The 142,861-nt window shown below is 49.2% G+C and overlaps 2 protein-coding genes across 3 annotated transcripts; both read right to left on the bottom strand.

The window, feature by feature from the left end:
- Positions 1-1,646: 1,646 nt before the first annotated feature.
- TRIM8 (tripartite motif containing 8) lies at positions 1,647-31,248 on the bottom strand. Its single transcript, XM_059821156.1, has 7 exons — positions 30,826-31,248; positions 29,882-30,538; positions 6,149-6,244; positions 5,015-5,248; positions 4,639-4,670; positions 3,917-4,032; positions 1,647-3,174 (listed from the first exon to the last, which is right to left on the bottom strand). The coding sequence occupies exons 2-7, from the start codon at positions 30,449-30,451 to the stop codon at positions 2,567-2,569; spliced, it is 1,656 nt and encodes a 551-aa protein (XP_059677139.1). The 5' UTR covers positions 30,452-30,538; positions 30,826-31,248; the 3' UTR covers positions 1,647-2,566.
- Positions 31,249-47,586: 16,338 nt separating this feature from the next.
- SUFU (SUFU negative regulator of hedgehog signaling) lies at positions 47,587-141,981 on the bottom strand. 2 transcript variants are annotated; one of them, XM_059821125.1, is made up of 12 exons: positions 141,788-141,981; positions 134,608-134,742; positions 115,094-115,230; positions 91,420-91,562; positions 88,799-88,884; positions 86,660-86,732; positions 81,259-81,415; positions 79,653-79,764; positions 68,789-68,923; positions 67,138-67,276; positions 53,890-53,958; positions 47,587-50,700 (listed from the first exon to the last, which is right to left on the bottom strand). In XM_059821125.1, the coding sequence occupies exons 1-12, from the start codon at positions 141,979-141,981 to the stop codon at positions 50,611-50,613; spliced, it is 1,470 nt and encodes a 489-aa protein (XP_059677108.1). In that variant the 3' UTR covers positions 47,587-50,610. The 2 variants fall into 2 exon arrangements, with proteins under 2 accessions (XP_059677108.1, XP_059677109.1); XM_059821126.1 differs by having other exon boundaries at positions 81,259-81,412.
- Between the last annotated feature and the right edge of the window lie 880 nt (positions 141,982-142,861).

Genomic DNA, 142,861 nt, shown 5'->3' with positions numbered 1-142,861 from the left:
AAGACGCAGGGTGAGGGTGGCCCACGGTGGGGACATGTCCCAAGCCCCCGGAGGTCACCCTGTGCGGTGGGGGCTGTGTTCGTGTCCCTGTCTATAGGCGACAAGTGCTCTAATGCCTGCCTGGAGCTGGCAGCTGCCCGCTTTCACCGCAGGAGGCAGCTGTGCCAAGGAGGAAGAGGCGGATGATGAGGACAGCTTGGGAGGGCAAACCTTGGGGCACCAAGCATAAGAGCCATGGCTGGGGAGCACCCTGGGGTGGGGGGTGGCCCCAGCTGTGCATGGGGGACCCCTCCTGGGCCCCCCCTCCACAGGAGGGACGTCACTCATCTCGCCCCTGCCTCAGTGCCCCCATCACCACCGAGGCTCTTCCCCCCCTCGGCTGCCGGCCACGTGGACACAGGGGGAGGCGTCACGGGGTCCCTCAGGCAGAGGCTGGGAGCATCCCGCTCCCTCCTGCCACCCCGGGTGGCTGCTTGCGCCCAAGAAGCACAAGCCGCTGCTTGTGCCCAAGAAGCAAACCCCCAAATATCCCAACGGTTTGGGTGTTTACTGAAGCGTCTGAGCAGGACGGGGCTGGGAAGAGCCCAGCAGGGCAGTGGGGCCAAGACGCTGCCCTCTGCACCTCACGCACGGGGCGGCATCGACCTGGAGGGTGGCCGGGAGTACACAGGGGCAGGGGGTGCTGCCCCCCACCCCCCCACCAGCACAGCCTGGAAAGGGGGCCCCGTTTGCAAGGGGTTCACTGCCGCCTGCCTTGGGGTGGAACAGGGAGAGCTGAGGGTGAGGGTCCCCCTCCCTCGGACCCACTGCTCCCCCTGTTTTGGCTCACTGAGACTCAATCCCCTTCCTGTTTCCCACCAAAGCAGCGCGGGGAGAATCCAAACCGGAACAAAACCAGGGACATTTTGCAACCAGGAAAAAAATAAGGGAAGCCGAGCCCGAAGAGAGCAATGGAAAAACCCCAATGCCTCGAAGATGTTGCTCTGCTTTATGAAGTCAGCCCTGTTTTCCCCAGATGAAGACCTCACCCCTGCACAGCCACAGCCAGGTGAGCCCACGGCCCCGCTGCATGCCCTGGCCAAAGGTTTCCTCCTCGCCGTTCCCAGCCTCACCCGAGCACAGAGGGTCTCTGAACCAGCCCAGGGTGCTGCCAGCACCCACAGAGCCCCACAGACAAGCGGGGCTTTAGGCGAGGACGAAGCCTCAAGGGCTGGGTGCCGGGGCTGCAGCGTGGCCAGTACGGTGGATGCTGGCTAAGGCAGGAAAGCCGCTGTCCCCATCCCCATCCCTGTCCCACAATGGGGATTGTTCTGGAGGCTGCAGGCAGGATGCGGCCTGTCCAGCTCCGCGCCTGACTCACATCCTCACCGGCTGGGAGGGAGCCGGCGGAGAGCCACGGCTCCGACATCCCTCCCCGCAGGGCTGGGACACAGGACGGGCACTGGTGGGGACTCCCTCCCCAGCGGGGACCTGCCGCCACCCCATCCCCGAGTGGCTCCCTCCTAAAGAGCACGGCCGGAAAAATCCCCGCCATCGGCCGGGCACCCACAGGACCCAGGGAGTGGTTACTTCTGAAAGCAGATGGGAGCCTCCCGCCGGAGCTGGCATTCCCAGGGGAAGAGCTGCAGCAGAGCGAGGCGTTTGCACTAAGTGATCACATTTATTTGAATATTTTTTTTGTGTGTGTGTTCTAAAATCGGTTACAGAATAAATACCTGTGCCTTATAGCAGGAAGTCCACTTTTTTTTTTATACAAAGTGCTTGTTACAGGAAGTTGCATCAGCGATACGCAGGAGGGGGGTGCATTTCGGCCACACTTCCCCTCCTGGAAACTAGAACATTTTTTTTTTTATTTATTCGTGTTTTTTTTTTTTTAAAGTTTCTTTTCCCTTTTTTTTTGTGCATTAAATTTCCTGCCATTGTGTATTTACAAATCTCTGAAAGAAGAAGAAGAAAAAAAATGCCAATATGCATGAGAAGTGGCCTCGTAACACAAAAAAAAAATCAGCCTTTTAAAAAAAAAAGTAACAAACCCAAAATCTACAAGTATCGTTTCATACTGAATCAATGATAGATTTTTTTCTTTTTAAAAAGGGAAGGAGAGGGATGGGGAAAGGGGGAAAACTGAACCAAACCAGAAAAAATGAACTCAGAGAAATGGAAACAGAGAAGGTGCCACTGTCCCTTCTGAAGTTTTCCAAAGGCAGAGAGGAGCGAGGAAGAGCGCAACGCACAGACCCAGATGCCTGACTGAAATCCCCATCAATTTCTTCTCGGTAATTTCTCCCTTGTCTTTTCCCAGCGAGGGGCAGGAAGGACTTTCCAAAATTAAATTAAAAAAAGGAATTAAAAGGAAAAAAAAATATTATTTCATTTTAAAAGGATTAAAAAAAAAAAAGAGAGAGAGAGATGAGAGAACAACCCTCCCCAAAATCCTGGAGGGGCACAAGGCGGGGAAAAACTGGGTTTGATTTAAAATGGGGGGGAAAAAAAAGAAAAGCCAAACCAAACCAGACTTTTCTCTCTGAACGCATCATCGAACGGGACTCTCCGGAGAGTGTGACGGTTAACTGGTGACGTAGTGTTTCGCCGACGGCTGGCCATAGACCCTATAGAAATCCTGCCGCCCGTGCTGCTGGGATGCGTCAATCCATTCCCTCACGGCAAGTCCCGGGAGTGACTGGGGGACAGCAGGGGCGGGCGGCAGCGGGTGGGAGTACTCCTGCGAGGAGACCGTCCAGGGGAAGTGCCCCGACCGCGGGTAGGGCTGGTGCCCGCTGTGGTTGGACACAGAGGAACAGTAACAGTTATCCACGGAGCAGACGAGGATTTTGCGCCCGCCGTACTGGGATAGCACGGACTGCTGAGATGACGTGGTGTTGGGGTAGTGAGATGGGTTGAAGACGGAGCCCGAGTGCACCGGCTGCGGGCCGCTGGGAAGTCCAACTATGTGCTGCGTGGAGCTACAAGGCACCATGGCTTGTGCGGACTGCCCCTCGCCAGCTGAAGCGCCCTGGCTCATGTACTGGCTCGCCACAGTCCCGGACGATGGCTCGAGGAAGCTGCCCTCGGGGAAGGCGGTGGAGTGCTTGCGCTTCTCCGCGCCGGAGTTGCTGACAGTGCAGGGGTACATGGGGATGCTCTGCAGGAAGGGGACGGGGGTGCTCAGAGGACCTGCGGAGGGGAACAGAAGAGGGGGGCTGTGTCAAGCACGGCATGGCACAGCTCCAGGGTGCTCCAGCCGCTGGTCCAAACCTGCAGCGAAGCCCCGAGACCCGTGCTTCAGCCCCATGCGAGCAGAGGGTCCCCCAGCCCGTCCCACCAGCAGCAAACTGAGCACAAGTGAACAGCCATACACAGGGGAATTTGCAGGTTCCATTCTGGGACCTTGCCAGCAGGCTCGGAGTGGCCCCAAGAGCTGCTCTACAAACACGTGCACAGGCTGAGCCCGTGCACAGCTCGTGACCATGGTCCGTAATAGGATCAGAACGGGACAGCCTGGGTGACAAATCCAAATTCCCAAGGAGACAGGACTGGGAAGCCTCCACAGGACATGGTCTGCTCCCAGGCGTGGGCTGGGGACTGCAGGACCACAACAGCCCCTGGCTGTCCCTGCCCACGCGCTGAACCCCATCTTTCCACTGACTTTTCCTGCCGAAGGCCAGCCACCCTGCTGTGTCACCCCAAAACACAGCCGTTTCACAAGCCAAGGGAAATGCCCTGGGGAGAGTCAGGAGCTGGCTTCACAGTGTCTCCACTCCCCCACCGACTGCAGAGGTGTTCCCAGGGGTCCCTGCACCCCAACAGCTCTCCCCACCCTCTTGTACTGGGATCCGCAGGGCACTCAGTGAGGGATACAGGAGGTAGTGAGGTCCCATGCACCCCCCGCCCCCAGCACCCCTCAGGCTTCACCCACCTTCCAGCAACTTCCTGAGCTGCTTCTCCTTCTTGGCGATCTCATTCAGGAAGAGCTTGGAGTTGAGGTGGCCAATTTTGGGTGGAGGCAGGCTGCCACCTGTACAGTTCTGGGTCCTGTTGGGGACCACAGGCAGACAGGAGAGGTGTGAGGGGCAAAGCACACTCAGGGAAAGGTCAGGAAGCTCCCATGCTCCTTCCCCAGCACCCTCCCAGGGCCAAACCCCTTCCCCAGGGAGGCAGTGCCGAGGGCAGTGGGGAGCTGGCCCTCTCCATTGGGGAGGGACCTTCCCCATCCAGCCTTGCTGTGGACATCCTGTGCCAGTGCACCTCCCGCAGCCCCTGTATCCACGTGCAGCGCCACCCCAGCTCACCCTGGCTCTGCTAGTGCTGGCTTTAACCCCAGGCCCTGGAGGGAGGAGAAAAGGAGAGCAGAGCTGGACTGAGCCCTGTGCCCCAGCCCAGCTGGGTTGCTGGGTCCCAGCTCTGCTCTTCCACCAACACACCACTATGTCTCCCCCAGTCCAAGGGGAGGACTTGATTCAATGTCCCCGGGAGGGGATTTTTCATCCTCCCAGAGAGAGAGGGAAACTGAGGCACAGAGCACACCTCTCCCAGGCCCTGCAGCATCCCTGGCCCTGCTGTTCCTCTGGGCATCGTGCTGCTGCTGCCCCCGCGACAGCCCCCCTTCCCCCCCGAACACGCCTGCCCTGCCATGCTTACCTGTCCATTAAGATTTTCACAGACTTGGTGTTCTAGGAGGGGAAGGAGAAGCCCTGGTCAGTAAGGACAGTCCCTGCCCCAGTGACCACCTCCCCTTTCGGTGTCACCTTCTGCAGCCCCCCAGGAGGGGACAGGCTGCCCAAGCGTGCCGAGCCCCCTCTCCCTCCCTGCACAATATGCCCCAGACCCATCTCCAGCTGCGGCATCTCCTTGTACGAGGCCAGTGCTGAGCCTGCCCCACTCCTCCTCACCTTCCTCCACTGCTGAGCCCTCTGGAGGCACCAGCAAGTCTCTTTCGGTCCCCCCAGCCCACTCCCTACACAACCAGACCTCCCCCTAGCCCCCTCCCACCCCCAGCATGGGCAACTCATCTCACCTTCATGAAGTTGATGTCCTCGGTTTTGTCAAACATGACCTGGACAGAGCTGAGAAGCTTCTTGGCCTCCTGCATGCGCTCGTTGAGGTGGAGGACCTGGGCCGCGTTCTCGTTGCAGAACTTGGCCTGGGCCTTGTCCAGGATCTCCATGGTCTTCCGCAAGTCCTCGTCCAAGATCTGGTGCATCTTCTCGTACTGCAGGCGCACCTCATCCTTCAGCTGACTCACTTTCTCCTGGGGGAGAGGAGCAGGATCAGCCCCTCTGCACCCTCCAACCTCCACCATGATGCCCCAGGACACCTGGGTCCTTTCCCCAGCAGGGGTGGGTGCAACCCGAGAGCTGCACCACAGCTCTGCTCTCCTGCAATGCCCGCACAGACCCAACCCTGCAGTCAGCTGCCACGTGGGACTCCTACGTGCTGGAGACCCAATAGGGCCACTGTGGAGGTTTGGCTAATCCAGCAGATCCCACGGGCCTACCTCCCGGGGTCTAGGTGGGGATCGCCTCCAGAGAGCTAATGCCAAGCAACAACCTGTCACACCACTGAGGCAGGTGTGCTCCCTTGAAAAACCCTGCCCATCCTCATCCCCGTTCTCATCCCTGTCCTCATCCCCACCCCGGGCTGGGGTCACATCATGCTCCACGCTCCCTCCATGCTCTGGGAAGCTGAGAGGCTTTAAGGACCACGAGCTGATCTTATTTTACATGTGTCCCAGCAAAACACTTGCTTGTGTATCTTCCACCTCCTTGGCATTTCAGCAGTTTATTCGGGGATCTCCCATCTCCAGACCCTCCCCTCCCACTCGGGATGAAGTGGGTGGCCCGGGGAAGGCTGCGCTGAGCTGAGGCGGGGTGGGGGGGGGCACCTGATATTTAAGGACAGCCTCGTTCCTTGCCTCCCAACTCACCCCAGGACCCACAAGGCTGTAGGGTCACAGGGACACATTTCATCTCCCAAAAGTACAACTGCCAGGACAGGAATGGAGAGAGCAGGTCTGGCTGGCCACTCGCTCTTCCCGCGCATGTCCTCCCTCCTCCCTGCCCACCCAGCCCCTACGCCCTGGGCGCCTGTCCCCATTGTGCCATGGGGTGACAGCCCCGGGGCTGGCTGCATCAGGGTGAAACACTGGTACCTCGACCAGCCGCTTGTCTGATTCCAGCTTGTAGAGCTGCTCTTCGATGTCTTGCTCCCGCTCCTCCAGGCGGTCCTGCTGCTTCATCAGCATCTTCTGCAGAGATGGGAGAGAAAAGCAGCCATCAGAGCCCGGCGGCCACACGCACCGGGAAGCTTCGGTGCCACTTGCACCGGCTCGGCCCATGGTGGTTTGGAAGGGACAGGACTTTTTCCCAGTGGGATGCCATTGCCAAGCTGAAAGCCCACACGTGGCTGGTAGAGGTGGAAACCTCCCTATTTTAATGGCCGTGCAGATGCGCCATGTGTGCTGGGCTGCCTTATCAGCTGGAGACCTTGATTTGGGTCCCCTGTATGGGGGCAGCGCCTTGTCAAGCCCTGGGGACCCTGTGGGGGGACATGGAGAGGCTCATCTCCCACTATGGCAGCACTGTTTCGAGGCCCATCACCCATTGCCGGCAGGCTCCCGCGAGATTGTCGCCGCCCCCCTCGCGCCCCCGTATGCCACGGCAAATCCTTTCTCCCTTCCCCGCCTCCGTGACAAGCCCCAGAGCCAGCGTCAGAGTAATCAGGAGGGACAGAGAGAGGAGGAACGGTGCCTCCCGCCGCCCCGCTGCCAGCCCCCGGCCCCCACGTCTCAGTGCTGAGCCTGGGCCATCAGCCTAGTAACTGGGACAAAACGTGATCCCCAGCAATCAGTGTGAGTGCCTCGCTCCTGCGCGCTTCCCCGGCCAGGATGAAACCCACGACCCATTAGAAAAGGGCCCTGTCCCTGCGAGCAGGAGCAGGGCTTCCCAAAACACCCCTCAAAATCAACTCCTAATTTTTTCCCACCGTGGTTATCCCAAGGGAAAGCCACCACATCATTGGGGTGAGGAGAAGGGTTTCACTCAGCACAGACATGGCGTTAGAGACTCTCAGCGGTGGGGGCGAGATGGGAAGAAACCGACAGTGAGGATGAGTTTCGAGGGGATTATTGCTATTATAAACCGCCACTCGGGGATTTATAATCAAGTAATTAATTCCTGGATGAGGCGGGAGGGGGAGGGTGGTAGAGGCGCTGCCGGGATTAATTGCATTGCAGAGAAAGGCTGTCACCTCCGACTCAATTCGGGAGCAACTCCTTCCTGTTGTTTTTCTTAAGGTCTCGGGCACCTCCAGCCCCGCTGCCGCTGGGCTCCTACCACTAATAACGAGGAGCTAAAAAAACCTGGCTTCCCACTCACAGTCATGCACTCCACATGCGCACCCACGCACACATGCAGATGGACACACAGACAGCACGTCCACTGAAACAGGGTCCGAGGGGCAGCGACAGCAACGTGGCCCCCCAGGCACAGGGGGACATTCGCTGGCACGTGCGTGCAGAAATACACAGGCCTGCAAGCATCCAAGGGCATCGCTGCTGCTGTTTTTAAGACCAGCTGAATAGGTGGGAGCATCCACACGAAGAAAGATTTGATGCATATATTAAAAATCTCCTTTTTTCATCAAAAAAGGGTCGTTATTTGCGCTGCTGCAGTGCCCAGAGGCTGCAACCCACTCCTGGGTTAAATACGATGGGAACTGAGCTCTAGAGAGCAGGTGCAACACCACTGGCTCAGAGAGAGCCAAGGGCACAGCCAGGAACCACGTCCCAGGTCCTGTGCAGGCAGGGAGGGCTCAGCTGGGGTTTTGGGTCCAGCACCGGGCAGAGCTGTGGGGCGGGCAAGCAGCAGCCCCGTGCGGCCAGGCAGGGAGGCAGCGGGCAGTGACCTGCTCCAGGAGCATCACAGGCAGGTGCATGTCAACACAACCTGCTCTCAAGCACCACCGGCTGCAAACATGGTTTGCGACATCCCTCTGCGCAGGTCTGGCGTGGAGCGCAGCGAGCGCACCCGGCTCTGGATCCTGCCCCAGCATCCACAGGCTGGAATTTCCCCACCGAAATCGCAGTCAACTGATGGGAAAGACGCCCGCTCCAGGGAAGGAGATGCCTTCCCGCAACCCTGCTTACAGGAGGTCGATCGAGCCCGGGAGCTGGGGCAGGTCTTGCAACGCAGGCTGAGTTTCTCGCTCTCCAAGCTGGGGCAGGGCTGGGGAAAAATGCAGGACGGGATCCAAGGCCCACAGCTCACCAGGCGCAGAGGCCAAATCCCCATCCCGCCCCGGCGTACACATCAGGCATCCGACATGGAGCCACCCTGAGGCGGCCCCTGCTTGCCCTCCCACCCCGATGCTGCCAGGATGCTCTCACAGGGGAAAGCAGGGTTTCCCATCACTACCAGACGCCAGGCAGGCAGAGGCCACCCTGCCAGCCCCACCGGTGTGCGGGACCCCCGAGGGATGGACTGAACAGCCCTGGACATGCACATACCATCGTCCCCTTCCCGCTGCCCTGCAGCTACCGTGGCAAAGCTGCCAACCTTTGTGTTTTGTAACAAACCTCAGGGTGCTCTGCTCCTGGAATCATGCAATTATGTGAAATCAAAAATCACAAATATACACATAAATAACTTTTTATATACATAAGTTAATTTAATAGCCCCTCACAGCTGGAAAAAGTGACCGAAATCCAACCTAAAGCCACAGAAATCAGAGAGAATAGAGGACACACAGCGTTTCCTTTAAATCTCACATTTAAGCCACTCTCTTGATTTTAGGGCGATTTAAAAACCGTACATGCCTGGGATTGCAGCGTGATGGGAGGGCTTTTCACCCACGGCAACCGAAACCTTAACAAGACAGATGGGTATGAACTACCCCTTCTGGCACTGAGGGGCGAAATCTCATTGTCTTCCCAGCACAGGCTGAATTCCTTAGGTATTTTGAAAAGGAAAATATATCCCTTTCCCTTCCATCCCCTCCCAAATCTGGTATTTCTGAAGTCATGAACTCCTCCTCCTTCTTCTCCAGGATCAGAATTTCTCAGGGTAATTTCTCATATTTCATGCATGACCTTGATGCTGGGAGAACCACAGCTCCCTCCATACAGGCACCCTTCCTGGGCTCCGAGCAACTCCGTGATCCCAGTTTGTCCCCAGTTTGTCTTTTCCGAGACACACTGCCAGTTTGTGAAAAGGCCACCAAAAATGCTCTGTATTCCAACACCAGCTGAGAGTGAACTCATCTAATTAATTAATAAGTTAATCTGCAGCCAGGATAAGTGGCTGGTCCACCCCAACCCCACAGGACCCGGTGAGATGGGGTAGTTGCTGGATACCAGTTTATTCTGCTGGAGTTGCAAGTAATCTTCCCCCTCCTCATGGGAAAAAATAAAGGGGGGAGGAAGCTGAGCCCTACGAGGAGGTTAGCGGGGCTCTCTGCAAACATGCCGTGGGCATCAACCCCATGCAGGAGCAGGACCGCTGAAGGTGGAAGGAGAAACGAGCTCGCTGACCAAGAGCCCCATCATCGGCACAGCAGGGTGCATCCCAGGGAGCAATCGTGGCAAGTCGGGTGGGTTTGGGGTACCAAGGTCATGCACTGGGAAAGAAATGCTACTTGGAGAGCCATCTCTGCAGGAAGCAAAGCAAGCGCTGCAAGGTCTCATTCCAGGGAGGATGCACACAGCTGGTCCCCGTGGGAGGGTGCCAGGTAAAGGCTTGCTGACCATCACTATCCACCCAGGACTTGCTGGGAGGAAACCACTGCCAGGGAAACCACCCTCCCACCACATACACCTTATTGCACCTCCCGGTCTGACCCACCGAACCTGCACGCAGGCAGCTCTGCACCAGCCCCAACTCCCAGTGGTCGCTCCAGTGTGGGACACGTCCACCCCTCCAGGCAGGGGACGGGGGGACATCAGGGCTGCCCCAACAGAGAACTTTTGCAAGATTAAATGCCTGCAACCGCAAGATAGAGATGGTAATAGTTTAACAGCTCGGATGATACAGGGCATCTAGGCTCCTCATCCAAGAGTCATTACAGGGCTGCAGCACCACAAATGTGAGCTGTGTTACACGCACAGGTCCAGCTCAGCCAGACAGGCAACCTCCCACTGCAAAGGGGGGCACTGGGCTGTGGGAAAGAGCTCACACCCACCGGAGACCTCCCAGGCAGGGAGAAATCTGCAGGCAAGATGTCTTCCCGGCTTGTGTCAGGCTGGTCTCACCACTGTCCTCTCCCGAAGGACAGGGTTAAGTCTGTGGTTGCTGCTGAGCCCATGATAATGGCGGATTATGCCCCTGCCCCACCTGGAGCCCAGCACTCCCCTCGTCCCCGCTTCGAAGCCCCCAGCAGCCCGTGGCCCTGGGGCCGGCACAGGGGCAGCAAAATGCCATGACATGCCCCAAGGTTTCGCCTGCTCCAAGGACAGCCAAGGTCCCTGTGTGCCTCCCAGGGAGAGCTGGCGGGGAGAGCCTGTGGCACCCCTTCCCTGGGGGCTCAAGCACTCGCCAGCCCCTGCCCAATTCCCCCAGCAGGATCAGGAAGGAGCCTGGCAGCTTCACCAAAGCCAGAGAGGTGCCCCACAACCCCCTGAGCAGCTCTGGTTTTAAACAAGAGTGGGAGCGGTGAAAAGTCTTACTGTGTTCATGGGGGAAATGAAGCCCATGCTGCTTCTCTGATGTCTAATAAGGGTTGTGCATCCTTCGTGGCCGTTCCCCCAGCAAGAGCAACCATGTCCCTGCACACCGACCTGCGGGACACTTGAGGATGCTAATTCCCAATAAACTGGGCTAAAACCAGCCACGGGTTTGGAGGATACTAGAGGAGGGCGGGTGGACAAACCACAAGAGCACACAGCCCTTGTTCCCATAGGAAACGGGGGGGAGCAGAAAGCCAGACTGCCCCACAGAGTGCCTTTAACCACAGCTGGACGGCTGGCCCAGGACAGGCGCGCTCGCTTCTCTGCCTCCCTCCTTCCTTCTCCTCTGTGCCTGGGCCTTCCCCCCACCGCCAAATCCCAGCCGTCGAGTGAATAAGGACATTGTTTGCAGGCACCGGAAAGCCAGAACGGAGGGAGCAGCTCGGAGCACGAGGGGGAGGAAGAGCAAGGAGGAGGAGGAAGGTGGAACCGGAGCGAGGAAGCCATGAAGGGCAGATGCCTGTCGTGGGAATGGCTCCAGACACCTGCAGCTCAGCCCAGGGGCCGGGATCAAGGGCCCCCATTGAGACCCGCATCCCGGCACATTGCTGGAGATGGGTCTGAAGTCACAGCAACTGAATTTTAATGCATCGACAGCCCTGGGCTGAGGAGGCGAGCACAACCTTTCGCCTTTCTGCGCCTCCCACTCGCAGGCTTCCTGCTCCCCAGCCCCACTCTGCTGTCAGCTGGCCGGTTTTCTGAGAAAAACCCACGCAACAAGCTATTCTCGTCCCTCCTGAAAGCATCCCCCCACCTGCCAACACACCGGCACCTCAACACCGCACGCTCTGGGGCATGGCATCCCCGTGCCCCCAAAAAACAGGATCTCAATCCATGAGATCCCGCACGGCTGCAGCCCGAGGGGACCACGTCCCCACAGCCTGAACCCCCTGGAGCATCCTTCCCACCACCCCCACAGTCTCCTGCTGACCAGACCCAGGCAAAAGCAGCTCTTTCAAACTCCCCGTGGCCCCCACGGCAATCACAGGAGGCTGATCTGCTTACAGGACAGGAAGGAAATGTTTTCTGGTTGGGGTTTCATCTTGCACACATCTACAGTAAGCACCAGGCAGGAGGGGAGGTCTCAGGCCGGAGCAGGAGGCCTCGCCTCCCCCAGCCAGCCTGTAGCACACGCGTGCTGCTCTGGGGTTTGGCTTTTCTCACGGTGCTCCCGGCACAGAGATCAGGCTGGTTTATCCCCGGCAGGGGAAGGAAGAGGGGAGGGGAACAGCCTCTGGGATATTAATAGCTGCCCTTGCTAGGAAGGGATGGGAGCAGCAGCCACGCAGCGCACGGGCATCAAGGGACCCCCTGAGCACCCGGAGAGCTGGTGCTTCATGGAAAAGGGCTGGAGGCTGAATATCCAGTGCTGACTTGAGGGAAGAGGATGCAGGGTGCCTCTCTCAAGAGTGGCTCTCTGTCCTGTTCTCAAGCCAGGGTGGGTGAAGATGCCGCCTGCCTGTCTCCATTTCCCTGCGAGATGCTGCCTGGTCTCCAAGCCTTCCTCAACATGCCAAGGAGGAGAAACCATCAGGCTAAGCCCCATCTCCATCGGCTACCCCAGATGCAAAGCCCCATGTCCCATCTCCGGTGCCTGCCCCAGCACGGGGCATCCCTACAGCTTGGCTGGCACACAGCAGCTGGAGGCTTGCCCCACGCCACGACGCACGGCTACTCGGAGGTATTCAGGTCGGCCCTCGACCCTGTGGCACCCCAGGATGGCAGGCATGGCAGACCACACTCCTCCACACGGCCTTACACCAGCAGACCCTGGACCGCCACGGGGCTCTGCCGGTGCCCACAGCCTGGAACGGCTGTTCCCCTTGTTTACACCCAGCAGAAAGGAAGAACTCATTAGTAAGGGGAAAATACGAGGCATTGTGTCGCATGAGGCCAGCAGTGGGATTTCTGGAGGCCAGGAAATGGGGACCTATTCTCTGTTGGAAAGCGACCTTCAGAAGGACCTTGAAGATGTTAATTTGCCTCCCCAGGCCTCTGTGTCCCCCTTGCTCCCTGCTGCCGTGGGGGTTACTTGTGGCTGTGCCTCTTGCACAAATGGGGGAAGGAGGCCGGTGCTCTGTGCTGCTTTCAGACCCCAACGTCAAGCCATAGCCTGGCTGCCCCTGCTGTCAGCATCCTCTGAGCAGGGATGAAGAGCCACTTCGAGGGGAAAAGGGAGATTAAGGATCAGGGAGATGAGGCCAGCAGCTGCAGAAGCATCCCCTCTATGCCAGCAGCCCCGCAGGTCCCAGAGGCAAGAGCCTTCCTGATACAGGGTGTCCAGTATGGGCAATGTGCCCTCCAAACAGAGGCACCCCAAACACCGAAGCCACTTGTGCAGCGTGTTGGAAGGCAGGAGTGAGGCCATGCTGATCATGGGCCAGCGTCAGACGAGCCGCCCCTGGGCAAAGCGCAGCAAGAGTCAGTGAAAGCAGGGCAAACCACCTCCACCAAACCTGGAGCTCAAGACTCATTCACAGCGTGGGGAGGAGAGGAAGAAAGGAGCTGGCAACATGCTGGGAAGATGAATACAGGGACAGAGGAGCTGGTTTGCACACCAAGCGTGCAGCCAGGCAAGTCCCAACTGATGCCACCGGCTCCACAGGACAAAAATGAGCCTCGGTGATGCCCGTGCCTTTCGTTGGTGCAGCTGCCTCCTGCCCCAGATCCACCAGGAGAGATGGCATCCAGCCGGGGAAAATGTGCTGCACTGTGTCCTGGCAGCGTGGGGACAGCAAATGCTTTTGCGTGGTGCAGGAGCAAGATGGAGAGACTGGCTCTGAGAGCTGCCGGGGCTGTGGCTGCAGGCCCAACCAGGCCCTCGGGGCAGCAAGGAACTCGAGAAATCTTTTTTCTCTCTGCTGGGAAGGGAGGAAAAGGAGATCCCCGCCCAGGCCTGAGCTCAGATGCCGGCCAGCAGCCCACCCTGGCCAGCTTTCAGGAAGGAGGATAGTCCAGGCCGTCTTCGCCTGCGAGTGAGGAGAGCCAGGAGGAGTCACAGGGCTTGGCTCCGTGTTTATGAAGGACAAGGGTCCACATCTTCTCCGCCATCAGGGATGCGAGGGAGGAGCTCTTTTCTCCCCCTCTTTCAGTTTTAGGGGGAAAATGTCCTGGTTTGGGGCTGCTTATAAATCAATGCCAAAATTCATCCTGCTGCTGAGCCATCTCTGGCACGGGGCTTCAGCTGCAGAACCTGGCAGAAGCCCACCCTGCCCAGCACAAGCCAGCACCAAATGCCCTTTGAGCAACCGGCTCCGGAGCACTGGCATCGGGGCATTGCCGGGGCACCCCAGGAACGTGCAGGGGTTTGCAACATCCCAGAAAGCTTCAGGCATCCAGACCCAAACACCCTGAGCAGCTGTTTCCAGCCACTTGGGACCTCGGACTGACACCAACACCTGGAGCACATCTGGCCCCGATGACCATCATTGCCTTGCGCTTCCTCCCTACCATGCCAGGGCTGGGCCCTGCAGCTACACCAACTGGGATCCACCAGGTTTCACAGTATTTTGGAGCCTGAGAGATCGTGTAAGAAGTCCCGCCCTTTCCACCTTCAGCATGCTCTGTGCTTATGGTTTCTTGAACATTTCAATCAATTTACATGTGCATTGTGGGGGCCCTAAAACTCCTTTTTTCCCCTCTTCTGTCTTTGTTTTCATACATCTGCCCATTCCTGACCACAGATCCAGCTGAAAAATTAAGCCAGTAAAAAACCAGCAGTCTCGTTTTGGCTGGATCATCCCCCCGAACTGGCTCTCAGATGCACTCTGCCAGCTCCGGTGGTGGCAGTCTGAGCAGAAACGCAAAGTTGTTCAGTGCTGAAACTCAGTCAGATCACAAAATCCTGCTCCTCGCACAAGCCCTGTTGCTCTGACATATCATCTGTGAGTCGCTCCTTCCATAACTCCCACAAAAAAATAAACAGGCTTTGGCAGCACCCCTGATCCTGCCTCGATCTGTTTTTGTCCCAGCCTTGTCTAGCTTTGTTGAATCCCAAGATCTTCCCAATGTGCTGCAAGCTCATGGTCCCGGCCAGTCGTCCCCAAACTGCGGCTGGCGGGATGCCTTGCCTTCAAAAGCAGCCATGCTGCAAAGACCCACTCCCATCGCTTGGCAGCAAACCTACCCCCATCTGCAGCCCCTGCAAAATTGAGAAACCCTCGCTCCCTCTTCCAAATAAACATCTTGGATTCAAGATCCAGCTGGCCTGTGTGATCTCAGAGCTTTCTCCCTGCAGGGGTGAAACACAGCCAGCCTCTTCCACCCTTCCTGCCATTGCAGGCTGAGCTGCCTCTCCCCTGCCCAAAGACCTCTGCTCTGCACCCGCCATGGCTCAGCCCCGCCACAGGAAGACCTGAACTCTGAACAACAGCCCCTTCAGCTTCCTACCCCCCCTAATTTCTAATTTCTGCTCTGGAGTGACCCCAGCCCAAGGATCTGGATGCATGAGCAGGTTTTTGGGGGAACTCAAATACCACTGAGGAGCAGAGTAGGTGCAGTGATACCCGCGTGCACCCACGTGTCCCGGCCACAAGACCACTGATACATGCAAAGGCAATGACCTGCAGCCACGTGCCCTGTCAGCGTCTCATTTGGTGACCCAGAGATGAAGGGTCCGCTTGCGCAGGCAGCACAAAGCCCCTCTCCAGGCTCAGGCAGTGCTAGAAAGAAAACCCTGCTTTGATACAAAGACCATGATTTTACTTTGTTTTCTCCCAACTGATCTAGTTAAACTTCCAACTGCTCAAGGCTATTTTAATTTGTACTGGTAAGTTAAATCAACACAAACAAGGGCAGAACAGGTTTATGTGCACCTCTATTACTAGCTTGCACCAACTAGAGCGCAGCTAGATTTCTCCAGGCAGGGCTGTTTTTTTTTTTTTTCTAATGAAGATAAGGGGGGACGTTTTTTCTGCACCTCCAACTGACAAATGGAGCCTGAAAGTGAGTTCGGAGTCAAAGCCTTGTGGAAAGTCAAGGTGACTTATGCGCCAATAGGCTGGATTCAAAGAGCTTTGCAAAAATGCAGATCAACTAACAAGATTTATAAAACCCGTTAGGGGCTTAGAGGCCGCTTAATTCTCAAAGGTGCCATGGAAAGTGCCTGACTCGCAGAGGGATGGATAGGGCTTACATAGGTGGCTATCTCAACCTTTCGGCTGCTTCAAGTAAAGGGGACTCAATTTCTCTTGAAATGAGGTTCTGACATGCCGAGATGTCTACTCTGAGCCTTGGCTCCTCCATCACTTACTTTAAAGAAAAAGAAACCAAGTCCTGCTGCTGCAGACAACTGTTACAAACATCTACCAAAAGCCACAGCAGAATCTGCTGCTTCAGCTCGCCAGCGCCAGACACCACCCAGAGGAGTATGAGACTCAACCGGATTCAACACACAAGCTGGAAAAAATAAGGAGAAAGGGGGAAAAGGAAAAAAAAAAAAAAAAGAGGACTTTGCACTTCTACAGCTCCCCAGCGCCCGGCATTTTGCAGGCTGGAAGCAGCCCGTCAGCACCTGCAGGCAGCCACGGTGACATACAGCGAGCCCATCCACCCCTCTGCACCCAAGAGGGGACCGACCATGACGTGCTGAACACTGAGGACACCTCAGCCACCTCCCCACTGGGTTTTCTCTCTCCCCTGTTTTTTTCACGAGGTGGCTGTTGAGAATCTGAAAGCCCAGATTATAATCTTTATGAATCCCATAGTTAGATCGCGCTGAACAGCAGCCCAGCAATACCAGATGTTCAAACAAAGCTGCCAACCGACAGCTGTCTGCAGCTTGCAGCGTGTTTTTACTTTAAAATGCAAAATGATACCAATCTATATTAAAAGAGAGACGTTCAGAGCCTTGCGATAGCAACTGAAGCCGCGGATATTGCTCTTTCACGCAGGGTGTGGTGGCAGAAGGAAATATCTCAGAAACTACTGCTTAAGCCGCCCGCCCAGCCCCCCCAAATCCTGGCCCCTTTCCTAATGGGAAAGAGACTCACGTTACTGCCTGAGTGCCGTGAATGTACCAGTGCATGTCCAAACAAGCTAGCAAAAAGAAAAAATGCAGCATGAACAAACACTGTCTAACGAAGGATGCCAGAACGAATCCGGGTGCTGCAGAGCCTGCACCTGGCTCTCAGCAGTGTGGGGAGGACGAAGCGACGCATGGGGGGACAGAGGGAGCCGGCCCCAGGGTGGAGGGTGCAGCCCCTCCTGCACCAGTGACCGAACTGGGAGGTCCTTTCTGACAGCAGAGCATCAGCGGTGGAAGCAAGGGATGGAGGGACATCTTCCACTGCTCCAGCCCATCCGCCCAGCATCCTGCCTCAGGTTGTCCCACATCCCTCTAAAGCACACAGGGATGCTCGTGTGGTGCTGGCCCCACCGGGGAAACTCTGCTGGGGCCTCCTCTGAGACTCGACATGCAGCAAGTTTTGAACTTGCATCACTTTGTATCTCTATTTGTTAGGCTGGCTGGCACCAGGCACAAAGCCCTACACCCTGCAACCTTTCCCACCTGCCAGCAGCTGGGGAAGGCAAGAGCCGGAGCTCAGCCTCGCTCTCTGTTCTTCCTCCCTCTAGAAACGCAAGCCACCCGCACCCACTGCATTTTGGGGGTGGCAAGTCCTGAACATGCTGGGCATGGCGCAGTACTTCTGGCTTGCAGGAATTGCGTGAAGAGGGCTCTGACTTACTCAAACGTGACATCCCAAATTCCCCACCAGCCGCGATCACAGGAAATCTTTGGGACAGGTCCCAAGGCTGCCTCATTGTGCTCTGAGCAGCAACAGCATGAATGAATCATGCTCCTCAACGTGACACCCAGCTCCCAGCAACATACTCTGGACCAAAATATTTACATTGCAAATGAGTAAGAATAGGAGCAGATCCCCTCCCCAGCCTGGTGACATAAAAACGCCAAATTGGTCTTGCATCAAGCAAGTAAGTGTCGGGAGGATAAGAAAGCGGGAGGCAGAGACCAGCCCTGTGTCTCACAGCCTGGCTCTGCCCAGAAATGCTGAACCAGAGCCCTTCTCCACGGAAGCAAAACCCCAGCAGCGGCAAGCACTGAGACTACAATCCCCATGGTACCATGCTCCCACCGGAGCGCAGCAGGAGACACACGAGGGAGCATGCTGGGACCTGTAGTTTCCAGCCAGCCAGCTACAAAACACCATCCACCAATAAACACGTCTTGAATTAAAGAAATGCAAGGCCCCCATGCTCCTGGCAAGGTGCCAGCCATGGCTTCTTCTTGGCAGGCACTTGGCCAATTCTCATGTGTTGCATTAGCCCCTTTCCAAGGAGCGGCCAAGAGCCCGCACCCCGCAAACCGCTCCACAGCCAAGCTGCACCCTGCCCTTGCTGAAGCAACATGTCTGCGTGGAGAGCAAGATGCTCCCAGAGCTCGGGTGCAGCCCTGCTCCTGCCTTGCTGCGAGCCCCTCTGCTTCTGCTCTGTGGCACTGGACCACTGACTCCGGAGCACGACCCCACAGCCGGCACTGCCCAAGCTTCAGCTATATAGAGCCCAACACTGCATCCGTAGAGGTGTCAAATAAAGATGCCACCGAAGCAATCAGAGTCACAGGCAGCAAGAAGCAACACACTGGCACAGTGCTTTCAGGCAGTGCAGCACAAGCACACAAAGCTCCACCGAACCACCATGCTGACAGGGCTGGGGGCAACGACCTCCCCACAGCATCCCAGCCGGGCATGCAGCCTCCCCCCCAGCACTGCCACTGCCACCCCACGTTCCAGCGAGGCTAGGACCATATGTTGCCCCTTGGGGAGAGTGGCACCCCTCTCCTCGCTCGCTCGCCCTCCCCGCTGCGGAGCTGCGGAGGAAATTGTGGCGCCCAGCTGATGTCAGGAGGCATCACTTCACATAAAGGCCAGGCTTCCTGGCGGGGAAGGGGTGGGGGAGCGGGGAGGAAGGGGAAGAGGAGCCTGGAGCAAAGGCAACCGGCACCTCCAGCTCCCCACACACAAACACAACGGGCAGTGGCAGGAGACGGCACAGTCCATTCTCCTTTAACTGCCCTTGTGCTCGGGAAATAGAGACAACATCCTATTTCCCAGCGCCCTTCATAGGAGCCCCAGCGTGGCCATGCCCCACAGAGCTGTGATGGAGCACGCACCCCTTTAAGGATGAACAGAAAAAAGGGACTCAAGTTTATTTTAATTTGCTCCTGCAAATAAATGAAATCCACCTTATCCACCTCAGCTGGACTGCAGCTGCTGCTGACCAGGGGAAGCACACTCCAGCCAAGCGTGGGGGCACAGCCCCCTACCCAGCGCCCACTTGGAAGAAAAGCCGCCCCTGTGACAAGTTCAAATGCCAGCACCCCCAAAACGGGCACAACCGCATGCCCTGCCTGACAGTCTCCTGCCCACGGGTGGCTAAAATGCTCACAGCATTGGTTAATTGATAAAAACAGGTAAACCCAACATATTCAGGACAAAGTCAAGAGTCATCTGCAGCCCTCATTTCCCAAACTCCTCTCCCCAAAGCTGAGCATCTTTACAACACACAGCACATCATGGTACCCACAGCATCGATGTGACCTCCTGCGTCAGCCTCTCCTCCCCTCCTTTGCCTCCTGCGGCCCCAGCTCATCCCCCAGCAGCAAAAGCAGCTGGCAGCCAGCACCAGGCTGCATTGCTTTTGTCTTCACCTCAACCACTTTCCCAAGGGCAGGAGCACTTGTCCAGGAGTCCAGACCAGCTGGATGGGGACCAGTGAAGAGCGCTGGGTGCAGGGGACCTCCGGGATCTGGTCGATGTTGACTGAGGGGGGGAATCACTGATGTTGCAGAGGGGAGCCCAGGAAGGTGGGTTTTGGATGTGGGCACCGCCAGGGAATAACCATAAAGGAGCAAGCCTCACTGCTCTCCTTCAGTGCGCTGACTTCTGCTTATAGGAGGAGGCCTGTCATTGGTTTTTAATCTTGCCCGATTACGGGCCAGCCTTTGACATTATTGATCTCAAGCCCCTGAAGTGTCATTTATCTTCCAGGCTTGACTCAGCGATTGGAGCCCTAGAGCTCAGACCCTGGCCGGCTCCATCCTCCCGGGGAGCCAGGGGAACTGCTCTGCTTCATTCCGGTCCCACTGATTCGTGTGAGGCATATTCAAGGCTCAGTTTCCATCCCTGAACGAGGCAGCTTTCATCAGATGCCCTCTCCGCACATGAGTGCTGCAGAGTGGGGCATAGCTTGTGCTCGGGAGTCCAGCAGAGCCTGCAGATCTGCTCTCTGCAGCCCTATTGCCACAATACTGCTGCTCAGCAGGGCTCAGTGCATGCTACAGCGGCCCTGAGGAAGTCCAACAGTAGCCAGACGTGGCATTTAATCTCTTGACTCAAAAGTCTACCTCCTCAGGACTCCAGCAGACCAGCAGTGCTTTATCAAGCCCAGCCGTCCAAGGTGCCTCCAGCTGCTTCCCCCTTTCAGTTTCATTATCCTCTTTTAAAGAGGATGTGGTGGAGGCACAAAGGTTACGAGATGTGCCAAGAACCGCATGGGGATCAGGGGGGCAGCGCCAGTGTGCAGGGTACAACCAGAGAAGCCATTTCTAGCCGTGACTGCACAGCCATTTTCTAGAGCAGAGGGACCAACAACAGCAGCTCCTCATCCCCTGGCAAGCTTGCACCCACAAACAAACCTAGCTGCTAGCTTGGCTCTGCGGTGGCTTCTCCTCACCTGCTGGCTAGCGCAGCTGCACCTTGGGGCCAGCTTGTGATTTCTGCTTGACCTTCAAAATGTTAACGCCTGCTCCCTCCACCGGGCAGAACAAGAGACAGGCTCCAAGGATGCAAAGCCACGATTCAGGACGCCTGGTATCACCACCTCACGGATGGGACACACCTGGGATTGCTGCCCCACAGGTTCCCACTCTCCTGGTTTCCTCCGTCTTCACCCAAGCTGACAGATGTTCCCAGCCTCCACCTTTTGAGAAGCACAAGGTTCTCCTCAAATGTCTGTGTCTACAATTATTTGATGCAGCAGCTTGTGAGTGAAGGTTGTCTTTTCAGATGCTGCCTGTTTCTCTCTCCTGCAAAGCTGGGCCTTGTGTTTTGGGAAGGAGGAACACTTCCTGAGGAAGGCTCCAGCAGGCAGTTCTAACCCATAGAGGAAGGTTTAGCTTTTGCTCATTGCCTCAGTATTGTTTACCAGATTGCTGCGAAAGTACTTTGATAAATAGAGACTAGTACTGTGTGTGTTCATAGATGATAGCAGTAGCCAGGGGCCAGCCCTGGGGAGAACCATGGGAGGAAGCGCCTGGATGGGGCAGCTAGAAGGGTCCGCGTTCGGCAAAGTACCACCACCAGCAGCAAAGAAAGCCCGAGTCTCCAGGATTGCTTCCCCATGCTGCCACAGACTTCCCCAACTCCCTAGCAGGTCCCCCGTACCTCTGCTTATCTCTAAGGTAACACCCTGACTTCCCTACCCAGATTTTCGGTTGTTGCAGAGATTAAACTGACCTTTTCCTCCCCTGTTGTAAGTAAAATGCTACAAAGTCCTTGGCTGGAGGACAGGCTGTGGTTTTACCTGCTGGGCTCACGCCCTCGGGAGATGTGTTTGGCAAGGGGTGGTCTTCACATGACACACAAGGCGTTATTTCCAGTCCCCTGCCTGGATGCCCTGTCATGCAGGATGCCAGTAGGCAGAGGCAGGAAAATAACCCCAAAATATGCTCCCACTCCCTTGTAGGGGGCAGATCACATCCCCATCCCCTACAACCAAACCACCTCTGACCCAAACAGGGCTCGCAGGCCTCAGCCACCCAGCCACAACAGTGCAGCTGTGGCAGGAGAGCTGCAGTAATTCCCTCTCCGATCTGGCCACCCCCATCACTAAGGGGCTAGCACAATACCCGAGGGAAGGGGGAGCATTGACATCCCCCCCCCCACCATCCCCAAAGGGTCTGCGAGGGGGGACAGAGACCTCGCAGCGCATTTATTCCGCTCCATCCATTTGAGAGGCGTGCTTCAAGGGGCTTTTTGCTGTCGGAGGCGGGTGCACCAGGACAGGAGGAGAACAAAGGGAGGCACCGGCACCCCCCAGCCCTTTGTCTGAGCGCAGAGGAGTTCACCTGCAGGGAAAACCAGCTCCCACCGCAGAGCTGGCAGCTCCACATGGATTCGGATGGGGAGAGGGATGCAGCCCCCCCCCCCCCCCCAGAGGATAATGAGCAGAAGGACGCGATCGCATTACCCTCTCTCCCCTTGCCACATGCACAAGCCTGTTACAGCGCACACCAACCCCCCCGACTTTCCAACAACAACCAGCAATAAAAACCATTGCCACAAAAATATCAACCCACCCCCCAGCGGGATTGATCCGTGTCTGCGTGTGGCCGAGCACAAAACCCTGGAGCTCAGCTCCACCGACCAGGATCGACTGGGAGAAAAGGGGGTGGGAAACTGGTTTCCAGGGGATGGGGTTTTAAAGCCACACAATAACTGGCTCAAATGAGGGTCTGGATTAAGCTGTCGTACAGCGAGGGAAAACACTGCCTCCATTAGGGTATGGGGGATTTTCCTTCCCTTTCTCCAGAGCTCCAGCTCTAGGATGAAGCTTCCAGGTCACCCATGCAGGGAGAAGAGAATGGGGTGATGCCAAGCAAACAGGGGATCCCACACAGAGAGAGGTGGCTGGAGGGAGGAAAGGGCAGATCAGCCCCCCCCGAGCCCCGGATCATACAGTCGGCTGGTCTGACAACGTTTACTCATATTTCAGAGAGACACAGTCATCCGGAACGTCACTCCCTGCCAACCGCCTCATCTGGAGCCATCCGCAGCTCGACTCTTCCCAGCCCACACCAGAGACAGCCCCCCCCCACCCCCCCCGAGCATCCATACACCAAGGAATTGAGTTGGGACAGGTAGGGGGAAAAGAAGAAACAGAGAAATTAAACTGATTAAGGTCTAATTTTTTTTACCGTTCTGGTACATCGTCCCAGCAAACGGATGACTTCAAGTGTGTGTTACGTAGACAGCACTGCTGCAGAGTGGCAGGGTGCTGCTCTGAGCCAGGAACTTTGCTCATGTTACCATCACAAGCAAATCACAAGACAGAAGAGGGACGACCGTGATCCCCTGGTGAGAATGGGCCAAAGCTCTTCTTATCAGAAGGGATTCGGGACTGGGAACCCCTTCCCTGAGTTCATCTGGGGGACATATGTAAAAACTCTTGCGTGCATTCACAGTCTCACGCCTGTAAATAACTGTCCCTCCCTCCGTATTTGGGATGAGGCATCTCTTCCTTGCATTCCCAAGTGCGCTGGCTGTAGCTCTCCTGGGTAAAGGAAGGGTGGCTCCCTCTATCAGTCCTTCCATGGAGGAAAGAGAAGGACAGGACATCCTTGGTCCTGCACATTCCACACCTCCCCACTGGTCCCCCAGCATCTGCCCCATCTTCTCTACCAGCAAACGGAGGTTCTCTGCAGAAAATTGGCTACCACCGCAAGGAAGCTCAGCAGCTCTGACTCCTCCGAGCCATCCCCCTTACTCCAACCAAACCAGCATCTCCTGAGCCTACAGACTGCTGATAAATGCAGAAAGTTGACAAAGTCACCAGAACCTAGCCCAGATCCATAGCATTTTATATTTTTAAGAAGAAAAAAAGCCAGGCCAGACCAAATTCTGCCCCAGAGCCTGCGTGGCAAAGCAGAATCCGGCTCCAAGTGTTTATTTATAAATCCGTACATACATGTACATTTGAATTCTGACAGAATTAATTCTGGCATCCAGCTAATTCAAAGCATTCCTCCCCCATCACACTACTGTTGCAGGCCAGCCCGGCACAGAAGCTGATTATAAAATGCTGCACTAGCCAGGCATTTCTGCAAAGGCTTGTGCTATTGAGCATTCAGTCTTTACTTGCTTGGCTATTTCATTGTTTCGGTGTCGATCCCTCCTCTCTTGCCCTGTGTTTCCTGGTTACTTTTGTCCCTGCTCTGGAAGCACTGCTTCTCTCAGCCCCATTTCAGTGTCAGATTGAAAAAAAAAACCCCAAAACAATTACATGAAATTAAAGAGAAGAAAAGAAGAAATTACCACCATGTACCAAGATTTCCAGTAAACAAATAGGTAACGAGCAAAAAATAGGCCAATATGCTGCAAGGCAAGCTGCAGACAGATCTGGGGATAGAAAACCCAGTGCCTCCCTCCAAAGCACAGCTAAGAAATCCCTGTGTGGTCACACGCTGTCCTCTGGAGCAGAGAGGAGAGAGGTCAGGGCAGCCAGCACTGTAAGAGCCTCTTTATTCTTGGGCAGTTGCACGAATCTGATCGCTTGTGCCCTTTGTGAGACATGGAAATCTGCCTTCTTCCACCCTCTTCTGCTCCCCCCACTCAGATGGGGACAGAGGCAACTCCTCCGCTCCAGAGGCACAGACCAGAGCAATGGAGAGGCTGTGGACACCCCTCCGGCAGGACCAGGCTTGGCCAAGCATGTGGGACAGCTCGAGGACAGTGCTTTGCTGGAGCGAGAGGAGGGGAGGAGAAGGGAAGGACGGTCCTGGGACTTGCGCGTTCCTCCAAGGGCTTACCTGGGCTCCCACACGCGAGGCATGAGGCTGAGGGGTGGAGGAAAGGCCAGGGTGTCACACTGCAGCCCACGTCTTTCTTACTTCTCCCTCTCCACCATGCTCGTGGGCTCGAGGAGAGCAGCATGCTGCACACCTCCATGACAGCAGCCACATGATGCTTACATAAATATCACAGGTTGGATTTAGACTAAACAAAAGGTCTGGCCCTCATCACCAGCCAAAGCTGAGCTTATACCTCCTGGTTCAGAGACCAGACCAGGACACCCCTGTCCCTGGGGCTCATTCAAAGCCACTGTCGAGGGAAGGTTTCAAGGCGGAAAGCTCTCTGGCCAGGGCTGTCTGGCACGGGTGGGCAAGGCTGCGCCTAGATGTCCCCACCTGCAAAGTACAACCAACCCCTATATACTGCAGGGGTAAGCCTGGGCTACAATTCGTGGCTGTTCCTTGCAAAGCAGCTCAAGGTCCTCAGATGAACCTCTCTTTCCTTCTCCTCCTTCCACCTCACTCTTCACCAGCACCCGTCCACACAGCATTGTCCCCCACGGGAACAGAACATTCTCCGCTGCAGCCCCTGTCCTACTCCTCTTCTTTACCAAAGCTGTCCCCTGCACACAAGCCTCCTCCCTCCTACCCAAACCCACCAGGCTGCCTCCCTGCATCCTCCATCTCTGCTGTCACTTCTCAGATGACTCTACACAGAAGACTTGCAGCTGCAGGTCTAGAGCAAGCAACCGCTGGCAACGTGATGGGCTAAGGGTAAGGAAAATGCTCAAGCTTAGCAGCAAAGCAGCAGGGAAAAGCCCTTAATCCAAACCCTGGGGAGGCAGGAGACTGTCCCAGTTCAGCCAAAGATCTGGGACCACCAAGATACTCACTGCCACTTGGCCAGCAAACCCAGATGGGTTTGCAGCAGGGTGGCTCAGCCCCACCGAGTAGTCTCTAGGGCAGCACAGGCTGCTATCAGTTAAACTGAAATCCCCTGCTGCCCCTGACAACACAGCACAGCAAAGCCTGACAGATCGATGGTGGTGACCGGCATGGAGCTAGAAAGAGAGCCTAGGTGGGTGCTGGGATTTCTGTGACCGCCCAAGGCCCAAGAAGTCATTACTCATCATGGCAGCTTGACCAAATGACAGCATCCCAGGGCACAATGATCAGTCACATTTAGGAGCCTGGCACTGGACTTCCAAGGCCCCTGGGCAGGAACCAGGGCATGGGCAAAGCCAGGGGAGGAAGAGACCTGGGTTAGCTGACCTAACCCCTTGGTTGGGCTGCTGGTTCAGCTCTGGGGTGCTGGTGCTCAGATGGAGGGTGCAGGGAGAACGTGGCACTTCGGGACATGGTTTAGTGGGCATGGTGGTGTTGGGTTGATGATTGGACTGGATGATCTTAAAGGTCTTTTCCAACCTTAATGATTCTGTTATCTCCAGCTTCACAGGACCTACTGCAAAAGTCATCTGGGCACCAGGTATGTTCAAAGAGCACCATAGGGAATGCCTGCCAGGCACCAGCCCACACCATCTACAGTCACGAGAGTTAAATTAACGCTCGAGCACTTGGGCGCTTGCGCTCACAATGCCTCCAGTGAGCTGCGTGCCACGCTCCTCATAAGCAAGTCATCTGGAAAATAAGTAAGCCTGTAAAAATCCAGCCCATCACAAGTTACCAAACCTGTTTCAGAGTAAAACAACCTACAGCAGCTCACGCCAGGAGCCTGGCAGCGGAGCCGACCCCAGCCTCCCCACCAGTGGGGCTCCCGAGGTCCCAGCAAAACGTCCCTGGCATGGATGGCAGCATGGGGATGCGACATGGGACTCCTTTCACATAGGAAGGTATCTCTGGTGTCAGGGCCATCTAGCAAAGAAAAGCTGGTGGCGTTTTCCCTCTAGAGACCTAGAGCTTTTGAAGTCCAGAAGCGATCAGCTGGGGCAGGTAGGAAAAGCGCACAGGCCATCTCTACACTGGGGCTGGTGGCCAACCCTGGCAAAGGACCAGAGTTTCTGGTACAGACTTGGGATTCGTCTTTTCCTGTGCTCCTACCAAGTGCTCACCTCTCCTCTCTCCTATACTTTTAGAAGGCACCTGAGCTGGCCTTACCTGGGGTGCTGCCAAGAAAGCAAGCCCAAACCCACTGAGGAGCAGATGGACTCGGCAGCCCGGTCCTGTGCCCCTGGATTTGCGGAATGGGAGCTGCTCCACGGCCAGCGCTGGGCGCTGCTCCTACACGCCTTCAGGAGGATCACCAATGTTTTCCCGCAGGTCTCAGCACCACAACACGCTTTCTCCCTCTTAATGTTCAAAACCACCAGAGATCTTCAGAATGTGGAGGAATTTTCTCCTGATTTCCCAAAAATGCACTGCAAGCTAGGTCAGAGGGAAATCTATCTCTGTCCCCTGAAACAAAACGGAAGCAGGAACAGAGCTTCTACCCAAGCCCTGTTCCCCGGCAGCTGGGACGTCCCCAAGCAAGCCCTGCCGTACCTGGCCTCAATCAACCGTGTCCCACACAAAGATGGGGCAAGCACGGCAATACCCGCAAGTGAGCCCCTTTTTTTGGCTGCTGCCTTCTGACCCGTGCTCCAATCCCGGCAATGTATTTTTCCCCTTTTTGGATGAAAAAAAAAAAATAAGCAACGCATCAACCTCATGCTGGAGCAACTTTCTTTTTCAACCCTGGAAGCAGGTTCCCCCATGCAGGTGGGAGGCACGTGGCTGGGGCAGCAAAGGCAAAGATGGAAGAAAAAACGTTTCATTTTGAGACCTTGACACAAACAAAACGACAAGATGCAGAAAAAAGAGGGTGGGTTGTTGGCTTTTTTTTTTTCCTCCTCTCCTCTTTAAGCACTACAAAAACAGGAAACAAAGGAGAAAACATCTCACGGGGGGAAGGGGAGGTAAGCGCTTTATACGCCCACGAAAGAAAGATTAACCACATATTTTATTTACTGTTTGAATTACAGTTGCACTGTGGAGCCAGGGCTCTGCGGGTTTGTGCAGCACCTAACGCCGAGCGGTCCCCTTCCCCCAAACCCGCCAAGCGCGCACCTCCACTTCAAGAGAGCCCTCCACAGACACCCTCTTTCCTCCTGCAGACACCCGCCTCCGGCCTCTTTTGCCCAGCACAAGCTCTCGTGCCCCAGCTGCCAGCTGAGAAGATGCTGGTGCCACCCCCAAGGAGTTTTGAGTCCCTTTTCCCCTTCAAATCGGACTGTAACCAGGGGTAAGATGCCCTCCAAGGTGGACCAGGAGCAGAGCCACAGTAACAAATGCTAAAAAAGGTGAGTTTATGGGGAGCGTGTTCGCAGGCTCCCATCCCACCTCTGGGTATGCCCCCACCACCGCCACACCGGGTTGATGTCGCACCCCCCACACTCGCAAGTCCCCCGCACCAAGGACAGGGCTCCGAGCCTCCAAACTTTGACTCACTTCTCAATTAACGGCTTTCCGAATGCGAGCCACACATGGAACAAACTTCTCACAACGGGGCCTCCCCCGGACCTCCCAAGCCCAGCGTTACTCATCCGCCCCCCCAGCCCTCCTTCCCCGGATGCTCCAAGAGCGGCTCACCGCCGCGGGGTGAACAAGCAGTCAGGAATCTCAGGCCTGGCTCCCGCAGGTGGGAAGCCGTCACCGGCTGAGTGCACGCACCCCAAATCGGGAGCTGAGGTGGCCGCCTTCCTTGCCAGCTGGCGAGGGGCAGCTTTCAGCCAGAGACCTGCCCAAGGCCACGCAGCGAGGGCCGGCAACCTGCCGGGCATTTTTCCTAGGGGCTCTTCCCTACTCCAGCTGGTTCACAGAGGAACTACTTCAACTGCAGGGGGGATCCTTTGGGCACGCCGTCCCCCAGCTTTGGGCTGTCCTCCATTGCCTCAGCCTCCGAGCACCCAACTGAGCCACACGCCCAACGGGAAGAGACAAGCTTATCATCGCAGAGAAAGGAAATTAAGATAACACAGCAATGGGGGTACCGAGGGATTTGGCCAAGGTCACAAAATAAGTCGGCAGCTCCACGATACAGCCGTCCAACACGTTCGGTGTCTGGCCACATATCCTAAAATTTCACGCCAGGGCCAAAATCCAGCCTAGCCGGTGGCAGCTTTCTGCCAGGTCATTAGCAGTGTGCATCTGCAAGGAGCAGCGAATATCCAGCCATAACAACGGCAGCAACAACAAAAAAAACCCACACAGCAAGAGCGGGAATAGATGAGATCAAAGTGTCCTGGAAAAGGACCTGGAAAAATAGTTTTGGTCCCTGGCTAAGGCTCCCGGGAAATGCACACGCGAGCCCCGTCCCAGCCCCATGCAGCCCTCCCGGGGTGGCTCCCCACCCTGGCAGAGGGAGACCAAAATGACTCCCTATAAATAGAAGCAGAAAAGCGCTTCTCCAAAAGCCTGGCTGGGTCTTTCCCCTTCCAGCGCCTGTGGCGGAGCTGCTGGCACCTCCGCGGAGGTCTCTGGTTTTCCCCCAAAAAACCTGGAGAGGAAAATAACCTTCCTGTGAGCTAAGGCTGGCTCCTCTCTGCACAGAGCCGCCCCCCCCCTCCCAGGCCTGGCCATCCAATTGGAAAGTAATTATACTGCAATTTTTATTTATGACTTCTTTTTTTTTTATTGCTAAATGGTGACTCATTTTGGCAACATTAAAATACACAGGAAATCATCCCCATTTTACAGTAATCACCATTCAATTCATTGTTAAATATTTATTTGGCGGACAAGCGCCGGGACTCTTTCGCAGGGTCGGAGGGGCAGCCCTGGGAGGGGGGGAAGGTGGTGGCAGGGTCATGGCAGGGCTGTCCGCAGTGCTGTTAAATGCCCACCACAAACTTTGGGGTGGGGAGCTGGGGGTGAAAGCTCCCGCCAGATGGTCTAGCCACGAGCAAAATACAGACTCGCTTTCCCTCAAATCCAGCGCTACGCCCCATGCTGCTTCAGGGAGGGGGGGCGCAGCCCTGTACCCCCTTATAAAACCCCCATTATTTGGCCAAACCCCAAGCGCGAATGCCCGCCAGCGAGAAGCCGTCGGTCTCTGACACGAAGCTCTCCCAGCGGCGGGGAGAAGGGGATGGTGGCTGCCAGCCCCGGCGGGAGGCGGTGGGAAGAGCCGGCAGTTTGACATTCACAGGCCTTACAATGGACGGGGTCCGCATCTGTGGCCGCATTGTCCCCCCGGGGAGCCTGATTTCGGGGCAACTCAACCTCAGACGCAAGTGGCTCCTCCGCCTTCCCCCGAATGGCTGCGAAGCCCATCAGGAACTGGGGAGACGGCCCCTCTGAACCCCCCCCAGCCCAGGACCTCAACCCTTCCCCGCACAGCCCAGACCCAAGCGGCCGCAGGCCCTATGGCTGGACGGCTCCGAAGGCCTCCCGGCATGGACCCCCTTCCCCAGAGAGCCCCCCCGGCACCCGCGGACTCCGTCACTGCTCAGCTGGGGCAGCCACCTAACATGTCTGCCACGGGGGGACCGGGCGGAGGAGGAGCAGCGGTGGATTTTTTTGTAGGCCCTACACAAAGACAGGCCTTTGGGGAGCAAACACGGCAGGGGAGAGGGTGGCCGGGGAGAGAGGTGGTCCCCCCGCGCGGGACAAAGCCACGTCTCCGTGAAGGTCTGACTTACCCTGATCTCATTGCGGCGGATCTCCACATCGCAGACCGAGTGTCCCTGGTGGGCTCCGCTGTAGTAGCAGCAGAACTGGCAGACGGCCACCTGCTCGGCCTCGCAGTGGTACAGGCGGTAGGCGTTGTGCTGGGGGCAGCTCCAGGCCCGCACGTCGTCCGCCTCCACCAGGAGATGGCCCCGGGCCGTGGAGGGCTGCTGCAGGTGGGTCTGGACATGGGACTGGCAACACGGGGCCTCGCACCTCAAACAGATCTTCTGGGCCGGCAGCGGCGGGCCCCGGCGGCAAAAGACGCAGTGCAAGACGGAGGGAGGCTTCTCCAGGTTGAGGGAGTTGAACTTCTCCACGATGTTGGTGAGCTTCAGGTTCTTCTCCAGGTTGGGCTTCTGGTTGTAGGCCTGGTTGCACTCCGGGCACCGCACCAAGCCCGACTCCTTGGCCCACGCCTCCCCGATGCAGCCCCGGCAGAAGTTGTGCTTGCAGGGCAGCTGGACCGGCTCCACGAAGACGTGCAGGCAAATGGGGCAGATGAGCTCCTCTTCGAAGCAGTTCTTCCAATTCTCGGCCATCTCTGCCGGCAGCCTCTGGCGATGTTTCCCCCCACCCGCTTCGGTCGCTCAGTGCAGTCTAGGGGCGGACGCCGGGGTCTGTCCTCCCTGCAACGGGAAGCCTGGGGGTGAACGGCGGGGCCCCCCCTCCCCGCAGCACGCACAATAAATAATAAACCCGCAGCAGATCTTAAAAATCGAGGATAAAATAAAGCAGAGCAGCATTCTAGGAATCTCCAGCGAGAAAACGCGGCGTCCCCGCCGCTTCGTTAAAAAAGCCACACAAATGGTTAAAAAAACCCCAACACGGTATCGTAGGATTTACAGCCCAAAGTCTTAACCACCCCGAAAAGCCATTTGGTTCTTTTTACCCCAGAAGGTGAATGGGAACTTACCAAAGGTTGAAAAAAATCCATACAAAATCCAGCAGCAGAGTCCAAGTTCCATATAAAGCTCCTAAATTTAGCACTCCGGATCGGATTTTTCTTTTCTTAGGTTTGCAACTGACATTCAATATTTTAAAGGGACTTTTGTCCCCCACCAACCTGGCTAACAGCTGAGAGCACGGACTCGCTCAGGGTTTTTTTTTTTTCCTCCCCTGTATTTCTCCTCCCTCTCCCCCTGATGGGAGTTGGGAATCAAGAGTCTTTTAAAGGAAATAGATCAAAGGGTTAAGATCCAAAATGGGAAAAGGAGAAAGATTAAAAAATAATAATAATAGCGATGATGACGATGGCGAAAAAACGAATTCTCTCTGCGGCCCCCGAGATTTGCTTCTAACCCGGCGGAGCAGCAAAGGAAAAAAGGAAGAGAAAAAAAAAAACAAACACAAGACAGAAAAAAAAAAAACAAAAAGAGAAGAAAAAAAACCCCTCTCGCCTGCTTCGAGATTGCGAGGTCTTGAATGGGAGAGCTCGGTCATTCAGAGCAAACCCCAGCCCAGCGCAGCCCTCCCAGCCTCCTCCAACGCTCCCGGAGAGGGATGGGAGAGAGGATGGGCTTTGCCAAGGGGGGATCTAAACCCCGCGGACCCCGAATCAACCTGCTCTGACCTCCCACCGGGGCTGGGAGAAAAAAGGCGTCCGGGGCGGGGTGGGGGGGGCGGTGTCCGAGCTAGCCCGGTCTCATGGCCGGCCGGGGGGACGCAGCCCCCCGACGGCAACAATGCGATGGAGCCGGCGGTCCCGGGGCTGAGGGACGGGCGTCCGAGCCGCCCGCGGAGCGCCTTCCCCCGGCGCGGCTTCCCCGGCCCGGCCCCGCGGGGAAGGGGCGAGGCGGCGACGGCGGGCAGCCCGGAGTAGCCGGCCGAAGCGTGCGGTTCCGGGGGAGCCGAGTCAGCCCTCAGCCATTTTGAGCTGCCCTGCTGGAGAACGGAGGCGCATTAAAAATGTTTTTTTTAAAAAAAACCCCGGTATTTAAATAAAAAAATTAAATAAAGTCACCGGCACAAAACCGCTCCCACTGCCTCCCCCGCCCGCGCGGCGGGGCTCTGCGGAGGGGCTGCGGCTGCGGAGCGAGCCGAGCCTGAGCCGTCCCGTCCCGGCGGGGCCGCTCAGCAGAGCCCCCCGCGCCTGCCCCCGCCGCCGCCGCCTCCAGCCATCTTGGGCTCGCCCTGGGCGCCGCCCGCCCGCCGGAGCCCCACGCCCCGGCCTTCCTCCCACCGCCCCCGGGGAGGCGGCCGCGGCCCGGGGGGACGAGGAGCTGGGGGGGGGCGGGGGCGCGGATACCCGCAGCGATCTCCTCGGGGGGGAAGGGGGGGGCGGCGCCTCGGAGGCGGCCGGGCTCAGCCCCGGCGCGGGGGGCCGGGGCGGCGGCGGGGGGCGGGCGGGGCAGCCATGGGGGCGGCGGCCGCGGGGGATATATCGACCGGGGGAGAAGGGGGGCGGGCGCGCCCGCCCCGCCCCGGCGCGCCGAGGGGCCGCCCCGCTCGGGAGCCGGTCGGGGTGGGGGAGCGGAGCGGAGCGGAGCGGAGCGGAGGCGCCGGAGCTGGTGGGTCCCGCCGAGCGCTGCCGCTGCCGCCTCAGAGCTGCGCGGCGCTGCGCTGCGCTGCGGCGGGACCGGCCCCGCCCCGCCCGCGGGCCCGCCCACCGCGCGTCACGGGGGTCCGCCCCCGCTACGCCCCACCCATCGACGGAGCCGCCTTAAAGCGGCCAGGGCGGCCTGTGGGGCCCACCGCGGTGCTCGGCGCTGCGCAGCCGGCGGCAGGCGCCATGGCTTGTCCCTGCGGCTGTAGCCCAGCCTCCGAGGAGCCCAGGCTTGTCCCCAGCCGGGATGTCCCTGCTGGTCACTGCATCAGCGGGAGGCCCACCTACCTGGCCACCAGCACCCCTACGGGGCCCGGAGCCGGTGTTGCTCAGGGTGCTGGTCCGTAAGAAGGCGTCGATTGCCCTGGAACCAGCTCACATCTAAGCCACAGCTGGCCCCGGGTACCACAAGAGCCCTCGGGAGCCTCCTGTGCCCTCTCAGCTCCCCCCTGGATGGGCTGTCATTCTGCACAGGACCATTGCAGGTGCGTTTCCTTCCTGTGCAGAGCAACAGCCGTTTGTCCCGCGTGATCTTTCCAAAACCAGCCGCCCCAGCACCTCCTTCCAAAGCCCGGGGCACAGAGGTGTCTCTGTTAACAGCTCTCCCACCAAATGTTTCCGCAGCTGTTTCACGGGACACTGTATATCCAACCCCTGCCAAATGTGCAGGGCCACTGGAAATAAAACATGTTGCTGGTGTAAATCCATTTCCCACCAGCGAGGGGGTCACAAATGGCTTCAAAACAGAGTGTTTAGACCAAAAAAATGCTCAGGGTGCACAGTCAGGTTTGTGGTAGAGTGGCAAGGGGGCAAAGGCTCAGATGGTGGCTTCGGGATCTGGCCCCCACCTTGCCCCTGAGTGACACTCGCTGATGGCGATTTGCCTCTGGGAGGGATTTAGCAGGAATTCCCCATAGCAGCCTCAAAGCCACAGGCCAAACTGTCCAGAGATGCCACCCAGTAGCATCTACTATAGCACCCTACAGCCCCATTGCCATGGGCCTCCCAGGGCAGCTGGTTGCCTGCTAGAGCGATGAGCATCCTACAGCACACCTGAGGTGGGGGTGAGCCAGGTCTTTCCACGCTTTCCTTTATGGGAACCCCATGTGCACAGGTGGGTCCTGCCAAGAGACACCCCAATAAGGAGACAGAGTGATGGGTACCAGCTATCTTCAGGCTGGTTTGGATTTGTGATCCCCCCTCCCATTTCCCTCCCTCCACCTTTCCCCTCTCACTTCATGCTTTGATGGGACTTCGGGGAACACCTCTACCTGCCATCTGCATTATGCCCAACATGCTCCAGTCCCAAAGTGCTGCCCCAGGGCAAATAATAACAAATAATAACAGCGTCATACCCCAGCACATCCCACAATGCTGATGGGGTTGCAGTCGGTGTGCAGTGCCCGGGCTGGCTCGGGACACCTCACTTCCCTCTCATTTCTGGGTGAGGCTCCCACAGCCTCTTTGCCACGATAAAACTTGTTTCTGGGCTTGGCTGGCCAATTCCTGCCTGCATGGGAAAGCCCACAGCCGGGCCACCCCAGGAGAGGGGCTCACCCTGTATCACCCCCCGGCTGCACCCTCCGTCCCCGCACACCCAGCCCACGGCTGCCGGGGCTTGAGTGCCGATTACTGCAAAGGGAGCGGTTTGCTGTGCAATTCCTCTGCCAGGCCTTGAAGCCCGCAGGCTGTACATCTCCTCCGGGGTTTTACAAGCCAACCGGCGGCCGGGACCAGCAGGAGCTGGGCAGGGCAGGGCAGCATGTGTCAGAGCGGCTGTCGGCCAGCTGAGCCCGCATGGAGGCAAACCTCTCCTCGAATAGTCAGTGCAAAACTATTCATGACTCTCACTTCTTTATAAATACAGGCAGTACAGGGCAGACCCTGGTGACGGCCACCGTCCCCACCCCACGTAGGGCACAGCTCTCCCACAGGGGCTGCTCGGGGGCCCCCCCTGTGCCCTCTGCTGCAGGTGAGCCTGGGGAAGCCGGCTGGCATTTAGTGGGACTTAAAAGTGGAAGGTGGATAGGATGGGGCTGAGCCAAGCTGAAAGATGCATCCCGCTCTCAGCTGGGAATCCCGCTGCCCCCGGGGCTGGCGCTGGCCCGGCTGTTGTCACACCTGCATCTGGACGATGCCATTTCCCTGCCCAGCCCAGAGAAACCCCCTTGGCAAGGGGAGCCCCCAAAGCCAGGCTGAGCATCACGACCCTTCTGCAGCCAGCAGGACCTGCCTGAGTGGGGCTGTAGGCAGGGAATCCCCCTGGCCACACAGCTCCCAAACACCCTCCTGGCAGTGCTGGGTCACTGGTGGATGCCAGCTGGGTGACTGATGGGCAGGAGCTGCAGAAAGCCTGCCCGTGCTTTGGGCTCCCCTCCAGCAGGATCTGGCCCCATAGGGATGTCCCAGCCCACACCAAGGGGCCACAGAAGCAGTTTTTAGCTGAGTACTGGTGCTCATCCCACAACCTCGCCAAGCCTCGGTTTTCCCAGCCACCACCGGGCCATCGTTCCCCTTTGCCAGCAGTCTCGCTTTGGCAGCCCTTAGACCTGCCCAGGAAAGACCACCACCCCCACCAGCCTCCCTGGTTAAGTATCAGCATCTCTGCTGAGGCCCCAATTAGTACTAACGGCTTTGGGCTGCGGGTACCCACCCACGAAGGGCTGGCAGAGCATCACCCCATGTCCTGCAGAGTGAGGCTGCTCGGCCACTTGTCACAGGGGTCTGGCATGGAAGTGGCATTGCCTGGTACAGAGGGACCTTGTCCCTGGGAAGCAGGGATGCACTGTCTGGTCCACACAGCCCAGGCGCCTTCATCACTGCAGGCAGGGGACGAGCGGGACCGTGCCTGGCAGCTTGCGTTGAAGACCTGCCTCTGCTTTCCCAGGCAGACTTTCACCAGCCCACAAATGTACAGAAACTCTGTTATTTAGGACGGCGGACCCTACTGAGCTGGTGGGAGAGGGAGGGTGTTCGCACAGATTTACGGAGTGGTCGGCTGTTAAAGTGACAGCTTCCCCCGCCACCCCATCCCGGGGACACTCCTGGCGGCTCCGGCACCCAGCTCCACACCTTCCCCAGAAGCCTTGAGCCCTCCAAAAGAAATACAAAGCCATGTGTTTCTTGGGTCATTTATAACTCAAGTAACCAGCCAGAGAGAAGCCATCACTGTCCTTCTGCCCCCCTTCTGCGTAAGCCTAGTGAGGTGGCTTAGTGCAATGGAGAAAGCTCCCCCCACTCTGCTCCGTGTGATTAATGCATTGAAGGCTTTTGCTGAAGTTTTAAGGCTGGGTTTAAGGATTTAAGGAACTTGCAGGGCGACAAGACCCTGACTTGCCGCATTAAATCCATCTGCTTGTGGCCGTCCCCCGTTCCCAGCTGGGGTGGAGGACAAAGGAAACAACCCCACAGAGGAGGCAGGACACAGAGGTCCCCAGGGCCAGTCACCCCTGCCCCAGCCCAGGACATGCCACTGACATGCACCGCTTGTGCCTGGCCACCCCATGCATGTCCCCGCTGCAGTGTCACACTTGTCCATCCCACACTGTCACCTGCCTGCTGCGGCATCCTCGCAGCCTGGTACCTCCTGGGGGAAGAGGTACGTGTGCCTGGATGGTGCATCTGCAGGGGAAACCTCCTGTCCTCTGCAATTAATAAAAAGGGACCAGGAGGTGGCTGTGCAGCCTGTTCCCTGCAGCACACAAAGCAGGTTCCCTGCCCCAAGCACCCATGCGTTGGGATCCAGCGACACCCACATCCGACAACAGCAGCTGGGAACAGGGCTGGGACTGTGTGCGGGATGCAGGGATGGTGATGCCTTTCTCGGCCCCTCAGGAGAGCTTTGCCCTTGTGCAACGGATGCACAACGGGGGCTCCTCTTGGGGCAAAAATGCTGGGCTTTCTCCCTTCCTCCTCTAGCCTAAAGCATGGGGCAAAGCAAATATTGAGGGCTGGCCAAGGGGGGCTGCATGGTGGGGTGATGGAGGGGAGCTCCACTTTGGCCCGGGGCAAATCCACGTGGAATGACCTAATCTGGGGTTGCACAACCAAATCCGGGATTGCACAGCCAGCTATGGGACAGAGGTGATGCTCTGGGGCTCACTGCCCTGGCCGGCCTCGGGGTGCCGATGGGTGCTCGTGAGTGCGGCAGTGGGTCCGGCAGCTGCTGGGCCAGAGCGTGGGGAGCCGGGAGAGGGCCGATGCGGTTCCCTGCCTGGTGGGGTTTCTTTCTATGCAAATGCCTGGGAGCAGCTGCCCTGCTGGCGTGACTCATTTCCTGCTCTTGTGTCACATTCTGGTCAGGCCAGTTTGGCAAAGGCTTTCTTCTCTCCCTCCCTGGCTTCTCCTCCTTCTCTCCCCCACTGCCGACGGCTGGGATGTGCATTCGCTCAGCCCCTGGCAGGATGAGGCAGGATTTTCAGGAAACTGCGTCAAAGCCACAAAACCTCCATATATATATATATATATACCAAAAAAAACCCCCAACCCAACAAAACAAAAAAAAACAGCACAATTTTCTTCTTTTTCTTTTTTTTTGAGCACGAGGGAGACTGGCGGCCAGACGGGCTCCTCCGCTCTTCCCCCTGCTGGGGCGGCTGCTTCCCCCGAGACGGGACGGGACCCGGCAGAAGAGCTGTAAAAGTTTGCTGCTGAGGGGGAAAAAAAAAAATGCAGCTCAGTCTAATTTTACCCTCTGCTGCCAGTCGGAGAGGTGCTGCCAGAGGCAGGCTGCCAGCAGGAAGCCTTTAACAGGGGATGGATGGTGTGAGCATCCGAGGGAGCCACCAGCCCTGAGGTTTGTCCGGCGTTTGTTATTCCTCAGCAGGGCTCTGGGACAGCCTCACCGCTGCGCCCTGAAAAATGTACTGTCTGGAGTTAAAAGTAACTCATTCGCGTTAATGGAGTCGGGAAGGGATGCTAGCAAACCCCAGCAAACCCCAGCGTGGTGGGTCTGCACGGGGGTACGGTGTCTCCCGCCGCAGGTCCTGGGCAGGGAAGGTGATGCCAGGAGCAAACCTCTCCCCATGGCCCCAGCCGGGCTGGCGCTGCTCTAAGCCCAGGCTGTGCCGCAGGTAGAAACCTCACTTTTAGGGGCATTTCCAGCCTTGGAGAAAGCAGCATCCCTCTACCCTAAACCTGTGGCTACCAGTGGCCCCATTTCTCCCTCTGCCCCGGCCCTTTCCCTAGTGCATCAAGCTTTGGCACAGCCTCCTGCACCGCCGCTGGGCATCTCCCTGGGGGAAAGACGGAGCTCCTCGGCACTGCCAGCCCAGCGATGAGCTTGGGGACATAAGGTTGCTGGCCCCAGATCCAATCGTCGGAGACTGAGGGTGGGAGCAGAGTACGATCCCACCACCTCCCTTCCTATCTGCAGTTCGGTTCAGCCTCCCTCCCACCAGCAGGCCCCTGCGGTCCCTGCCTGGGCTGAGGTGTAACCTTTGCAATCTTCACTCTGGAGCAATTTCTCAGCCTTCCTCTTCCTTTTCTGCATGCTCCCTGCAATTAAAGCCAGCTGCAGCCAAATGACCCAGCGCCACCCGCATGCTAAAAAGCCCCCCCCGCCAGGCAGCTACCGAGACTTTCCTTTGAAGGGAAGAGCATCCGCTGCGACCGTGCCCTGTGTGACTCCCAAACCCGCAGCCCCCGAGTCCAGCGGCTCCGCTGAGCCCCGGCTCAGTGCAGCCAGGGGAAACTGAGGCAGGGTGAGAGCCGCAGCCCATGCACCCCACGCTGCCGGGGCTGTCCTTCCTCTCCGAAAGCCTAAAGGTCTGTTTGCCCACAGGGAAGGGAAGACCAGGAGGGTATTGGTGTAAATTAGGTCAGGAAGCATTGCTAATAAACTGTCACTCCTGGTTGTGTAATGGGAGCAATTATGGGTTTAGGTCTCGTTAAGACACCAGGAAGGAAAACATGGTCTATCTAGGGGTAGGAGGAGTGTGATGGCAAACAAAAAAGGAGGGTCCTGTTGACAGAAGAATGAAGCTGCCTTCATGTCGGAGGCATTTCCGTCCCATCCCGGTGCGTCAGCAGCCTGGGGCTTGGATTTACTCCCGTGAAGGGGGATGCAGGGGGATGCAAGAGGATGCAGGGAGTGGGTTTCCAGCTCTCCCCGTGCTCTGCTCCTTCTCCCAGGCACCCAGGGGCACCGGGGACTCGGGGCAGGCGGTTTTAACTCCTCTGAAATCCCTTGTCCCTGATCCACCCAGCTTAGCTCAGCACTTGGTGCCCATTGTCCCCACACAGCCCTTCCTTGGGGTCCGACAGGGACCCATGGGCAGCAGGGCTGGTGCTGGGCTGTGCCAGGAAAGCCTGGGAGAAGCGTCTGAGCTCTTCCCTCTCCCCAGGGATCTGCCAGGTTTCCCCTGCTGCCCACTGCCCTGTGCTGCCCACCGCCCTGTGCTGCCCACCGCACTGCCAGTCAGCAAACGCCTCTCTGCCTGTCCCTCCCTGCTGCCACGCTGCCAGGGCTGCCCCGAACCCACTGGGCAGGTCCCTCCCAGGGTCTCTGGAGGGATGCTTGGGAGCTGGTGGAGATCACCCAGAGCCCGGCCAAAATAAACCCAGGGCTCCCTTTAAGCAAAACCCCGGGGCACTGCCAAACAGGGGAGGGGGGAGAACCCGCACCCCCTCCATGGGCGCCAGGAGAGCGGGAGGCTCCCAGCATGAATCCAGCCCATGCATGCCACAAAGGAGGGGCCAGGGCGGCCGGCGGCCAGGGTTAGCCTTTAACCACCCAAAAGATGGCACAGAGGGAGAGGAAATTCTTGAGGCATCTATTAACATAAAAAGAGTCGTACTTTATGTTCAGTCCCACTTATGGCTTATAAATGATTACTGCACCTTTTAATAAATGGTTAATCAAGTGTTAGAGTCCAAACAAGTTGATGGGTTGCTTATTACCACGGTTTATAACCTTTTATGAATGCCTTCTGTCGATGTACTTATAAACATCCATACCACGTACTTCTCGTGTCTTGACATGTTGGTCACATCTGTTCGAAGTTTATTAACTCTTGAGCTGCTCGCTAACGGCAGACCGGGAGTGATCCCGCTATTTATCTGTATTAACCCGCGTGGCTCAGAAAGCACACCTGTGTGGCAGGAGCTGGCCGAGGGGTGAAGTGGGCATCCCCTTTCGTCTGAGAAAGGTTCAAAGCAAGTGGGATGCATCCTCATCAGAAATAAGTCGGCAGTGGGGTGTTGCTCGCGTGGGTGCGGGGTTTTTTTTGCCACCAGGGCAAGCAAGTGGGGGAAGTCAGCGGCAGATTCTTCCTCTCTTGAAGTCATCGAGCCAAGACAGGACGTGGTCCTGGACTGCCCGCTTGAATCAAAACCACAAGTTATTGGGCTCAATGTGAGAGGAATTGGGTGAAATTCTCTGGCGTGTGAACATGGGAGGTCAAATGGGATGATTTAATGGACTCTTCTGGCCTGGAAATCCACAGAAATATCCTTGGCTGTCGCTGTTCATGTGCAGCTGAAGCCCCCCTCGTGTCGTGTTGCAAATAATGAAATAAAACTCTCAATAAGCTGAATAATCAGAAAACAATTTTCCAATAAAAGCGTCCCCCGAAATCTCCTTTTAAGGCAAGGACTGGGATTCCCACCGCTGAGCGTGTTCCCGACGCCTCGCGTTATTGTTCAGCTGCCTGTACCGGGGCCAGGCAGGCTGCCACGCTGCCCCGCGCCCCTGGAGACGCTCCCCGCCGCGCGGCCCCGCCAGCCCCCCTGCTTCCGAGCCCTTTTTGCCTTTATTTTTCTCCTTTTGCTGGATGCTTCAGATAATTTTCCAGTTCAAAAAGCAAGCGGGAAGTACAAGGTGCCGTGGTCCTGCACTCACTCCAGCGTTTTTAATAGCCAGAGAAGGGATTTGTGCAATAAGCAGACGGGGACGATCCCAGCCTGGGCGGGAAGCTGGGTCTCCCCGGTCGCCTTGGCCTTGGACATTCCTGGAGATTTTTAAATATCTAACCATGCTTTTCCCTTTGCTTCCTGTTCCCCAGCCCCTCAGGAGCGGGTAGCCCATCTCCTGCGGCAGGACCATCTCCAGCGCAGCGCAACCTCGCTCGCTGCCCTCCAGCAAGTTATTTGTGGCTGGAGTGTGGAAAGTCTGAGGAAATGTGAATGATGGGAAAGAGCATTAAAAATACTTTTCCCCCTGGAAAAACAAAACCAAACCCGAAACACGCTTTTTTTCGAAAGCTGCTGCAGCAATGGCTGCTGCCTGAAACGCACCTGCAGCCAGCGCATCCCTGCCACAGGCGAGCGGTGGGGGACCGAGGGGACAGAGCCCGCACTTGAGGCTGCGCCGGTCCTGTCGCCGTGGCCTGCCTCTTGCGCTGCTTCAATTAGCGTGAGCAATGAGGTGTTGGAGCAAGATAGGGCCGTTTTTTTCTCCAATGCAAACTCTGCCCGACATTAGGAACAGTTGCTCTGAAAGTTCTTTGGAGGAGCCGGAGCTTTTGGGCACGCTGCGGGCTCCTAGACAGGAGCTGGGGCATGCCTGGGGCTTCCCTACGGTGCCTCTGGCACCCCTGCCTGGCCCTGGCGTTCTGCGCCAGACGGTGAGGCTGTGGTTCCCAGCAAGGTAAAGATGCTTGCCGGCCTCCCGCCGTCCCTGAGGCTCGGCCGTGGGTGCCCGTCCCAGCTCGGGGGGAGGCAGCGGGACCCGTCCCAGCCTGGATACTTCAGGCCCCTCTCCGGTTAGAGCTCGGCTGCGGGGCTCCCAGCAGTGCGGGGTGTTAATGTGTCAGGTCCTGCGTGCTGGGGCGTGCCGGGAGCCTTTCCTTCGCACCGAGGTGCTGCCGCGGCCGGCTGTGCCGTGAATGCCGGCCGGGCAAAAGAGCAAGCAGGAGAGAAACAAGGCAAAAAGAGGGGGAAAAGAAAAATCCAGAGAGACCCGGTGTGCCGATCCCCCGCGAGTCCACATTTCTGGGTGCTGCGAGACACATCCTTGCGGTCCAGGCAAGCGAAAGCATGGAGGACCTCCCCCCACGGCTGCACTATCCCACCATGGGCTGGGGGACGTGCTGTGGGCTGGGGGACATGCCATGGGATGGGGGACATCGTAGGATGGGAACATGCCACGGGAAGAGAGATGCTGTGGGGGGTGGTGCTATGGGAGGGGGTTCAGGGGTCAGGACCATCCCTGGGTGCCCAAGGCCAGCACCACCAGCGGCCACATTGGCTCTGCCCTGGGTGGGCAGGGAGCACTGTGGGGCTGGGAGCCCCTTGCCATGGGGGCTGCCCCCTCATCCTGCCCCATGGGAACCAACCTCCCATCCCACCCCATCTCCCCCTCCTGCCCCGCAGGTGCACCCTCTTCCCCATCGAGGCTCCTGGGCACTGCTGTTCACTTTTCAGATGTGAAATGAGCCCCAGCCCTCCCTCCACACTCAAAAAAAAAAAAAACCAAAACCAAGAGAGGAGAGAAATAAACAAACAAATCCCTTCCCTCTCCTGGCTTGGCATCTGCTCGCAGCCCTTCCATTATTAATTAGAGAAGCTGCCGGCATTATTAGCAACAAACCACTCCTAATGAAGTTCAGAGCCGCAGATCCAGGAGGGGCTCCCAGACACCGCTTTTCAGAAACCTTAATTAAATTCACTGCCCGAAGGTGCTTTTGGCTGGGGCGGAGGCAGAGCAGTGAGGCTGCCCGGGCCAGGCACAGCCGCGCCAGTGGTAGGGCTCGAGGTGAAGGGTGGTGGCGGGAGAGGGGCACCCTGCTATGCCACAGCCCCCAGGGACAACTGGTCCCCTCTGGATTTGGGGATGAACCAAGAGATCAGCTGGGATGCGTCGTTGCAAAGGGGGATACTGCCTGGCCACCGCGGGGATGGCTGAAGTGGATCGTTTAATTCATTAAATTAACCGAGTGGCCTGTGGGGAGGGAGGGCTCCCAGCACTGCGTGCGCAGCGGGGTCCCTGGCCGGTCCTGGCTCTGCCATCCTTGCTGGGATGTCCTAGTGGGGCAGCCCTGTGCTTGCAAATGCTTCAAGGCTTGGGAAGGCAAGGGGCACAGGGGGGCTCGGGCCAGCCTCTCACTCCCCAAACCCCTGCCCAGGTAAGTAACCTCGCTGGGGATCCCAGCTGACCAGCAAGGTTTCCTCAAGTGACACGATGAAACCCAGCCAAGATATGCCCATGTTCCCTTCGGCACATCTGCCACGGGTTGCTCTGCACCGGCAGCACTCACGAGATCCCGCTGCTTTGCCTTGGGGCTGGGACAGTTCATGTCTGGATGTGGCTGCAGCAGAGGTTCTTTGGGAAAGGATGGTTTTCACCCCAAACTTCGAAAGAAAACAAATCCTCGCAGGAACCCTTTCCTCTTATTGCTCCCCTTTCAGTGCAGGGAGGGCTGCAATAACACCCCCGAAAGAGCAAGTGCAAAACCTGCCCAAAGCTGGATTTCGGCTCCCGCACATCTTTTCCTTTCCCTGTCACCCTTGCTCTGCACACAGCTATCTCCCTTCCCTCCCCAGATATTCCACCCTTCCTCTCTCTGACCTTAAAGGAATTTATTACCGAGGAGTGTAAAAAGATTACTGCAAAATCGTTCTGCGTTACTGGGAAATTATTGCAACATTAACTCAGTAATATTTTTTCATAAGTGTTTGCTGTGTCTCTTCTCCGACATATTCAGTTTCTGCGTGCACGTCCACACCCCCGCAAATCCCGCTGAAGCCAAGAGGTGCTTGGCAGAGGATGGGAGTGTGGACCTGACCCGGCACTCACCCTGGCTCCCTCCTTCCTGCGTCAGCGGACGAGGTTGCCATCCCTCGGCCGACTGGCTGCGTCCTCGGACCCACGTGCAGGTGCTCCCCATCCTGGCTTGTCCAAACGTCATGGAAAAGCCCGGCCACCAGTCCGCTTGGGCTGCCCCGGCTCAAGGGGTTTTGCCAGTGGATGCTCGCTGGATGCTTGCAGAGGATCCTGCTCTGAGCGAGGCCTGGGACTGGCCGTTTTGCTGAGGATTTTTGGGAAAAGGAAGATCCCTTTCTCTCCCATGCTTGCACTCAGGAGGTCTGGGCAAGAGACCCTGCTGACCTGGGGCCGAGGGGAGAAGGTGCCAACAAGGAATAGCAGAAGGAAAGGGTCTGCTGAGGCAGATGTGGGGCCAAGTGGGAGGCAGACGTCCCGTCGAGTCGCCCACAGAGAAGGACACTGACAATTCTGCAAATACGTTTAATGCACTTAGAATACACGGGAGGAAAAAAACGTTTAGTGATTCACAAAAATATTACAAAAAGTCACGTGCAGGCGAAACACACCCAGCACTGCAATAACAATGTAAGAATTTACATTAGAAACTAATATAAAATATTTAAAAACCTCTGCTAGTTTAGCTTTCCATTTGCTTTTTGTCTTTTACAAAAAAAAAAAAAAGGAGGGGAGGGGGAATAAAGGCCATCTACAAGGTACTGATACACGGGCTGCAGAAATGCAGGCTCCTTCCAGCCCCGTCGGTAGTGTCCTCGGGCTCCTCGCTCGACACGACCCTGTGCACGCAGACCACACACACTCCCACACGCACATGGGTGAACTACAGAAAGGTTCACCTCCAGGCTGCGAGGGCAGCCCCAGCGGTCAGCTGTGGTCCTGGTCACCCCACGTGTCCCCCACCCTGGGAAGCTTGCCTTTGCTCTAGGTTTTGCAGAAACCATCCAGCATACAAAACAAGTAGTGTTCCCAGTGAGCGGCAAAACCTCCATCCCTTTAAAAAAATGGGAAAAGCCGGTGTGTCTAACCTGGGCTGGATGAGCGAAGGGGTTTGAATGACTGAACTTGGGTTTGCAGCTTGACTGTGGCCAAATGCGGAGCACCGGGACGCCAGGGCTGGATGGGTGCAAGGAGCATGCCGGTGCGAGGGCCAGGGCATCGGTACAAGCCCCCAGCGGGATGCCGTCTGCTTCCATGGGGCTGCAAATTGCCACTTCAGGGAAAGCCAAAAGCTGAAAACAAAAGGGCCCAGAGCCCCCCAGCCCCTGATCAGTCACTGCTCGGACAACACGGCCACTCACAACCACCTCCCCTTCCTCTGCCCGCCGTGGGTTTCGCAGTCCGCTTGCTGCTGCAGGAGGAACGGCGCAGGAGCTTCGTCGCCAGCACCGCAAAGTCCTGTGCTTCTGTGCCCATCCTGCCCGCGGCATTGTCAACACATGCCGTGTTTATGTAGGACCTACCGCACACGGCGACAGCTCGGTCCCTCCCACCCTCACTGCTCGTGCAGTGCAGGGTTTCCGGAGCCGCACTTTCGCTGCAGTTGGGCCCCAGGGAAAGGAACAAAGGAGCCATTTTCATCTCCAGCCTCGCCGGGAGCGGAGGGAGAGGGCAAGAGAAAAGAGCAGTGTTTGCAAAACACAACAATCAGCAGGAAATTTTCCTCCGGCTTTTCGGGGTTGGGGTTTTTTCTTCTCTCTTCCTCTTTTAAAAGAGGGGAGACACAGCATCAGGACAGTTTAAAAACAACCAGGCACTGGCCAGCCACATCTGCCATGTGCAGCCCTTTCTGGGCTGATGTTCCTTTCCCGCTGTCGGGGCCTTACAAGCTGAACGGTGAATGATATACCGTGGTCTTTCGGCAAGGGAAAGGGAAGGGGCTACCTTCACAGCAGACTGGAAATGATGCTTCTGAACTGATGTGCCTCTTATGATGATTTTATGGTCTGTCAGCAATTTTAGGGGAAACAGAATCATGGCAGAAATGAAAAGGTGGTGAAGCACGATACACGACAGGTTCATTGCCTGAAAGAGACAGGTCAATGTGGGGCCGCGTTTAAAACACATTTGCAACCTCAGGCTTATTCTCCATTTGAAATTTTGGACTCATGTCGAACACAAGGTTTGGTTTTTTTAAAAAAGAAAAGAGAACAAGCAGACACTGCACAACAGAAAAACGTTATAAAAATAGTAGGCTGCTACAGAGCTTGTTAAAAACTGCCACGGTCCCAAAGACCTAAATCCAGCTTTAAAATCTTGGGTGGTGAACCCCACCGGCAAACGTGCATTTCAAGATTGTTTTGGATACAGTTTGGCTGCTGCGCAGGCTGGCATTTATCGATAGGGACAGATGCACAGAAAGGGATTCCTGGTTGCTCAACAATTCATCTGCCCTTGCAGCTTCACTCACAGGGAGAATTAAGGCACAATACATAGTCTAAACAGAGGGCAGTTACATAGAGGATCAAGTCCCCAGCAGGTGGAGGGGCTCTCATGGTGCTGGACCCCCTCTTCACCTGGCCATGACAGCGCAGGGGCTGAAGCCCAAGACTTCATACAGTGGAGCCACAGGGTACAAGGCCATGCCCTGGGCTAGGGGAAAATCGGACTGATGGGTCTATGGGTTTCCTCTGGCCTGGAAATCTGCGGATCTCTTCTCCCCACCTGACATGATGCTGCCTTGCCCTGGCCAGATACAAGCTGGCAAAGCAGGTCATGGACTCCAGATGCCTACCTAGGAGGAGGGAGTAGTCACCAGGACAGATAAACAGCCGAGCAGCCATGATCCCATGCCGATCTGTCGTCTAACCCAGCGTCCTGCAAAGCATGCAGTCAGCCAAACATTTTCCAGGGAAGCATCTGAGAAAGGTTTTTGTGAGGAGCTGGGGGACATTGGACGAAGGGAACGGATGGTGGGTGAGCAATAAAGCTCGCTCAGTGACCAGCCTGGAGGGGCAGCGGAGCATAAGCTCCATTCCCCACCCCACACTAATTAAAATAACAAATGAGACTGAAGCAGCCACATTGCCACTCCCCATCTTTGACTCAACCTCAGATGCAGCTGCAGCCATTTGCAGTCTCTACCATCAGCGGCAGGTACTGGCCAGAGTATGAACACGCAGCGGGATGTGCATGGCCGGCTGCTTGCACCCGTGCAGAACCTCAGTGGGTTCTGGCATAGAAATGAGGTCTTGCCTGCAGGGACCCCATTCTGTGATCATTTTGGCTTCTAGCTTCCCTGTACCCACGTTAGCTCCCCTTGCAGTGCCCGAGGTGCATAAGCACTGCGCTGCCTTGAACAAGCCTGTGCTGTGGGTGCAGGAGGGAGGCTGCTAACCTGCTCCCCCACCATGCAACCTCTCCCCAGCAATCTGCCCCCTCCAAGCCAAGCATCGCTTTCAACTGTTTTTTTTTTAAAAGCTACATCCCCTAAGTATTTCTACTGGTCGCAGATGAAAAACAACACAACCCCCACTTCTTCAAAGACCATTTGATGACCCGATGGTGTCATTTCAAAAGCCATCCAAGAGCAACTGAATATTTGAAGTGAAGAGCTTCAGAATATGATTTCAAATCAGTGTTGGCAAATCTATATACAGTAAAACCAATATATCACCATCCTCAAAGACATTATACACAGCAGGCACCACCTATCTAAGCCACTGAAAATATCACTGTAGGTCACACCAGCTACAAGACTGACTGCTCTGCTCAGATCATATCCCACATGCTTTAATACTGAAACTATACATTCCTCCTCCTGTTTTTAATCACGATTTGAGAGGGAGAGTAGTCCTGGCTTTTGGGACTTCTCTTGTTTCAGAATTGCTGTCACACGTTGGATTTTCAAGGCTTTGCGGGTCTGCCATAAGGCTCTTCATCTTTGGAAATATCCCTGTTGACCTGCATCGCAAGATTTCTCCAGGGGGGAGAAAACCTGCACTTGCTGCTTCTGAACTGCGTTCATTTCCATCCAGATCACTATCTTTAGCCAACACAAGCCTCACAGGTTTTGTTTTCATACAATCCTGCTTCAGACCTTCTACACAATCCAGAAAAAATCAGCACCAGTGGACCTACCATCTCAGCAGGTTTGGACTAGAGAAATACTGTGGCGTTTATTAACACTGATGCATTTCCCTTTTTCAAACTACTTGCTCACCAGAATACAAAGGTTTCTTTTCCATTTCCTTCACACACAGGCATGTCCTCTTTCCCCAAGATGAAAATATCCAAACTCGAGATCTCATTTACTTGCCAATGAGTAAGCCCTTGGCACGGTTGCAAACTTGATGTGAATCAGGGGATGGGAGGTCCTGTGGGTGCACAGCTCTTCACGATACTCAGCAACATGCAACTTTCTTATTCTTAGGTAACTGTTGAGAGGCAGTGACATGACCTTGGAGCTTAAGGGCTGACTTTCACCAGTTTCTCTCTTATAGTTGGTCTAACAATAAGACAGAGATTTCTATTTTAGCACTTATTTGTCTAATATTTTTCCCTTTAACTAAATAGGAAGATATCATTTCCTTCCCTTCAAACCTTCCCCTCAATTGTTATCCAGCTACCAGCAAAGATTTGTCAGAAAGTGTCTCAGAAATAGAGATTTCTGGCATGCCACCTGTTCATAACTCAAATACACAGAACTATATATAAATACATGACATGGAACAAAAATACACACACACAAGGATACTGGGTGGATTTTCAAATGCATTCAGTGTGCTCCGTCTGAAGTCAATGAAAACCCAACCCAGAGCATCTGATGAGAGTAAATATGGTGAGGAAAACATACACGTAAGAAAGGCAGAACCGGAGCACAGCCAGCTTGGAGGAGGTGCCTTCCCTGCGTACAGCACCACATCCCCACTGCGAAGGCTCAAAGAGTTCATAGGGCAGGAGGTCCTAAGCTTTCCAGATGTGTGTCAGAGCCCAGAGAGGGTCTGATGGACTTCTCTCTGCCCCGTGCTGATCTCTGCAGGAACAGCAACAATTGACCTTCCAAATGTCCCTTCTCCACGAAGATGTGGGTTTTAAGCTCCTTTTAATGAGAGCTAGCATCTGGAAACAAGGAAGAGCAGCCAGCATCATGGCAACAGGCCAGTTCTGCTGCAGGCACCCCCAGCAAGCTCGTACAAGAGCAGTCCATGGGCTACTGTTGGCGGATGGCTTTGGGACAAAATAGTAGTTGCTGCCCTTGCCTTTTTCCCAACTGCCACAATCGTCTGTTTGTTCATTATCTTGCGGTGGGTCACTTGGGCATGTCATTTTTGAAGCTGGACTGGTACATTTTCATGCCTCTTTCTCGCCCACACTGTACCCTGCATATACATCTACAGTGCAGAAGGGATGCTTAGTGCTAACCAGGACAATGAAAACTGGCCAAGAGATCCCACGGATGAAGGCAGTCTGCCACAGCACAGAGATCACTCTGGCTGGCACATGCAGATATCTGAAAGTTTGTTCTTTCGCAGCAGGATTTTAAGATGATCCTCTGAGTTCAGACAAAATGACAAACTCATTTACATGTAAATTGCTTTCATAGCTTTGCAGAAAGGAAGGTTCTGCCCAGCAGTGTTGGACCCTGCATTTGGCCTGCCTTAAATTATAATATAACAACAATTATAATAATACAAATACTACTTTGTACACAAAGCACGCCCTCCCCTGCAAACCCTGGCATGCTTCGGTAGGTCCTACAGCCCTCTAGTCAATAATCACCCTCTCTGCACAGAGAGACATTGAGTGACTTGCCTGAGGCCACAGAGGAATTCTGTAGCAAGTCTGAGGAAAGCTTTGTGGCTCCTAGCTCTGCTTGTTGACCAACATTAACCAGCCTCAAATATATGCAAAAAACATCAAAGCTGACTGTGCCAGGAAGAAATTAAATCAGAAAACAAACAGAAAACCAACGCTGGGGTACTGTGGGGCCTCCTGGACTTTGCTGTTTGATCAGGGGAGTTAAGCGTTAAAGGCTTTTGTTATACTTCTATTACGATCACACAGCAATTACGCATAAATCATCAAGTCAGCTCATAGGCAGACAGGGGTGGAAGGAAAGCTGCACCTCCCCTGACAAGGAGCGAAAAGTTGTCACCAAAAGACAATGGGCAGAGGAAGGCTGGGGAATACACATGAGAAACAACCTGCAACAGCAGCAGGGGGTAAAGCCTGCGTTGGTTTGCTGCAGCATATCCACAGGGGCCAGCATCTCCATGCAGAGACACAACCTGACCCTGCAGAGACGGTCTTCTCTGCACACCACGTTTGCTCCAAGGAGGAAGCCACAGGGATCTAGATGGAGGGTCTTTTCAAACTGATTTTGATGCTTTACAGTTCAGATCTATCTGAAAGGAGGGACGTCAGAAACAAGAAGAGCCACCATAGCGAGGCTAGAGGGGAAAATGGAGTTGCACTAGGGCACAGCCCTGCTAGAACAGGGAGAATAGTTGGCTTTATTGACGCTGAGTATCCTCTCTGCTATGCCAGGGCAGTGGAGATCTCCATTTCATATGCTTTCAAGCAGCCCTCTGGATCCTGCAGAGCTGCTGAAGTTGTCCCTGTGAACAAATGGTCCTTTCTAGCTTCTTGAATTCTGTACAATAGCAAGGAAAAAATACTTGACAGTATCTCTTTAAAGATAAACACACTGTAAACAGGAGATCTCCCCCGCCCCGGTAGCTTTCTTCCTCCTGCTTGTGCAAAACCAGAGGTTGTGACCTTCCCTGGGGTTCAGGCACAAGGACAGGATGCGTGAGAATAAAGTTGCCTCTGTTTGCAGTGATACCATAGCTAATAGCACCAAGACCAACACTTTAAACATGCCTAATTTGAGGGCAGGGAGGATCTGGGTTTGTTTTTCTTGACTGAACTAGAAAGTTCATCTTTAAATCTGTTCAGCTTCAAGCATGTGAGCTTTTGGCCTCCTTTAAACAGGGGAAATACCATTCTGTTTCTGAAAAGAAAAAAAAAAATAGCACATGGAAGAACAGTTCTGCAGTCAGTAAAAGTTTGGCTAACAAAAGGACTCCAGAGTCACGTAAAGAACATTTAATCCATGGATTATAGGCTCGCACCTGGCAGAAATGCATGTGTAAATACAGGCGTGCAGAGCGTCTACACCCTGGGCTAAGGCAGAGGAGAGTTCTGTAGCTAGGAGAAAGGATTCTTACTACTAATTTTCGTAGTTAAATATTTCTCACTCGCACTCACACATACGCAGGCTGTTCCCAGAGAGCTCAGCCTTGGGAAGGATAAAGGAAAGGGCTCAGTTCGGTCTCGGCTGGTGCTGAGTAGCTCCTCTTCTGTTTGCAGTGGTTGTGCAGCAAACTCTTTTATTTGCAGGCAGAGTTTTTACTGCATTAATCATCCTGTGAGTCACTGGGTAATGGACAGTAACTTGGCTCTCCCAGTTGTTAGAAGGGTGTAATTCAGCTCTAATGCAGCGGGTTGTCGAACACAGCATCTGGCAAGATGGAAACTTTCAGTTTCTTTTCGGGCCAGCTGTACTCCTTTGGAAGTTTAAACTGTAAGACAGTAAAGAGAACCAGTTAATGTATATCGCTGCAACCTGCACAGAAAAAACAAAATCGTTGCAAAGGCAGGCAGCCCCATGTTATTATTATTTTTTAAAACAAGAGGCCACTAAGAAAACACTTCCCCATCAGTATGTTTTGGACAGCAGTGGACATTAGATAATGTGGCCTGGGCCTCAGCTGCCAAAGTAAAGTTCTGAAATTTCAGCCCAAGCACTGTTTATTTCATCAGATGGATGCTGGAGGGCTTCTGCCCCCATCACCATTTCCCCTCCCTGACCTCTCTGACAATTCACAGCACAAGTATCTCCCCTCATACCTGACCATGTCCCTTTCCTTTCACCTACCCTGTCCCCCAGAGCCCCCATTTGCTTTAAAGGGAGACTTATGGCAGCTTTCAAACTGGTGGGATGTAAGTGAGCTAGCATGGCTCTGCCAGGTGTCAGGCTTGCAAATGGCCATCACCTCTGGGAGGGCAAACTCTGTCGCCCTGGCTGGGGAAAGCCAGCGTGCCTGAACAGCATTTCTGCTCTAGCCCTACCCACCTCTGGTACAAAGGCTTCGCAGAGTGCCTGTACAATGCCTCGTATTCACGCAGGCACTCGGCTGCTCAGGCTGTTTTGCAAACATTGTTTGAAGCACAGGGAACAGAGGTTTTTTGCCCCAGTCTGGTTTACACAGCACTGTCTCTGGCCAGTGTTTCCCAAACAAGGCAAATGCCCTGGTCCCATCCTGTCGTTGCTCCAGGGCACCCCACCATAGGCTGGGAAGTCACCCCAACATCTCTGATCTCAAACACGACCATACGGGGACAGAGCTCCAAGGAGCCTTACCACCAACCCTTCTCACAACCACATTTGACCAGGGCCCATGTATTCACACAGATCTCTCAGAAACACTTTGGGGGTGGGGTGGGAGGTGCGGGGTGAAATCTCTTAGGCTACAGATCTGCCACATAGGTGGATGGCAACCAGTTCTGGACAAGCATTTCACGCAATCCCAGTGCCCAGACTGAGGGTCCAAAACCCGTGGGGGACAGCTCTGGAAGCCAGTTTGCAGGATGATTTTGTTTTTAAAACTCCAATGTACCCACAGTGTAGCACTGCCTGACACTCTGATGGGACTCCCAGGGAGGAATCTCACTGGGATCCCACACCACCAGTGACAATTCAGAAGGGTTATAGATACAGTGGTCCTCTCCTAGGATAGTCCTCAGACCAAGGCCAGCAGTGCCATAAGCATCCCAGAGGCTACGTGAATTAGAGAGTTGGTGCAAGGGGACAGTGACCTGCTAATCATCCATCTTTATCCAATTACTTGTCTGTCTTCCCATAAGCATCCCGTTTCTAAAGGACATTAACACATGCTCAGTGGCAGGTTCCTGCTAAAGGAGATCCCCTCCAGCTGCCTGCTCCACAGCAAGGGGGGCTCTAACATGAATTTGCTCCTGACCTTGCTCCATTTGCAGCTGTTTACGAGGGTAACCTACAGTTGGTACACACTGACCTTAGTATGCCAGGCTGGTGGTTCAGGGTCTGACCCATTATCTGGGGCACTGCTGGAGTATCCTTCAGGATAGTGGCTACCATAAATTCCCACTCTTTCTCCTTTAGGAAACATGAACAGCCCAAGTCCCACTTATAGTTGTTTTTTTGAAATGCAAGCTCTGCATATATCTTGCACCATATAATCTAGTTGCCCTACACTGCCCAGGGGATTCTTCTGAGTTCAGTGTCTAGGGTATGTGAAAAGCATGCTAAAGATACTCAGATCATTTCACCTAATTTCACTTAACACAGGTGACTCTTTATGCAGCAAAGGAAAGACTCTCCTTGCAGCGCTTCGTTCTACTGCATGAATATCATCAGCAACAGCCAGTGCTGCTGAGGAACGCCTTCAGTTGGCCCAAACTGGGATCCTGCAAGTTACAAATCCTTGGAGGAATGTGGATGCTGAAAGATCACATTTCATCTCAAGTATTTTCCTTTTTATAAACAGGAGTGATTCCAAAGCAATCCTCTTGGAGAAGTCATCCTTTGCATTTGTTTGTTTTTCACTTTTTAATTTAGCAAAGTCACAGTAACTCGGAACCAAGCACCTGGTCGCTGTGCCAGGAGCTGCCATGCCCACTGCCTCTGCCTCTGCCTCTCAGTGGAGAGCGAAGGAACATGAGCCGTCCAAAGCCTTAACTAAAGGGGCTTCAAACCAAAGTGCTCCTGGGCTTCCATGTCACTAGCAAAAATGAGCTTTGGATTAGGTTTAACTGGATAAAAGCTGGCCTGAAAGTCACTGCACAGCCAGCAGCGTGCTCCCCTCACTCACACAGTGAAGAACACCCTGGCATTAAATCAACTCTGGATTAAACAATTAGAGCCCTGAGATTTTCCTGGGGGGAGGGGAGCAGGGCAAGGGATGGGAGGGCTGCTCTACAAGCCAAGGAAAGTTGCTTTAGAGTCTGCAGGGAGCTGTAAAAAATGGGATTAAAAATATTACATGTCATTTCTGCCACTGCTCTTTGAAGTCAAGCAGAATATTTATATGGCATGCATGGGAGACAGGGTGTTAAATGTTCCCCAGGAAGAGATCACATGGCAGGGGGAAGTTTAGCACCGCACAGCAAAGCTTTATAAAGCTCCCTCGGCTGCTGCTATAACGCTTCCAGGCTGGTGATGGTCCTCTGCATGCCAGGCAGGGGCAGCAGGTGAAGGCCAAGTACCAGATGTGAAAAAGTCCCCATCTGCTCCCCAAACCCAAAAAAGGAGGCCCCTAGAACAGATTGTTCAGCAGTAAATGTGCTGACACCACTTTCAGCCTTTCTGAAAGTGGGGAAGGTGAAGTGCCTAGAGCTGCTGCCGAGGACACTATTCACGGCATGGTGGAAACCCCGCCACCTGGCCCAGCGGCTGCACCGCTTTGATTTGTGGCGCTTAGATACCACGTTGGGAAACATGCTGGTGGAAAGGAAATGCACAGTCTCTAATACCCATCCCTGCCCTGTATTTCTTGCAATCCCTTCTCTTAGTGCCTTAGTTCACAGGGGATGTGAAGGTTTAGCAAGGCCTCAAGTCTACGGGGCAGGGCTGTAGCCTGCGAGCTGAGGGAAGGATCAAAGGCAAGCTGCAGGACGGGCTGAGCTCTCGGGGACAGTACATGGGAGATACGGGAATGATGCAGCCTTACTTCTTCTGGAGAATTCAGATCTTCTAAATCTTCCAGCATTCTCTCTACAAACTCCTCGGTCAATAGGATCTGCAAAGGAAATACAGTAGTTTACACCTTTACACTCCTAGTTTTAGCTAACTGCCAAGAAACAGAATGCCTTCTGCAGAGAGCAGAGTGTACCCGCTCACTCCTTCCCCCATGTCCTTCTTTCCCGCAATACAAAGGTTTGAGGGCAAGGAGCTCCTAACTTTGCCTCCCACCCCAACCACTGAAAAAAAATGTTAAAATTATACTGCAATCTTTTTTGACCCTGAATTATCTTCCTCAGTCTAAAATTAGAGGTTCAGCTTTAGACAGACAGAGTGGGGAAGGAGGAAAAGGGGTCAAGATAACAACTGTTGGAGAGACAGTGGGAGACAGAGCCGCTTTCATCTGATCCATTGAAGTTAAGCTCACAGTTTAATCAGGAAACAGCAGCGCAGGGAGAGCCTGAAACCCGTACAGAGCCAGTGCTCTGGGCACGGGGAGGGCTCTGACCCAAATGCAGCATGTCGTTCAGATGAACCAGATGCTGGGTACGGGATGTGCTCCCAGAGGTACCCACGCTAGGCACCTCCACGTTGTACCACATGTGCCCAGCCCGCATGCCTGTGCTGGGAAAGCTTTTGGCTCATTTCAAGGCCAGGCTGGCAAGCATGAAGCATCCCAGGAAAATGGCTGCCGATGGGTCAAAATTTCCGGCTGAGGGACATGACCCTGGCTCCATGGAGCCCCCCAAGTCACACAAACCGGAGACACCGGGCGGGGGGAAACCAGCCCTGGGAATTCAAGGGGAGGAACTCCCACCCTCTTTAAAAAAGCACGTGATAGCCAAAAGCAAACACGTCCTGCCTCTCTTCACAACAGCCGTAAAGGCCAGAGCTCCAGGCAGGCCAGCTGGCTTGGCACAGGAGCAGAGACGGCAGTGCGGGACCAGGCAAACATCTCCGCACAGTGAGGGGGCGTTGGAGCATTCCTGGGAGTTAGGTTGCAGCAGTATCCAGCGGATTATTCCCATTTCAGCCTACAGGTTTGTTTCTTTTCCCCTGCTCCTCTTTTCCTTCCTTCGCCCCCCCCTTTCCTCTGTCTCTGGCATTGCTTTCCATCCTGAAGCAACCACCATGCCCACGCCCCCTTTCTTACCTTTCCCTTTCCCTGCTCTCCCCAGCCACAAGCTCCATGCTTACTCCCAGAGAAGGAACTGCTCCAGCACTAAACGCTGACAGAGCTAAGTGCCCACTCCCACTGCTCCTGCTGTCCCCTCCAGCTCACATCGGGAAGAGGGGCAGCCAGGCTGTCCCACCTCCATGCAGGAAGGCACCTCCCATGCCCGCCAGCTCCTTGGTGCCAGCAACATCAGTGGGGAGCGAGTGACCACCAGGATGCCATGGGCTGTTTGGCAAGTGGAAGCCTTTGGGCTCCATTTTGGTAACACACAAGCAGGGCTGTTGGAAAGAAGGAGAAAGGGAAGACTCTGGTCTCCCTTTCTCCCTTTGGTTGGCAAAAGAAGAGATCCAAAAACACCAAATCCAGATCCGAGAGCTACCAGGTGTCTGCAGTTCTCTCCTCTTCAACCTCACCACCCTGCTGCCATTGCACACAAATTTCCCAGGGGACGAGGGAACTGCAACCTTCCCTCTCCACCACATTCCCCCCTTTGCTTAGCTTCAACCTGCAGCAGGCTCCAGGCCAGGGTTTATGACCAAGCTGCTCAGCATGGGTGCAGGCACCTCCATCAGGCCTCTCTGATCACACCTCCAGTATGAAAAAACCCTTCTTCAGCTAGGAGCCAGGAGCTTGCTGCTTTGGACAGGACTCTGCAACCTGGCACCAATCCGCAGACTGGCAAGCTGAGAAACATCGCACTGAAACACGCATTACCACCGCAAACTACTGCAGTCTCCTTGCAGGAGCCTGTAACTATTCTGCCTGTTGAACTGGAGACACTCGTTTGTTGACTGTTTGCAGGAGGAGGAAGCTGTCTGTCTGTGTCGGAGGCAGGAGGGCAACCCGATCGTTCAGCTCAGAAGGAAGAGCTGGGTGGGGAGCTGGGGCTCTGCACAGAGCATATCGGTTTCTGCGGAGGTGCAGCCTGCAATGGGGTGAAGGAATGAAAACAATTTGGCAGACATCAAAATCTACAGAGCAGCCGGAAAAAGGAGGAGGAATTGGTATTCACAGCAACCAGGCAAGGAGGAAATGAATATTCAGCCATCCACGGATGAGCAAAAATGCCAGAGGTTGGGATGGGTGAGGGAGCAGGAATGAGGAGCCGCAGCTTTGGCAGGGGGACTGGAAGACAAGCGCAGCTCCCAAGGTGCCAGAGGCAGGAGAGAAACGGGAACCATGTGTGCAAGGCAGCCAGCTGCTCTGAGGCTGGAGGAAAACAAGACAGGGTGTGCAGGGGTAAACAGCAAAGGGTGGAGAGAGTGAGGGGAGGACAGGTCAGGTCCCGGCTAAGCCACAGACTCCCAGAGGCAGGACAAACCTATGTGGAACACTGTGGCTAGGACTGACCTAGGGTACAACCCCCTGAGATGGCTGAGCCCATCTGCCCCTCACTGCCCCCTCTCAGTGAGTTTTGATAATCCAGCTGAAAAAACCCCAAATTCCACTGATTTAGTGAGCTGAACTCCTCCCTGAAGGGTCTGACAAGTGGAGCGGGACAGGAGTCCACCCACAGCTCAGCTGTCTCATGGACTGCGTTTGTGGGATCAAAGCAATGGCAGCCTGCTCTATGCGGTGCACTGAGAAAAGATTGCAGTGCCGTTCTGCAAGCCCTGCATAGACAGTTAACTTTGGTGGAGGGCAGGCATCACAGGCTGCAATGACAAACTGCTGCAGTGACATTCACACAGCGTGTCACTCAGAGCCTGTCCTTAACAGCCCGAGTCAGAAAAAAAACATCCCAAACCCTACTGCCCCATGCTGCTGGGGAGACCTGCTCTTCTTCCTGGAGATGGGAGTCTCTGAAGCTGGGTGTAACCAAATGTACAAGCAGCCATGTCCCTTGGCAAAGGAAACCGGCACTCTTGAGCTCTCCCGAGGATGCAGGGGGAAGGCATGCATCCACAGCACACCAACTGCTGAAGAGGGCTTTGAAGCAAGAAGTATTGTCATCCTGGATTCACATCTAGACAAGATTTCTCCTCTTAGAAGTAGCCCAATCAAAACAGCCCAAGAGCATTAAGGCCTGTGCTCATAGATCAGGCTGCCATCCCCACCTGCAATCAGCAAAACCACCTTCATGCTGATGAGTGAGCCTTTGCTCCTACAGAGAAGGATGAGAATAAATCCAATCCCATCTCAGCTTCCCCTCACGCACGTTTCAGGTTTCCAGTTCTTGTAGCATGCCTGCTCCTGCACAGTATGATACCCCATTACATTAACACACACACACACGTTATATGTGCATGATATTAAAGGTGACATTCCCAGCAAATAAACATGACAGACTGCCATTGCTCTAGGCACCTAATTTAATTTCCTCTGGGATTTAAACCTTAGAAGCTCAAATTAAACAAATAGGCCCCGTTCACTTTATATGTCAGACCTGAATCTAGAGTTTTCCTCCGATGCTGTTAACTGATCTTATCAACAGGACACTGCACAGAGATCACAATGATGAAGCAGCTTACTCCCTTCCCAAAGGAAAACAGAGCCCTGCTGCTGTGCTGCAGCCATGGGAAAAGCCGACACAATCTGGAGGGCAAATGAAGCCGCCCCATGCACACAGAACAGGTCTTTTCTCTCATGAAATCTCTCGGCTGGTGTTGAGGAAGCAAAGGAGCACTCCCGAGCGGCGGCGGGCGTCCTGGGTGCCACAGAGGCTGGGCACTCACAGTGCTGTGTTTTCACAGCTCTGTGCAAACACTCCCTCTGGCCCAGCCTGCTGAAGCTGGTTACAGGGTGTAGCTTAGCCTTTGTAATGGCTGTTTGCAGTATGAACAGGGAATGGCCTCGCCAGCCAGCTGTGGGTATTTGAAACATCTCCTTCAGTGCTGCATGGTCCTGCTCACACCAGGATCTCCCTGACCTGACCCAGAGAGGCCTAGACACGTGCTATCCCATTGCTAGCAGATCTAGATTCCATTTTCCGTGTTCTTTGCAGCTGTTAGTCATGCTGCAGATGCTTGGAAGACAATGACTAGCTAAAAGATAAGTCCCTATTTTCTATCACAAGTACCTACCGCACAACCGAGGTTCGAAGCTTGGGTTCTCACCACTTCATTAACAGCTGCATGTGTCCAGACATGTTACAAAATACCAGGGTAAGCTGTCTTATTCAGGTGGATGTGTTCAGGGAACACATGGGCTGCATGCATGATGTCTCCCTCTCGTGGCAAGTCCCACCTGAGCTTGCTGAAACCTAGTTTTTACCTACAGGGCTTACCTATGGGTCAACTGAAGGAGCTTGTGTCGAAGCTTTCAGTGTTGAAGCTTTCGTACCCGCAGATAGTTGAGGAACCTGTATCATGACTCGTTACAGCTACGTGGCTGCAAGTGTATGAAAACAGGCGAGATCTAAAATCGTACACAAGGTCATGGGGCGCCAGATGAGTTCGGCTGACTTTGAAAGCAGCTGGTGCTTAGTAAAACATTAAAGACCTCATAGTCAGCTTATAGGTACCACCCCACAGTTAACACCCCATCTCTCACTATAGGGTTCAACCCTACCATGAGGGATTGAAATTCTCAGCTCAGGAAAGGCTGGCTGGGGCCAGAGGTCACACCGATGTTGAAAGCCTGGCACAGCTGGCAAGCCTTTCATCAAGGAAGCTGAGCTAGGAATCGAGCTGCAGCTCTGTCCAACTTCAGGAAACATGCTTTGTCCAGGGCAAGACACAAGCAATTGGCCCAGGGACAATTAAGCAGATAATACCCGATTTTCTTGCCTACCTAGAAACAAACCAAACAAGCCCACTCTTTGCCCCAGTGCTTTGTTTGCATTAAACACTGCCACTTGCTTTTCTAGCAGGTTTGTCAAAGAAAGGAAACCATGTTTTATTAGTTCTGGACTTAGTACAGAGCTGGCTTGTACAGCTCAGCCAGAGAAGGTGGGGACACATTGCAATAAACCCCTATGTAAACCACACCAACCCTTCTAAGAAACTGTTCATCCATCCAGGTGCTGTGCCTGGAACGAGTGGAGCAGTTGTACCCTAAGCCACATGTCATCTGTTACATCTGCAAATATCCAGCAACTTTTAAGAGCCCTTTGCCCTAAAAATGTTTCAGCTTAATTCCTGTCGACGGCACAGCAAAAAGTGAAGTTAAAGCGCATCAGCACTTCCCACTGAAATTAAACATTACCAATAGACCCCCCCGGTGAATCATGCTTTGTGCCATAAGCATCCCCCAACCCATCTCTGCTCTCTCCTTGGCTTGGCCTTCTTTGCAGTGCTTTGCTTTGACTGCAAGTGGTTCAGGGCAGAGGCCTTGTCACTGCATCTTTTTATGTCACGCCCAGCCAGCCCTGACACTGGCTGGAGAGGCCACCGTCTGCCTGAATCTACCACAGCTCTTATTACAGCCTCAAAGGTACCAGTATTGCAACAAACACCTTTGACGGGAAATTCCACTGTTGCTCTTCCAGGAGATTCACTACCTTCCTTGTAAAGGAAAAACATCCAGTCACAGATGCCTCAGGGACCCTATTGCTTCATACCAAAATGTTACAATCCCAGAAGATGAAGTATATGATGACACTGAAAGATTTTGACCTTGCAGGATCTCTCCACAACATTCCCAACTATAAGGCTGATTCCGGGTACCTGGGCTTCTCAGAGCCCTGCCTGGCGAGATCCATCTTGCAGACAGAGCTGCTTTTAGTGAACACATAAAGTTTGGCTCAGCTGGAGAGAAGGCTGACAAGAGAGCCAAGACAACAGGCAATACGGATTCTTTCAGAGTGAAAATGCAAAGGAAGAACAGGCATTTCAGAAAATGCTCCAAGTGGGTGGAAGAAAAACCTACACAAAGTAGCCAAAATGTAGTTTGAGTAGCAAGGGAGGGGCATGAGGTGGCAGGATAGTCAGTTGGCTTAAGAAGGACGGAAGAACTTGACTCATCCAAAACTAGCCTGGACAAAGTACTAGAGAACATGCTGCAGGAGAGTTGATACGAGGCGGATTGTGATGATCTAACGGGACATTTTTACCCTGTAAGTTTCCCCCAGCGTCTCATTCAGCAGTGAGAAAGAAGAACACAAAGGGATGATGCAGTGAGGCTTTGGGGAGTGTTTGGGAAAGACAATAAACTTACTGGAAAGCGTTAGTTTAGAATGCCCTAGAATTAGTTTAGATTGCTGAAGCCACCCAAAAGATTCTGAAAAAGCTTTTTTTGGGAAAAATGCATAAAACTGCTTTGGGGAAGAGCGAGCAGGTTGTAGTTGTTCATGACTTAAATCCATTTGTGGGTGTTGTCCCTAAACTCACCAGGCATAACACAAATACTCAAGTTTGGGGAGACCAAAAATCAATCCCTATCTCTTAAAAGAGAGGACTCGACGCATAGCTGCCACTTACAAGTGAGCATCTCAAGCGTCAGAGTAGCTCTTTCAAACGTTGCTTTGAACCTCTGCTGCTGCCATTATGCCAATGTGCATAAATGATTTAACATGTGGTACAGCAGAGAGAAGAACCAGATGTGCTCATTTCCAGGGGAATGTCCTAACTCTACCGGAACAGAGTCATTCTCTTGTGCTCTCTGTCTCTGTGACTAATTCAGCGTTTTATATGATGTGGAACAACTCCAATTGGATGAGCTGAGGAAGAACCAAAATACCCTATAGTTGTGGTGCCCATAAAGCCAAGAAGTAGAAATAGGGGTTCAAATAAAAGGAAAGGAAAAAACCATGAGTTTCTCATCTCCTAGGCGAGTGTTTTATCCCTCAAATATTGATTAGAGAAGGCAAAACTTCTAACAACTCCAGCTCCATTCTGCAAAATTAGATTTTTTTTTTCCTGTTTTTCTTGAAGAAAACCTTCTATTTCTGGTTTCATTCAACACAAAAGGATTTTTTTTTTCAGCTTTTGGTCTCTTTAAGGCTTTTGTTTCTGCAAGAAAAACTGAAAACATTTAAAGATTGGGCTCAGTCTAATCTTCTTTCCCAGATTTTTCACTTAGGTTGCCAAACCGAAAGAATGGATCGTCCCCTGTGACCCTGCTCACAGTAATCCCCCCGCCGCCCCCCCCCAAGCATAGATAGCGCATGTTGATAGCTCCTGAATGCTGGATGCTTCCCGCAGCCTCCATGTACCTATCCTGCCTACAGGCACATTTAACATTCTCTATGAGAAGTTTGACCTTGCTGTCCTAAGCCTCAACTTATTTTTCCATGCTGGATGCCTTGGTTTTGATTTTTTTTTTAAAGGTTTTTAGGGCAAAATGAATCAAGTTATCTCAGAGAGGCATTTTGGAAAAAGTATTTTTTGACAGTACTAACAAATGCATATGATCATTTTGTTGCAAAGCACAAGAAGTACCCCACAGGAGGAGGGCGATGAAGATTAGCAAAAAATGCTCTGGAGGTCAAGGAAAAGTCTTCCTCCTGATCATGCAAATGCTTTGCTGAGTCAGAAGCCTCTGAAAGTCACTGTTTGCCCACAGCCTTTCAGAGACAGGCAGAAAAAATGTACTGAAGAGCCCTCTTTACTGATCATGTCCCAGCCCAAGGCAGCTCTGCCCCAAACACAGGGCAGAGGTAGCTAAGGAGTAGTTTTCCCTCTGATCATTCCTCTGAGTGGCGAGAGATTGCTATGGCACCAGGCACATCAAGACTAAAAGCGGGGAAACTCTCCAGTGCTCTCAGCGTTCCTGCTGGAAGTCAGGCCGTGTGGAGGAGGAGGAGAAGGAATTTGCCAACTTGAATGAAGGGGAGGAGAGGAAAGCAGAGACAGGCCAGGATGAGGGGAAGACAGAGACACAGAAAAACAGGATGGAGGGCAGATCAGAGGCCAAAGCTGGAGGTGACGCAAAGGGCAGGGAGACTGGAGGAGAACCCCATTTCCACAGCCTCAGCATCCATGCACTATCTGCTGGACGTTGCAAACCTACTGGCACGGGAGGTGAGCAAAGAGCGTCCTCCAGCAGAGACTGGTGCCAGAGGATAACACCCCACCGCCGCTGTGAGCTCCTCAGCTCACGCGGAGACACAGACCTTGTGCTGAGAATAGGAAGGTGCCAACTGCAAATGAACCATAGCCTCCATCTGCCTAACAGAATTTGTTCTGAAACCGAGTAAATTACCTGGAAAAAAAAAACCCTCTACATTTGGAGACCAGCGACATCGGGCATACAAAATTTTGGAAATGGCTGCACAGAGATTGACTGTGCCATGCTAATCTGACCCCCAGCATATGTCTGCCTCACAAAACAAATCTGTAATCACAGGATCGCCTACCATTTTTCTCCCACAAGACCTCTGCCCTGCTCAGTCCTCAGGATGGTTCTGCTCACTGAATGCAGCATTAGTCAGCATTTCTTTTCATTATCATTCACTTCCCCGTTCCCTCCTACTCTCTTCCCCTTTATTTAGTATGCTCCATCCGACTACTGCCAGCATGGATTACACTGGAAGTACCTAATCTTACTGTCCTGACCACTCTCACAGCCTCTGACATGCTCAGCCTCACATTTCTGCAAGGCAGAGAAGCGCTCCTCTCCATGCAGCAGATGGGGGAGGGAGGCTAAAAGAGACCTAACAAAGTCATGGAGAAAATCTGCAAGAGCAGGGAGGTGAACATGGGTCTTCAACTTCCAGGCTGACCCCCTACCCCAAAGAGATCCTTTCTCTCTCCTGACCTGCAAGAACGAATTTTAATCTCTTCCTGAAATTGTTTCTGGTGTTCATCTGTGGAGCTGGAATGCTTGGCAAGCACTGAATTAATCTTCACAGGATGACGGGAAGAAGGTTTTCCTGAACAGACATGGGAAAATCAGTGAAGAGAAAACTGAGTCTGAACGTCCATTTCTTACGAGTGCCTGTCTCAAGACTTGCAGGTCCCTGTTTTCCAGCTCACTCAGCACTGAGGGGCTCAGGGGTATCTGCAGAGGAATTTCTCCCGGCCTCCTCCTGCCACTGGGAACACAGATCAGGCCTCGGTTCTTGAGCCGGCCATCCAGAAAACGAGGAACACAAACTGAGTTGCCACCCGAGAACATTTTAGCTCCAGACTCTGGAATAGCATCAAGAAACAACAGAGCAGTAGAGGCAGGAACAGGATCCAATTCTCCAGGGCAACATTTAACAGGCTTCGCCATGAGACTGTTGTGATTTTTCTGCAATTACCTGCCTCATTCACTGCACACCTTCTAATTTCAACAAACAATCGAAGTGGAAGTCCTACAGGCAAGAGCCTACTTTACTCCACACTCCTGATTCATCCCCCAAATACGCTGCCTCTTTGTGCACTGAATGAGGCTTGTGTGCTTTGTAAAAAGTATATATGATCCTTCAGTTAGGTATGGTATCGAAATACACAAGTCCAACAAGGGCAAGGCTAAAGTGCAAAGACTGTTGTTCCGATATTTCTTAAATTCTGTGTGCTTGATGTTGCAGTTAACGAGGACTCTTTAACTATAGGTTTGTTTTTACTGCACTGTATTGGCTCGTATGTCTGCAGCAATATCTGATGCGTAATATGTACGTTGCACATGATCAAAGACTTGAGTGTCATCTTCTTCCCTAGAACAATGACTGCCTAAAGCAGCAGGAACAAAAATTATCTAAAGGTAGTGTTAAACAAACCTCCTTCTCCCCTCTGGGGAGAGTAAGCAGTCCAGGTGAGCAAGGTAGGAGGGGAGAACAGTCTGCTTTGTGCTAGACAGGCAGAGAGCTCCACATAAAAGCAGAGGAGCTTTGTAGAAGCATGTCCCGACTCCCATCACTGAAGACTTAATGATGGTAATTCCCAAAGGATGATGCATGCTGACAGGCTTTGACACAAACTACCCCAGGATAATATTAATATGTATTAAAGGCTCAGGCAACTTTATTGGGACAGGCTTGATCAGTAACACATTTCAACAGAGTGTCTCTATCATCTGCCGGAACGTAAGTAAGGGAGGGAGGGAGAACACACACACAACCTCACCTTGCTTTGGGTAGGTTTAGAGACAAACAAGGTTGATCTGTGACGAATTGAACGCTTGGCACAGCTCAGATGTCAGACCAAGAACCTTGGACAATCCACCATGAATACGAATGTCACTGTGGGGCAGTTAATGTCAGAGTCTGTCTGCATGATCAGCATTCTCAACCCTCCAACATGGGGCCAGACACCTCCTGCATGGCCTTTCTCTGTGCATCTGGAACACGTACCCCTTGGAAAGGAGAGGAGAGGTGCTTAGGAGGCAGTGTGGGGGCTCTGCTGTCACAGCACTGGGGGAAGGGGGAGTGGAGGAAAGAACTGTGGAGGCCTTTGATCATGTGTAATGTTAATGCAAGTGTTACACATCAGAGGCTTTGCCACGGTAACTAGCATATAAACAGGAGTCTAGTGTTAACAAGGAGGACTTCTTGAATATGTTTGTACATTACTGAGTCAAAGCAATTTCCCTATTCAACAATACATGACACAGTGGAAGAAGTTCAGAAATAAACCAGCCTGACATGCTTAGACCTTTAATAGAATTTAGCTTCTTAGAACTAATTAAATGTTACTTAAATGAAAAAAAAAAAAAAAAAAAGAATTCCAAGTACTTGGGAAAGGTGCCAATTTGACAGCTCTGGAGAATGAAATAATCTAATCATCCCCAGAGCATGGGCAGCAGCAGGACAGGCTTCCCCTACTAACATGCCTCGAACGTGACCTGGAAAGACTGTTGATAGAAATGGGGTGTACAATCTCCGTGGTCTAATGACTCCTTGCCTTTTCTGCTGAGACTGCTAAAACGGCTCCCGCCAAGTACCAGCTGCAGTGGTGATACGGACACCTGTCTGGTAGGAATGGCACCGGGACCTGCCAAACTCCTGTCATCTGCTAACCCTGAGAGCCCAGTGACTCTCAGCTTATTGCTCAGCCCGGGCCGTGGGGGCTGATAGACTGTGCAGCAACTCTCCGGCCTGTCCCACCTTCGACACGCTCCACTCCAGCCCATGAGATGTAAACAGGAGGTATTGTGTTTAGTCTGCAGGTTTGGGCTTTCACTGTACCAAAGCTCAGGCTCAAGAGGAGTCACTCTCTGGCTGCTGCAGAGTCAGGATTTTTCAGGCTCTTATTCCGCCCCTAAGATAGGGAAAAAACCCACAGGAGGCGATGCCTACCATCTCCCTTCCTCTCCACGGTCTCTCCATTTACTTGTCTTTGCAACAAGCCCCTGCATTGCAGTGATCTGTTTTCAGCTGCCAACTCTCCTTGGAGCTCATCGCTGTGCCTGGGGTCCCAAGCGAGGGAGGAGGAATATCCTCTCTGGGCCTTGCTGTGAAAGCTTTGCGGGGCTTGCCAACTCGGCCAGCCCAGGCTGCAAGGGACTAAACCAAACACAGCTCGCCTCCTTGGAAATTTTATGCGCCACAACTTATTTTACTTCTGAAGCAAAGCCACATGAACCTCCCTCCTCCGCTCCCAACACCACAAGGGACTGCTGAGCATGGATCAAGCCTCCCATTGCATATTAAGCCAAGAGCCTCAGACACTCCCACTGTGTCTCACAACCGGGTGCTCCTCCTCTTGTCCCAGGCTGCTTTTAGCCTCCCTTCCTCCCCCACCCAGTCTGTCCTCCTTCATTCTCATCACAGGATGGGGCAGGAGCCAGCAGCAGGGCTGGTCACGTCAGAGGAGAAGATCCAATAAGTTGACCTTGTGTAGGAGACAAACGAGGGAACTTGCTTCTCCCTACTGCTCACAAACCAGCAATTCTCCACCTCTCCCTCCCACCTGCTCCAAAAATCTTCCATAATTTTCAGCACCAAAGTAACACGCATGCAAGCAACCAGGTTCATAAGGGTTAATATTAGTTACATGTCTGAATGGTGACCTAATTATTGCCATTCTTCACTCTTTAGAGGTTACCTGACTACACATCAATACATTTTGAGATGTGATGTAAATGCAAACAAACACTCTTATGTTTGGAGTTAACACAGTCACAAGATCCTGTGTATCGTGTGTGTTGGCAAGCACAGGAACCAACAGCAAATGACCCACCCTTAAACCTGACCGTTCGTTTGCTGTTAATCATTACAGGAGTGTTGCACTTTCCAGTCAGTACAATCAAAGCACGCAAGGTCTTTGAAAATCCCTACACACAAGATGATTCTAGCCAAGATCAGCTCCTTTACAAGTCGTACAGATTTCAAGGTATGATGTCCTCCAGACGTATGAATACGGGCAGTGGAATGCCTTGAAAACAAGTCACTGGAAGGTTAACTGCAACACTGCAATGCTAAAACAACCCCCCTCCTTACAAACAGAAGGGGAGGCAGGAATGTCACAGTAACAGTGAAGGCAGAGACATACTGCATACATGTAGTCCCTCAGAGATGGGCTTTTCTGCATAAGCAAATTCCCCAAAGCTTTTTTCTTTTTGCAGTATGTTTATAACCATGAAAAAATTCAAGGTTAGAATAGCGCTACGCCATCAAATCATTAGTGCATCACTGCTCTGTAGGGCTGACCCTCAACACCAAGCAGATGGGGAGTTTCCAAGGAAAATCTGTGATACAGAAAAAATCTGGGTGCAGAAAATGTGTGGGTGCTTCAAGCAACCACGAGCTTTTGTCAAAGAATCAATAGGAAGGAGCTAAAACTGAAAGAAGCTGTGCTCTCTGCATTGCTCTCCTGTTAGGGATGATGTAAAACTGAGATCTTGGCTCTGTAGGATCACAGTCCCACAGCTTTCTAGCTCTTCCGCCCTGGCTCCATTCTTGTTTAGGTCATTCCACTCTGCCTCCCCAAATTCCTTTCTGGCAGAAATCAAGAGTAAATACAGCCTGTAAAGTGTTCGCAGACTCCAGGAAATGGACACTACTGTATTCACAGATGATTTTTGAACTTTCCAGCTACTGCTTATCAATTTTAGTTCCATTAATATAAATAGGAAGAGTTCACCATTATTTTTTTGAGTCCATAATTACTGAAAATATTACACAACATCTATGAGAGATATTGCAGCAGAAAATACAGGTTTGTTACACTTTTAAACCACATAAGCCCCTAGCAGGACCATTTTTAGGACACAGTAAAGGAAGAAGGGGGAGAAAAAGGAAGGAGGCTCTCTCACTTGTAACCAAGGTCCATGTGCTGCATAGGGGTGCTCTTCTGTAGCAAAGGCTCCTTCTACTCCTGTTGATACAAACGTGATTGCTGTATCCCCTGTAATACTTTTATATGTAAAGTGCCGTCCATGTAAGAGCCTTCCCCTGGGGAATAAAACGTGTGTGAATTGAGAGGGTCTGAGCAGCATTCAACAGAATATGAAGATACAACACTACAGCTTCTGGCATCAGCATGGGAAACCATTTTGAAGGCAGCAACTATTAATTTTTCAGGAATATGAATGATTTGCTCCACAAAGCAGGTCACAAGCCTCCTTCTGAAGGAGGGAGTTCCCCCTTATCTCCCCCCTTAATTTCAGGGCCTTGTTACAGAACTAGAATACATCCAAATCCCACTGCAGGCCTATCTGCATGATGAGGTGCTGATGTATGCGAGGGCAGGGGACTGCCAGTCTTTCAGTAAGATGAAAACTGCAGAAGAGAATCCAGACTCCACATCATGTGGGAACATGAAGATGCATTTCTATGCAGGGTCATTGGTGGGGCCAAATTTACCTACCATGACAATACTTAGTAATCTTACTATACTAAGTAATATGTAGTGCCCTGGCACTTGAGAAATATAACCTGTATTATTTAAGCAAATGCCTAGAAAATATACATGCATGACCATCTACGGTATCGCTTCCCTTTTTTTCATTCAGTGCTTTCCACAGGGAAAACCATGGCTCTGGTATTTAGGCTCAGAGCATGTGTGACACGCATGCATGGCTTCCAACATGCAAGGGGGAAAACTTCAGGTAAGATATACAGCGCCTAACAGAGTCACAGTTGCTTGATGAGTTACTGCTGGTCAGCTGAGCTGCAGTAACTGATCAGGACAGACTGTTCACACATTTGTGATGTAAAATAAAATACGTTCATGTTAACTGTCCCATTGGTTTCTCAACAGGCACAGGCGAGCATGCACCTGCTGCTGCTTCTAACTCTGATACTACAGATATGTAACTCATTAAGCTAAAGTAACTCAATCACCTGCAATAATTTGTCCCTGCCTCACAGTTCATCTTTATGTTAAGGACTACATTTGCCAGAGGTATTTTTCAAAATAGTGCTGAGTGAAATTGTGGAAACCTAGAAAAGTCACTTACAGTGGTATGCACAGCCTGAACCTTTGAAAGACAATGTGTAGAGTATGCACGCAATGTTTTGTTCCTTCAGTCATGTAAGTGACATAATTTGTCTAAAAAACACACTTCCATACATAAACTGATTGCAAACAGGCTTTGCACAACCACTTGTATCTGAGTCCATAAGCCAGAATTAACTACTTAAGGGATTTCTTTGACAGAATATGATGTTAAAACATCCCTTCTTTATCAGAGTTGCCAGCATTAGACTAATAAAAAAACCCCTATACTAACCCCGTCCTGTTTCAGCACTCAAAATACACTGAAGGACGTAAAAAGAATTAGAAACAATTTTACCATGATGAACACACATGCAAAGAATCATCTGTTTCTAATGTGTTTGGCAAAATATCTCAGCTCTGGCCTTTAAAAGACCCATTGCATGCATGTCTGTATGGCGAAACAATGCCACAAGGCAAAAGCGGCATGTTAGCACAAGCTGAGGGGGAAGGACAGCTTCACTCACCTTAGACAGAGGGGAATGAGAGCTCCGGACTCCTGGTTAAATTTCAGGTGTACGCTCTCCAGCTGTCTTGTGCGGATTAGCTCATGAGGAATGATAGCTGCTGAGCTCTCGCTTTCTAAACTGTCCTTACGGCTTCTAAGAGAAGAGACAAAATGCACGTGTTTAAGATCCCAGTGCTGCGTGCTATTTCTGCTGCGTTTCAGAGCGCTTGTGCGAATATTGAAGGACACGGGAGCAAACTGTTACAAAGACACATCTGAGTTTTCATCACCCCTACAGAGACACAGCCTCCCTCAGACTACCAGTCCCAGCATGCAGCTCTTCACCTTGATTTGACAACCTAGGATCTGAATTGGTGCACACACATGGTGCATCCCTTCCCAGCATACAGGAAATAAAATTTCTGGAAAGAACTGGAGCAAAACTACACTCTCCAAGACCCCAAACCACTATAAAATGGCTTGGCAGAATTACCAGGTGTGCCCTCCCTCCTGCTTTTGCTTTATCTTCAGGATTTTTTAGGTGGTGGCCTGCAGGAAAGAGTTGTCCAGTCCCTTGTGCCCTTGCTCGAGTATCTTTCAGGTCTGAGGCATCCCTACAATTGTCTCCAAATCATTTCTTCGCACAGTTCAACGAAAAGGTTTTGAGAACGCTCCGCTTCCACCAGCATCAAGTGCAACAGCAAAAAGATGGACTCTACATGTGACAAGTAGGACATCCACAGATTGTTTTCCCTTGTAAGTGGAGCTGCTTTGAGACAATGCAGCTTTGCTTTCTTACTCATTCATTTCTGCAAGACCAGCATATTGTGAAGCTACGACTAAAGGTTATGTTGTTACATGATTAGGAACTTTGGCAGACAGAATCCTCTAGATAATCAAACTGGTATATCTCAATATACTTGACCATAAACACTTTATATGTTCAAAGAGCATCAGCGTGATCCCTTACTTGATAGTGCAGAACAAAGAATGAAGGATGGGAGGGGTTACAATTTTTGCGGATTACTTGGACTGATATGTACTTCATATTTTTCTCACCTGGCATTCCACGTGAACTTAATAGAGGTAAGACTTTGTTAAGATAGTTACTATAGTACAGAACGACCAGAGGAGGGGGACAAGGAAAGCAGGAGGGAAGTGAGAGACGCCACATTGCAATGTGGTTCCATAGTGCCAGACAGACCAAAAGCCAAACAAGGCTATCAGGCTGTGGCTCCATGTGGGAAGACTGTTAAAACAAGCCTAGATCCTTCCTCCACCTAAGTGGAGCCACCTTTAATGTACATCTGGAAATGATTGTAAAGAAACAGCTTGACCCTCACAAGCTGACATAGATCACACATCTACTTGATTTTACATTTGGGTGCTGTCCCAAAGTTACTCCCATCCACCACACACATAGTAATACAGTTCAGTGTGGCTTCCAAAGCAGATCAGCCTATTGCTTCTCCCAGGTCACCTGGTCCCAGGTGAGCCTTTCACCCAGGCTGCTGAGCTGCCCACTCTGAAATGAGGATACAAGCTAAACTCTGGTATCTCACAGTGCCTTCCTGCAAATACTCTGCATGGCCAGGTCAGAGACATGCAGGGAAAAAAATCAGAGCAGCTCAGCTCCTCCTGTAAAACGCGTCCCATGTTCTGCCTTAGCAACACACAAAAGCACTAAGGGACCCAGCAAGGACACAGTAGGTCAGGATACAGCTTATGTATGGGGTGGGCTGATGGACTGACAGTCAGCAGAGTGTCAGTCTGGTGGGTTAACCCTGAAGTAAAGACACAACATGCTTTGTAGTCTATAGGTGGCACTTAAAGCTGTGTTTAATCTCCTTAGCAAACATTTTACAGCTCTTTGTAGGTGGGGTCTTCAAAGAGTGGAGTGGGCCAGCATTTTGCAGGCTGATTACCTGAGACGTGCAGTTACAGTTGATTAATGATCAGTTGACCTTAAGCTAAGCTTTGCCTCAACTTCCTTATCAGATCTTATATACACAGTGAGCTGTGGGAAAGTCAGCCTGTGGTCTACCACTTCCAATCATTCATTTATCAATCCCTACCAAAAGGGTCAGCCATTAGCAACGCATGATTTTCAAGCAGGCCATAAGCTTGCACTCGTTAAATGCAGATCCCCGGAGCGGATCAGGAGTTTTACAGCAATGTTGTTGCTACAGACAAAAGACTGTGCCCTTCTCACCTGGACCGCCTAAGTGTGCCGGGCACGTCCCGTAACACAGCCTCCCAGGCAATCGCTGCTGTAGGTTCATGCTTCAGAGGACAGACAGCCGCAGGACAGTTCCCCATACCCCTGGGCTCCAAATCCCCCGAGCTGAAGGTGGGTTTTGAGGTTTCCACCATGCTAGCCAGTACAGCTGCTAGCACAATGGGGCCGCAGTCCTGAGGGGAAACAGCCTCCGGTTGTTAATGCAATAATAGGAATGACGACAATATTCTGGAGGCAAGGGGCAAAGCTTTCTAAGTCTTATTAAAAACAGCAAATGCTGTTTGTCATTACACGCTCAAGAGAAGATGTTGACTAATGTGTAACTATCAAACGGAACTGTCACGACTTTAAGGCTGTCAATAATTATGACTTCACATTAATAAGTAACCAGCCCTTCTGTCAAAAAGGTGAAGGAGGGAAGCAAACTCGTAGTTAATACTTTGAATGACATGAAATTATTAATCCTTTCCACAAAACTTTTCCAAAATAGTCACGGTCTCCGTGTTTCTTGTTTCACTTTAGTGGAGCTCACACAATTTCATCTATATAAAGTTAAGGGCAAAACTCCAATAGCGGAAACCAAATAACCTTCTGTCTAAGCTATACTTTTCTAAACCAGAGTTTTGTGTGGTGGGCACTTCTGGACATGTTGTGGACTGCACATAACACAAGGCCACAGTGCCATCACTTTCAGACTCTGGAACATGTCGCATGACACAGGGACTCGGCAAGACCCATTAAAATTCTCCCTTTGGGAACAGAAATCCTTCCGCAGGCCCTTCCAAAGTGTGATGGCCCAGATGAAGGGTCAGCAGGAATTCTAGGTTGTTATTAATAAAAAGTTCATGTCATAACACACGCTGCCATCCACAGCTTGTAGTTTTCAGCCTCAGAGGAAAATGTAGAAAAAGTTTGCTTTCTAACACTAACATCCCTGGTTTTACGACTGTCAGTTACCCGTAAGCCTTTGCTTCCTCCACCCCATCACCAAATAAATCAGCAGCAAAAGCCAGTGGAGTTTTATTTGTTATGACTAAGATCTAGCTGACTATCATGTAAAATGTTGCAAACCTTGTCTATTCCAGATTTAATACTTCATCCAACCCCCACAAAAAAAATTCACGTTTCTCAGTGTCCAGAAAAAACAAGTCTGCAAAAGCCAGGGCTGCTGCATTAGGAAAGGCAGTAGATTTAAATGGAAGCAGCATGCCGGAAATGCCCCAGTTTAAGGACTGCACATCTCGTGTTTTGTGAAACTGGAGGGGAGTTGGAAGAGATTAAAGCGCATTTCCCTCTGATTGGGAGCTTGTGGGAGGTGTAAACGTGGGCAGTTGTCAGATTAATTCTTTAGATGATTACATTCTTTTTGTTTCTTTAAAGCTGTTTGTAGTTGGGTTTGATGTCTCCTGTTCTGGGCAAGTGTATTGCTGCAGTTACCAAGGTGACTTTAGCTGACTTTCAACTATTTTTTTTCCAGCTTTGGTTTCTACCAGTAGTCTGCTTCTGGGCAGAGGAGAGACAGAGGAAATTATGCTTGTTGGTTTTTTTTTTTTTAATTTTAAATCTTGTGAATGCTGATTAACAGTCCATGAACATAAACAAAGCCATATTTGAATTATTTTTTTTTGAGAACGGGTGGTCAAACCATTGCAAAGGGATCCCATGTTGGCCTGCAGCTTCCCGAGGACTCTGTCCACTGTGAGAAAGGGCCTGTGGAGACTACACGTCCCAGTGTGCTGTGCTCCTTCGTGATGTGAGCGGCCACACGCTGGAACCTGTAGCCTCCCAGGGGCCCTCTCTTTGTATTAAAGATGAGGGTGGCTGCAACCTGCTTAATTTAGGCCAATTAGCAGCAGCCCATGGGGATCCTGGAAAATCGCCAATGCAATCACTGGGTTGCGCAAAATTTGGATGTCCCCTCCTTATAAGTCATGTTTATGGCAACCTCTTCTCAAGCAACCCCACTGGCAGTTATTTTATGGGATTCAAGAATAACCAGGTTGATCGGATTAAGAAAGGTTTATTTATACTTGCATTTGCGTTTTGCTTTATGATCAGAGTGCTTGATCTCATGGATCTGTCACGGAAGGAGGTCTCAGTTCCCTTCCAAGCTCTGTTGCTGACATGGAGCATAATTTCACTGCATTTCCAAGTTACCCTCCCAGGTACCGAAATCACAAAAAACATGCTGTTGGAAGCTGGCCACGGCAGGGTCTCTTTGTAGAAGTGGGTGCCCACTGCATCACTAACCTGAGTTACAGTCACTGCTCCTTGCTTCCTTGGTACAAAACATAGCACCATGAGTTACCAAATGCAAACTATTAGTGCAAGCTTACACAGCTGGGAGAGAAAGGTTGGACCACTTTTTCCCCCCCCCCCCCCCCTTTCTTCCCATTCCAGCTGTGGCTATTTCAAACCTCCTCACTCCCTAATGAAGATATGGTCAAAGATCACTTTAGTGCTGACAATCTTCCAGTGTCTTTCCCACAGTTTCCCCTGAAGGGCAAACCAGCAGTTGTGGGAAAGAGCCCTAAGCATCTTGGCACACAGAGTCACAGGACACGTCACAGATGCACAGAGGCAAGTGCAGAAACAGGGAAAACACGGTTACACAGCTCCTGCTGGGGTCACACTGAGACAAGGCTAGCTTGAGTGCTCAGACCTGGATGATCATCATCCTGGTTAAACCGGACAGTGAAGATGTTCTGAGTGCATTTCCTGGCACAGAAGGGCTCCAACAACAATGCCAGTAGCAACAATTTTCTTGCCATTCACATATCCCTTTGGAAAGCTGCATAATAACTACTGTCAGTGCTTGCAGGGGCCAGACTGTTCCGGACCTGCAGCTGAACTGGGATTGAGAGATTTAGGCTGTTCCACTGGCACCCTGCAGACTCATGGACAAAGTCAAACAACTCTTTTTATGCTTCAGGTTCCCTGTCTGTAAAACTGAGACATGTTTCCATGTAGGGGTGTTGCAAGGATTAAGTCAATGTTTGCAAAGCACTTTTGGATTCTTAGATGGGGAAAGCTATGCAGAAGTGCAAATTATTAGCATGGTGACCGCTCTGCACTTCTACTGACACTGGTTTTCCAGACATTTGCTTTTCTAGTTCGCAGGCTTGTCACCCAGCACTCAGCCTCATGCTGAGAGACACTCCCTAAAGTATATTGCCTCCCCCTATTCAGCATTCCTTACTCAAGCAAGACACCACTGAATGGCGTCTGGATGAGAGAGCATGCCTAAATAAGCAGGATTGGATTGGAAACTTACTGCTTAGTGGTTGCAGAATCAGAAAGTCTAGCCAGAACCAGACAGTTTCAGAGAATGCTGAAATGCTCCCCTTTATGTAAAAGTTTGCCTCCAAAAACTGAAGACAGGAAACCAGCTACACAGACAACAGCTCCCCTCCGCCCAAGTAAAGCAGCAATCAAAACCCAGTGCAACTGGGAGAAGCAAAGTGCAGACTCGGCTCAAAGCAAATCCTACATCTTGATATTACCGTCAGAGCTTCCTCAGAAATGCTGCTCAGATGGAGCTTGTTAATGTTCGTTAACCCAACGCTACTTACTTAGAGGAGGAATCAGCATGCCCTATTTACCGAGTCAGAGGAACTACGTGAGCAGTGGACTCCAGTCCTGCAAGTGGTGCCACTGTTACTCATGCGCTCCAAACCAGGCACACCGTGTGACAGTCTGGGGTTATCCCGGAGGACTTCTGGAGTGACGCAACTCCTCTGTCTTCCCACAAGGAAAGGGCAACAGCCCGAGATGACCAGAAGGTCACAGCCAGGACAGTCCTGCCAGCCCCACCTGCCAGAGGGTTGTTCCCTGCTCTGTTTGCCAGGAACCTGCCTTCATTACACGGCACAGCTGGAAACTGTTCAGGGCTGGATGGAATTAGCACACAGGCACAGAGATACCGTATGTTCACATTCCCCTAGACTCAACCTGTCTTTCTGCCTGGAAATTCAATGCAGATGGCATTTGAGGTCTCTGGGGCATCTGTTGTGGGTCCCTGGACAAATGACTGCTGTGCATGAGGGTACCAGCGCACGCACAGTTATCTGGGAAATCCCAGACAGAAACATGGGAATCAGGCATGTTGAACCACTCCACTTTATCCTTCTGGAGAAGGGGGAGAGCGATAAACAGTAGAGAGACACTGGAAAAGCCTTGTGTTTTGTCAAAGTAACACAGCCTTGGGAGACCTTTTTCCACCACTCAAGCCTCACGTTCAGACACTGGGCATTACTTGAATCCTAGTACAACAAAATGTAGCAACTACTGATAATTTTAGCCTCAACTTGTGCAGTAATGCAGCGTGCTAGCTCTAGGTTTCTGCTCCATGCCTCAGCTGACAGGAGCAGAACAGTCTGAGTCAGCCAAGGGGCAGAAAAACATCACTTTCAGCAACACTGCATGATCAAGGGGACCCTTGAGGGGTGGAAAAGGTCAAGAATTCCCCTATCCCAACCCTGGTTCTCACTGCAACTGTGGCAAATTAACTCCTCTGTCCTCATCTGTAAAGTCGAGATACTACTCACCTACCTCACAGGAGAGCACAGAGCTAATTGCTAGGGACAATTAAAGACTTGGCCCCAGAACTTACTACGTCAAGAAATTAGATAGCAAATGAAGCAAGACTCCACAAGTGTCACTGATCTTTGACATCTGGAGCTTCCAGCCCACTGAGGCCTTAACAGCACCAGTGTTTAGTCTGATATCTAACTGTTACTCATTGGCAAGAGCTCGCCATATCCAACAAGAGTGCATCTGCACAGTTCAGGAGACCAGGAGCCTTGCCTTTCTGTCTGTCTGAACAGCACCTACAGCTGATGGGTCCTAAGAAATAAATAATGTGCCACTGTAAAGTACATCTGTATTCATACACGCCTCATTTTTCCAAGCAGTAATCAAGAGTATTATGTTACCTATGGTCGAAATGATTAGTCATGTTTCCAAAGATTAATTTACATGTTCTTTTGTTTAATGCGTACGAACTGATTTAATGGCCGCTTATGAACTGAGCTAACAGTCATTTTGAGAAACAGATGTCCCATGCAGTTTAAAGCATTAAGAATGCTTTTATTCATATCCTTAGGAGAAAAAGGGCTACACAGTCTACAGTAATAACACTAATGAATCAAAGTACTACAGCTGCCCAACAGGGTTTTGACAGAAAACAGCTTTTTCTCAAAGGAACTTTTTTTTTCAGGACTCTGGGACAGTGGACAACTGGTAATATGCATGCTTAACATGTAAGTGTGTGCTTTGCTGGAGCCAGAACACTGAATCAAGCCCTATCTGCAACCAAACAATGTGAGGCTTTTGCATAAGCACTGAAAACTAACTACACCAAGACAGGAAAATCTGTATGGAATCTGGATCCTCCACATTTTATACAAATAAATATTTGAAAGTTTGAGTGTTTCTGATAGTATTTTGTGACGCTGAGTGCAGAACAGGTTGTCTGCTTTAAACCCTGATAGATTATTGTGTGTGGGTGGTAGGGTTAGGATAAAAGAAAGGAAAGAAAGCTACTAGGAAAGCAGTCGGTGGCTGCAAATCTATGATAAATAAACAGCACATTCCTTTTCTGCATGAAGCCATTAGGGTCTGTCTCAGACTTTAACATCCTAATGTCAGCTGGGTGCAAATTTGACGACCTGGGGTTCTGCAGTGCTCCCTATGGAAAGTAGATTTGGAACAATTTGCCATGCCCCGAAAGAGCGTTTCTGTCAAATTCCCGAGGAACCTCCAATGCACCAATTATTTAGAGGACCCTTGCAACAAACCATGGGTTTGATATTTTATGGTCTGGTGTGTACAGTGCAGGATATGATTACACAAAAGCCTGCTTCCCATCAGCCAGCACCTCATAATCGTTAACATATTTATCCTTGTGGTGCCTCAAGAAGATGACATTGTTATTAGTCCCATTTTACAGATTCAGAACTGAAGCTCAATAGCTAAATGACTTGCCTTTGATTATATAAGATTTACAGTGAAGGACAGAACTGAGTCTCAGACCCACCAGGCCCAAGCAAGGATCGCACCAGAAGGACTAGATCTATGTGCAGAGCTGTCCTTCATCCCAGGTGCTTTTAAGTCTTATGAAATGACTGTATCTGCACTGGGGTTTGTGTCTTTCGTGTCTCAGCCTTTGCCACTGCAGGTATCTGTAGGGAACATGGATGTAGATATAGTACTACATGCAAAAGTCCAACTCCTAAGTTACATCCCTCTGCAGCAGCTGGCGACGAGAGTCTCCAGATCACGCTCATGTACTTAATAGCACGTTGAGCAACTTCGCTCAAACGCATACCACACGCTGAGACAGTGTATTAAGAAAGGCTGAGACCTGAATAAGATCATCTTCTTCTGCTTCATCTATACCACACTGTGATGGAAAATATGTTGACTGGTAAGTTTTAGCTACAGTACGGGTAATCATCAGGTCTCATTTAAGTACCAGTTAGTTAAGAGGTTGTGACACTGCTTTCCAGCACAAACCACCCCTCTCAGTATGGTCAACGCATTGAACAAGTCCCATTGTATCTGCTACATGAATTGGCGAAGAGAAGCCACTGCACAAGTAGAAAAAACCTTTTCCAAACTCCTCTCAAAGTAGTTAGTAAGATGGAAGAGAAAGTATTAGGACACACTGCTATTTTAAGTTGAGATCTCCTCTATCCCTCTACTATCACTAGAGTAACCACTGGCAAGCACACAGCTGATAGCTCTCTTTCCTTAACTGAATTGCTATTATGGAGAAACAGGCTAGCTATCCGTTTCCACAGTGGTAACCATAGACCTCAGAAATGTATTGATCTTCTAGGAGGCAAACACTGGGAACCAGCCATTCCTACCACTCAGGCTTCAGGTAGGGTGGGTGCGCAGCTGCTACAGGTGAGAGATTTGCAACAAAGAGCACTGTCACGGATATGAGGCTCTGAATTTGACCTGCCTTCCTCTCTGTCTCAGAACAGTTAAAAACGCAGGTAAATATTTGTGTGCTTCATCTTACACATCTGCTAACCTTTCACCACTCTGTCTTGAGTGTACCTCTGTTTATCTTACCCTGAATAACGTAAAGCTTTCTTATCTAAGCAACAACTGCCTCCCAGCATTAAGACTTACCCATCAGCTGCCTCCCTGACCTGATGCACACCCCAAATGTTTCTGTCATCCCCAATCACTGTGAACTCAGAGCTTTTACTGGGCATGCAGATTCATGCAGGAGTCCAGCATCTGTGAGAAATCCTGCTCAATACTTTTGAGCCTTCCAAGGCTGGATGTGATTCATGCAAATCAGATGGTATAATTTTATTTTTTTAGTGGGGCCAACAGGACCAACCAATGGTCCCATGGGAGCAACTTTCAGGCAGGGAAGTACTACTCAAAATCTGAGTCAGGTCAGAATCTGGCTCCATGTAATTACTATATAACAAAAGTATGATTATTCCTAAAGCAGTAATAAAGCCACTTGAGTTTTTTTTTTATATAAGCACCAATATCTCATATTACTTATTAGTACACAGCATCAGCAATTGACATACTTCCCCCACATGATTAGGCAACTCAGAAACATTCATACGTAAGGCAAATCAGAAGTCACCCACAAAACGGAACAAGAAAGGACATCAGGGATCCTAACCAAGTATGAGGAATATTTTTTTCATGAAATGCTTGACTTGAGAAAGAAACAGGAATTGAAACAGAGCAGGATGCTGTCCCTGCCTGGCACTACAGGAAAGAGTTGATTTCATGATGATCTTTACTCTTGGAACAAGAAAGCACAAACATTAATCAGAGACTAGGAAACCAAAGGAAATACCAAGATGAAAGAGTGCAGCAAAGATGCATGCCTTTCTGTATCATTTAGATGAAAACATTAAAATTGATGGGAAGACATTTAACTAGCAACTGAAATAAGCCTAAGAGGGGAAGGGGAGAAACCCAAAAGGACAGAAGTGCAGATACTTCACATGGCTTGAAACCACAGGTAATTTCCTATCAATTCACTGAAGTCAAAAGTAACAAATGAGGAGACCTACAGGCCCACCTAGTCCCACTTAAATCACCTGTTAGTCTACAGACTAATTATTAGAGACCAGGGTGGTATTGGCATGTGATTACTGCCAGTACCTGCCTGCTTAAGCAAGGCAAGATCAAAGTCACTTAAAAAAAAACCCCAACAAACCAACATTTTAACCAAAAGGTTTGTAATTATGAGCTTGAAAACAAAATGCTCAGGCAAAAATATCAGCAAACACTCATCTATGCCACCTAGCTCTTTGGATACCATAGCACTGTTCACCACAGTACGTTTTATAGGGCTCAGTTCAGTCTGATTTCAAACACTGTACACAGGGAACAGCAGGTTCGACACAACATGGTCAGAGCCACTCTGCATTAGCAAGCTTTGTCCAAAACCCCTCTCAAAATCTGCCCTCCTGAGTACTAGCCTATTAACCCAACCTGAACAACTCTTCTTCTATCCTTGTGCTTTGCAAGTATTTGCTGCTAGCCTTCCTCTCCCCTTGCCAAGTCTTTTCCCACCCAGCTTTAACTTCATTTTCCACGTTGAGCTCTTTAGCCTTCCTCCTCCCACCATCTGAGTGTGCAGGGTGAAACTTACGGTGCTCGGTCGTGGTTCAACCCATTCTGCCTTTGTGCATTTATCGGAGGTAAAACAGGTTTGCTGTTAATCTCAAGCCCTCTCCGCAAAGTCTCCCTGATTTGCTCTGTATCTGCAAAGAGAATTTTTTTTTAACATGATTCAGAGTCCCCAGAAACATCACAGACACAAGGAGATGTCAGCTTTTTTTTTTTGAAAGGCCTGTTTCTATGTTGTGTTTCAGCTAAACTCTTCCCCTTCAGAAAGAAATGAAGAGATGCTAAGGAGAATTCTTAACAGCTCTTCCTGCACCTCAGGAGTTATTTCACTTTATAAAGTCAGCTTGAATCCTCTTGGTTTGGGCTGCGATGTTACATCAGGCAAGGAGAGCTGGAACCTTTGGTACTGAGCCCTCCTGATGAGGAAATTCTGAGTATCCTTTTATAAATGAGGTGTTTGCTGTTTCTGCAGCTCTCTCAGAACCTCCTGACACTTCCAGCCTTTGCGCTGGAAGTCACTTTTCCCATTAGGCATAATTTGTTCCCTTACCAACAAGTGCAAGGAGGTTCCTCAGTTTTTGCAATTGGCTTTGCAAATCTGTTCATTAATTTACAAGAAGATTCACAAAAGAAAGGAATTTTATGCAGGGCAAACTTTAGACTCAAGTTCACATTCGAAAATAAACGGCAAATTATGCAGTTCAGATGCCATCTTTTTACTTTTTCATTTTCCTATAATATCTAATGGCCAAATACTTTAATAGGATGCTTTTCTACCTTTCTTAGACGTTTCCTCAACTTTTTTGAGAAATGTGGGAATTGGGTAGAGAAGAAAATATCCAAATTATTTCAAAATCTTTTGAAGGATATACAAATATCACCATGTATACCTGTCTTGGGCTTTTCATTTGCAGAGCTGAGGGAAAATAGCCTTTTTAGATCCAGTGCAGTTCAAAATATTTGCACAGAAGCCAGAAGGAACCCTATATTAATTTTTTTTTTTTTTTTTTTTTTTTTTTACCATGGACTGAAGATACCATTCCTGTGGAAACCATCGTTAATTCCAGGAAATCTCAAGCCCTCAAATTTTACATTGCTTCACCTATTTGAAAGATAACATGCATAATTTCAAGCATGTGTAATGGCTATGACATCTGTACCCTGAGATGGCATCTCACTGCAAAGGGGAACTCCACCATATTTTACTTCTTCTTTCAAGAGTTCCGTATTTGCAAGAATCACTTGAGCTCAGCTACAGAAATATGCAGTGTCAGTCCAACTTGCCGCCCAAGAAGTGACAATGTTAATAAGGAAACACAGCCTGGGAAAATGCAGTTGCTTCACCTTGCAGGTGTTTACAGTCCTGGTTTCACCCAATGCTCAGTTTAACTTTGCAGATTTAGATTAGAAAGAAGCATTTAGTCAAAACAATGCAAAGATCTCTTTTCCTCTCTCCTGCCTTCCTCAAAGAGGCCACACCAAAATTCATTTCACTCCCCTGAGACGTACTGAACCTTCCAGTAACTGTGGTGTTTGTTATGAACCCCAAGATGCTGCATGACTCAGCCCAGACCCATCAGAAAACAAGGCGAAAGGCCGTGACAGTGACTTGGTCCAGGACCTCTTACCTTTCCCAGAGAGCCGCCGAGGCTGGGTCCCAATGCAAATGCTCCTGCTGTCTTCGTCATCCTCTGGGGGCCGGCTGAGATCATCCCAGGCACATTTGGCACTCACTCCACTCAGGTTTGAGCCATCTGTCTCAATCCCTTTGTCGACCCTCTCCTGCTTGAAAAGATCCAAAACCCCAAGACTTTTTTGGATGTGGCTTGAATCTGAGCTGGAACCCACCCTGGCTCAACCCACCCATCAGCAGCTCCTGCATATCCCCCCTTCGCGGACAGTTTCCACTCTCTGGCCCCCATGCTTTGATGTGTGAGCTAAGGGTGACTGACCATTGAGCCAAATCAGGGAGCTGGTCTGAACTGCAACAAACCTTTTCCATAGCAGGTTGGTCTGAACTCCTGCTCCTTCCCCACTGCTTTACTAGGTGGCCCTGGCAGGCAGAAAGCAGGGCAAGACAGAGGTGGAAATCAGCAGCCTGGGGTATGTAGAGTTGCCTCCTTCAGTGCTAGCTCCAGTTTATACCAACTCAAAGTATTTATGACAATATAGTGTATACACCTGTATAAAGCACAGCATGACAGTCTACCTATTATATGTCAATGATAACAAACTCCAGAATAACTAAACTTAATATCCCTTTCCAAACTTACCAAGGAGTCACACAATGAAAACAGCTCACAGAGAGACTCATCATTTACAAGAGTTCATCATTTGCAAAGTGCCTGGACAACCACTGCTTGTCAACGTGCTGGGGTGTTCAGTAAAGGACAAACGTGCAAGGAGACACAGGTCTGTGGGCAATGTCAAAGCTTTTGCGTAGCTTTCTCTATTAGCAAAATACACAAACTCCCTCCCTTGCAAATTGGACTTTTCCAAGCATGTAACCACCGTTTGGGCCTAGGAAGGTGTCGCACACCAACCACAAGCAGCTGGATGCTCTCAGACACCATGCATTTTCTCAAGGACACGTGCATCTGTTGCCAGCAAGACTGCCCTAAGCTACAGCCAAAACTTCCACAGGACAGACACCTACCTGCTAGGGGAACTGGCGTTAGTCTGAATTTCCACCTATGCCCCACAAGGGGGTAATGTTGAGCTGAACAAACTCAGGGCTGAGCTACACCGAGGAAGGGCTGCTCTTACCTCTGTCACCTCTCCCCTGGCACCGAATCAACCGGGCTCGTTTTCCCCTCTTCTGAAGGGGTGTCACTTCTGCTACCGCTCAGTGGCACTAGCAAGATCTCCATCTCAGTGCTTACATCTGGGTCACCTCATAATAGGCGAGAAGTCCCACCGCTTGCGGGACAGAAACTTTGAAGATTTGAGGAAAGAGCAGAGCTGTGTCACGCACAACGGGAGCAGATCTCTCCGCTCATTATTACTACCCTCCAGTTTGACCTTGCCACTGGAGTCAAGAGACTGTGGGAGCATCCAGCGCTTTGCAAAATCTGTTCCCTAAGAAGCCGTTGCCAGACTAAAACCCACATACATTCCTCCCCTTGCCCAGCTGCGCACACTGTGCCCTAGAAAGAGCATTGCCTGTTCTTATGACCATTCAAGAAAGGATTTGAGCAGCTCAAAGATAAGCACAAGCACTCAGGGTGTGGTTGCACAGCAGTTTAAGCTGATGTAATTTGCAGTGGCTGCAGTCCCACCCTCCTCCATGTGCTCCTACCCCTTCCCTTGAGCCAACTCCTTTTTTTTTTTTTTTTTTTTTTTTTCCAGCTGGATCACCTCCCTAAACTGGCTCTTTGGCTAAGAGCAGAGGCAGAAGCTTGTGGCTGGGGGCAGGAGCAGAGCAGTCCTGACTTAGATTTAAGCATTCAAGAGACTGTCTTCCTTCTGCCTCTCTCCCTGAAAGACTGCTCCTCATTGAGATCTTCCTCTGGCGTCAGGGGAAACTGGCTTCTATGAAAACGTAATGGGAAAAGCTGAGAAATAATAAATCTGCTGGGATTTTCTTTTGTTATATCCTAAACATAAAATTAGTTGTTTCACCCAGAAATAGAAGTTGTGGAAAAAGAAATAAAAATACATCCGATCCTACATATGCAAACGATGCTCTAAGTGAGATTTAGCATGTGGCTCCTTCAGGAACCCTCCGCAGTGCTCTGTGAGGACCCAAATCAGCTGGCATGATGAGGTTTAACTTGTCAGCACAGTTATTTTTCATTCCAGTGACTGGGGAAGCATGTGGGAGTCACCAAACTTGCCCAGAGGGCCCTGAGGACCTCGTTGGGCAGAGGCTCTGGTGGGATGTGCTTCTCCATCCCTGCAGCCAGGGCCCCTGCTCACAGACACAGTCGGGGGCTCTGGACAATGCACAGAGCTTGGGGAGGGGCAAAGGGACTCATCATCTGCATCTCAGCTGGTTTGCAGAGCACTTCCTCAGGGGAAGAAGTGCTGCTCTATTGGCATCCCTTGGAGATCAAGGAGGGGCTGATGGAAACGAGCTGGCTTAAGGCAGCCTAATTTGCATGCCTGTTTTAGAATGTTCGCAAGTATTGATGTTGAAGGGGGGAAAAAACCCAAAAAAACCCTATCAGTATAGACTGTCAGCTGGGGCACTGCACAGCTTTACCCCATCTTTAGCCAGCAAAGATGTGTCTGGGCTGAGGTGCTGTTCTTCCTCCCTTAAAAGGGCAGCCTGAGCAGGAGGTTGGAGGAGCCCAGGGCAAAGGAGGTTCAGCTTCTTCCTTCCTCAGAGAAAGGATGTTTCTGTCCCATCTTCCTCTCAGCATGTGGGAGGGATGCTCTGAGGCTCTTATAAGTCATTGATCCCTTTCTAAACGAGCCAGAGCACTGCAGCGTGACCCGCAGAGCGGCAACCACAACTCAGGAAATTCAAATCAGCTTTATTCTCTTCTGAGATATCTGCTAAAACAGAAGCAAAGCACTGAGAATCAGCGCAGAGCTGGGGACCGACAGGGATTGTTTGACAGTGCTGCCAGGGAAATCTGAATGGCCTACAGGGAAGCCTGGCTGAACAGAAAACAGCAAGCATTGCCACAGCATTAATTGCCAACATCCTGGGATGACATCTTAGTTGGGATCCATTCTCAGCAGCTCCGAACAGAAAGTACAGCTGCTGCTGCTGCTGCCAGGGCTGGGTTTAGACCTCAACCAATTCCCATAAGAGACAATGCGGCCTCAAAACAAGCTCTGCCTGCTTCCCAGGCAGGCAATGTGCTTGCCTGCTCCCAGGAAAGTTCACCTTTTACTCTGCCTGCTCCCTCTCCCTCCTTCACCTATCTTCCACTGCTGCCTTTCAGCTCTCACACACCCTGTAGCACCACCAAGACAATGCCAAACGAATGACACTTTATCCTTTCCCCTCTAATTAGAGCAGGAGGCGCACGACGTGGCTGAACCCAGCCCGGCACAGCCTTGCTCCCCGCGCTTAGCAAAGGCTCTCTGTGGGACTCAGCACCACAGCAGCAAGTTTTGCCCTGTGAATCCCCAGGGGCTGCGGCAGTAGAGCGGGAAGGAGGTACACACACACACCTGCGCATACGTACTACTGCAAGGGCAAGAGAGAACAGAAACAGGAATGTCTTCAATGTAAGGAAGTCCGGAAAGACCACAGACATAACAGCGTTCAGTGGCAGGACACACTGGTGAGGCAGAGGTACTCTTTATTTGCCATAACTTGCCTTGGCTGACTCAGATTCCAGTAAGCTGAGCTACTTTTCATTTACAGTAAATTGAAGAAAACCCTGTTATCATTAGGAATCACCAGTGTGTAGAGAACAGACAAACACCCTCCAGGAGGGGAGAAGGCAAAATTTTGAAGAGCCTAAAAACTTTATAGGACTTGCAGTTGTATTAGCTCCCACACTGCAGGACATTTGTGGAACTTTTTTTTTTGGTGTGTGTCTCAGACTGTGGTTATTTTAGATGAACAAATCTTTAAAAACAGTAAAAGTAGAATTTGGTTTTGTTCTTAAGCTTTCAAAATAAAAGATGCTGTGAGGCAACTGAGGGTAATCAGATGCAGACATGCAGACCATAAGCAAATGCAATAGCTTGTACAAAACGTGCACATATGCACGTGCCCTACCACACTAAGCCATAAGTTCTCTGTTAAAGACAAATACTCAGTGATTCACTGAAACAAGGTCAGCACCACACTGGATTTGCCTGGGACTCATGTACTCCAGTACCGTAACTCTCCTGAAGGGATGCAGAACTGTCTCCCAAACACACAAATGAGCAATAGTCCATGGGATGGTAACCCATCCATACAAGTCCTATTCTGACCTTTAAACTTCCAAAATTTATTTGAACTCTGAAGAAGGAAGTTTAATATATCTTCCTGCACAGATTATTAATAACTGCATGAGATACTTTTGGCTTCCCATTATTTCTCAGACCGCACTACTTGGCCTCAAGTGACATCCTACAGAAATCACAGAATCACAGAATGGCTTGGGTTGGAAAGGACCTTAAAGATCATCTAGTTCCAATCCCCCTGCCATGGGCAGGGACACCTTCCACTAGACCAGGTTGCTCAAAGCCCCGTCCAACCTGGCCTTGAACACTTCCAGGGTTGGGGCATCCACAGCTTCTCTGGGCAACCTGTTCCAGTGCCTCACCACCCTCATAGTGAAGAATTTCTTCCTTATTTCTAATCTAAATCTACCCTATCACTACATGACCTTGTAAAAAGTCCCTCTCCAGCTTTCTTGTAGGCCCCCTTCAGGTACTGGAAGGATGCAATAACGTCTCCCCAGAGCCTTCTCTTCTCCAGGCTGAACAACACCAACTCTCTCAGCCTGTCTTCATAGGAGAGGTGCTCCAGCCCTCTGATCATGTTCGTGGCCCTCCTCTGGACTCGCTCTGACAGGTCCATGTCCTTCTTATGTTGGGGGCCCCAAAGCTGAATACAGTACTCCAGGTGGGGTCTCACAAGAGCGGAGTAGAGGGTAAGAATCACCTCCCTTGACCTGCTGGCCGTGCTTCTTTTGATGCAGCCCAGGACACTTAGTTGGTTCTGAGTTTTCTGCGTATCTCCTTATGCTTGCATATAAAACAAAGGAGGAATTTCCTGATCTATCATCTCTAAATCTTATACTGTTCCATGTTCTTTTATCTTCTTCTGTTTTCCTCCTTTCTAAAGCATGCAGTCCAAATCTTACCAATTTGTCTCATATATGAGATTCTGTTTTCCTGGTGTCCCTTCTCTAAATTTCTTCCTAGAGCCACCATCCACCTGGGGCTGGACACATGCACTCTTGAAACACCTCTGAGAGGGCAAAGGGAGTCCCTAAGACTTTTCCGGGATTATTGCAAACATTGAGAAAATCATAGCACTTTTACAGAAAATGATAGAACTGGTTTATACCATTAAACCAATTCTCCCTGGCTACTACAAAAGACATGACATTTTATAAACTAAAGACATACTTGCAGATGTGGGTCAATCTCAAATATTGTCTCTCCTCTTCGCATATCTGTTATCAACCAGGGGCCTCCAGCTCTACAAAGAAAGAAAGGTAATGAAACAAACAAGGACTTTAGCTAGTACTCCCCAGAGTCCCCCCCAGAGTCCTCAGAGCAGACCTGTGCAGGAAGGAAGCACAAGACAGAGTTTAAAACAGGCCTAGAAGCCCCTCTGTGTTGTGTATACATCCCATAGCATGCATTCCCAAATACATCATGAAAGCCCTCCATGACCTAGCTGTTATTTGCCTAGTATCTGGCACTATCAAGTCTTGCAAAGCAGTCAGAATTGACACAGGCTATCCCCTTGTATGCGTAATGGACCCATTACGCATAGAAGACTGAACTGGGTTTTAATCTTACAGGTAACTGAATTTGGACTGAGAAGTCCAGTGTAGCCTAGGTCTAAGGAAGATGGGCAAGGCATGGGGTCAAGATTTATACCTCTATTACATATCTAAAGATGCAGCAGGGTCCCGATAGGACTGCACTTTTTGCTGAGATCGGCAGTCATGCTCAGTACCATAAAAAGCTTATTGCTTTGATAAATATCCTCACAATAGACATTTTGCCTAGTTGGTACTTAATGGCCGAGTACTCAGATGGTTCAGGGAAATCTTTGTTTTCATTAGCAATAAAAGTCAGAAGGGTCAAGATGTTTCTCAACAAAGGTGATAGAAAACAGATTACTGTAAAGATTAACTATTCGGAGACTTTACTTTGGGTCACAGTGCAGGCAGACTGCAGAAGTCAGCCTTAGATGGTGCTTTTCATTTGAAGTAAAAACTGAAGTATTTTGGAATTGCCATAAAAATTTTCATTTTTTTCATGAGATACTTTGTTATTGCAGTCAAAAGCCCCCTCCTCTGGCCTTGTCTGTGTTACAGTCTCCTAAAGCACTTAGAGTGGGAGCAATAAAAGTTAGTATTTTATAGTTTTTCAGATGCATTGATAGCCACTCTTTTTTCACATCACTTTGGAAGCTGTTAATTATTAACTGCACAGGTGTGACCTGCTCCCAGTTCCTCACTGGGATGCAAGAGACTTTTACCCTGACTCCGTATCAGTGGCTTAGTAGTTTGCAGCTTTGCCTTCGAGTGATGCACATTTGGGTTTCATTTTATCCTTGGAAAGGTGCTTGTACCACAGCACAAAAGCCAAAATCCAACATGGGAACAGACTGAAGAGAGGGGTACTATATCTGTATTGGCTTAGAGGAGCCAGGGGAGCTGCAGGCAGTGTTTATTGTCTTGGGGTCCCAGAAACAAAGCTTGCAGCTGGACAAATTCACTCTACTCTAGGGCGTTCACACAAATTATCTGCACTTGCGCCTAAAAGGGAAAAGTTCAAGTTTAAGAAGTCCATCAGCAAAGTCTCTTCCAAATAATCAATCAATTAAAGGCCACTGTGATACTAGAGAGTGTAGTTTTGTGCCCAGGAACACATATTCAGAACTATTTTGTTTAAAAAAAAAAATCTTTTGAGCTACAATCACACAGCAATATCTTCCACTAAATATAAGAGAAAAATATTTAAATTAAACACCTGCAAGCCAAAAAAGTTTAGCTGCAACCTGGCAGCAAATAAAGCGCCAACATATCATCATATCATTTAACATTTAAAACCCATCTCCTCCTTAACCCAACGACATCTTTGTTTTGCCATGGGAGAAATAACAATGAACTTCACTTGCATGAACTGTTGCAAAATGGCCCACCATGAGTGGGGCCAGCTTGAGAGTGACTTTCTCACTTTCAGACAGTACTCAAGCTTTCCTAGGCACTGTAAGTCAGACCCTCTCCTTCCTTTATTTTGAACTACAGAGAGAGGTCACCAGTAACAGTTATCCCAGCTCTCTCAGGAAGAACCAATGAAAAAATGCTGCAGGAAGGAAATTAAGCTCATTCTGTTTCACCCTGGACTTCCACATGCATTAATCTGCCATTTAAGTGACTGTGCATGAGAACAGATTTGCAATGAATTCCCATCTCTTGCTACAGCACAGGATTAAGTAAGTTCCATCAACAAGTTAAATATTGTTAATAACCAATTGACTTGTTCTCTATGGAAATGCTCCGCTATTTGGGCTACATGAGCACTTACACCGGGACAGTCCGAAGCAGTTCCAAGATCCCTTGCCCGTTCCACTGCTGGGCCGCATGCAGTTCCTCAGTGCAAACTCCAACAATCTGGAACAAATGAAAACAGAGATACTAAACTGGATAGGAACTGTGCAAGAACTGTAGAGAAAATGTACCACGTGATGCTGGATCAAACAGTGCAGATACAGAGAAGTACCATTCCTTTAAACTAATTAGATGAGCAAGGACAAATGGAGCCTGAGACAACAGAGGGATTCTGCAATTCCTTATGCCTTCTTTCTACACTTACCATGTGAAGTGCCCTGGTCACGTAACATTTAATCTTGCACGGCGTGCATGAAGTTAACTATGAGCAGGGCCTGGTGACAAATCAGGGTTTACTGAAGATCCACTAGTCTGTTCTCACTTTTCAATCTAGTCCACACAAGACAGGACAGGTTAGGGTCTCCGCACATGCAAAACACTGATCTGTCAGTCAACTGCTACAGGCAAAAGCAATACTGCACCAGCAATTTCAATCAGGCAAGGGACTTGCTGCCACAAGGAAGTGCTTTGGTGCTCACAAATCCTTGACCAACTCAGTTTGCTGACTGGTTACACCCTACCCGGCACCATAACGTAAAGCTGCTTACATATCGCATAATCCACTCGTCACTGTAGGCAATTGCAGACTTCTGCCTTCCTGTATAAGGCAGGATGTGTTTGCTTTTCAGGATGGGAGCTGCCACACTGAGCAATACCAGATGTGTCTCTCACAGCAGCTGAGATCAGCCGCTTCAAATGAAGGGGTGAAACACCATTCAGCTGATAGAGGAAGGCAGTTTCTTCCCGATCCATCAACCACTGGCTTGTGCCTTTGAACACAATGATTCACTCTTTGGGATGAAAAATTATTTTAGCCATGGCCTTCTATTTTTTTCCTCAATACTCTAAGCCTTTCCTAACGGCACTGAATTTTTGGTCCAAATCTGTTCAACTGATGTTTTATCAGAAAAGAAAACCGAAAACTAAGTTCTGAAGAGCAGCAAGCAGAAGTGCATGATGTGCCTTTGCCACAAGCGCGTATCTGCACTGAGAGAGATCTGCGTGGAAAACCATCAACATCAGCATGTACCCAGTTCTGCGCACCCGACCTCCCCTGCCCCTTGCAGAGCTCACTTTCTCAGGACCCAGCCCTTGGAGATGCACTTCATCCCCACCTGTCTCCCAGGCTTCCTCCATGAACAGCTTGAATCACCCTTGCTTCACCACACCCCTCCCTGAGCCTTCATTCACTAATTACATACAAACAGCAGGACTCTAAACAGGAAATTATTTGGTGTTCATTCTTTTCTTTTTGCAATCATTTATCCTCATGGGTCAAAATAAATCCATAACAACACGCATCAAACAAAGGGAAAAAAACAGGTCAACCATATGTGTTGTGGCAGATTAGAGGCCAAGAGCCTCAGGATCCAGCAAGTTGACTGTCCTTTGATCCAGGACAGCTGGGCACTAAAGAAGAGATGCAGACTAGTGCAGCACTAACTGAGGAGTCAGCCAGGAATCACCCTGCTTAGCTTGGCTTTCTATCTCTGCTTCCAGGGCCCACAACTCACTTTTCACTGATTAATCATCTTTTTCTTGTTGATAAAACACAGACCTTTGGGCACCTCAGAAAATTCAGGAAAGCCTTTGCCCTTGCACAGCAGGGCATAGCCTTGTGCAGGTCTGTGGTAATGGAGCTTCCTCTTACATGTTGCAGTTACAGTCAAGGATAAATGGGAGCAGTTTGAAGCTTAAATTGTAAAATACAGACACTTGCATTTTCCCATAGCATGGAAGCTCTTCCGTGGAGCAGGGAGAAATCAGCAGTTGGTATAAACTCTTCCACTAGAGTTAGTAACTCCATATGCAATTTAAAAATGACCAAAGCAGTCCATACCTAAGAGACATCACTGCGAAGAAGGGCTTTGTGAAAGCAAACAAACCTGTTCAGCCAAGGAAGCTCCCCTCACTGAATAGTAGGGTTAAATTGCAAGGGATTTTTTAAATGTTTCTTTTGCAAAGCAAACCTGAACCTTCCTCTAAACAAAATACAGGAAAACCCACTTAGCCTCCAAAGAATCTTTGTGTCAATGCTGCAAGCTACATTTCTGCCATTAAATAATGCTAAAGCAACTCTGAGTCCTGCTCCAAACTCTTCTTCTCCTGGAACTGAAACCAGTGGATCACTTACCATGGATCCACTTACCATGGATCACTACCATAGAATTAATTTGAATTTAGCACTACATTACCTTTTAAAAGTGTTTGTCTTAGCTTTTTTTCCCCTATGTTCATGTTTGAAATTTCAGAGCAGTAATGTAATATTCAACTCCAGGTCTGTTTCGGGGTGTAAATCTTCTCTCCATCAGATCTCTATCTTGAGAGCTGAGTGTGCCATTGCTCAATCCTGGTAAAATGCTTACTGAATACCTCCGGAGTAACAACTCAAAGATGAGAGCCATGGTAATCAAGTAAGGAAGAAAGGTGGAAGACAGGATAATAAGCATCTGACTTATCAAAGCTAAATGAAATGTAAGGTTAGCCACATTCCATGCCCAGGAGGTGACAGTCAGAGCCACCATTGCTGGGTCATACCTGTAGGAAAGTAACGACCCCAAATGGAGTCTGCACTGGCTGCATCTGAGGGTCTTCTGTCAGTAACATATGCTGGATTCTAGATTCACTGTTGTCCAAAGGGCTGTGCCACGATACATGGTCACCGCTGCAAAAGGTGTTTTCTGCAAGGAAGAGAAACAAGAAATATTTAGTCTGTAAAGTCTGCTAGAATATTCCTTCTGTTAGCATCTGCTCCTGACCACTGTGAGGCAGGGACCTCTGGTCTGGACCAGGACAGTCACCGGTGGCTAGTCACAGTGACTGCCTCCAGCCAGCTCTGCTGAAACTCTGAGTCAGCTGAAGCACCTGAAGCAGCAAAGGGGTCTCATTGAGCCATGTGAATTCAAGCACTGACTTTAAAATTACCATCTCTTGAGTCCCATGGCAAAAAATGGTGTCCTGCTTTGATATTAATCCCAACACAGGAATACCAACAAATACAATTAGTTTCTCTCTCATTTACTATTAGTCTTGTTTTGTGAGAGGGTGCAGAGTCAGCAGGCCATACTGGGTGCCTATGGGACGGCAATTCATACTTAATCTGCAGCTCTGATTTGCCACAGAGAAAAGATTCTGAAATGTGAATTAAAGACAAATAATACTGTGCTATATCTCATAAAAATCCACAGTCTGCTGCCCAACTTGTGATGGTCTAAGTCGAAGTCACTTTCTCTCCCAGTTGTCTGGTGGCTCTGGTGCAGAATTATAATTAGTATGTTCCTTCTTTCCCAAACAATGAGAAAACCAGTAGGCTATAAATTTCATTTTGCGTCAGAATAGACTGCATCAAAACGAAGAGTCAGAAATTATCCTTCCCCTCTTCATGACTGTAAGCATTCCTTTCTTTTCCTCTTCTCCTACTTAGAAAGACAAAACCCCCAGATAATCCCATGTTCCACAGCTGGTGCATGCCAGAAGGCACAGCAGTACCCATCTGTATGTTGCTGCCCCATCACAGGAAAAGCTAATCCTTGCTTTCTGAGTGAGCTAGAGGTAAAACAACCAACCATGACCATTTTCACACCAATTAAAGCATGCTCCATTTGCACACAGTTCCTAGAGCATGTGTGCAATAATGCTGCCTAGCGAGCTGCCTTGTCCTTGGGTCTTGTGCTTGTCCCACTCCAGGTAGAGCTTTTATAGCACATACAAATAAACAGCCTGGAAGCCATAATCTGCCCTCTGACATAGGCGTAGTGCCCCAGGGACAAACCGAGTACTGCCTGCCTGCTTCCCAAGTCAGTGGCAAGCACAGCGCCGCTCTCCCTGACCAAGGTCACTGATGAAGCCAGTCTGGGCTGCTGTCCTCACCATGGTCTCTCCCGAGGCCATTCTTACAGGAGAGGGGAAAGGGAGGCCTTGCCCACTGGAGGACGACTAGGACTTCCACTGCAGTCTAGAAAATGTTAGTGGTTACTTGAGTTGCTGTCTGTCAAGACTGGAGCATCTCATATGATACAGAGCAGGATCCAATCCAGAGGAGTGTTCTCCTCTACCCTACAGCTACGAGCAGATATGGTCCTGGATCTTCAACCTAACCTTCCCACATCACCTTCCAAATACATGTCAATAGGACATCTCTTATTCAATATCTATAGGGCTTATCTGAGAATCCTGGAACATGGCAGCTTCTGCAGCGGCAAGAGAGAAACAGCATTTTCCAGTAATTGCAGCTTTGTCCCCAGTCACATTAAACAACAGACAACGAGGAATCAGGTGCTCGCACGCCACTCACTGTGCGTCAGCACCACCGCGACTGTGTGCACGCACTCTTGGCCAGCAGCAAGTGCAGTATGCTTCGAGGGAGCCATCAGTGGCAGGCAGGTAAACTAATGAGAGTTACCTCGCAGTTGCTGTGGTTAAAAATACTCGCAGTCATCCCTCTGAGGAGCTAACTCATGCTCACCCATGCATGGGTTCGATGCAGGGTGCCCTGGGCAACTCGTAGTTTCTCCACCAGGTGTCCCCATTGGTGTGTATTTGAAAATTGCTTGTAGATGTTTTTTCAGAGTGACTTCTTGGACAGCTCATTTGATTAAGAATTAAAATAAACTCCAAATACCATAAGGAACTTAGCCCGAAAAACGAGGCATGTAACAGAAGTGTTGTGATAAGTAAGGGAATGTTTTCCTTAGTTAAAATAAGGAAAGAAAGAAAACATAGCAAATGCAAGCTGCTTGAAAGAAAGTTTGTCGTTATGTACACTAAACTACACGCTTTCAGCTATGTGACTGAAAGGAGTGGTTCAGATATTACTTTACTTTTAGAGTTGGGGAAATACAAGACGACAGAAATGAAAAACAAGATTTTTTTGGTTTTTTAGTATCAAAATTGGATTAAAGAAACAGCACTTAGAATGTTGCAAAGGATCTTGTGATATTTTCCAGGTTAGCCAAAATGTGGCTGATTAATTTTTTTTTTTTTTAAATGATAAAAGCCTCTCAGTCACAGTTTTCAGGAATGAAACAAAGCCACAAAGAGCTTATTCTTGGGCCCTGTCTTTATACCACAACATTTTGCCCATCAAATGCTCACACAATTCTATGCTGATCGATCGCTGCGTTTCACTGCTGGTGCTGCTTCTCCTGGGAAAGCCCAGCCCGTTTAGAGCAGGTTTTCAAATGCAAATGTCTCTGCTGGAAACCCACCTGTTTATGTCCATGTGAACACTGAACACTTAGAAAATCTCCCTCTCCCTTGCATGCACATGAACACCACAAAATTCACACAGACTACTCAATTAAGTCACAAAAAAAATTTCTGCAAATAACACAAAGCCAAATTAAAACACGTAAGAGTGCAAGAAATTCAGAATTACAGCCTGCTTGCTGCATTGTAACCCATATGGAATGTAAGATCAGCTCTTGTACAAAGACCATAGCAGCACTGAGGACAGCTTGAATTGCAGGACTTGTAGCCACAGAAACTAAGAAATTACAGAAACAAAGGGCTAGATAAGCGCTTTCTCTTGCCTCATGTTGGAAACAGGGATGAGCATCCTCCCTTCCCACCTTTCACACTCATGTTTTCAAAACAAGACAATCAAAATCTTTCTAAGCATTTAAGTTTTAAACAATGTTTTAGCCAGAAAATCCTAAAGTTTTAATAAATGATTCCTCCAAAGTAAATTTGTAACTAAATTTGGGGCTTTCATGAATGTTGAATTAGAACATAAAACATCCAGATAATTCCTCAAAAGTCATCACAGCACAGATGGATGTGAGAAGTCCCCTGGGGTTTTTGCATCCTTCTATCATTTGCAGTGCTGTCTATAACTCACTTTGTACAACCTGCCTTTCACCCACAAACATGTACAATGAGCTAGTATTTCCTACATGTACATATGTATTTCCATAAAACGAAGCGATGAATAGGCACAGGACACATGCGCTCATCTCAGGTACATGATGAGCACAAACACTTTACAAGGAACAACACACTTCAGTCAGACATGCCGAAAGACAGCTCCTGTTGTTCCCAAAAATGCATCCCCATGTCTCCCATAACACGCGGACTAACCGGAGAAGCAGCCTGCCATCTCCAAACTAATTCCTGAGATCTCTGTTTTGCACTGCTATGAACCAAGGATGGGATTAGGACCTTCAGTGATAACGATACCAACATGGGTCTCTCAAAAACATTCACAGTTTTATAGCCATACCTCTCAGTACACATTTTGATGCCTACTGCAGATGTCAAATGAGGCACCTACACTCACAACTGGAAACTACTTGTATACTAAATACTTGAAAATACAGACATGAAAATAGGTATTAATATACACGTAAAAGAAACGTTGCATCTAAAAAGAAAAGATTACAGGAAGAAGTTTATGTCCATGGAGCACTGACCCAGTCTGACAGGATCCACTGCTACAAGCATCCCAAAACAATTTCTAGTTTTAGGCCAAAACATGACTCCCCTTTCAGATAAGCACAGAACATTCCTTTGCAAATTATCTCAGTTTAGTAATCCTGAAAGTTTACAGCCTCAGCAGCAAAGCTGGTTCTGCAAGGATCCCATCACAACGCTGATGCTGTCCTGGGCCCTTGTAGATTTGGGAACAGCCTCTGCTTTATCCATATCCATTGACAGCAACCATCAATCCAACACTTGTCACTCTTAACAAGCTCTGCTACAACAACCCTTTTGTAATGCAGATTAGTGTACTGTGGCAATGTTTCTTACTGGTTTTGAGGAGGGATTGAAGTACATCAGATGTTATAAAAGTCCTTTTGCACCATATTTCTTAATGAGACAAAATACATTTGCATCCAGAATCCAGGAAAAGGTGAGATGGCTTTCAGCAGTAGCTGTGAAAAATCACAGGCTACTACTGAAGAAGCACCTTCTCTGCCATTTCAAGAGGGCAATCTTCAGTCTGCCAGGACTCGGGTGTCACTTGCTGCTGCAAGATTTCTGCCTCTTTGAACTTCGGTGTTACCTGACTCCACAGCAAAGCCAACAGGAGATGTAACATGTCCAGGGAAGCCGTTTTATATAATGGGAGGAGTCTGACATAGTCTTCTAATAAATACCAAGCCTCAAAACGGTGGCCAGTTGGTGTGTTCCCATGCTCAGGAGTAAGCTTGGAGAAGACTTCTGTGAAAGGGGGAACTAAGGACGGTCCTTTCTCTGTGGGTTTGCACGTTGTGGATGGAATTCGTCATTGCCTAAGGAGGAAGGAGCTCTGACTAAAGCTTTTACTGCAGCTATGGCACACACAGGAGGACCCTACCTAGATTCACTTGTGTCTATGGTCGAGTGTAACACATCTCCACTCTTCTCCACTGCAGAGGGCACAGTTAACATTTTAACATTTTTTACAACCCTTCAGGAACCAAGTCTCTCCAAGAGCCCTGCCACTCTCTTAAGTTTGTTTGACATTGGCCAACAGGTTCAAACACTGTTAGGGTAGCACAGTCAGTCTTCTAGGCAGGAGAACAGCATGACTGCATAAGCCTTGTTTCCTTAGGTGAGCACAACAAAAGCAATAGTCACCAGAAAAAGTTACCAGGACCTCACCAGGGAATTGTCAAATGCATACGACAGATGGCAAAGCACAGAAATTATGTAGCCATCAACAGGAGTAATTAAATAGCAAAGGAACTGAAAGAAAATCATGTTAAAAAATTAAATCCAAATGATTTTAGTGTATGGCTAAATCACCAAATCCTCAGGAATAAACTAAGGCTCTGATTTACTGCATATGAGGTGATTCACAGGAACTGCTGTTGAATACTTCTGCCTCACAGTAAACCTGAGGTTGTGACACGTTCCCTCCATGGAAGGAAGAGCTAAGCTACCTGACCTGCCTCAGGATAAATACATATCTTTCAACAGTCACCATGGGAGCACTGGATGTGTTGTAAATACACAGGCTTGCTTACAGTAGCCTCTTGGACACTTGCACCCTTCCAGCTTTGAAAGGAGCACTAACAGGACTTAAACCTAATGTAGAAAGGTGATACATCCCCACAGACTTGAAACTGGTTCTTTTTCTGCAAGTTTGTGTTTTAACAAAAAACTACTGATTTTTTTTAATTATTTTTTTCTTTCTATTAGGAAGTGCTGATTCCATGAAATCAAACTGCTTCATAGGGAGGTATTGATTTCATAAGAACTCAACAACGAAATAATAAAAACATTTCATTTCAAACTTAGTATTTTTATTTTGTAATTTATAATAGCAAATCTGAAGCCCCTCTCCAGCTCCACAGAAATGTCTCTAAATTTCCCATAGACCAGCTCTTGTACCATTCTACTATGCAAAAGCAGCATAAGACAGTTATACCAGACCACTCTTTAAAAAGTCTTTAAAATGTCATTATCCATTTTCCTTTACAGCCCACATAAAGCAGGTGAGGTTCCTCCATGCAGCAATGGTCATAATTCAGCCGCACAATCTCTTCTAACTTTACTATCCAACTGCTCTATAATGAGAACTGGGGAAATAACTCAGAGGGAACCATTCCACTGTGGACTACTAAATTTTCTTTGTGTAACACTGCTCATGTATTTTCTTGGAGTGCATTCCCCCCCACCTTTAATTTGACTAAATATAGCTGATGCCTAAAGAAATAAAATCAAGTCATATTCTTAGCCTCAAGATGTTTTATAAACAGTGTAATGCATGCAATCTACACTCAAGTGGTGTTACCTAGCTCTAGAGAGAAACACAGATTACTTCCCACTGTATTTTCAATTTTTTTTTTAAACCTGCCAGTTTCGCATGTAAGGGATCCTGCTAGAAGCCCTTATGCCCTTGAATAGCCGCAGGGAGTAACTTGAAAAGGACAGCAACCCAAGACAAGTACTAGGATCTAAGAGAGCTCCATCCAAAGGGTGGCTCCAGGCTGAATCTGGGTCAGGGAACATCTCCAGTGAGCTTGCTACCTCACACCCAGAGCGGATGGGAAATAGCTGTTTGGGCATCTGGGAGTCAAATATCTTCTCTGGCACGCACATAGGGGACCTTATGGGGGAAAACAAGGAGCTGATGCTGTTCTATCACCAAGGAGACCGCAGGGGAACTTGAAGCATATCTCCTGTCCATGCACGGCCTGGCATACAGTCCCCAGACTGAGTCTGGCTCCAGGGCAGTTCAGACTGCACCACCCTGGTTCATCCAAAGGCCAGAAACTTCTCCCTTCTGACATGGTCACACCAGGCAGTCCTTTAGACAGATTTTCAAATTAGGCGAATAGATTTGTAGCCTGACCATTACTCTTTATCTCTTCTAAGACACCTCCTCCTTCAAAATGCCAGCTAAAATCTACAACAGGGGGGTTAAACTGTTCTGACTAATCAGTCCGATAAATTGGTCTGGACAGTGTGTTACAGGTTATGAGCTGATACTGCACAGAGTGGGAGAAGCCCTAAGTACACTAACTGCTAAGTGTGCTTGGTTTGGGGAAAACAGCTACTCTATTGCATTCATGTCCTTCAAAAGCAAGTTTCTGTGTTCTTCTCTTGTTTCTGCAGAAAGCCAGGCCATCACTACACGGTCACTTCATTCTGGGATATGTGGAAGAAGATGCCAAAAGAAACAATCCTGCTTGTCCTCCTGAGAAAGCAGCGGCTACCTGGATCACCCCCTCAAGCCAGTAATGTTGCTTAGCTATGCTAGCACGACACTTGGCACTTCTCTGCTAGCTTGGTCTAAAAAAATGTACTCAATAAACCTGCAACAGTGTGTGGCACTGGGGATGCTGGCATGCAAACATGATGACCACATCCCTCACACAAGCCAGACCTACATTATCTGCATCATTCAGAGGCTTGAAAACTTGCTGCGCCTAAGGGGTACGAACCTGCATTTTGTATCCAACGGTGATATCTCAGCTAAACTTCAGGCAGCAAGTCACAGACGTCAGAGAAATTCCGTATTTGAGGGCAAAGCAAAGAAGGATTTCAACTCCATGACTTATGGGTGCAGGAATGTTAAAAAGGCGCCCAGTGAGTTGCTGACCAGCACGACAGTGATGCAGCCAGACATTTAAATTGAATGCGGCTTATCCAATACTTACAGAAACAATGTAATTTATTGCATTACTATTACTCCATGCACAGTCGGTATAATTTATTATATAAATGTATTTTCTCCAACACATTTTTTAATATTTCGTCTGGCTTTGTTAAAAAAAAGGTAATCTGGCAATCTGTCACAAATAAGATTTGATGCTCTTTTTCAGTACCATTTTGCAGACTGAACAGCTAGAATTAATTGAGAGAAACTAAGAGCAGACGCAGAGTCCAACACTGAAATGTATTAGCTGTATTTTTCAGAGCTACTTAATATATTTCTAACTAGCTTAATAATGGATATAAGCAAGCATGCAAAGATGTAGCTATAATGAAGCTAAACACGAAAATCATGTCTAAAAATCTCAAAGTAATACTGTTATTGCAACTCATTACATAGACGCAAATTAAAAAAAAAAGTATAAAGACTTCATTCAGACTCATTTGCCAGCCACATCAAATTAAGATAACCCAGAGATAATCAAATTAATGCTAAATTCAGTCTGTCTGCTTAGTTTCCTAACCTACAAAGGACTGCACACAATGGATTGGTAAAGAGGAAAAACAATTGTGATATAATCTGTGGGGCCCACTGGCAGTTAGATTATAATTTCATTTTCAACTCAAGATGAACATGTTTTAAGAACATACAAGTAGAATCCAAGCCATGATATATTTGCATTACATTAAAAAATGCTTTTCTTCCCTGTTTTTCAGTTCAGTTTTGCTGTCCCTTATCTCCTGTCTGGGAAACAGGAACTGCCCCAGCCCGGGCACTCCAAAGAGGTGCAAATTCACACGGTGCTGCTGCCTGCTGCAGACATGCAGCATAGACAAGATGCCTTAAGAAGAATTAAATCCCTGGAGTACAATTAAACAATAGCTCCACTACAGGGATTCAAATTGGGCTTTTAGAAACAAGGGGCCTAGGCAAAAGGTTCTTTAAAAAAAAAATAGCATGGAAAAAAACAGATTATCAATACTGTAAGGACTGCTTGACCTCCAAGGTTTGACGACAGTTTCAGAAAACCGAAGCGTGATGCAGATTTTTTTAAAAAAATTGATCAGCAGGTTAAAAATACAAAGTTGATTACTGCACAGCTCCAGGTCGTTAAGTCTGGAAAATTAACGAGTGTCTCAAAAGAGCCCCAGCAATTTATGCAAGCATATATAAACTTACTTGATCATTTAAGTCCCCTGGACTGAAAGCCTGATGAAGGGGCCAGAATTGGGCCCTCCCATGCCTCCCCAGGATCCATCACCAGCAGAACAATGTGATTCCTCACTCCTCTGTGCCCTGCTCAGAGCCCTAACTCACCCCAACTGGCAGTGGGATGGTGGAAAATGTGTCTCCCTGCACTGCAGCTTCTGCCGATGGTGTTACAAATGCTGCTTTTCTTATCACAAAGTAGATGCCAGACACCTGGATGCCTTATGTGACATTGGGGAGTGTAGTATTTTAGCCAAAAAACAAAGGCTAAAATGCTATCGTACAATAACCAATTTGGTTCTGGGCCTCCTTTACCTCTCGTGTTTTCCAGGACATTTCTTTCCATCCCTTACACATCTGCGTGTCTGGCTTGCTCCTTCTCCCTGCCCATCTACAATTTCCATGACTGCAGCCTCTGAGAATTTCTCACGCAGGCTCCCAGCAAGTGACTCCCGTGCCCAGGGCACGCTCCCACCCTCTGCGAGCAGTGGGCCCCCTGTCCTCTCCCTGACTCCCTACAGCCTGCTCCGCCAGCCACCTCCTCCCACGCTTCCTCTCCTCCCCACAACTTCATTCAGCTCCTCCACATCTGCTCCTTACAGCCTTCTTCAGCCCTCACAGTCAGCAGAGGCAGGAGCTGGCACATCCAGAAGGCTTGGCACCCCCTCGGCATAAGCGCTGCCCGGGGCAGGACGCATCTCCCGCCTCGCTTTTGCAACAACACAGTTCTCGCCTATCTACAAATTTATCTGCATGGCTCCCTCCCACAGGGAGGGAAGGCTGGAGGAAGGCACGGCAGCATGAAAGGACTTACCGGGAGTTGCTGAATAAGGCAGAGAAAGAAAAGGAACACAGATGCGAGTTGTTCATTCGCGGCCCCATAAAACTCTCCTGCTCCAAGCCCTTGCTCCTCTACACCCTGTCACTCAGACCAAACGCCCTTGGGTGCTGCAGGGCTGGGCTGCTTTCACCTCTTCCAACAGGCAAGTGGGACAACCTCCCCCTTACTCCCTCCATCCCCAGCCAAGCAACCGCAGGGGAGCAGGAGTGATGCACTTGCCAAACCCCGAGCTCCAGGCCAGGCGAGGGACCCTTCCCACCTCTGTCCAGCTGCGCTGCCACCAGCTTTCTGCATCCTTCACCTGAACAAGATGCATTTTACAGCTCCCCTTCAAAGGATGGTATTTATGTCTTCAATAGTTTCAGAAACTGAATAGCCTCAGGATGGGGTGGAGGCCCAGGAGCAAGAAAGGATGTTATACAGCAGGATCTCCTGTCAGATAAGGACTCAGCTCAAAATAGGTATTTAATGACAGTTTATTTACAGATTATGTGGTCCCACGTGGCCAATTTAAAGAGATACTTGCCTTTCATTTAAAAACCCTATCCTGTGTTCTGGCACATGAAAGCCTGACTGTTTTATGGTTACCTAAACGTTTCCCAGCCAGGTGCAACTAGAACAAAGACTTGTACTCACAGCATTTAGCAACCTTTAGGCGTCCTCAGCGAGGGAAGAGAACTGCAGCAGGAGAGAAAACCTTTTTTTCTTGTTGTTGGACCTCGTACATACTTACGCACGTGCAAGCCACCAAGAAGGATGGATGCTTAGATGGACACAGGAGCACCATAAGACTGTACAGTCACTTGTGATCTTCCCCTAGATATCTGAGACATTTCTGTTGAAGACCCTTTAAGGAGCTTGAAAGGGAAGTGAAGGCACTATCCTTCTCTGAAGGACCCAAAGAAGATGCAAGCAGCTTCTTTTAATATCCTTCACAGCCCAGACATCTGACAGAAAGACTGCACCAGGGTATCCCTTTTAGCAAAAATTACTCAAGAAAGGGAAGACGGTCTGCGAGAAAACACCTACAGAGTTATCACATCGTAATCTCTTCAGAAAAGTTATCTAGTTACTTAGGCATTAGTTCTGGGGCTTATAATGGACAGGAAGGGCAGGGGTCTCTGAGAGCGCACTGTAGCATTTTTCTCAGTGGTTGATTATTTTCTCTTAAATTTTCAGGAATTTAAAGCTTGCACAGGCCAAACTTTTGTTTTACTTTGGTAAAGCAGAAGGCTGAAGGGCAGGAAACAGAGGAACTTCGTATTCACACATATTTGTGTAAAATATTAGTTACGTGTTGAGCTCTACCAACCCATTACAGTAGTGCAAGAGAAACACACAAATTTAGTCCGTTTATGGTTCAAATGCAAAATGACCAGCCTGTTTATGGAGCACCTTTTGAAACACCATCCCAAGTGTTCCCAGGTTATTTCTTTAAGGCCCTGATTTTAAAACAAAAAGCAGGAGAGTCCACTTTCCACAGGCTCTGGGCTGCTTGCAGTCTCCGAATACACTCTCCCAGTTTCTCTTCCCCACCAAGAACAAAACACTTCCCCTGCTGTGCCCATTTGCTGCCTCCTGGCTGAGCAGGCTGCTGTAAAGGATCTTTGCAACTGAGTCTGTCAGAAGATGGTCTGTAATGAGCTCCACATACTGCCGCTCTCGCTCTCACAGGCAGAGTGCAGAGTGGATTAGGCAGAAAGCACAGTTTGAACACCACTTGCTGCACAGATCTTCAATAGAAAGTGTAAGAAGGCAGATATGTAACAGTGAACCCAACTTCCATCTCAGTCCACTCTTATCTGCAGTTTCATCTAATGTGAGCTTGGCAGCTGCCAAGGGAAAAGCCAGTCCTTTCCACGAGGCGACTCAGTATGTGTAACCTTCAAACTCTCCTCTGTGCATCCCAAACAATTGCACACAGGCAGCAAGAGAAGATGCTCCTATAACTGCAGAACAATCCCTCTGTGTTGTGGCTTTCAGCTCCTGGATAGGAGGAGGCAACACTATTCTGTGCAGAAGCCTCTAACTATTACAGTGGCTGATTCCGTTTCCCAGAAAAGGCTGGGTAGGACAAAGACCTCATATATAAGATGCCAAAGGACCTCACACCAGCAGAAGGGGGAGTTTTCTGCCTTCCCCGAGCTGTTTCCTTTGTCTTGCATTCCTCCTTCAGTACAGGGGACAGAGCTTTTGTCCGAGGCTGGGCTGACCATGCGCAGCTTCTCCCCCGCTTCCTTACCCTAGGAGTCAGAGATGCTCTTCTTAACATGGCTTGCTAGTCCCCAGCATGTGGGCTCCTTCTCACCCTGCTGCAGCAGGGAGGCTCCGGGTAGGATGGAGAATAGGCTTGCTGCAGAGAGCTCAGCTCCCCTCCACTTTGGGCAGAAAACATAGCAAGATCAGTTCTGATCTTGAACTGCAGCCGCTCAGGATAAACTCCTGCTAGGGGCCAGCATTCAAGCGTCCCAGGGCGTGGGGCCTGCTGGCTGTCCTCCTATACTGATTCGGCTGTTGCGGCAGCCTTGCACCGAGATGCATCATATAGCTTCCTCTGGGTCTCCATGCCCGTACCTTTCCTCCCTCTCCCAGTGGCAGCCCACATGCAGTATGAAGGCTAAAACAACTTACGCATTTATAAATGCAACCATACATCAGATTTACAAGTGTTGCTGCTTTGTCCATCCCTGACATTTGGGAGCAGCCTCAGGGCACATGGGCTGATGCAAAGCACAGCAAGAAGATGGGTCTTCCCCCCTGCCTTCCCCCCCCCCCCTTCCCCCCCCCCCTTTTTTTTTTTCTTTTTTTTTTTTTTGTTTAAATAAACCAAGTGAATGAACTGTATTGAACAGCTGAAAAGCAACAAGCCAAGTTCAGTTCTCAGGCAGGAACAGGACATGAGTTGACAGAATTAAAAGGGACAGCATCATTTGAAACCTAGCCAACTCAAACTGGGCCTAAACCTACTTTATCTAAATTGCAGTAGCAGCTAAAAACAAGCCTCCTCTTTCAGGCAGTGTTGAGATCCCTCGCTTACTGCCTAGAAATACTATGCAATCAGTAAAGCAGTCTGGGGAAGACAGCTTTCTTTTTATTTCAACAAAGTCTTTTATAAGGAACAAAGACTTTCTGTGCCTCTGCTCCTGGCACAAAGTCTCTCCGTGCTTTAGTGTCAACCTACCCTTTGGGGCTGGAAAAGGTCAGAGACCTGTTCTCAGCTGAGAGCTAGCAGTCGGAGAGACAATAGTGGCTTCCATGACAAGGCACAGGAAATACCCAGCCTGACCCACAAGTCCAGACAAACTGCAGGAGAGAAAAAAAGCCCAAAATCCATGACGTTAGGGAGGTAGAGAAGAAAAGGCTTTCATTTATATTACATAGCTAGCTCACTGACTACATAAGCCATAGACTTTTCCTTCCCCAAGTCGAATGAGAGTACAGGTGTCCTTGGAAACTCCGGGGTTACCAGTCATGCTTTCCTACTGCTGAACTGCAGACTGGGAGGAAGCTTGGAGGAGCCTCATGCGCAGTCCAGGTTTACACCACCAATGCTGACGAAGCAACAGGCAATCTCCCACAGCAGTGCTGTTGGTCCCCCCTTCTCCAGTTCCTGAGAAAGTGTCCAGCACTTTTTAAAACCCAGCCAGAGGGTTGCAGGGGCTTTTCTATCACTGCAGCAAAAGGAATTTAATGGAGAAGAGATTCTCCGGTGTGGCACAATGTCCTAGCAAGTCCCAAGCAAAGGCCAGGAAGATGCTACCCACCAAAACTGGCAAGAGCGCAGTAACTGCCAGCTTGTCGTGTCAGCAGCTGAAGAAGTGACAGTGCTCCAAGGCAAAGGGCAGGACTGAGCCTGACGCTGGGGTGCCTCCAGTATTGCAAAGGGGGAGCACCCTGCCTATTCTGAACAGAAAGAGAAGTGAAGTTAATTTAGTCAGTCAAAATCTAAGGTCATGCAACTCCATTTACGCTGCCAGGAAGAAGAGAATAGGGGCACACCACCCACGTGATGGCATAACAGCACTCAGCAGCATTCACAGCTGTATTTCTGCTCTATGCCCTCAGCTAGTTTACCACCCATACCTGAAACCACTCTGCCCGAGGCAGGACTCGCACAGAGGAAGGACAGGCCACCAGGTGCGTGCTAGTTCACAGCCGGGGAAGCCTCAGCCACAGCCCTGGCCACCGCAAAGTTCCTCTCTAACGACTGGCAAGCCGCTTACTTCCCCCTGAGCCTCGGCACACAGCGACAAAATGGAACCGGGTGTGTTTCCCTGCCTCACAAGTGAGGATAAAAGCACTGGACTCTGAAGGTCCCTAAAATTACAGTCATACAAACAGACAAATAATATTAAGCTTTGCAAGCCTGCAGAGAGGAACTGCATTAACTTCATCTAGGGAACCCAGAAGCACCTCTGCATGCTGACCCACGTGCCAGTCTCAGTGTCCCCAGTGCCAAGACCTGTTGCCTCCCTCCTTTCCAAGTGAAAGGCTCCGTCCACCAAAGAACATGGATGTTGCAGACAGTCAATATTGCTATGCTTATTCCCTCCAGATCCCTGCTAGGGCTTGGTAAGACTATCTTAACATTAAAAGCAGGCACTGGAAGTTTACAGTTTCTTTGAGAGAAGGAAAAGAGCAGCTATAATAATGCCTTTCAATGAGCTCTGCTGGACCAAACCCAGAACAGCCACAGAAAAAAACAAAACGGATTAGAGAAAAAAGTTTGATGCCAAAGACTAAACAGCAACAAGGCTACTTGAGACTTGCCTGAGAGTTGCTATGTCAGGAAAGCAGATAGGTAACTAGCTGCCCCATCCTTCAAAAACACTCAAAGAAAAAACGTATAAAGCCACACTGCAACACTAACGTCTCTCCTCTGAGAGCTCAGATACACGATTAAACCACTGTGGGTTACAAGTGCGCGCACAGGCTGGGGCTGGCATGGGGCAAGCTGTCATCTCTTGTGCTGCAAGAGGAAGGTTTTCCTGCAACTGGCACTGCCTCATGTGTCAGCTAATGGGCACACGCTCACAAAGTGAGCAGAGCTGCTATAGCAGGATGAGCCTCATTTGGTGGGACACGCAACAGGTATCGGGCATCCAGCTTTGGGCAGGGCAATCAGATAGTGCCAGCAGGCAAGTTTCAACCCTTGAGCATCCTAGGCAGTAACAGCAACAAGATGGTAAGAGTAAAACTGGTCCCAGCTTCAATGTTTTCTCTACACAACCCTGGGACAGTATTTCAAGAGAAGATGCATATATGTGCCTACAAAACGTCTCCTCTTAGAATCACCCTTTCTGCAGACAAAACCGTTTTTCTCTTCAGTGTTGTCTCTCTAATTGACAGCTTTGCAGACAGATGCTTCTCTCTAGAATACTAGCAGTGCTGCATAAGCTTTATTTGTGATCTACAGGGGAGAGTAAAAAGGGCCAGGTCCATCTGTAACCAGCACTTTGCTGCAATGACTATCAGGACAATTTACAAGAGTTGCATTTCGCAATTCCCACCCCAACAACTTCAGAGCCTCTAGCCAGCTTTGGGGGATGCCAGCAACAGGTCAGGGCTCAATAGCTGCCTGTCGTGCCCAGCACGTCAGCCAACCACTCTGCACTCAAGCAACCGGTTTGTTTTATCAGCCAGCACGTCATTTGGTACCAGCCCCAGCACGTACGTCCCAGCTGGAAGCTCGGGGTTGTGACAAGGCTGGCTTAGGAGATGGGGGGGAAGGGATGGGAAATACTGGGGAGGTGAGCTCATAGGCAGCAGTACGGGGAGAAGTGGATTTATTGGGGCAGTGTGGGACATAGAGGGGCTAGCACACAGAGACGTAAAAGACCAGCCTTCATCTGTGCTGCTGCTCACAGAACAGCTTGTTTTATGGGAAACGTCTAAGAGGAATTAGGCTAAAACCCAATCAATTTCTCATGGACCACTGAATAACTATCAGATGATGAGAGCTTTTGGCCATGACAAACTTGGGTTAAATTGGAACCAGTGACTTAATGTTTCCATACCCCTTTGCAGAATAAAGGCACGCAGTCTGCACGCTTGGTTGAGTCCTGTTCACCTACGGCAAATGACAGGCCAGGAGACTATTTTATAAACTTCACTGTGCTACAGTTTCAGTGTTTGCGCGACAGAGCTTACTACATACAGGTTCTGTTGAAATGAAGTTGATGTTGATTTATATTTCTTTGTGGAGCTAAAAACCACAGTTAATCCCCCCATTTTTAATCTAAAATCCTGGAATACTACAGAGAAGCCAGGGCCAGCTCTACACTGGAAACTGGTCAATATTACAAACAGATGATAGAAAAAAAAAAAATATATTTTACAGAGCTATAGCAACCAGAAGAGAACAATAAATCAGCCTGGGGTTGAAAAAAAAAAATAAAGGCATAGTCAGGGAAAAATATATATGAATTACTGGGAGATTTTATTTGGCTTTAGTCATCCTACTTGGAAGAAATAAACACTGTTTTACAAACAAGCTAGACAAGCCTCATTTGTATTCAAGGAAGCAAGGAGAGTTTGTTTTGGGTTTGGTTTTTTTTTCTTTTTTTTTTTTTTTTTTTCTTTTTACACACAGAAATTAGCCTGTGTCAAGAATGTTTGAAAACATGTTGGCAAGAAAAGAGTCGCTGAGGCTACTACACTGAAGCTTTCTGGACTCCAGAAGATCCGAAGATGAGGTCTAGTGGTTACACCAGGGCAGCAGGTGTCAAGGTATCCGCCAGCTTAATGGCTGCAGGTCTGTGACCCCAGTCAAATCACTTAATCCCACTGAGTCCCATTTTCAGCGTAAAAGTTATACTGCCTGTCAAATGCAAAGTGCCTCTGTGTCTCAGACTAAACTAACTTGAATCAGATGAAAACTGCTGAATAAGAGTGCATCTACACCTGCAGTCCTTACAACTCCTGTAATCACCCTTGTTTAAAAAAGGGGGAAACTGCAGCACACAGAGTTGGCATAATGGCCCCACACTGATGCACTGGGCCAATGCGCACATAGGCAGGGACAGTGTATGCATTTCCTCAAACTACAGACAAGCTGTCAGACAATAATTTCTACCTGAAGAAAGTATGACATGTCAGAAATAACTAAGGAAGGCTAGACATCATACCTCATTTTGGGCTTGCTTTTCAGCCTGGCTGCCGAAGGCTTGTGCGGCTGTGCTGCCTTGGGCACTTGCAGGCATCAGTCAGAACCATCCTCCCTTCTAATAACTTTGGGAAATTAGCCTGCAGGCTTGAATCATGACAGAGAAGGACAGAAGCTCATGGATACTAAGTTCCTGCAGGTTTCACAGAAATAATAAAAGGACAAGAGAAGATATTTCATACTTTATCCTCTGAAAAGGGAATCCCTCAGCATGACAGTGCAGAGGGGGCAGACATACCAAGAGAGGTGTTTGTGGGGAAAAAAACCCTCAACACAATAAATCAGCTATAGCTAATTTGGGTCATTGTTTTGACACGTTATCAACATGTATAACTGGTTGTATACCTGCTGGAATTAGTTCTGTCCAACACACTTTTCAAAAGTGTAATAAATTTTCTAAGGAATAATTCATGTAAGTGTCTCCTGAAGTAATCAGCTGAAATCTACATTAAATCGCCACCCACAAATTGCATCTTGCATGCTTACGCTTTTTCTTGTACATTTTGTTACTACTGTTTTACAGTCCCCAAGACACAAACAGCTTCCTACTACTGACTAGTCAACGGTTAAATATTAGAAGTTAAAATTTAAATTAGCTGAGGCTTCAAAACTCACATTTAAATATCTTTTAGGGCACTAGTAATCAGGAGACTATGAAAAAAGATAGATTATGTATTTATGGAACTATAGAAAATTATGTTTAGAAGACCTGAAGAGGACACCTAGTCAGTCAAGACACATTCATAATATAAAGGAGACTAAGAAGTCTCCTGCTCTGCCCTCACCCAAAGAAAGGATCAACTCTTCCTGACAAATATCCTTGAAGAATAGTTTGACTTGTTCTCAAAGGTATGCAGCAATGGGGAATCTGCGACCATTGCAGTGCTTCGCCGCACTTATCATTTGAAAGTTTTTCCTACTGACAAACTCTAAGCCTACCTTACAGAAATTTTAGTCGTGATAGGCCTCTCATATCCCCAGTAGGCACATGGAAAATTTATTACTTTATTCCCTACAGCAACCTTTTGCATATTTGAAGACTGTTCTCACATCTTCCTTCCATCTTCTCTTCCCTAGACTAAACAAATGTAACTCTTTTGATCATTCCTCCACAGGTTATATTTTCTGGACCTTTGGGTCATTCTTATTGCTCTCCTCCAGACTCTCTCCAACTGGGATGCATCTGACTTGAAATCTTTTGCCCCAAATGTGATACAATGCTCTCCCTTTCCCTTCAAGGTGTTGCCAGCAGTGTAGGACCCTATCATATGGCAATATACAGAACGCTTCTATTTATACATCAGAATAATTTCACTTCTACCTCTCAGCTTGAAGAGAGTGTTGGTTTAGGTATAGCTCATTGGTGATAGTAACTCCAAATCGTTTTCTTCTCCTTTCAGAACTGCCACCTCTCCCAACTAATAATTGTGCGTTGGATTATTCCTGTGTAAGCACAGGACTTCGCACTTGTTGCCCCTCCCTGACCTTCCTGCACATGGGTAATTCAGACCATTTCCACAATTTGCCAACGTTCTGAACTGCAGCCCTCTGCGCCATAGTGCTTTGCTGTGTGTGCAGATTTCATCAGAATACTCTGCATTTCATCATCCTGGTCAATACCAAATTGCATGAGCCCTAGGACAGATTTGAGAGGAATCCAAGGTCCACACATCTTTTGTGGTTGATGACTACACGTTGACAATTACTCAGAATCTAAATATCCAACCAGTACTGCATCCCTCTAATTTTTATCAAGATTGTATTTCCTCAGCTCGCTCACATACCTGTTGGAAGGGGCAATGTCAAAAGTCTCACTAGTATCAAGGTAACCAACATTCACTGCTTCCCATGGTGACTATGACTTCGTCACAATTAGTTTGTTCCTGCTAAATCCATGCTGGAATGTCCATTATTCCCTGGATGCCTTCTAGATGGTGTTTTTCCTAGGCATTTCTTAAGACCTGAAGTCTGATTGACCCGTTGGAAACCACAGGTTTTTGCATTTTTGGGGTTTGTTTTGGTTTTGTTGGGGTTTTTTTGGGGGGTGGGCGGGTAAAGAACAGCATTTGCCATTTTCCAGCCTCCTAAACGCTACCCGTCTCCCCTGCAATGGCGGGGGCTCAGATTGCTCAGGCTGATGTGTTCTGGGGTAAATGTTACCAAGCTCAGCCTACCTGCAAACCTCTAATTCACAGACTTCGTCTTAATACTTCTGAAGCTAGTTTCACTACCTAGTTCTCCACTACAATTCATGCATTGGTGAGAATATAACCATGACATATGCTATACCATTATCTTTAGGCTCTATACATGATGAGTTTTTCCTGACAGTTTCTCCAAACCTCAACCTTACAGTTGCAGCTGTTTTCTTTCAGGCCAAGAAACATGGTAGCAGCAAGAACTCATACACACAACACATTTGCTTCCATGCTACATCAGTACATTGCCCTCATGATGTATATCAGGCAGGCCCTTGAGAACAACCTAACTTTACCTTAGAGAGAAAAAAAATGCAGATCTTAATTTCAGGAAAACACAAACCATAACCTCTCCATACTGATCAAGCGTCGCAATACTGCAGTACCTAAAGAGTTAATTATTGTAACAAGCCCTGGATAAGCTTTCCATAGGAATAGCATTTCTTCCTCCTTGTTTGAATTGAAGTATAAATTTGTTCTAGTATGAGATATTCCCAGTATATCCACGAACCATGACAAGCTAAGGTCACTGAATTGTGCAAAGTTTCATTTTCAAGGTTTGCAGGTTTGTTATTTTTAGTTTTTTTAAAAAAACAAGGCTGGGATTTGTGGTCATGGTCAAACAGTGATAAAATTAAGAACAGATAAAGCCGCAAATACAACTTTTTTGAGACTTGCAAGCTTGGTTTTGTTGAAGGAGGGGAAATAGTGCTATTTAATCAAAAGCACAAAGCATCAAGTGTTTGTTACAGTGAGCAGGAAAGCCAAGACTCAAAGAGGTCTGAAATTCAATGCAGAAGACTGCTTTTCTAAAGCACAACCACAGAGCAGGAGTGATGGAAACAAAGGAATGTAACATTAATTTGCCTAGAAGTGTTTGTTACAAAAATACATCACCTGCAATGAGATATGCTTTGCAGCTGCAATACACAGTAATAATATTTAGGACAGCAGTAGCTGCTAGATGAGTGTCCAACTCAGTCATCACCATCTGAAAGTGCTCAAGCTCAGCAGGAGTATAACCATACCTTACTCTCCCCCAACTTCAACCAGACCCAGCAAAGCACATCTATGATAACCAAAAAGTTGGCTTGTTATTCAAGAGATAAGAATTTAGCTCTTAGCATAGCTTTCAAAGTAAACAATCCTTTGACATGCTAAAGCGCTTGGAGCCTATCCAAAAAGTTCCTGCCAGTTTCTTTTTTTTTTTTTCCTTGCTTCTTGTTCAGAATGGATTCATAAGCATTACTCAAGTTGTTTCGGTTCATCAAATGTTTTTAAGGCTATTTTGGAGTATTAAAGAGACTCCACAGAATTTTAAACAACTGAAGAGGACAACATTAAGGTACATACACTAGAGTCAAACGCTTACCATTGTTGTATTTGACAAATGCTCCAAATGGTATAGTCAATGAACTTGACTTTCATCATGTAAAACAACCCTGTCATGCCACAGTCTGCTAATGCCCAATGGGCTTCAGAAGAACCGCCCCTTCAAGTACTTCACAGTTTAAAAACTTTTAACACCTGACCAGAGAAGTCCTGTAAAAGACCAAGGAAAAAAGATGATGGCAGAAGCTCACTTGGCTTTGCAGAGTGGCCATGTTAGACTGAGGGAAATCCCACTAGGCAGAACAAAAATAACACTGCCCAGCACTGGGTGCCTGATCACCCAGGGGTGACACGAGGGAGAACATGGGAATTGCTCTGGAGACTGCCAGCCTGAGAGGGGGCAGCTCATGGGAGTAAAGCAAAGCAAAGCGGGACACATCAGTTGTCCAGGTGAACTGGGGACTCTGCAGAGCAACGGAGTGAGCGAGCTTTTGCTAAATTAGAAAATGTCTGCATCTAGCTATGGTCAACTGGTATTGCCCCGAGAGATCAAGAAGAAACATGATAGTCTGCCCCGTTACAAGTCTTACTTTTAAATGCATCATCTTCTCAGGATTAAACTGCTGTCTATGAGTAACCAGAAGACTTTAGCGTGAGAAAATTCTTATTCAAAACAGACAAGTGATAAACGAGTTTGTACTAAAAAAAAAACAAAACAAAAAAACCTACAGCCCGATCACTAGCTGCAACAGCATACAGTTTCCTTTATACAGGGCAAGGCACGGTTGGTAGCCGTCAGTGACGGCACACAGCTGCTTGCTGAAGGGCATGAAGCTGTAGGGAAAAAACCAAAAATCCAACTCTTCTGTGCTATTTTAAGGGGCCTCTGGAGGTCTCTCATCCAGCCTCCTATTTGAAGTGGAGCCATCACCCAGTGCTAGATCAGGGCCGTTGAAGATTTGTTGAGCTAAGTCCTGAAAGCATTCAGGAACAGAGACCTACCAACTCTCTGATAAACTATTCCCTGTGCTTTGCCACCCTCCTTGTGAGCAAGTTTTCCCTGAAGCCCTTCCAGAACCTCCCATACTGCAAGTCAGAGCTGTAGCCCCTTGTTATATTATCTAGGGCTTGACACCACAATCTTGTAACTACCCTCCCAACAGCTGTAGGCTCCTGTTAGATCACCCTGCACCTTCTCTTCACAGGCTAAACCAGCCGCTCCCACCAGCTCTCCTCATAGCTCACATGCTCTAGGACCCTGACCACTCTGGACTCTCTCCGTTTTCTCAGCATCTCTTAAACTGGAGGGCCCAAAACAGAACACTATTTTAAGAGAGGCCCCCCCAGTGCCTTGCAGAAGAGGTAATAACGTCCCTCAATCTGCTGCTCATGCTCTTCCTAAGGTAACCCAGTCTATTGCATGATGAGCATAGTGTTGGCTCATACTCAATTTCACATTCAAAGAAGTCAATTTATGATTCGTACAAGGGGTTTTTTAATAACATAAATTGAGAGCTAAACACCCAGAGACTAGAACCCATTAACGTATATTTGGGCAGTGCCTTTAAAGAGTCACGGTGGATAGAAAATCAAAACCAGCATGGATAAGCTGAGGATAATACTGAAGGCCCTTAGAAGTTCACATCAGACTGATATGCATCGCACAACTGCTCTTTCCAGTCTAAAAGCAGTTCATTTGCTTTCAGGTCAGAAAGATGAGACTGCATTGGTGCAGGAAACCAAACAAGGAAAGTTTCTGCCTGGAGTGCCATCTTAATCACTGAGACGTTTGTCCTAAAGTACCCTTCCAAATCCCATTTCGCTCTGCAGATCTCCCCTCACCCATGGAAAAGGTGAGACAAACAAGCAACTGCTATAGAGAGGTTGCTTGATGTGCAAATAGAAGGCACTTAAATTACTGTATTAAAGAGACTGTTACGAGGACCTACACTGGACTAGAAAATTTAAAAGGCTCCAGAAGGGGTCTTATATGTAAGATAAGTTAACTATCTAACATATTGTATGTTATTTTGTATCTAAGAAGGAGACTTTAGAGTCAGATGTTTTCTTTGGACCCTGCAGCCAATACATAGAAAATGTGATTATGAATTCACCACTTCATGGTCAGTATCAAAAAGCTACTGTACAATACAATTTAGGCAGGACAGGAACCTCAAATAATGGCAAAAAATGATGACAGTCATGTGGATTTAGATGCTTAAGAGTAGCAAAAGCGAGCCCAAATTTGGATGGCAACTGGGGAAGATAGCTACACAACAAAGGTTACAAAAAAAATGCTTATGTCACTTCAAACTGCAACAAGAGACGCTCCCAATATGAAGAGAAGTGATCACCTGTGCTGGCATTGGTCTCTGCCAGTCAACATTTAGAAGAAATAGCCCACAAGAGTTGCCACTGCTTCAGAGATTTGTCACTGAGGTCACCAGAGCAATCCTGTTTTCACACAGACCTTTTCCCTTTGAGACTCAGCCAGCTGACTGAAAACCAGCAATAGAATCAGAAGTTACTAAGCAATTTATTAACTAGTAGAGCAAGTACCAAATGTAACAAATTCAATAATCATTGATTTAGAAGGTACTTTACCTGTAAAGGACCTCAAACTAGGTGAAAAAAAGTTCTTCACATATTTTCATCTAGATCTTGTGATGCTGGAGGGTGCCTTTCAAATACACTATGCACTCAACCCTTCCATGGGTCTTCACGTGCTGACAATACAAACTAATATTCAATCTACCAGTATAAACAGAATCCGGGAAGAGTAATGCAAGAGGATGTTTTGTAGGCACTCTGGTTCCCAATTTTCTGGCAAGTCTACATCCACATTAATGATTCCCAATTGTTAATTCCTTAGCTCTCCCAGCCTTGGCATCCCTTACGACTTTTACATTTTCTCATCTCAGCAACCCCTTGTTTACATATGTTGCTGCTGCTCAACTGTATAGACCATAGGAAGAGACTTGCTTGTGAAGGAACTGCAACTGTTTTGGAAGTTACAGCCCTTCTGCTGAGACGTGAGACCTTATCATATGGGTGCTTCTCAGCCATTTCAGGGTAAGCAAATGAGGTTTTCTTACTGAGAGAGTGTGAAACCAGCAACGCAGGAGAGCATCAAAGAGCCACTGAGGGGGCTTTCTATGGTTACTAACCGTTCTGTATCATCAGCTTTTCCACACTAGGGATTTGGAGCTACCTGGGAAGAAGTTGGGTTTTGTCCCCAGCAAGCTGGGCTGATGGAAGGAACACACTCTTGGTTTCCCACACAAAGAAAATTCTCAAGATTTGATTGAGCACTGATGTAACAGATGCGGCCCTTCAGAATGAAAGCCGCAAAAAGCGAGGCAGCATATTTAACCCTGCAGTACCTGACTGGAAGACGTATCTCGCTAAGCCTTGCATTAATTCTGCTGGCCAGGTGGGTGGTGCCGATTCCCCCGTTTCTCTCTTTAGCCGAAATGTCAACTCAAATCCAAAACCACTTGGTCCATCTGTTCCTGTAAACCTGGAGGGAATCAAAAATGAAAAGTCACAACATACTCCTTGTAACCAGAGCAGGCTGCAAAATTAGGACCATGGAAAAAGGATGAGTGTTCTCCTCATAGAAAAGGTAAGTTTAGAAATCTCTTAGTTCAGCCTACTCTAGCTCGAATAGCAAAACATTGTTAGGTTAGTTGATGTGATACAATTTAAAAGATAACTATCATAGTACTGTTTTCAGTCAGAATAACAGAGTCTTGGAACCATGACTTCTTTCCTGAGACCAGTGGGATTTTCAGCATCCTGAATTTGTTTTTAAAACATCGTTGTAAGTTTTGCACCGATAGCTGCCCTGATTGTATTTGCTTAAATGGGAACACCCAATAAAGTGCACAACAGAAAATAATGTTATTCCACCCTTGTGAATTCAAATTTCTACACATTGAGAAGTGGAATGCAAGTAGTTTCTGGGTTGAAGCAGCTGAGTTTTTGACAGCACACAATTTCTGTGTTGTGGATGGTCACAGGGTGGGGGGGGAGGAGGGAAATAAGAAGATGCAACCAGAAAGTTAATAACCTCTCACACAATGCACTAATTCTTATTTTGCTCCACTATATGCTTGCACACATTCTCCTTGTGTATCTAGGAGGACAATAGTGGAAAAGCACTGAATGACAACTACTGCTGAAGAAGCAGTAGTTTGGCCATTTCCCCATTTGACAGAGATTAGTGCCAATTTATCTGGTTTGGTCAGATAGGGTCTACACAGTAGACTAAAGTCATATTAGAAGTATCAAGGCTATAACAAAAAGGAGCAAATAAAGGATATCCCCATACTACCCTTTGCTTCACAAAACTAGTTCTTGAGACTCCTGTATTTTACACTTAGACATATGGGAAAGTTCCTGTTCCAAGTCCCCAACAACTAAAAATGCCACATTTGCCTGTGAAAAAATGAGAAGCCTCATGGACAAATATATAAGCTCGCAAACTTAAAAGCAAGTTGGGGACATCCATGTCCTTTCTACCACTGCCTTCACATCCCTCACTTGTTTGCTGTGGCTGTTCCACAAAGGCAGAGGAAAGAAAGAAGGATTTACACTGAGCATAAAGACACCCCACAGAAGCTTTCATAAACCAGTATCATTCTGCAAGTTCAAATCTCCAACACCTGCAGCCATTGGCAAATTCTCTGGAGAAACTCTGCAAATGTCTTGGATGCTGGTACCTTGCTAGCACACATGAAACATACAATGCACAAAGCATTAACATTGTGCTATTTCTAAAAACAGCCAAACAGAGCAGTCAGGAGAGTGGTAAGAGCACTTCCCATTTGAAAAACACAGCTCACCAGCAGCACAGTGACCAGTTCCAGGTGTTGGATGGATTGTTCCCATAGAAAGCAGTTTGGTTTGAAGCAGAAACACTTTATAGAGACGCTGCCTAATGACAAGTGTTAAAAGCGATTGAACTTAAGCATCGATGCAACTCCTTCATCATGCAATGTAACTTTATTTGAGGATTCTTCAAGGGAAGTCTGATTGTGGTAGACCTTCAAATGATGTAACAAAAGTAGCTAAGAAATGCACCCAAAGGCAGAACAAACTATGGGACAGCCCAAAGAGATAACAACAACTGTGACTGAAAACAGGAGAGCATGTATTAAAAGTCATTCAGACGTCTACAATAAAGGGGAATAAACGATATATATATTTCATCATATATTTCATTAGCATAAAAATATACAAGCATGTCCATTTTTGTTTCCTTCCATATTATCCTCAACAAAGAATTTGAGAATTATATACTACCGAAGCAAATTCTCCATGAACAGAGCAGATAATGCATTTCAGAATGGTCAACTGGTACATATACAACCTCTTTTAGGAAACAAATGTACCTTTAAGCAACAAGTCAAATAATTACATTTGGTTCTTAAACAAAGCCAAGAGCTCACTGAATAACCAGCCAGCCAGCGAGCAGAATCTGGATGTGCAGCAAAACCTGTGTTCTGCAATCATACATGCAGGTCCACCAAAAAGATTGGTAATAGCCTCACAAATGTGAGGTTGTACTTTGTACATTCAGCACCCCTGTAGTGTTTTATTAGTTTCACATATCATATAGCAAAGGAAAAACAGAAATATTTCTTAAAGGGAGAAACAGAAACACTTCAAAGTGGGTAGTTTTCAAGGATTGATTCCAGGAAAAAGCATACACCAGAAACTGAAACACATTATGAACGGGTCAATTTTAAGAAGGATCAAAGTTAACAAAAAGCCTTAAAGCTAATCTTTCACAGTTAAAATTTTTGGAAAGTAAGATAGCCCCTATTGAATTTCCTCCTCTTTGTAGGGTACGTCCCCACTACTACTTGGGGATTATCTTAGGAGGCTGCCAAGGAACTGGACAAAAAAGGATCACACCTTGCAGGACTGTAGATGTTCAAACTCGCGCTCCTTCCCACAAGTTCCCAATTTTCACCAAACTTCTAGAAAAGTTCCAGAAAAGTCAACCACCTTCAGCCAGCCACAATCAACCAACAAGCTAAAAAAAATAAATAGTTCCAGAAGAGACAGACTGAACAAGCCTCATTTCCATAGAAAACTGGGTGGAGGGGTGAGGATAACCCACAGATGGAAGAAGTCCTGCTAAAGCACACGGAAGCCAGGTTCGCTTATGACCTCTTCCATTGATCCCTCAAGTTCACTGCTACCTGCACCCGTACTAACTTGTTCCCTTCCAAGTGGGCAGCAAAGCGTCCGCAGCAGGTTAGCCTGACCCCAACTCCTGTGCCAACTGCCGAGGTAACACCTTTTTATTACACACTTTTTGTTCTACAGAAGGAAGATTCTGGCACTATTTCGGATTGGTTTCTTTGTGAGGAAGAGAGGTGGGGACTGGGGTGGTGGTTTGGGGTTGGTTTATTTTGTTTGCAGTTTGGTCTTTTGTTTTTGTTTTTTTTTAAATCTGAAGGTGACCAATTCCAACTACAGCCAGTTTAGAACAAAGGCTTTGGAGCTCAGTTCAGCATCTCAACACTAAATTGTTTTGCAGGTCACTTCTTTGGCAAAACAATTACAATACAGCAGTCCAAAAAGGCCTCAGCTTTATAGTAAGACGAAGATCTGAGATGGAGCATGTGCAGGAAGGAAACCTCAAAATTAGTATTTTGTATCTGTGCGTGGCCCCAGGTACATAAACTGAAAGCTGCAACACAGCATTAAGTTTCTGTACTAACAGATCTGAATATTTCACATAGTTTGGTTTATGCCTTGGTTCTGCTGAACCCTGCAGTTTTGAGTGAAAGTTTCTTTTAAGCACGCCTAAAATGCTAAGAAGGAAAAAAACACAAAATCCGTATTTTGCCCCAAAACTAAAGATACTAACTATAAAGAGACAGCATGGATCGTATTGTGCCTGTCACCGCTTTGCCCCCTCCAACACAAGGGTACATCACCTTTATAGCCAACCCAATTGCAAAGCTGCCAGCTAAGTTTTCACAAAAAACAAACATTGATGGAGAAATTCTTGGCTTGCTGCATGCCCACTGGCACACATCAGATAGTTTTATATTATGACTACAGCAGTAATGGAAGAGTCTGGTCTCTGCCAAGTCAAATCCAACCCTATATTTAATATTAAAACCTTATTTTGTCGCATGAGCAGAAATAAACCTTTTGAAACCCAAGGTCATATATTACTTGCCATTCTTTGGGTTAAAACTCTCTTTATCTCTTCAGCAAAACAGACCACATCGCAGCCCTGCACATAGGCTGAAGGAGCCTGGGTTGTTCCTTTAATGAGGTAAGAGTTTCGCTGATCATGATATTTAGTTCCAGCAAAAGAATCCACAGAAATAGAGGCCCCTTTATTTACAGAGCCATGCGTCTGGGCCCCCCAAGCCCCCCGCCACCCCACACTCTGCCAGGCCCTCTCCTGAAGCCACACACAGAGAACTGAAAAGCTGTTCCCCTCTGCAGCACAGTACCCAGGGCGTTTTTCACATCAAATAACCCAGCTTAAAGAGGATCAAAAGCCAAACTAGCCTTTTGCTTTAAAAGCAGCTCTGAAAACCAGAGGCTTTTCAGTTTAAATCAAAGCTATTTGCCAAAGCAGTTTCATTCTCACTTTTGCAAAAAACAAGAGGAGGTTTGCTTCAATGCAGTGCGAAATGGCTGTATTTCTGAAATTCTGCTTTTGAAAGCTACACAGCGCTGGACAAGGAGCAGAGTGTACTAGGTGTTTATTTTTTGAGAGTTTGAGAGTATGTGTATATAAATATATTAGGTGAACCAATCCCTGAAAATGGGAGTTTACGTAGGGAAATGCTGGCCCTTCACTGGGATTATTTCAGCCAGGAAACAACAAGAAAGCTCTTTCAGGGTATTTGGGGATAGGTAGGACTGCACTTTCAGAAGTCACAGGTCCACTCCCAGCAACTCCAGGGAGAAAAAAAACCAGGTCTCTTGTGGGGAGTGAAGGCAGGCTTACCGTACACCAGATTGACGGTACACCAGACGACATCCGGGCTTCAGTTTTCAGCTCCATCACAAGTGCTTTTGTGAAGCCACTTAACTGCCTTTTGCTTCAACTCATTAATTGCATTTCCCCACATCTTCTACAAAGACAAATCTTCCTGCTCTGCCGCTGGTAAGCCACTCTGATACTGTTTTGAAGGCTGCAGAAATACAGTATCACTACATTTCTAAGCCTGGCATCAGGAACAGCTGCTGTTACTTCCATCAGAATGCAGTTTTAATTTTACCACCCCACCACCCCGAAAAAAAAAGCCACAGTAATTGCCAGTCCATAGCTTTCAGTACTCCAGATCAGTCTATCAGGGCATTTTAGAAGTTTGAGATGGTGGGAAGGTGGTTAAACTAAGCTGATGGCAGTACCCACCACTCTGCTTGCCAAGACGAAACTACTTCAAGGCCCAACTCACTAACGTTTTAAGACTGCATAGCTAGTAACCATCCCAGAAGATTTTTCTATTAGCTAGCAAAGGTATTAATTACTATCAGCAACACAGAGGACTGGTGAAACAAAAAGCATCAGGGTACTCAATGACTGACTTCACAGGTCCCCCCTGAGAAAAATCAAGATGTATACCATTTCCCTTTCACTGCCTACATCTGCTTACAAATAAGCAACATAAAGGGTGGTCTCCTGTCTAAAACCCAAGGAGAAGCCTTCTGCATGCTGTTACAGCCATTGAGTTGAAGACCTTTGTGTCTCCATCTCCCAGGAAGGAGAGCAGGCAAGAGCTGATGTACCCCAAACAAGATTATGCAGAGAGTCAGTCTTCCGAGTTCAAGCTCCAGGTGCATTACACAATGTCTTCCCACTATAAGCAAATGACTCTCAGATTCCAGAGCTTCAGGGGGAAAAAAAAAAAAAGAAGGAAAAAAGTGAACCTACCTAGTGTTTCCAGCATCTTGCCTAGCAGGAAATGGTTGTTTTTAGTGCAGCTGTCAAACGATATAAAAGTCCCATCCAGGAGCCTTGACGGCATGCTGGGATGCTCTTGTGAAGCAATTTCGTAAGAAAATAGGCCTAGCAACCACCCTACATGAACGGCTTAAAAAGTATCCAGAAAGTTATTTCAGCCAAAACTCACCTGCTTACTCACATATTTTCCTGGATTGTCTCCTGGCATTGAAAAAAGCATCAATTTTAAAGAAAAATACATAAAAACATCTGAGACAAGCAGGGGGTGATTATCTGGACGTCAGATGGTTATCTCGACAGGAAATTCCATGAGCTCTCGCCACCGGGAACCTGGGCGCAGGAAGTCTTACTGGACTCCATTCTATCTTGATTTAAGAAAAAGCTTCACGCATAAGCAGGGAAAACACAAATGCCAAAAGAACACAAGCTCAAAGATTTCTGTGCATGTAAAATCAAGGTTGGAAAGCGAGTGACACATGGTGCTCGAGACATCAGTCTATGGCTATGTCCAAAGCTGTTGCTTAGAGCTTGTTCTTGCAGTACCTCATACCAAATGTGTAAGCCATCATCAAATGGAAAACCTTTCTAGAAGCAGCAACTTAAATTGTTTTTAGAGAATTATTCCAACATCTAAATCCAAACAGATGCAGAGGCACTCACTCTGCAGTTATTTAGAGGCGGGTTTCTCAGCTTTCTGAAATACTCATGTAGGATCCACTTAGAAAACTTACATTGAGATAGATCTGAGTAAAATTTGTGAATTGTTTTGTGCTGGCCAGTATGAAAACAGAACTGTGTTCACTGAGCTATCATTCAGTAAGTGAAGTGCTGTTACGGGGCAGAGGGGGAAGAAGATAACTTCGGTTTAAGTTTCACTCGTACATACACAACACTGATTTCACACGTTTTACTATTCAGCTTCTTCAAAACTCAGCTGGTGACAATCTTGCCCCTGAAGCCTGGAGATTCACAGTTTAGGTTTTGTTTTTCTAAAACTGTTTTTGTAAATCGTGAATGTTGATATAACAGATAAATTGATTTCTTCCTCTAAACCTTCAGACTACAGAGTCAAGTCAACCTTACTCCTAACTCTGTAGGCACAACTGCCTTATGAGAGATAGTGTCACTTGAACTACACGATAATAGAGTAAGGGTTTCCAGAAGCTTTAGACACAAGCGGCATCGGAATTATGTGCATTTTGTAGACCTGACAGACTGGACGCTTTTTAGAAACCTAAATCGGTCAGCACTCAGCACACAAGTGCCATTAAGATGTGTCCATACCACAGTCACCTACATCACATGAGGAAAGGCTGAGCGCTGGGTTTGTTCAGCCTTAATAAGAGAAGGCTAAAGGGAGGGGTGGGTCTTACTGCTCAACTACCCATTGGGAGGGCGAAGGGAAGATGAAGCCAGACCTTTCTCACAGATGCATAGCAAAATGGCAAAAGTCAATTCCAGTTACGTGTATCTGGAAATCTTTTTCACATGAAGGTGGTCAAACCCTGCAAGAGGATCCAGGGAGGCTGTGGAAGTTGGCCCTCTGAGCAGGCATCACCTGGAAACTTTCAGAGGTCGTTTCCAACCCAAGTGATCCTGTGAAGCATCATGGCCAAGAACACAGGTATGAACTTTTACTACTGGTACCCTGTGTCCAAAACTGAACTGGCAGGACCCACAGCTGATAATTCACAAACACGTGAGTTAAACTCATTTTGACAGAAGTGGTTACTATACTCAGCTCCTGCCCAGCCACATGGGAAACAGCTCACAAACTACGGTTTCTCCTGCCCAGCATGTTAAAGTAAACCACCATCAGTTTTCAGGTCACTTCAATGTGCTGGGCTGCAAGTTAAGGCAATTTAGGGGTTGCTTCTTTGAGGTTCAGCTGTCCCTGCCATGAAAGTAGGAGCATCTGGAAGAAGGATAAGATCCTGCTTAGCTGCTGGAGGTTAATCCCTCTGAGCTCTAGAGGCTTGGAAGCATCATCATCTCATTCTGAAGAGCACCAACACACAGTCATACATGTAAGGATAGTGCGCGTAGAATAATGGTAAAAGGCTGCAATGGCCCTGTCGGTGCCAAAGGGATCTATCTATCTGCTTCATTATTACCACTAAGTCAAGAAACTTCAGAATACTCTAAGTCCTGAAACAGCATCTGGCTGATCTAAGTTTGAATCCCTTGTCTGTTACAAACTTCCCATCCTCCTCAAGAAGTTACTTAGGAATTTGATTCTCAGATGTAAAATAATGATATTTCCCTGCTTCAAAGAGTAATGTGACACACTCATCATATAGGAAATGCTTATATACTCCATCTGTCAAGGTCACAAAAGCTGGGAAATTAACTCCACATTCTGCACAGCATGGACAAACACTGAACACTGGAAATGTCTAAAACAACAAAATATGAAACAGGAGGTTGCATGGGATGTGTCACTCTCCACCCCAGCAAAAGATGTCCACATGAGGGCAGTTTACTTTATTTTCTCTGTTTTACAGTGCACGGATGTAGCTATACCAGTAGGTGATGGTTTGATCTCCCATCAGTCATCACTAAACTGACAAGACCAAACCATTTCATCTTCATGATTCCCAAAACACATTAAAAAAACCAGAAAATCTATGTGAAATCAAGTGACTAGAGGACTGGCCACGCTTCTCAGCTTGAGGGCTCACACATTTCCCTGTGGAGCCACCCAGGCTTCCCACCTCACAGCCAGCAGAATCCATCCCACCCCAGCTGAGGTGTCCCCGAAATCAGGTTCTCAACCACCACCTGCAGCACACTGCAAACACAGCTAGCACAGCAAGTGAGGCTGCACTTCTTGGCACCCCAGGGAAAGTGCAAACAGCCTCACTGCAATGGCTGGGGGAAGTTGTCGCAGAGTTGAATCATCTTAATGCCCACTGAAAGGATCTAGAAAGAATAGCTAGGAGTACAATAAGGATTTACTGTTGCATTCACAGAATAAGGGGCAGGGAACTAGCGAAAAAGAAAACAAGTTACCAAGATCTGTACTTTAACATTTTACTTAAGCTGTCTATTTATGCTGCACTTCAGAGCTACTTACCCTTAATTTCTACAAGGTCCAGCAGAACAGTGCTTTCATTTGGCCTGAGCTAGAAGTGATTCTGCAAACACAGCATACAGTTCACTGTGCTATACAGCGCACTAGGGAACACTACCTTTCATCTCCACACGGGTCCCATTTCATATTGGGACTGAATCCTTAGCTCTGATACGCTGGTCTTTGCATAGCCTACAGGGAATGGTAATACATCTCAAAAGCTTCACCTAACAGCTCAGCTGCAGCCTCACCAGGCAGGAGAACATAAGTGAAGGGCCAGCTGGAGCCAGCGTGGCTGGGAAGGACGGTATTGCTGTGCTTGGTGAGCAGCTGGGAAAAGGGCACCAACTTTCCTTGCAGTGTCTGCTGGCTCCTTCCTAGCTCCTGCTGTGGCAAGTTCGGCAGCTGCTGGGAGGAACCCATTCGCATAACAAAAGCGGCTTTCAAAAGCAGTATGGGAGGGTGGAAAGAGTAAGAGAAAAACCCAAAGCCAGAAGCTACACTGACAGCTACAGTTAGTTTTTTTCAGTATTGCCTAAAAGTCTCAGGCAAGTATCAGGGCTCCAATATGTTACGTATAATATAAACACTGGTGTCTCCCATTACTTTCCTACTGGCTAAAGAACACAGGTTAAAAAACATCATGCAAGAAACAACTTTAGCACACCCTCCAGCACATTTTTAGGACTCTCATATAATTAAGTTCTCAGCTGTGCAATAAATGAGGTTGAGGCATAAAAGGTATTTAGGAGCTTTTAGGATCCTGAACTCCAACAGATTTCAATTGGGTTTAGGCACCTGAGTATCCTGCTGGATCTGGGATTCAATCCCTGATCTTTCACTTTATTAGCTCTGTAAATCAAGATGATACGATACTACCCTGCTTGCTGGGCCGTTACATAGCCTCATTTCATTGCAAAGGGTGCACTCAAAAACGTACCGATGAGCACCATAAGAGATCTTAACCAATTAAACAGACAGGCAAAGGCCCTTGGAGTTTGAGCTGTAATTCCAGGGAAAAGAAAGCACCAGACTGCTGGTGAAAGACTCCTAACACGAGATAGCTGCAATGAAAAGTCTACTATATGTATATATATATATTTTTTAAATCTGCCTTTAAGCGTTAAACTTTTCCTGCAAAACTATTATTCCTTTGAAGCACTGGAAACTTTCAGAGGTAGGAATCAGAGGCTGATATTTTTGATCTATAGAAATAAACACCTGGCTTGTAAATGTTGCACAGACTCCATCCATTGTAAGATAAAATCCAAAAGGATAAAATAAATCTTGGCCTCTTTAAAGCAAACAAAGGAGAAAATAAATCATCATTCCCCCCCTTCCTTTCAGTGGGACCAGGCTTACCCCTAGAGACTTTAATAGTGGCAAAACAGTTTTGCATCTCTGCCAAACCAGTTATGGAAACTGCAAAATGGCTCAGCTTCTCTTACAAACAGGAGTAAAACTAGGAGAGAGATGTCAGCTTACAGCATATTTCAGCACCACTTACTTTTCAGTGCAGTAAGCACAAACACGCTCCTCACGTTCCTGATCGCTTTAGGAGGAACAACCTACCCAGTAAAATACAGAGTTCAGCTTACAGTTCAGCTGCTCTGTTACAGAAAATCCCCCATCCATCTCTGAACACTAAATTCTTTGCTTTTCTGCTTAATGTTATTCTTCTGGGTAAAAAAGAATTCAAGGCCCAGAGACATATTATTTTTGCGTAATAAAGTTATACATATGGATTCAACTTAGCTAGGAAATGTCAACTTAAGGCTTGTCTTCATGAGGAAATTTACTGTAACTAGTCTACCAGTATAATTATATTGCTGTAGTTCTACTGGTAAAATTCCCCTGTTGAGCCATATTCATAACAACAGCCGCCTTTATGGTTTATTTTTGTCGACTACGCCAAAAAAGGCCCCTGCTCCAGAAAGGCCACAACAATTCACAGGGGAGGAAGGGAAGGAGCTACGCCAGTGCAACTGGAGTGGTAGAAAAAATAACAGTATAGAAATGACAGTATTTCTCTATACTATTTGCTACAAAAAAATTAAATGCTGTAAGAAAAGAAATCAGATACTGTTGCAGGTAAGGTATGCGCCAGGTTTACGCCACACTTCATAGCCTTGGTAAAGTTCCCCAAGCCAGACACTGCTCTGCATCAGCCCCTCCATGTGCATCCTTTTGTTCTCGCCTTCTTCCCAGCTGCTGCAGGGCATTTCCCAGGCACACGCTCTGTGCCCCATTCCCTTATAGGAGCCATGCCTCGCAGCACAGACACTGCCCGGGCCCCTTGGACAGAGCACTGACCCTCCAAAACAAATGGGTGTTAAAGACCAGCCCTCCTGGTTTACAGTTTGCATCTTCAGGGAAGAGGGATAGCTGAAACGCAAACAGCTCTCTTTGCAAAAGGGATTTTAAAACAATTGCCCGTCACTTTGGCAGTGTAAGAATGCTGAACTAGACAAAACAATGAGCCATCTGTGCACTCTTCCCTCCTTCCCTTGTCTCTACCCTCTGGGCTTAAACCAGAGCTCCCCAAGAATGGCCACGTCCCCATACACCTGCACCCACCCTGTTTATATCCTGCAAAAAACAGTTTTCTGGCCTTTTTTTTTTTTTTTTTGCTTTTTGTTCTTAAGAGCCCTTGCAAAATCTTCCTTTAAACCTCAGCCCTTTGTCAGGTGGTATCCCATCTACCCAGCTTTGTCAACTGATCAAAAAATGCCTCCCACCAGACGATTTGTTAGGTTTTTTTACCATCCCTGGAGGCAGAGTGGCACTCAGGAGCCTTAGCCACCCCTTTGTCCAAGGAAGGGAATACCATCTGAATGGGGAGACCACCAAAGATTTGCAGCTCTCTTTTGTTAGCCTGGTGTCACTGCCTATTGGGCCTCGATTCAAAATTGACATGAGAGTAGAGAGGCAGCCAAGTTTGGTAATCACTATGGAGTTTCCTGCTTAGGAGACTGAAATACCAATAGCTCAAATTTTCAAATAAAATTGGTCATTTTATTACCAGTGGTAATTTGTCCTTACCAGTTGTAACCACTGTCCCATCAAGAAACACAGACTATTCTAGTACTAGTCAGGAAGGCATGTTCCCAACACTAAATCTGCGTTGAGGGGAAAAAAGGGGATTAGGTCTGAATAACAGCATTCAGAAGCATCTCTTCAAACTTTCATTTTGTTAGTATCATTATGCTAGCAAGCAAAGGGATAAAAAAGTCAACCCTCCTTTGATCTCACAGCTGGAATGGCCACACAGCTCAAAAAAAACCGCTTCTACCTTCATGTCCCACTGAAAACAAGCCCATTATTTTTTAATTCTTGCTTTTTAGAACATAGCAAAAGAGATCTTTATCAAATAAAACAATCTTTCACTAGAAGACCCAACTTTGATCCCCAGTCGCTCCTCTTCCCAGCAGGCTGAACTCGCTGGGAGAGCAGAGCCTGCAAGCTCTCCCACATCATTCAGCACTAACCCAGCTGGGAGATGTGAGTAAGGAAGCCCTGTCTCAAGCCAGCTCTCATCCCACATGCCAAGATCATAAATGTCAGAGTTCCGCTGACAAAAAGAAATCATCCAGTTTGAATACCATGCCCCTTCCTCTGCATAGCAGCAAGAGGCTCATCTTAGCAGGATGCACGTGCAGATGCGCTACTGAACAGGATGCGGGGTTTGCCTTCAGTAACGCTCAGCTATAAGCCTACTTCCAATCTTTTTGCTTTTTTGTATTGAAAACAGTCCTTCTTGTCAATTCAACTAGCATGCTGCAAACATTAAACGAATTTCCCTCAATGCTTCAAAAAAATATTCCATATCTAGCACAGTTCAAGCGTGCTCTCGCCCCACAACTTCCGCATGCAAACACAGATACACTGCAGCACAAAGCGGACTTCTCTGTAGGTGGCCTACATCTCTCACATTATTAACGGTGCTAACTACCTCCAACAAATTACATTTGGAAGCCAAGTGCACTCTGCCTGGGAGGAAGGAAAAAAAGATTTCCCCATGGTGACCATAGCTTCAAGGGAGGTCTGCTGCCAGCAGAGAAACACAAGTCTTAGTCCTGGTGCATTGCCTTAGTCATCGGAGGGACACCGTCATTGGGGCACGTATATAGGCATGATGCTTGGTTTAACTGTTTTTTGCCTGGGAAATGGGGAATTGAACCTTACATGATCAGACTTGTGCATGTGCTTCTTTAAAATGTCCCCACAATTTTTGAACTCATTGGTCAAATTCAATCAAGTCCATCAAAAGAAGAGTTGTCCCCAAAATACCACATTTCTATGAAGTAGGCAGAAACAAACAGCCAGACAGAAGAGAAGGATCTACAGGCACTCCCAGTAAACAAGTTTCAGTAGAAGCACAGCTGTATTTCTAGACACCAGAGAATCCACATAGGTGAGACCTGTTAAAAGTACCCTCATTTTGGGAAAAGCTAAGTCTATCTCCTATCTTTATAGACATGAAAAAAATCCAACCACAAGACAAATCCATTTAAAAAACCCCAGATCTTACTGGCCCCCTGCAACTAAACTGCTCATTTCAACTCTGATGGATTCTCAAATAAGCTATCATTAAAAGGAAATACCTTTTTGTCACGGAACTCCCTAATTCTGTGGCCTCTCTCTTCCTACTCTACCATGAACCTTCCTCTCCCCCATCTCAGAAGAAAAGACCAACTGGAAAAACAAGCATTACATTTGGGGTCAATCTCTGATAGACAAACCTAGGAAGAAAAAGGAAGTCCAGAGTATGGTGCCCATCTTGGGCTCTTCCCTCCTCCAAGTCCTAGCTCTTGTACCTCTTTCCTAAACTGATGCCTACCGATGTCCTCTTCCATGTCATTCCCTTTAGCTGGGGCAGATGCTCCACTTCCAGCAACGGTACACAGAAGAAACATTTCTTCAGTGCACTGGCTAAAGTTCAGTTCCCACAGATGAAGCCATGGCAACACGAAGCAAGAAGATATGGAGACCTGGAAGAAGCTCCTCAGGATGACCGTAAATCCCCAGAATTTCATTGCTGTAGTGGCTGTTCCCCACAACCAACCCATCACAGTCACACCTCACAGAAGTCTGACCCAGGAGCAGAACCACTATTTGCTTATCCTCAACTTGAGGATATGTCCCCAAAACTCAACCTCACTTCCCTATTCTATGAGCTGAAGTAACTGCCACACAGCTAACCCTGACAAAGCAGGTGTCCTTTAACTTCAGAGCTAATAGCTTAGTGAAACAAAATTAGGGTGAGGACGGGAGGGTTTACACATCTATGCTATTATTTAAGGAAGTCCTCAGGTTCCTCTGTGTGAAGTATGCTTCAACATCAGACCTGAAAGAAACTAAGACACCATGGAAGGTGGAAGAAAACCTTGAGTTTTTAATAATTTTCCTTGAATTCCAGGCTGAACTCCCAAACTAAACTGATTTGATCGTTCATCTCTTCAAGGCTGATACGCTGAACTCTACAAAAGTTGTTTCAAAATCTTATCTGAAATATGGATCCACAATTACCACTAACCCTCTCTAACTTACTGTCTTCCCAAAGGCCCTCTATTTTATTGCATTTTCATGAAAACAAAGAGGGGCAGAGTCAGTCTCCACCATTTTAAAAGCATTCACCGTCACCTTGGAGTTTGGTGTAATATTTCAGTGGTGCTTTAGGCATGTGGTTTATAAAGCACTTGGGGACCCATTAAATACCAAAATTTAAGGCTAAAGGCTGGCACACTGAGGGCAGTGAGCTTTTAAATTTATGAAAGGCTACGGAACTAAGAGGCCACTAAAGTGACAGCTGTCAGCACCACTCCATCCTACATTCATGCAGGCTCAAAGGAGAAGCCAGCACGCACTCAAAAGAAAGAGAGCACTCGTTCCAACTTTCAGGCTATTTTCTAAATACTCTTTTGAAATTCCTTTCATACCCGGAAAAAGCTTTCCAGAAAACATCCACCCCTCTGCAAGCCTTGCATTTGTTACCTGATCCAGTTTTGCGCTCCTTTTTCTTCCTCCCAGCTCTAACAAGCAACCTTGCCCTTTTACAAGTTAAGGTCATTCAGAGGATCTATACAAGCCAGCAGAACACAAGCTGGACTGGAGATCTTGAAAGGCTCGTGCTTACCCTCACCTTTAATAGGGAGGCACCACCCACAGAGACAACACGTTATCCCGGCATGCACCGCTCCCTTCCAATCCAAATGGTAAGTAGTGCAAATCAAAAGGACCACAGCAAGTTGGAACCTGTTGTCTCCACGGGTGGTATCCTGCATCTGTATTAGAGATGAAGGCAGCTGTAATCTCTTCTGTTTTATGCAAATGGAATGCTGGGCTTAGGCTCCCAGCTAGCTGCCAGCAGGTGAAAAAAAAAAGCCCCCCACAAAAAACAACACACCCCCAAAACACCACCCTTGTCAATATGAAGTTTGTGTAGATCAGGAAACCCAATTATTTGAATTTGCATAAAAAGCTAAGCATCAAAACACAGTTGGCATGTTTCTTCTCAGGATGTGAGAAGGCCACAAATACAGATCTTATCTCTTAACCTAGCCATAATTTAAGCTTTGCTTTCTATTGTGGCTCTGAATTACAACCTTACAATTTTAATACAAATAAGAATATTCAAGGTTTTCAGGAATTCTACCACATCATAGTTCTCATTTTCCACACTTTTTAAACTGTTCACAAAAAGGGTGAGCACTCGAACTGCAGGAACAGTTAATTAGAGATTCAGCCTTGGCCTTACAGTGAACTGAAGACAGAAGTCAGTCTGGTGAAAACACGTATCACTTCCTAGCTCTCTGGACAGCCCTGCAAACCCCTGTGCCAGCGCAACCCAGGGCTGGAGCACACCATGGCACTGCAGGAGCTGAAGCTGGCGTTACCACTGATGGAGTCCGAGTCCAGCTACACTTGCTGATGCTGCTTTCCTCAGGCACCTGTTCTCCACATAGGCAGAAGTCACCATCACGCCTGGAAACTGCAGGAGGGATGGATCAGGTGCCTGTGCCCTGGCGACAATCTGGCATCAGAGCATGGATCTGCAATTGCCAGCTGAAGCACCACGCTTTGCGTGGACACACAGGGACATGTTCCTTGCTGCTGACTTTGCTGTGGGGCAGTAGCTGCCAGCAAGGGGTGGAGAAGGGTGCAGAACCTGTCGCCTCTCTCTCAGCTGCCCAGGCCAGATGCTCCTTGCCAGCGTGCTCACATGCTCAACACGCACTCATTGCTGCAGAAAAGCAAGAACAGTCCAAATAAAGGCTCTGCTCTAACCCTGCTCAGTAGATTCAAAAAGTTACACATCAGTTTTAATTTTAAAGTAGATAGAAAAAGTTAAAAACGGAGAATAACTTGCCAAAATGTCCCGGAAGGATTTCTGCCACCACTTAAGTTGTGCAACATGCTCGACTGGAGAGACTTACTTCCATGCAAGCAGCTTGGCGTGAAATCCCACTGAAAGGCCTGTGGTTCCCTAACGCTGTCATGACGTCATGATTTAGGATTTTTAGAGCAATCAGCCCAGCACAGCTGGTGTCATGGTTGCCATTATACCATGAAACACTGAGTGGTTTTAAATGAAAAAGGTTCCCCCATTTGAAATTCTTAGATTTCTTCCATCTTATTCTGTGGATTCTTTAAACCAGACCAGTTCTGTAAGCAGAGTATAGCTGATATTTAAGCAGAGCAGGAAATAGTGCTGCTTTAACTGAAAATAAATCTGTCAACAAGGAGGCACAGGGAGAGCTCCACTTCAGACTTTTCAGGTTCTTATTAAAAAATATAAATTAAAGTCAACATTTTCACATTACTTGCTACATCTGTTTGCTATTCCATTATAAATAAAAATATAGGGGCCTCCAATTCAGCACTGGTTCACTCAAAAAAAATATCAAAAAGTCCTTTTCATTTAATACAGCATTATAATTGGTCTAGATTGTACTGTATTACCAGAAGAAGTCCACAAGAAATAAGCTATACATTACCCAAAGTCAAGCTGGCAGATTAAAAAGACCTTTGGCAGTGTACTATCCTTCCCTTTCTAAAGGATGAAGAACAGCAACGTTATGGAAGCACATCCCTATCGTTGGAACCTTGCTGTTGAGCAGAGTTCAGTGCCATACCAGCTTTAAAGGAAATCTTCCAAAGATTTAAACAACTCCCCTGTCACCCCATGCTCCTGCCAGCCATCCTGCAGCACGCTTCACCTGGGACAGCAGAATCCCAAAGTCCTTCAAGCAACAAAGAGACTGATACCCATTTTCTTAAGCAAGGGCTTTATTAAATTCCTTGCTGGAGAACAAAGAGCCTCCCAAGCATGCAGGAAAACCACTATATTCCGGCAGTGTGCACCCAGTGCCGGTCTGTTGATGTGCAGTTCACGTGGCAGTCGCGTTTCAAGAGTAGCTAGCAAACAGCAACGGCTGTTGGGAGTAAGAATTGCTGGTGAGCGTTGAGCTCCTTTGAAAAACTTCTCTCTGCCTGTCTACAGTGCGTGCCCACCAGGTGATAACTTCAGGTTCAGTGTTTAAGAGATGTGTAGGTTTTGACAGTTTTACCACATGCATACTTGTATATTAAGACTATTCGCCATCAAGGCAGAGCCAGCCTTCTTGACAGCACATGTAGTATTAAGTTCTGTAGTTCCAAGAACGAGGCCAAAATAAAGGTGACAGACTGCTGTCAGCTGAACATCTCAGGGCATGTGACACAGGGACACCCTGCTCTGCAGCCAGGAACACAGTTCCAGCCACAGAGAGAGAAGGGAAACACGTGCATGTAACCAGGGCACGGAGATCACTTTGACAGATAGGAGCAGGTCTTGTGCTCAAGAGGTTACTGGCAATGTCTGCAAAGCAGCACAGCAGCAAGGGCTCGTTATTTGCTTGTAGTGCCCAGCTGCAGCAACCTCCGGTAGCGTGGTGCCAAGGGCAGTCGAGGCACACCGGCTCTCTAAGCCTCCTCCCAGGCTCACGTACATACCAGGCACTTGGGGACTTCGGACCTCCCAGAGCATGGTGCAGACTTTGCTCCTGCTTCACTCAACAGGCCTTGGAAATCACCTGCAGCCTATATCTAGAGATGGGGTTTTAATTTCTGTGTCACATAACCAGCAAAAGGCATGTTCCACTATCTCACTCCGAATTTCCAGACCAAACCATATGACAGTATGAAGAGTTAAGTGGTTTCATGCCAGGAAGTTGTTTAAAGTTGTGACGTTCCACCTGTGTGATACTTTCACTCCTCCTCCCCCAAGCTTTCCATTATGGAACAACAGGTTTTGGTCTAGCAGACAGATTTTGGGACTGAGAAGCCAGAGCATGTGCCAGCGCCAAGATGACTGTGTCCTCACATAATTTGCTTCTTCATTCATAAAAACACATCACCTTTTAGGTCTTGAACTGAGACCCTCATGTCCACTCCCTGCTCTCATCCGAAACCATCAGGAAAGAGTCTGAGCAAAGAGAATAGTCTCACCAGGGGAAAGCCTCAGGCTGAGAAGTCACCAAAGAGAGGAAGTCAGCACAGCACTTACTCCCTCCAAAATTAAACTCCAGTGAAATGAGGCAGGCAAACACAGGTCACCTAATTTTAGCAAACTCAAATTTTCAGTGGCAGAGATGAAATCTCATGATCCAAGAATAAAGGCATCACGTGAAGGCCTGCATGTCCGTGGTAGGGTCTCTTGTGGAAGAGAGGGAAGGAAGCCTTTAACTTCATTTCTTTCACTTGCCCTACCTTCCCTCTGCCCCAGCAACTAATGACTGGGGTTTGTTGCTAGTAGATATGTTGATTAAATGCTCCAAGCAGATCTCAGTGACACTAGGGTCCTGTATAAACCCCCAGACTTAAGAGATTTGACTTCTGAAAAACAGTTCTGTAACTACAAACATGAGAAAAAAAACAGAAGCAACTGCCTTGAGGACACGGGTAAGTTTAAAGAAACTGCCTGACTGCTGCCGTTGCAAGAGAAGCACCTGGGTGAAAAAACTGGTGGCTGACTCTTAACCAAGACAAACAAAAGAGGGAAAGCTTGGGTGAACAAACCAGGGCGTTTGCCGCACCATTCATCAAGGACATTAACCCTGCAACTATGAAACAGCACAAAGACAGTTTCACTAAACAGCAACAGTAGAAACCTTCTGCCATTTCTGACTGGTTAAAAGGCCGTGTTCACAGCCCCAAGATGACTACAGCTTGGCTACTGCTACTCACTTTAACTGGAGTTAAGGATCAAGGTCAGTAAAAGACAGACGAGAATAAGGTTAGACCGTGCTGCTTGCCTGGTCTAATACAAAACGCCTGATAAAAACCATCCATACCAGAAAGCTAAGATAATTTAATTATTGGAGAGAGGACAGTCAAACAATTATCATTTTATGCTTCTGTTACACACATTGGCACTTTATACAGCAGCCACTGGGGTGGCAGTCCGCTGACAGTAACACTGCTGTGACAGCAATAGGAAAAATGCCCTTACAGCAGTTTTCCAGAGGAAGGCATTTAACATGCACAGGGAGGGGTCAGGATTTAAGCATATCAGCATAACAGACTACCAAGAATGAAAAACACAAGACATTCAGTTAAAAAGAAGTTTCCCTACCCATTAAAAAAAAATAATCACTCAACTTTTAACACTAACGAGGAAATATATTGCATTCAAAGCCTGCAGAGAGGAACATAGTAACTCTTCTACATCCAAGAACAGGCATACGTCACCTCTTGCAAGACCCTGGGTATGGTCTTCTCAGCAGAAAAACAGCTGTTCAAATAATAAGAACAGCAGGACAGGGTTTTACCTACGCTCCCACAAATGCAATGCAAAACACAACATGCAGCAATAGAACTTAAATGACACTTACTCATGTACTCTGTTGTCTCCATACAAGTCACTTAACCCAAAGCTGACGTAGTGCCAGTGCTCAGGAACATTCAGCGCTGGGTTTCCCAGGTTTCTGTACATGCTAACATAGTCCAGAGGATCAGGTCCCCCCAACCTGCATTAAAACCAGAAAGATTCTTAGGTAAGTCAGTTTATTCAAGACAAATGTGAAGTCTCCAGAGGTGCTACAAGGGGCTGTACAAAGACTTGCTTTAAAACATAGCTAGTGACAAAAATGAAATTAGCATGTTCAAGTTACATCTAAAAAAAAAATTGAGGAGAAAGGTTGGGTTAAGTCCAGACAGCTTCAAGCACAGGAAGGCAAAGGGCATGCGTGCAACACACTACAATGTTTTTAACGTTAAAGCATAAAAACCTCCGGCAAAATCATATTAAAGCTTCCACAAAACACAAAGAAAATTGGAAAATTGTACTAGTAAAAGAGCAATAGCTGTATCTGCACTGCAAGCTCTTAACTCAGTTCAGAGACACATACCTTAATAAAAAAAAAAAAGCCAAACTTGATGCTATTCCTCAAAGCAGAATTTGAAAGAGCTAAGTTTTGAGGAGAGTAATCCATACTTCTGAACATGAACATGACAGTTATGGAATGGAGGAGAAAAACATTGATTCAGAAAAATTAGTACCAGAACTTGAAAAATACACTAGCTGCATTAATCAAGAATGAATAAAAAGCATCACTGCAGCCTCTGCTTTAACATTAGAAATGGTTCCTTAAAATAACATTACTGAAAAGTCAATACAGCACAACCAGACTACATTAAGCAGCAGTCACCAAAACCTGCAGCCACTCTTCCCATGACAAGGCACAAGCAAGTGAGGCTGGTGTGCCAGCAGAGCGAGTACAGCACACTCCTCCTGCCGCTCGCCGTCACGTCTGCCTGTGCAGAGGCAGGTCAACTCCCCACCAAAGGAAGCGACTGGCTAGACTGTTTTGCTCATTGTTCACCCTGTCAATCATAAAACACACAGGTAGAAGCAAGCAAGAAGAGACAAGACATCAAACCACCTACCACAAGCATTTACGGAATAGCGTGAGCAGCTGTTTAACTGTTTCCTGCCTCCAATTCACTTTTTCTTCAAGTAAAATACTTTCAAATGCTCCACACAAGAAAATCCAAACTAAGATGATCCCTTCATTCAAACCACTTATTACACATCAATTCCCCTCATCTGCGTCGTCTGTTCAGACCCTGACTCTATCAGTTGCAGGTTGCAAGGCATGCCTGTGCTTCCCTCGCTAGCCCTGGGGGTTTGTGCATCATCATTATGCACACCACAACCACTGCACAAAAAGCATTTGAGCACCTCAGTTTTGTTCCCTGATTAAAGTACCGCTGCCCTATATCAAACACTGGCAGGCTTGGCAAGAAATACTTTCTCAGCATCTAGCCTGCTCATCAGCCTCTTGTAGCGCCCTCTGCTACTGCTGCTCCATGCCTCCTGGAAGTGTTTGTGCTTCACATATGGAGATCCATACCTTGCCTCACCAAGGAAGCTCTGGGATGATCAAACAGCAAAGCTTAATCACAATTATCCCACTTAAGGCCAGCACCCTTCTCAGAGTCCCATCTAGCAGCACAGAGGAAACGCTGGCAAGCATATCAATCCTCAGGTATGAGGGTAACCAGGCTGCTGGTAGTAAAACCAGTTACACTCTTCGGCTTCAGAAAACAGGCAATCAGTGCAGAAGAGATTTAACCCTGAGCTTGCACAATTACCCCTAGATCACATTCACCAAGTACAGCAATTTCTTGAAGTTCATTTAGGAGACACCCTTGAGAAAACAGGGGTTTTCAGAGCTGGGGTAGCTGGCAGAACAGAGGTGCTAAAAAGTCACTTCGCAATTCTGCACCGGCCTTGCTACAGAGCTGCAGACCTGGGCATCTCCATGGGAGATTCTCCGGAGAAGTAGTCACCATGACTGGACAGATGGATCCAGCCCTTGCTGGTAGCTCATCCGTCTGACACGAGGGCAGCACCCAATAAGCTGACATTCAAAGCACCTGTAAGAAGATGCTTTCCAGGGTGAGCTCTGAGGAGAGTTAATGCACATGGGGATGCCCTGAGTTCATCACCTGCAGGAATGATGGTGCCAGGAAGAGCCATGAGAGCAGGTTTCCTGTTGTTTCCAGAAGGCACCTACATACTCTATGCAGATTTCTAGTGACAGTGATACACTATTTGAAATCCTCTGCCTGTCTCCTGCTGTTCAACTTCATCAAGTCTGTACAAGGTAATATATCAGCTTGTTGTATTAAAAGGCCTGTGGGCTCACTCCACAAGTGTGCTGTGCTGCCTCACTCCTACTGCTGCAGTAAAAAAAAAAAAGCAGAGCAGGGTTATCTAACATGAGTGACTTTCCCTAGGACAGCTTCCATCCTCTTAAGTGACATAAGGCCCTCACAGTGGCTCCAGGCCAGCTCCAGCTTCCCAGGAGGTCAGTCAAGAATGCAGCCCAGGATATAAGGGCAGAACAGAGGAGGTGAACATCCCACCCCCAGTAATGGCACTGAGGTCCATTGGCGATGGCTAAGTCAGAATTAGGCAGCCTTCTCGTATGACAAGCAGCATCTTTATGGCGTAAAAAGGCAAACCAGTGAGCAAACACAGGGAACATGTATTAGACCACGGGATGGAGCAGAGTCTGCTTTTTCCCAGGCTGCCATTGAGGATCGTTCTCGAAGACTAGTGATACATTCAAACACTCAGAAAAAACAAGTTCCCCCAATACACCACATCTCCACCCGCTTTTCCGTTCCTCCTCACTGGCACCAGGTCACACCGGAGGCTGTCTGAGATCTCTGCTGTAGATACCCATTCAGGTGGCTATGTTCCGAGTGTGGCACCAACACCTCAGCCACCACTCAAGCTCCCCACGGCAGTAACTCCCAGATCCGTGATGGAAGCAGCCAGGTAGAAGCAATTCCAGCTGCGACAGTCACTTGCCCTGAGGAGTGGCAGTGAACAGCAGCAGCCACACAAAATTATTCAAAGTTACCTGACTGGGAAGAGTCCAGAGCAAGGGAGGTCAATACCCTGACCAGCAAACCAGGGTGGGAGATTAGCAAGTTGTTGGAGCAGACATGTAGAATTTGCAATGCAGGCAAAACACCTCCACCTGCTAAGCCACAAGCACCTCACAGACACAAAATCTGCTTCCAAAGTGGGTTTAATAACACTTTAGATGTCAAACAATTCATGCTGGAACACTACTGACACAGGCACTTTGACACTGACAACACACAAAAACCCCTCCTACACTGCTTTTTCAGGGCAGGGACTGCTCTACAAGCACGCTCCTTCCCAGGGCTACTCAAATGCATTCGTCAGGTGCAGGCAGCGAGCAAGTCCTGCCTACACTGCACCAGGCAAGCCAGACACCTCTCCCTCGCTCCTGCTGGCAACCCCACGCTTCTCTGCAAAGGCCAAGCCTCCCCGGGGACCAGCAGCACTGTACTACCCAGGAGGCAGCTGTGGCAATGTGCCACCAGCCCAGAGCAGACCCGGCCAGAGTCAGATACCCACCGTTTTACAGGCTGCACAATAATCCAGACAGACTGTCTTTACTCCCTGAGAAATTTGGTAGGCTTGGAAGAGAGTCAGACAAAAAGCCTGCAGCAGTGACTAATTAAATTTTGAAAAATACACATCCAGGCCACATACCTATCCCAAAACCGCTGCAACTGCAGGAGCATCCAGCACTAGCTTTAAACCAGCTACCTGGAGCACAGCTAGTGATGTACCCATGGCAATAATGCTCAGCAAAGGCTAGTCAGCACAGATATTTATCCAGTTTTGGTGGCAGGTTTCACTGCTACGCTAACTAATCGAACACCGCTCATGCCTGCTATGGTACATCCTCCCACCCACAGCCGCGGTTGCAGGGTTTGACCTTGTATCACAATCTACATATCAGTACACGCGTTCACACAAAGAGCTGGAAGCGTTGGAGGATTTTATTAGGAAGAGCCCAACTTCAAAGCCAGAGGTATGGTACAAATTTGTTACGTTCTCTATTCATGGAGCTCATTCAGAAGCAAGAAGGGCAGCCTCGGGGGAAACCCGCTATTTGCATCTGCACCAAGAGTCTTCTTTTGACTGATGTTAAGAGTGCTCTGAAGTTTCTGCGGAAGGAGAAACCGGGAGTGGGCAGAAAGGAAACAGCTCCACAATGGGAAAAAATTGGAAAATTCCCAATCCATTCACCCTGAAAAGTCCTTAGTGGATTGTTTGTAGTCTCCTCCCAACAGCTGACAAAAGGCCTGCTTTTCACAGCTACCTTTTGACAACCCTTCAGAAGTAGTCTGTGATCCCCAAGCAGCTGCAGACCGCAGCTCAGTGCATTAGTTTTCAAGCACAGGGCCTAAGTTCAGGACAGGTGATGAAAAACCAACAGTCCAGCCCAAATTCTACCTACTTCAAAACCTATCACAAAGCAAGGAAAGTACAAATTCGTTTTTTCACCAGCAATTCTATGCATCAAGATATTTCACTTAGAGATACTCAACCATGTTTTAAAAGTTAAAGCTGATACCGATTATCAACAGAGAGCAACTCCTTCTCAGTGCATGCCCTTTATAAATACAGCCAGGAACTTTTCCAAGAAGTTCCAATTGCAATCATGAAGTCTCTCCCAAGATATGCAAATAGTCTTAAAAAAAAAGACTAGTTCCATTAAATAATCCACACGGCTAAACCCCTTCATTTAATAGGCATGCGATTCTGCAGATTCTCCAACATTACAAAGTAAGGATCCGCTCTGCCGTGCAAGCTGAAGAATGCAACTTCAGCTCCCTGAACAAAAAAAATTGCTGTTAAGCATAGAGAAACTGATACATATAATTAAAAGCTGATTAGTGTTACAATATTTCTCCTAAGGCAGGGAACTTTGTTCAGCAATTTCCTCTTCTAATCTAAACCAACTAATAGCTGGCAGCCCAGGCAGAGGAGTACAGACTAGTGGAGCACAAGTGGTGGCAGAATTCATTCTACCAGGCTTCAACAAAACCAACCTCCAAATTTTGCCAACTTCGCTATCAAAGGGAGAGCAAGTACCTGTAGCGTACACATAGACCAGACCTTGCAGAAGAACTTCCTGCACAGGACAGCAGTAAGAAGCTCACCTCTGATTTCTACAAATGAAGCTCTCAGCTCTTGCTGCCAACTGAGCTGACAGTCGGAAGAACCGTTAAGTAGGAGATGCCAGGATAAACAGGCCTTCCCATTACTTCTTCCTTGCAACCGGCCATCACTGCCAATTGCAGTTTTTCTAGTGTTTGAGATCCAATTGCAGTGAAGTCCTAATCAACCCCTTAAGCAAACAAGCAGCAAGGTTTCTTCCCAAACAAGGATCTCTGCCGTTCTTCCTTATAGACCTAAATCTCCCTCCATCCCACACAAATCTTATATCACTCTAGTCAGTATTGTTGACTCAAAAGAAGTGCTGACTCCCAAATCAAGGTGACTGGAAACTCATCAAACTTGAATACCTAAGATTAGAAATATATGTAGAAACAGACTCATCAGACCACCACGGAAGTACCACAGTACTGACCCACACAGATGATTAAGAAAGTATTTGTATTTTGAGGTCTCAGATTTGCAACATCTTATCTCGGCCCACTGTGTCAGTTTAAGTACAAAAAACCCCTAAGCAATAAGGGCTGATAGACATACTTCTTGCTAGAACCACATAAAAACCAACACTTCTTTGGAAGACAACAGCAGTAACTTGGCTGTCAGAGCAGAACACAGGGAGGATGTTATTCTGCTGTTGCTCAGGACTCAACCAGATAGAGACACACAAGTTAAAATGAACTGTAAATAAAAAAGTTGAGCATTTACTAAACTTTTTCCAAATGCTGGAGTAGGGACTGGTCAATGTCAGGTCCAGCAAACACGCGGGGGTGACCTGATCATGTTCTTTAGGCCCAGAAGAGGGGGCTGAGCAGCAAAGCGATAGTAAAAAGCAAAAGGAACTCCTCTTCGCACAGGGCTAGACACTTATCTCGATAGCTAAACATCCAAGTACTTCCTTCATGCCACTCTCCCACATAAACAACTGCTGTTACTGGTGTCAGACACTGTGTCAGCAGAGACAGTAAGCAGCAGATTCGCAGTCTGCGATAACACATGGCTACGCAAGGGCAAGAGAAGCTGGCTCTGCCCCATGGGTTTTACGGGTACACACACAGCACGCATCCAGCTTAGAGGCTGGAACGCAGGTTCACTCCGGTCACTGCTGGCCACAGTCGAACACCAAACTCCAGGCCAGAAGACAGAGCTCACGCCTCCTGTCCAGAAGGGGAAATTCCAGCCCCCCACACTCTGTGGGAACCCCTCCACTGAGTAACACACACTCATGCCCTTTTCCCATGACCTGCCCCAGCCAAGGCCTTCATCAGCCATCCCTCACTCAGGAAAGCTCTAAATCACCCCAGAAACCCCAACACATCCTCCTGTCTTCACTGCATCCCTCCCTAGACCCTTCCTCCTGTTCCCAGTGCATCCTCCCCAGCAACCCCCCCCCCAAATACACCTCCCAGGCACCCAATCGCATCCCCAATGACTCCTCCCCCAGCCCCACTGCATACCCCCAAACCTCTTGCATCTCACCCCAAACTCAGCACACAACCCCCAGCCCCTCTTCCCTTGCTGCAACCCTCCCCAGCCCCACTGCCTCGCCCCCCTCCACCCCATGCGGTGTCCCCAGCCCCACTGCTCTCCCCAAGCCCCTCCCAATCCCACTACTCCTCCCTCACTCCACTGCTCCCCCCAAACCCTCTCCAACCCCACACAGGGCCCCCGGCCCCACTGCTCCCCGCAGCCCCACACAAGGCCCCCGGCCCCACTGCTCCCCGTAGCCCCACACAAGGCCCCCGGCCCCACTGCTCCCCGCAGCCCCACACAGGGCCCCCGGCCCCACTGCTCCCCGCAGCCCCACACAGGGCCCCCGGCCCCACTGCTCCCCGCAGCCCCACACAGGGCCCCCGGCCCCACTGCTCCCCGCAGCCCCACACAGGGCCCCCGGCCCCACTGCTCCCCGCAGCCCCACACAAGGCCCCCGGCCCCACTGCTCCCCAGAGCCCCACACAAGGCCCCCGGACCCCTCCAGGCCGCAACCCCGGCCGCCTCACCAGTACTTGAGGATGGCGGTGACCTGGAGCGGGTTGGGCTGGTCGGGGTAGAGGCGCCGGCACTCGCCGTAGATACCGTGCAGCCCCGGCGGGAAGAGCGACGGGAAGGAGCTGGACCCGGACCCGGACCCGGACCCCGAGCCTGAACCCGGCCCGCCGGCGGGGGGACCCCCGCCAGGCCGCACGCCCTCCATGTCAAGGAGGCGGGGACGGCGCGGCGGAGGCGGCTGGTCCCGGCGCGGCGCGGCCCACTCGGCTCGGCTCCGCTCCCGGCCCGACGCGCGCCCGGCCCGGCCCGGCCCAAGCGGCGCTGCGCGGCGCTGCGGGAGGAGGGGGCGGGCCCCGCTGCCTGGGCGACGATGAGTGTCACGGCGGCTCCGCCAATGGCGGCGCGCGGCGCGGATAGGCGGCCGCGCCTCTCCCCACGCCACGCCGCCAGCGCGCCCCCTAGCGGCGGCGGCGGGGCGGGGCGAGGGGCGGGGCGAGGGGCCCCGTGAGGCGCTGAGGGGAGCGCGGTAGGGAGAGCTGCCGGCGGGGACAAGGGGCTGTAGGAGGGTCCCGTGGGCGTGAGGGAGGGCCTGGGGGGGGACAGGAGGTTACCGGCACCTGGGTGGGCCTGAGGGAAGAGGAGGGGTCGCCGCGGGGCAGCCTCAGGGCTGGCCCCGCGGCGGGGAGGGGTGAGAGGCCTGGGCAGCGCCGGGGGGGGCAGGGGGCCCGGTGGCGGGGGGCCTGGGGCAGGGACCTGTTGGGCATCTTCCCCGGCCCTGGCTCGCCCAGGGGGCTTACAGCAGGGCAGGTCCCGTCCCGGGGCACCTCCCTGGCCACAGCCACCCCCGGCCTCGACACTCAAGCCTGGGTCAATGTTACCTGAAGAATGAGGCTGTAAATTGCAGCAGTTCAGGAGCTGCTTCTGTTGGACCTCACCTGTCCGCACAGCAGGGCCCAGGACAGAGCTGGGTGTGAGGCTTAGCACTCATCTCCGTGCTGTTCATAACCCTATGGTTCTGCGGGACCACGGCTGTGCTCCGAGATGTGGCCCGCTAACAGCCTTTTTTCCTTTACTACTGCTCTTAA

Source organism: Gavia stellata, chromosome 9, assembly GCF_030936135.1.
Source record: "Gavia stellata isolate bGavSte3 chromosome 9, bGavSte3.hap2, whole genome shotgun sequence".
Taxonomy (NCBI): domain Eukaryota; kingdom Metazoa; phylum Chordata; class Aves; order Gaviiformes; family Gaviidae; genus Gavia; species Gavia stellata.
Note: the sequence above shows the minus strand (reverse complement) of the source record. Positions and strands in the feature narration are given on the sequence as shown.

What these genes read in the sequence shown, in the direction of transcription:
- TRIM8 (XM_059821156.1), bottom strand. Translation starts at nt 30,451, where the DNA reads ATGGCCGAGAATTGGAAGAACTGCTTCGAAGAGGAGCTCATCTGCCCC. An exon ending in AGGACATCAACTTCATGAAG is followed by an intron (nt 4,671 to 5,014) that starts GTGAGATGAGTT and finishes TTCCCCTCCTAG; the next exon opens with AACACCAAGTCTGTGAAAAT. An exon ending in GTGAAAATCTTAATGGACAG is followed by an intron (nt 4,033 to 4,638) that starts GTAAGCATGGCA and finishes GGTCCCCAACAG; the next exon opens with GACCCAGAACTGTACAGGTG.
- SUFU (XM_059821125.1), bottom strand. Translation starts at nt 141,981, where the DNA reads ATGGAGGGCGTGCGGCCTGGCGGGGGTCCCCCCGCCGGCGGGCCGGGT. An exon ending in CTGCTTCGGACTGTCCCGGT is followed by an intron (nt 86,733 to 88,798) that starts GTAAGTGCTCAT and finishes CTTTCTTTGTAG; the next exon opens with AGCTGGAGGCCCCTGGTTGA. An exon ending in AGATTGACCCACATCTGCAA is followed by an intron (nt 81,416 to 86,659) that starts GTATGTCTTTAG and finishes GATCTTTTCAAG; the next exon opens with CAGGAGAGGGTCGACAAAGG.